Source organism: Callionymus lyra, chromosome 14, assembly GCF_982586985.1.
Source record: "Callionymus lyra chromosome 14, fCalLyr1.hap1.1, whole genome shotgun sequence".
Taxonomy (NCBI): Eukaryota; Metazoa; Chordata; class Actinopteri; order Syngnathiformes; family Callionymidae; genus Callionymus; species Callionymus lyra.
The window spans coordinates 6,330,404-6,474,582 of NC_141831.1; the positions used below are offsets into that span (position 1 = coordinate 6,330,404).

The 144,179-nt window shown below is 34.8% G+C and overlaps 9 protein-coding genes across 10 annotated transcripts in view; 2 read left to right on the plus strand and 7 right to left on the minus strand.

Moving 5' to 3' along the window:
* Positions 1-4,751: 4,751 nt before the first annotated feature.
* On the minus strand, positions 4,752-12,738 carry LOC148065848 (transcriptional coactivator YAP1-like). The gene is made up of 6 exons (XM_087808090.1): positions 12,564-12,738; positions 8,724-8,825; positions 8,449-8,546; positions 7,510-7,628; positions 7,350-7,450; positions 4,752-6,169 (listed from the first exon to the last, which is right to left on the minus strand). Exons 1-6 carry the CDS (start codon positions 12,736-12,738, stop codon positions 5,991-5,993), a joined length of 774 nt encoding a protein of 257 aa, XP_087664216.1. The 3' UTR covers positions 4,752-5,990.
* A 2,106-nt stretch (positions 12,739-14,844) lies between these two features.
* LOC148065849 (transcriptional coactivator YAP1-like) lies at positions 14,845-22,863 on the minus strand. The gene is made up of 8 exons (XM_087808091.1): positions 22,845-22,863; positions 21,514-21,568; positions 21,219-21,364; positions 18,897-18,998; positions 18,622-18,719; positions 17,633-17,751; positions 17,473-17,573; positions 14,845-16,262 (listed from the first exon to the last, which is right to left on the minus strand). Exons 1-8 carry the CDS (start codon positions 22,861-22,863, stop codon positions 16,084-16,086), a joined length of 819 nt encoding a protein of 272 aa, XP_087664217.1. The 3' UTR covers positions 14,845-16,083.
* Positions 22,864-32,033: 9,170 nt separating this feature from the next.
* LOC148065850 (transcriptional coactivator YAP1-like) lies at positions 32,034-42,268 on the minus strand. The gene is made up of 6 exons (XM_087808092.1): positions 42,217-42,268; positions 35,024-35,125; positions 34,749-34,846; positions 33,823-33,941; positions 33,663-33,763; positions 32,034-32,416 (listed from the first exon to the last, which is right to left on the minus strand). Exons 1-6 carry the CDS (start codon positions 42,266-42,268, stop codon positions 32,238-32,240), a joined length of 651 nt encoding a protein of 216 aa, XP_087664218.1. The 3' UTR covers positions 32,034-32,237.
* Positions 42,269-45,158: 2,890 nt separating this feature from the next.
* Positions 45,159-52,559, minus strand: LOC148065851 (transcriptional coactivator YAP1-like). The gene is made up of 8 exons (XM_087808093.1): positions 52,541-52,559; positions 51,191-51,245; positions 50,896-51,041; positions 48,381-48,482; positions 48,103-48,200; positions 47,107-47,225; positions 46,947-47,047; positions 45,159-45,742 (listed from the first exon to the last, which is right to left on the minus strand). The coding sequence occupies exons 1-8, from the start codon at positions 52,557-52,559 to the stop codon at positions 45,564-45,566; spliced, it is 819 nt and encodes a 272-aa protein (XP_087664219.1). The 3' UTR covers positions 45,159-45,563.
* Positions 52,560-64,265: 11,706 nt separating this feature from the next.
* LOC148065852 (transcriptional coactivator YAP1-like) lies at positions 64,266-68,138 on the minus strand. The gene is made up of 4 exons (XM_087808095.1): positions 68,134-68,138; positions 66,604-66,749; positions 64,594-64,695; positions 64,266-64,416 (listed from the first exon to the last, which is right to left on the minus strand). Exons 1-4 carry the CDS (start codon positions 68,136-68,138, stop codon positions 64,280-64,282), a joined length of 390 nt encoding a protein of 129 aa, XP_087664221.1. The 3' UTR covers positions 64,266-64,279.
* An 8,941-nt stretch (positions 68,139-77,079) lies between these two features.
* On the minus strand, positions 77,080-79,918 carry LOC148065853 (transcriptional coactivator YAP1-like). The gene is made up of 3 exons (XM_087808096.1): positions 79,833-79,918; positions 79,673-79,797; positions 77,080-78,497 (listed from the first exon to the last, which is right to left on the minus strand). Exons 1-3 carry the CDS (start codon positions 79,916-79,918, stop codon positions 78,319-78,321), a joined length of 390 nt encoding a protein of 129 aa, XP_087664222.1. The 3' UTR covers positions 77,080-78,318.
* Positions 79,919-87,270: 7,352 nt separating this feature from the next.
* LOC148065854 (transcriptional coactivator YAP1-like) lies at positions 87,271-103,887 on the minus strand. Of its 2 annotated transcripts, XM_087807249.1 has the most exons (9): positions 103,748-103,887; positions 103,204-103,444; positions 100,438-100,637; positions 93,306-93,451; positions 91,696-91,797; positions 91,417-91,514; positions 90,055-90,173; positions 89,895-89,995; positions 87,271-88,687 (listed from the first exon to the last, which is right to left on the minus strand). In XM_087807249.1, the coding sequence occupies exons 2-9, from the start codon at positions 103,405-103,407 to the stop codon at positions 88,509-88,511; spliced, it is 1,149 nt and encodes a 382-aa protein (XP_087663375.1). In that variant the 5' UTR covers positions 103,408-103,444; positions 103,748-103,887; the 3' UTR covers positions 87,271-88,508. The 2 variants fall into 2 exon arrangements, with proteins under 2 accessions (XP_087663375.1, XP_087663377.1); XM_087807251.1 differs by lacking the exon at positions 91,696-91,797.
* A 6,151-nt stretch (positions 103,888-110,038) lies between these two features.
* On the plus strand, positions 110,039-115,498 carry angptl5 (angiopoietin like 5). The gene is made up of 8 exons (XM_087807254.1): positions 110,039-110,497; positions 111,566-111,704; positions 111,793-111,896; positions 111,959-112,052; positions 113,232-113,335; positions 113,424-113,544; positions 113,598-113,783; positions 115,166-115,498. The coding sequence occupies exons 1-8, from the start codon at positions 110,441-110,443 to the stop codon at positions 115,483-115,485; spliced, it is 1,125 nt and encodes a 374-aa protein (XP_087663380.1). The 5' UTR covers positions 110,039-110,440; the 3' UTR covers positions 115,486-115,498.
* Positions 115,499-131,665: 16,167 nt separating this feature from the next.
* Positions 131,666-144,179, plus strand: part of ubl3a (ubiquitin-like 3a) — a 46,258-nt gene continuing 33,744 nt past the window's right edge. The window contains exon 1 of the mRNA XM_087807252.1: positions 131,666-132,210. Within this exon, the coding sequence (XP_087663378.1) occupies positions 132,175-132,210 (36 nt within the window). The 5' untranslated portion in view covers positions 131,666-132,174. The remainder of the gene's footprint in view (positions 132,211-144,179) is intronic.

Here is a 144,179-nt window from a genome sequence, read left to right on the forward strand (position 1 = left end):
TTATTAGTTTTTTCAAAGTTTATGATGTAAAATTAAAATTGATAAAGATATAATTGTCATTAATATTGCTACACTTAACTAACCCTAATGCCATTAGTTGCAAAAAAATGATCATAATACTTTTTATTTAAAAAAAAGAGAATTTAGAGACAATCATTTTTTTATTTATTTTTTTACACAAAATAAGACACATTAAATGCAGTAATAATCAATACAGCACAAATAAAAAAGTTTATTTTTACTTTCTTTGCTGCAAATCATCAATATATTAATTTATTCTCATTGTTTTTTTGCATTTGTTTTAAGTTTTGAGAGCAATTTTACACAATTTAATGTAAACACATTGGGTTTAATACGTGAAAAATGACTGTTTACAAAAATACATTAGTCGTTATAATAATAATATATTTTAATCTGTGTTTTAGATCTTTTAAAATCCTTTTGAAGAACCTGATTATGACGACAAATGGCACGATCTGGTCGCAAACATGAACTTGACTCTTGTCTGCGGTGACATTTTTGTGGTCCTGATGGTGAGGCTGCTGAACTAACAACTGAACAAGGTTCTCTATGCTCTCTGACACTTCTGTCCCTCGTGTTGCTCTTGCTGTGGTTGCTGGTGGAGAAGCTAGGTTCTATATATTATATATATATATATTATATAGATATTATAACAGGGCCCTGAGACACATGACTATGAAATGCAAAGTTGTTTGCGATTTGACGAAAAAAGCAGACAAATCTAGCCTGTTAGAGACATGATATCTTCCTGAGTCTAAGATGTTACAGTAAACAGTTAATCCCAGAATAACATACTCTGATTGCTCCACTCAGAGCTATGATGAAAGCAGCCATAAGTAAGTAAGTAAGTAATATTTATTAAACAATAACTTGTGTGGTCGACTGATGCAGAATTTTATTTGAACTAATTAAAAGTTAATTATCAAGCGTCGACACTGGATTCTCTGGAACATCTTTGTCTCTCATGTTACCAAGAGTTTCTGCTCGTAAATGTCAACTTTTCTGCCTTTTAACACTCGCGCTGAAAGGTCAACTTCCGGTTAAAGGTTTTCAAAATAATAGAACATGTAACAAAGTAAAAGCTTTCAAAATCCTTGTATTTTCAAGTGTAGAAATGTCAGAAAGATGAGAGACATTTAGAAACACTGTGTTCTCGTGTCAAACACATCATTATTGAAGCAGTCGGTTATGAGATCAGAAGGAGATTAAAAAGATTATTGACCTTGTTTTCTGGAGAAAATATTTGAAAAGAGAAGAGACATCAGTGAGAAACAGAACCAGACTGAGGAGCAGAAAGAAGGAAAACAGGAAGAAAGAAGTCAGAATAATATGTGACGTAAACTCATCGACTTCATCTCTACACAAAGAAAACTGGAGTCTTTTATTGGAGGTCAATGGTTGAACTTTATTGACACTGAAGAGGAAACAAGAGTCACAATGATTACAAACAAACAGTCAAAGAAAGATTCATCCAAACACTCGTGGATCATGTTGACGCCTCAGAGAGTCTCTGGCTGAACATCTGCTGACGCTGGAGACACTTCCAACATCTCCACTTCCTCCACAGGTGCTGGGAGCTGCTCTCTCCTCCTGCTCCTCTGGACCACAACAACAACAACAACAACAACAACACACATCATGAAGATCACGACACTGAGCAGCACAGACCGCACTAGATGGTGATCAACCTCTGGCTCTCGGAACATTACAAGGGTCTTAGATGTGAACATTACAAGGGTCTTAGATGTGAACACACAATACAAGTCTTTCTCAACCACACACCAGAACTCTCCGCTGTGTTCCAGAGAGATGTTAGTGATCACCAGGCTCGTGTCGGAACGAGAGATTCTGTCTTCTTGTTCTTCATATACACGTGATGTTCTTCCTTCAGTTCTCTTTGTCTTCATGAACCAGAAGATCTTATCAGGCTGTTTCCAGTCACATCGTAGAGTCACGTTCTCTCCTCCAGTGAAGAACACATCAGCAGGCGGGTCAGACTCAGGACACACAAACAGAAGGTAATAATCATACTGACCACTGCGATCACAGGTGTATTCACCTGTGTGGTTCAAGGTCAGTGATGGAAACATCAGAGTGTAGTTGTCAATCTTTTCATATTTCATCAATGAATTAATAATCCACCACACGTGTGGTTTGTTTCCACTGAAGTCAGAGCAGTTCAGCTCCAGACTCTCTCCCACCCACCTGTGAATGTAATTATATTGTATAAAAACATCAAACTCCTTCAGTAGTTCACAGCTCTGATGGTTCTTCTCCAGACAGTAATAATAGACTGAATAAGAACTTATGTCAAACGTTACCAGAAGAGATGGTTTGTTCTTCACTTGCTGTAGTTTGTACATTGAAGATGTTTCATCATCGATTAAAGCTAATTCATAATTTCCTGTTATGTGGTTTAAATGACCTGAAGCCCACTGGACACTCTGGTTTGGTCCCACACCGTCACAGTTCAGCTCCAGTGTCTGTCCAACATAAGGGTAAAAGTCCTGACGTCTCATCTTTCGTGTGCCACAAACCAGGAGAGTGAAGTTCTTCTCGTGCGTCACGTTGTTCTGGGTCCAGCACTGTTCTTGGTACTGACCCGAGTCTGAAACCTTCAGAGGGTCTGTTGTATAATAAGCTTCTCTCTGAAGACTGGAGTCATGATGCTGTGAAGAGTTCCACAGAAGTTCCTTCTCCTCACCGATCCATCTTGAGATCAAGCAGACGTCATCAGCTGGTTTGTTCAGGATGAAGTGATGAGAGTCTCCTTCCATCTTGAGGATCTCAGCGAGGATGTTGTTGGAGAAGAACGTCACCAGCAGCAGGATCAGTGCAGCCATGTCTTCGTCTGTGAGTGAGAGTCGACTCTGCTGCGACTTCATGATGTCAATCTCTTCACCACCAGCAGCTTCTCGTGTACGATTCCTGGAACTAGACCAGAACATCGAGAGGATGTTCTGCGGTCAACTTCCTGTCGGTTTCATCAGGTGTGAAGCTTCAACAGAAACTGTTGTGAAATCACATGATTCAAACTATTTTAATTCAATAAAACCATAATTATTGCTTCATTCCATTTACTTTTTCACTTTTATCAGTTAATTTTCTCAAAACCTGACATTTTTAAAAATATTAACATCATATTGTCATAGTTTAAAGCAGGGGTGGGCAATTAAATTTCCTCTGGGGAAAATGAAACTGATGGGAAAATAACTTATTTCTCTTAATATGTTTTTTAATACATTAATTCAATAATTTATACATTGAAAGGTTTTAATTTGTTTTTTTTAATACTTTAATTGAATAATTTATTAATTGAAAGGTTTTAATTCGTTTTTTTTAATACTTTAATTGAATAATTTCTACATTGAAAGGTTTTAATTAGTTTTTTTAAATAATTGAAATGAATAATTTCTACATTGAAAGGTTTTAATTAGGTTTTTTTAATACTTTAATTCAATAATTTCTACATTGAAAGGTTTTAATTAGTTTTTTTAAATAATTGAATTGAATAATTTCTACATTGAAAGGTTTTAATTCGTTTTTTTAAATAATTGAATTGAATAATTTCTACATTGAAAGGTTTTAATTAGTTTTTTTTTAATACTTTAATTGAATAATTTCTACATTGAAAGGTTTTAATTAGTTTTTTTAAATAATTGAATTGAATAATTTCTACATTGAAAGGTTTTAATTAGTTTTTTAAATAATTGAATTGAATAATTTCAACATTGAAAGGTTTTAATTAGTTTTTTTTAATACTTTAATTGAATAATTTCTACATTGAAAGGTTTTAATTCGTTTTTTTTAATAATTGAATTGAATAATTTCTACATTGAAAGGTTTTAATTAGTTTTTTAAATAATTGAATTGCATAATTTCTACATTGAAAGGTTTTAATTCGTTTTTTTAAATAATTGAATTGAATAATTTCTACATTGAAAGGTTTTAATTAGTTTTTTAAATAATTGAATTGAATAATTTCTACATTGAAAGGTTTTAATTAGTTTTTTTTAATACTTTAATTGAATAATTTCTACATTGAAAGGTTTTAATTAGTTTTTTTTTAAATACTTCAATTCAATAATTTCTACATTGAAAGGTTTTAATTAGTTTTTTTAATACTTAAATTGAATAATTTCTACATTGAAAGGTTTTAATTAGTTTTTTTTTTAAATACTTCAATTCAATAATTTCTACATTGAAAGGTTTTAGTTCGTTTTTTTAATACTTTAATTGAATAATTTCTACATTGAAAGGTTTTAATTAGTTTTTTTAAATACTCTAATTCAATAATTTCTACATTGAAAGGTTTTAGTTAGTTTTTTTAATACTTTAATTGAATAATTTCTACATTGAAAGGTTTTAATTAATTTTGTTTAATACTTTAATTGAATAATTTCTACATTGAAAGGTTGAATTGTTTTTTATAGAATAAATTAATATGAATTCGTTTTTTTTTTTTTTATATAAAATGACTGAATTCTGCAATTTGAATGTTGTGGGAAAAAAACCAAATACTTTCCAATTTAATGTTTGTTTGTTTTTTACACATAGAGTTTGATATTCTGATTCCAATAATTGAAAAATAACGTTTCTAAAATTCAACATTTTTTAATTCCTAGCCTTTTTAAAATTCAATATAAAAACGTTGGTATAATAGAGTCACCAGACAAAACCAACAGAGCACCGAGCAACAAAATATCCACATCTTAAGAAAAAGTCAGAGGTTTGCGTATTTAAAAGTTTATTGACACAGAAACGTTTTTATAAAATGATAAAAGTGGGAGTAAAATGTAAAAATCTTATATAAAGCTCATGCTGATTGCCTTCAAACTCTGGTAATAACATAGTAACATATGGAGTGTCATGCATGCGGCGATAAATAACAACCCGACTAGGTAGTGTGTTGCGTTCGTGCAGGAGCGAGAAAAAAACAAAACAACCCTTCGTCGCACGCGTCACTCGGATATCATTAAAAAACTGGATCTAATTTCAATAGATGTGATAATTGACCTTGTTTTTTCTTTTTTAATGATTCACAAACCGTTTGTTAAAAAAAAGATTCAAACTCAGGTAGAAAAATAAAATCACAGCACAAACAATCCAGGAGTAAAAACAGAGTTAATACAGAAAAAAAAGTACTGATGTTGGCGGGAAGAAGTAAATGTTAGGCGGGAAAATGAACATCACGGCATCTGCTATTAGTACAAACAAGTGTTTGGTTTTTCTCGGGAAGATCCACTAGTTTGACTTTCTGTCGACACCCGTCGGTGTTGAGTCAGTATCGTAGCGTTGTCAGTGTGAGCGAGTCCTTCTCTTCCCAGCATTCACCCTCCATCTCCAACGACGTCGTCAGATATCGTCGGCTTCGGATCCATCGAGTCCATCTGCTGTCGCACTCCTGGGAAATATTGACTCACGAACGCTCGTAGAGAAGAAGCTAAAAACTTGATCTTTGCCCTAAAAAAAAACAACTAAAACCTTCTTTTAAAAAAAAACAAAAAACGTCTATTTATCTGTTTGAACTCCTGAAGAAAAAGCTCCTTAAATTGACGATAAAACGCTGATGTTTAGTGTTTTTAATTCATCATTATAAGTCAAAAGTAACAACAGTGAGGCTTAAAGCTTTTCTTCTAATACTGCTGCAGCTTTTTTTGTTGTTTTCGTTTTTTGGTCCGAGCGACGACACTAGTATCGTTGTTTCCTCTTCGTCTTCTATTTCTACAAGGCACTGCTGGTTTTTTTCTTCCACACAGAAGTTTTAATACTGCATAATATAATGGTCTGTAAAAGTCTGGGACTAAATAAGCATCTTTAGAAGAGGATTAGAAGTGGTGAGTGTCGTCGTAGAGTTTGATTGTAACCCTTGATTTTAAGAGTAGATTTGAAAAATAGATATAAATGCTCCGTCGTTAGTGTTTTGGATTACTTGGCTCGTTCAGTGTCAGGAGTCCATCACCGTCCGTCTATAGCCAAGTGAGCAGGCTGTCTCTGTCCATGTGAGACCCGGACAGCACCGTCTCCATGTCCATCAGGAGGTCCGAGCTCAGGCCTTCGGGGATGCAGGGCATCAGTTCGTCGCCCTCGGACATGGGCAGCACCGGCATGGAGTCCTGCAGGGCCATGGACGACTCGTTGGTGTCGCCTGGAGAGAAAACAAATGATCAAAAAGAAGCAGAAAATATTCTTTTTTTTTAGATGAAAGTCCACCATGATGTTCGTTGTTATTGATTTCTTAATGGATCGCTTGTGTTTCGGTTGCTCTACTGCGACATCTGGTGGTCAGTGAGAAGAACTCTTCAGACAAATATTTTATGGTAGTAACAACTATTTATTGAATTATTGATATGAATAATTGAGTTAAATCGTTTCTATATCGAAAGGTTTTATTTATTTATAATATTTGAAAAAATGTATCGAAATTAATTCTTAATTCGACATTATTATACCATTTATAAATATATCTATAAACATTTAAACTTAACATTTTTCCATTCTTGGCCTTACTTAAGTTGAACCTCGGAACAGGCCTCAAAACTACATCTCCCAGAATTCTCTAGCAAAAACTAAAATGGCCGCCTGTCATGTTTCTGCTAAAGCAAAAGTTAATATTTGAGTTTGTGAAATGTAAAAGTAAAAGCACTCAAGTGTTAGTTTAATGTCTTAAATGAGTCTTTAATGAATCTTTACTGACGGAACATACGAGAGGAAAATACATAAACGCATTTAATACTTTAAAAAACATTTTTTAATCATTTAAATCTTGAAATCTTAATTTGTTTTTATTTATTTTTTTTTGTTTAAGTTTCATTTCACGATTGAATCAACATTTCATTCATTTCCAATCGTAAAATAAATGACTATTATTAAAAAATATCAGAATTATTGTAATTAGATTAATAATATAATAATAATAATTCAACATTTTGTTTGTAGTGCACTTTATATTTGAAGATCATCAAACTGTCTGTACAATTTAATTTTAAAATAAACGAATATTCTAATAACATTATTGAAAGAAAATACATATTTAAGCTTTCAATATATCAATTATTCAAAATAAATATAAAAAGCTTAAAAAGCACCTTTAAATAAAAAAGTATATCAAAGTTTCAACATTTAAAATGTTAAATTCAATCATTAAATATTCCGATGATATTCTTTTATATGAATGAATCAACGGTTCAGTCTAGTTGCGCTGCAGCTACAGCGACATCTAGTGGCCACACAGCAGATCTCTACCAAATCGTCGCTTCTACTGCAAAACCCTTTGTTTTGATGTCACGAGCCTCCATTGAGGATCTGCAGGAGTCAGTGGTCATTACCGGTGTCCATGTGCTCCACGGAGCTCAGCATGTGGTCGGACGTGCGCGGCAAACTGCTGACGCTCAGACCGCTGTCGGTGCTCTCGTTACGAGAGTGAGCTCTGGACACACAACAACCGTCAACTCTGTTACGTCTCGTGACCCGGGTCCCGGGGCTCACCCGTTCAGCGTGGGTTCGTGGTTCTGGCTCCGGATTCTGACGTCCAGAGAGGGAACGTGAGCCTGCGTGTTCCTGTCGTGATCCATCCCACCGGGAATCTGGTTCCTCACCCCTGAGTCCTGCAGACCCGTGGAATCAAATCCTTTAAGAGTCTTAGACCATCTTGTCCAGGAGAGGACGTGATAGTTTGTGTCTTAAAATCACTCAAAAATAGATTGAAATTCTTAGTTGATAATGAAACTAGAAACAGGTCAATGTCCATCTGGGTCCACAAATAACTTGAAGAATGTTCTGTGTTTTGTTAAGGAGTTTTAGCTTCTCCTACCTGAACACATGTTTTTTATGTTTAAACACAAATCAAATGTGTAAATTATTCACTTGAAGATTGATTAAATTGCTTAGAATAAATAATCAAATACATTCAAATCATTTAAATTGAATGACATGGAAGTAAATAAATGAAGTAAAGATTGAATACATTAAGAAATAATAATTATAATGAATAAAATGTGGTTTAAGGGGACGTTTTTAAATTAAATGAAATTCAATGAAATTCAATTTTAAACACAAGGTTGAAGAGTCAATTTGTCACGTTGACCTCTGACCTGTGGAGGAATAAAATAAAATAAATTAAAATTTTAAACAAGAGTTGGAAGAGTCTAAAGGTCAAGTTGACCTCTGACTTATGTAGGAATAAAATAAAATAAATAAAATAAAAAAACACAAGTTGGAATATTCTAAAGGTCACACTGACCTCTGACCTGTGGTGGAGTAAAATAAAATAAAATAACATTTTAAACACAAGTTTCAAGAGTCTATTTGTCACGTTAACCTCTGACCTGTGAAAGATTAAAATAAAATAAAAAAAATGAATACAATTTAATTTAATTTAATTTAATTTAATTTAATAAGAGTCTGAAGGTCACATTGACCTCTGACCTGTGGTGGAAGCTGCATCTGTTGTTTGCACCTCAGCCGCTCCTTGTCTTGTCGCTGCTGCATGGCCATGTTGAGCAGCCCCGGGTTCAACTTCTGGGCTACAACACAAACACACAAACAAAATGCCAACATTATAAAACACACAAAGAAAACAACAACACAAAAACCTCCACAAAATAACAACAACAGAAGAACAACATTTGAGATCTGCGTTGTTCTAGCGATGGCTGAGCAACGTGTGATTGTCAAGTCTGTAGACACAAATTTGATGCTACCTAGACGCGGGTCGACCCATGAGGTGTTCTTATTTATGTGATCGATGTAGAACACCTCTCCGTCCGCGGACACCGCCTGCTCCCAGCCTTCAGGCAGAGGACCTGAGTGTCAGTGAAAGTACACAGTGAGGAAGCCATGAAAGAACTGGACGTTTGAGTTCAAGATCAAGAAGCTAGCGCGCCTTTCTTTAGCGTTTCTGCGCGATGCTAGCTGAGAGGACGTGTTAACGTGCTCGATGTTGACGTATTTAGAGATGGACAATTCACCGCTTTGTCATTTCAATTGATATTTTACACTTTAGCTACAAAGCTAATATTTGCTAATGTTGGCTAATGTCGCTAAAGTTTGCTAATGTTCAATAATGTTTGCTAATGTTTACTAATGTTTGCTAATGTTCACTTATGTTTGCTAATGTTTTCTTATGTTTAATAATGTTTGCTAATGTTTTCTTATGTTTAATAAAGATTGCTATTGTTTGCTAATGTTTGCTTATGTTTGCTAATGTTTGCTAATGTTTACTAATGTTTGCTAATGTTCACTTATGTTTGCTAATGTTTGCTTATGTTTAATAATGTTTGTTAATGTTTGCTTATGTTTAACAAAGATTGCTATCGTTTGCTAATATTTGCTAATATTTGCTTATGTTTGCTAATGTTTGCTAATGTTTGCTAATATTCACTAATGTTTGCTAATGTTTGCTAATGTTTGCTAATTTTTGCTAATGTTTACTAATGTTAGCTAATGTTTGCTTATGTTTACTAATGTTGACTAATGTTTGCTAATGTTTGCTAATGTTTACTTGTGTTTGCTAATGTTTGTTAATGTTTAATAATGTTTGCTAACGTTTACTAATGTTTGCTAATGTTTACTAATGTTTACTAATGTTTGCTAATGTTTACTAATGTTTGATAATGTTTGCTAATGTTTGCCTATGTTTGCTAATGTTTGCTAATGTTAACTAACAAAAAACAAACAAGTCGCTCTTTTGGTCACAGTCATGAGAAATGAGCAGGAAGTTAGTTGTGGTTTCAAGCTAAGATGCTAAAGATTAGCATAGCAGGGGAAACTTATGAGTCATTATTTATCTCTTTATTCAAAACTAAAGATGGTAAACAGAATTAAATCTAGTTTTCTGGAGTTTTACTCTGTTCTGTAGAGAAAAAGACTGATTTCAATTCTATTTTCTTTGCATTTCTGAAAGTTTTTCTGAAAATTTTTCACTACTTTACTCTAATTTCTTTAATAGTAGAAATAGCTCCTGATTTTTCAAAATACACTGAAAGAAAGTAAATATTTAAAGTTGGTTTGTTATAACGTTTATGATTTAAAATGGATTAAGATATAATTGTAATTAATATTGCTACACTTAACTAACCTAATGCCATTAGTTGCAAAAAAATCGATTATCAATACAGCACAAATAAAATAGTTTATTTTTACTTTCTTTGCTGCAAATCATCAATATATTAATTTATTCTCATTGTTTTTTGCATTTGTTTTAAGTTTTGAGAGCAATTTTACACCATTTAATGTAAACACATTGGGTTTAATACGTGAAAAATGACTGTTTACAAAAATACATTAGTCGTTATAATAATAACATATTTTAATCTGTGTTTTAGATCTTTTAAAATCCTTTTTAAGAACCTGATTATGACGACAAATGGCACGATCTGGTCGCAAACATGAACTTGACTCTTGTCTGCGGTGACATTTTTGTGGTCCTGATGGTGAGGCTGCTGAACTAACAACTGAACAAGGTTCTCTATGCTCTCTGACACTTCTGTCCCTTGTGTTGCTCTTGCTGTGGTTGCTGGTGGAGAAGCTAGGTTCTATATATTATATATATATATATTATATAGATATTATAACAGGGCCCTGAGACACATGACTATGAAATGCAAAGTTGTTTGCGATTTGACGAAAAAAGCAGACAAATCTAGCCTGTTAGAGACATGATATCTTCCTGAGTCTAAGATGTTACAGTAAACAGTTAATCCCAGAATAACATACTCTGATTGCTCCACTCAGAGCTATGATGAAAGCAGCCATAAGTAAGTAAGTAAGTAATATTTATTAAACAATAACTTGTGTGGTCGACTGATGCAGAATTTTATTTGAACTAATTAAAAGTTAATTATCAAGCGTCGACACTGGATTCTCTGGAACATCTTTGTCTCTCATGTTACCAAGAGTTTCTGCTCGTAAATGTCAACTTTTCTGCCTTTTAACACTCGCGCTGAAAGGTCAACTTCCGGTTAAAGGTTTTCAAAATAATAGAACATGTAACAAAGTAAAAGCTTTCAAAATCCTTGTATTTTCAAGTGTAGAAATGTCAGAAAGATGAGAGACATTTAGAAACACTGTGTTCTCGTGTCAAACACATCATTATTGAAGCAGTCGGTTATGAGATCAGAAGGAGATTAAAAAGATTATTGACCTTGTTTTCTGGAGAAAATATTTGAAAAGAGAAGAGACATCAGTGAGAAACAGAACCAGACTGAGGAGCAGAAAGAAGGAAAACAGGAAGAAAGAAGTCAGAATAATGTGACGTAAACTCATCGACTTCATCTCTACACAAAGAAAACTGGAGTCTTTTATTGGAGGTCAATGGTTGAACTTTATTGACACTGAAGAGGAAACAAGAGTCACAATGATTACAAACAAACAGTCAAAGAAAGATTCATCCAAACACTCGTGGATCATGTTGACGCCTCAGAGAGTCTCTGGCTGAACATCTGCTGACGCTGGAGACACTTCCAACATCTCCACTTCCTCCACAGGTGCTGGGAGCTGCTCTCTCCTCCTGCTCCTCTGGACCACAACAACAACAACAACAACAACAACACACATCATGAAGATCACGACACTGAGCAGCACAGACCGCACTAGATGGTGATCAACCTCTGGCTCTCGGAACATTACAAGGGTCTTAGATGTGAACATTACAAGGGTCTTAGATGTGAACATTACAAGGGTCTTAGATCTGAACACACAACGTTTGTCTTTCCTAACCACACACCAGAACTCTCCGCTGTGTTCCAGAGAGATGTTAGTGATCACCAGGCTCGTGACGGAACGAGAGATTCTGTCTTCTTGTTCTTCATATACACGTGATGTTCTTCCTTCAGTTCTCTTTGTCTTCATGAACCAGTCGATCACATCAGGCTGTTTCCAGTCACACTGTAGAGTCACGTTCTCTCCTCCAGTGAAGAACACATCAGCAGGCGGGTCAGACTCAGGACACACAATCAGAAGGTAATAATCATACTGACCACTGCGATCACAGGTGTAATCACCTGTGTGGTTCAAGGTCAGTGATGGAAACATCAGAGTGTAGTTGTCAATCTTTTCATGTTTCATCAATGAATAAATCCTCCACACGTGTGGTTTGTTTCCACTGAAGTCAGAGCAGTTCAGCTCCAGACTCTCTCCCACCCACCTGTGAATGTAATTATGTTGTATAAAAACATCAAACTCCTTCAGTAGTTCACAGCTCTGATGGTTCTTCTCCAGACAGTAATAATAGACTGAATAAGAACTTATGTCAAACGTTACCAGAAGAGATGGTTTGTTCTTCACTTGCTGTAGTTTGTACATTGAAGATGTTTCATCATCGATTAAAGATAAATCATAATTTCCTGTTATGTGGTTTAAATGACCTGAAGCCCACTGGACACTCTGGTTTGGTCCCACACCGTCACAGTTCAGCTCCAGTGTCTGTCCAACATAAGGGTAAAAGTCCTGACGTCTCATCTTTCTTCTGCCACAAACCAGGAGAGTGAAGTTCTTCTTGTGCATCACGTTGTTCTGGGTCCAGCACTGTTCTTGGTACTGACCCGAGTCTGAAACCTTCAGAGGGTCGGTTTCATAAGAAGCTTCTCTCTGAAGACTGGAGTCATGATGCTGTGAAGAGCTCCACAGAATTTCCTTCTCCTCACCGATCCATCTTGAGATAAAGCAGACATCATCAGCTGGTTTGTTCAGGAAGAAGTCATGAGGGTCTCCTTCCATCTTGAGGATCTCAGCGAGGATGTTGTTGGAGAAGAACGCCACCAGCAGCAGGATCAGTGCAGCCATGTCTTCGTCTGTGAGTGAGAGTCGACTCTGCTGCGACTTTATGATGTCAATCTCTTCACCACCAGCAGCTTCTCGTCTACGATTCCTGGAACTAGACCAGAACATCGAGAGGATGTTCTGCGGTCAACTTCCTGTCGGTTTCATCAGGTCTGAAGCTTCAACAGAAACTGTTGTGAAATCACATGATTCAAACTATTTTAATTCAATAAAACCATAATTATTGCTTCATTCCATTTACTTTTTCACTTTTATCAGTTAATTTTCTCAAAACCTGACATTTTTAAAAATATTAACATCATATTGTCCTAGTTTAAAGCAGGGGTGGGCAATTAAATTTCCTCTGGGGAAAATGAAACTGATGGGAAAATAACTTATTTCTCTTAATATGTTTTTTAATACATTAATTCAATAATTTATACATTGAAAGGTTTTAATTTGTTTTTTTTAATACTTTAATTGAATAATTTATTAATTGAAAGGTTTTAATTCGTTTTTTTTAATACTTTAATTGAATAATTTCTACATTGAAAGGTTTTAATTAGTTTTTTTAAATAATTGAAATGAATAATTTCTACATTGAAAGGTTTTAATTTGTTTTTTTTAATACTTTAATTGAATAATTTATTAATTGAAAGGTTTTAATTCGTTTTTTTTAATACTTTAATTGAATAATTTCTACATTGAAAGGTTTTAATTAGTTTTTTTAAATAATTGAAATGAATAATTTCTACATTGAAAGGTTTTAATTAGGTTTTTTTAATACTTTAATTCAATAATTTCTACATTGAAAGGTTTTAATTAGTTTTTTTAAATAATTGAATTGAATAATTTCTACATTGAAAGGTTTTAATTAGTTTTTTTAAATAATTGAATTGAATAATTTCTACATTGAAAGGTTTTAATTAGTTTTTTTTAATACTTTAATTGAATAATTTCTACATTGAAAGGTTTTAATTAGTTTTTTTTAATAATTGAATTGAATAATTTCTACATTGAAAGGTTTTAATTAGTTTTTTAAATAATTGAATTGAATAATTTCTACATTGAAAGGTTTTAATTAGTTTTTTTAAATAATTGAATTGAATAATTTCTACATTGAAAGGTTTTAATTAGTTTTTTAAATAATTGAATTGAATAATTTCTACATTGAAAGGTTTTAATTAGTTTTTTTTAATACTTTAATTGAATAATTTCTACACTGAAAGGTTTTAATTAGTTTTTTTAAATAATTGAATTGAATAATTTCTACATTGAAAGGTTTTAATTAGTTTTTTAAATAATTGAATTGAATAATTTCTACATTGAAAGGTTTTAATTAGTTTTTTTTAATACTTTAATTGAATAATTTCTACATTGAAAGGTTTTAGTTCGTTTTTTTAATACTTTAATTGAATAATTTCTACATTGAAAGGTTTTAATTCGTTTTTTTAATACTTAAATTGAATAATTTCTACATTGAAAGGTTTTAATTAGTTTTTTTTTTAAATACTTCAATTCAATAATTTCTACATTGAAAGGTTTTAGTTCGTTTTTTTAATACTTTAATTGAATAATTTCTACATTGAAAGGTTTTAATTAGTTTTTTTAAATACTCTAATTCAATCATTTCTACATTGAAAGGTTTTAGTTAGTTTTTTTAATACTTTAATTGAATAATTTCTACATTGAAAGGTTTTAATTAATTTTGTTTAATACTTTAATTGAATAATTTCTACATTGAAAGGTTGAATTGTTTTTTATAGAATAAATTAATATGAATTCGTTTTTTTTTTTTTTAATATAAAATGACTGAATTCTGCAATTTGAATGTTGTGGGAAAAAAAACAAATACTTTCCAATTTAATGTTTGTTTGTTTTTTACACATAGAGTTTGATATTCTGATTCCAATAATTGAAAAATAACGTTTCTAAAATTCAACATTTTTTAATTCCTAGCCTTTTTAAAATTCAATATAAAAACGTTGGTATAATAGAGTCACCAGACAAAACCAACAGAGCACCGAGCAACAAAATATCCACATCTTAAGAAAAAGTCAGAGGTTTGCGTATTTAAAAGTTTATTGACACAGAAACGTTTTTATAAAATGATAAAAGTGGGAGTAAAATGTAAAAATCTTATATAAAGCTCATGCTGATTGCCTTCAAACTCTGGTAATAACATAGTAACATATGGAGTGTCATGCATGCGGCGATAAATAACAACCCGACTAGGTAGTGTGTTGCGTTCGTGCAGGAGCGAGAAAAAAACAAAACAACCCTTCGTCGCACGCGTCACTCGGATATCATTAAAAAACTGGATCTAATTTCAATAGATGAGATAATTGACCTTGTTTTTTCTTTTTTAATGATTCACAAACCGTTTGTTAAAAAAAAGATTCAAACTCAGGTAGAAAAATAAAATCACAGCACAAACAATCCAGGAGTAAAAACAGAGTTAATACAGAAAAAAAAGTACTGATGTTGGCGGGAAGAAGTAAATGTTAGGCGGGAAAATGAACATCACGGCATCTGCTATTAGTACAAACAAGTGTTTGGTTTTTCTCGGGAAGATCCACTAGTTTGACTTTCTGTCGACACCCGTCGGTGTTGAGTCAGTATCGTAGCGTTGTCAGTGTGAGCGAGTCCTTCTCTTCCCAGCATTCACCCTCCATCTCCAACGACGTCGTCAGATATCGTCGGCTTCGGATCCATCGAGTCCATCTGCTGTCGCACTCCTGGGAAATATTGACTCACGAACGCTCGTAGAGAAGAAGCTAAAAACTTGATCTTTGCCCTAAAAAAAAACAACTAAAACCTTCTTTTAAAAAAAACCAAAAAACGTCTATTTATCTGTTTGAACTCCTGAAGAAAAAGCTCCTTAAATTGACGATAAAACGCTGATGTTTAGTGTTTTTAATTCATCATTATAAGTCAAAAGTAACAATAGTGAGGCTTAAAGCTTTTCTTCTAATACTGCTGCAGCTTTTTTTGTTGTTTTCGTTTTTTGGTCCGAGCGACGACACTAGTATCGTTGTTTCCTCTTCGTCTTCTATTTCTACAAGGCACTGCTGGTTTTTTTCTTCCACACAGAAGTTTTAATACTGCATAATATAATGGTCTGTAAAAGTCTGGGACTAAATAAGCATCTTTAGAAGAGGATTAGAAGTGGTGAGTGTCGTCGTAGAGTTTGATTGTAACCCTTGATTTTAAGAGTAGATTTGAAAAATAGATATAAATGCTCCGTCGTTAGTGTTTTGGATTACTTGGCTCGTTCAGTGTCAGGAGTCCATCACCGTCCGTCTATAGCCAAGTGAGCAGGCTGTCTCTGTCCATGTGAGACCCGGACAGCACCGTCTCCATGTCCATCAGGAGGTCCGAGCTCAGGCCTTCGGGGATGCAGGGCATCAGTTCGTCGCCCTCGGACATGGGCAGCACCGGCATGGAGTCCTGCAGGGCCATGGACGACTCGTTGGTGTCGCCTGGAGAGAAAACAAATGATCAAAAAGAAGCAGAAAATATTCTTTTTTTTTAGATGAAAGTCCACCATGATGTTCGTTGTTATTGATTTCTTAATGGATCGCTTGTGTTTCGGTTGCTCTACTGCGACATCTGGTGGTCAGTCAGAAGAACTCTTCAGACAAATATTTTTTATGGTAGTAACAACTATTTATTGAATTATTGATATGAATAATTGAGTTAAATCGTTTCTATATCGAAAGGTTTTATTTATTTATAATATTTGAACAAAATATATAAAAACAATCTAAATTAATTCTTAATTCGACATTATTATACCATTTATAAATATATCTATAAACATTTAAACTTAACATTTTTCCATTCTTGGCCTTACTTAAGTTGAACCTCGGAACAGGCCTCAAAACTACATCTCCCAGAGATCTCTAGCAAAAACTAAAATGGCCGCCTGTCATGTTTCTGCTAAAGCAAAAGTTAATATTTGAGTTTGTGAAATGTAAAAGTAAAAGCACTCAAGTGTTAGTTTAATGTCTTAAATGAGTCTTTAATGAGTCTTTACTGACGGAACATACGAGAGGAAAATACATAAAAGCATTTAATACTTTAAAAAACATTTTTTAATCATTTAAATCTTGAAATCTTAATTTGTTTTTATTTAATTTAATTTTTTTTGTTTAAGTTTCATTTCACGATTGAATCAACATTTCATTCATTTCCAATCGTAAAATAAATTACTATTATTAAAAAATATCAGAATTATTGTAATTAGATTAATAATATAATAATAATAATTCAACATTTTGTTTGTAGTGCACTTTATATTTGAAGATCATCAAACTGTCTGTACAATTTCATTTTAAAATAAACGAATATTCTAATAACATTATTGAAAGAAAATACATATTTAAGCTTTCAATATGTCAATTATTCAATTCAATTATTCAAAATAAATATTAAAAGCTTAAAAAACACCTTTAAATAAAAAAGTATATCAAAGTTTCAACATTTAAAATGTTAAATTCAATCATTAATTATTCCGATGATATTCTTTTATATGAATGAATCAACGGTTCAGTCTAGTTGCGCTGCAGCTACAGCGACATCTAGTGGCCACACAGCAGATCTCTACCAAATCGTCGCTTCTACTGCAAAACCCTTTGTTTTGATGTCACGAGCCTCCATTGAGGATCTGCAGGAGTCAGTGGTCATTACCGGTGTCCATGTGCTCCACGGAGCTCAGCATGTGGTCGGACGTGCGCGGCAAACTGCTGACGCTCAGACCGCTGTCGGTGCTCTCGTTACGAGAGTGAGCTCTGGACACACAACAACCGTCAACTCTGTTACGTCTCGTGACCCGGGTCCCGGGGCTCACCCGTTCAGCGTGGGTTCGTGGTTCTGGCTCCGGATTCTGACGTCCAGAGAGGGAACGTGAGCCTGCGTGTTCCTGTCGTGATCCATCCCACCGGGAATCTGGTTCCTCACCCCTGAGTCCTGCAGACCCGTGGAATCAAATCCTTTAAGAGTCTTAGACCATCTTGTCCAGGAGAGGACGTGATAGTTTGTGTCTTAAAATCACTCAAGAATAGATTGAAATTCTTCTTTTAGTTGATCATGAAACTAGAAACAGGTCAATGTCCATCTGGGTCCACAAATAATTTGAAGAATGTTCTGTGTTTTGTTAAGGAGTTTTAGCTTCTCCTACCTGAACACATGTTTTTTATGTTTAAACACAAATCAAATGTGTAAATTATTCACTTGAAGATTGATTAAATTGCTAAGAATAAATAATCAAATACATTCAAATAATTTAAATTGAATGACATGGAAGTAGATAAATGAAGTAAAGATTGAATACATTAAGAAATAATAATTATAATGAATAAAATGTGGTTTAAGGGGACGTTTTTAAATTAAATGAAATTCAATTTTAAACACAAGTTTGAAGAGTCTATAGGTCACGTTGACCTCTGACCTGTGGTGGAGTAAAATAAAATAAAATAAAATACATTTTTAACCACAAGTTTGAAGAGTCTAAAGGTCAAGTTGACCTCTGACCTATGTAGGAATAAAATAAAATAAAAATAAAATAAAAAATAAATAAAAATAAAAATAAAATAAAATACAATTTTAAACACAAATTTGAAGAGTCTATAGGTCACGTTGACCTATGACCTGTGGAAGAATAAAAAAAATTAAATAAATAATAAAATAAAGTAAAGTAAAATTTAATTTAATTTAATTTAATTTAATTTAATTTAATTTAATTTAATTTAATTTAATTTAATTTAATTTAATTTAATTTTTTAATTTTTGTTTTTGTTTTTTAGTTTGAAGAGTCTGAAGGTCACATTGACCTCTGACCTGTGGTGGAAGCTGCATCTGTTGTTTGCACCTCAGCCGCTCCTTGTCTTGTCGCTGCTGCATGGCCATGTTGAGCAGCCCCGGGTTCAACTTCTGGGCTACAACACAAACACACAAACAAAATGCCAACATTATAAAACACACAAAGAAAACAACAACACAAAAACCTCCACAAAAACACAACAACAGAAGAACAACATTTGAGATCTGCGTTGTTCTAGCGATGGCTGAGCAACGTGTGATTGTCAAGTCTGTAGACACAAATTTGATGCTACCTAGACGCGGGTCGACCCATGAGGTGTTCTTATTTATGTGATCGATGTAGAACACCTCTCCGTCCGCGGACACCGCCTGCTCCCAGCCTTCAGGCAGAGGACCTGAGTGTCAGTGAAAGTACACAGTGAGGAAGCCATGAAAGAACTGGACGTTTGAGTTCAAGATCAAGAAGCTAGCGCGCCTTTCTTTAGCGTTTCTGCGCGATGCTAGCTGAGAGGACGTGTTAACGTGCTCGATGTTGACGTATTTAGAGATGGACAATTCACCGCTTTGTCATTTAAATTGATATTTTACACTTTAGCTACAAGGCTAATATTTGCTAATGTTGGCTAATTTCGCTAAAGTTTGCTAATGTTCAATAATGTTTGCTAATGTTTGCTAATGTTTACTAATGTTTGCTAATGTTCACTTATGTTTGCTAATGTTTGCTAATCTTCACTTATGTTTGCTAATTATTGCTTATGTTTAATAATGTTTGCTTATGTTTAATAAAGATTGCTATTGTTTGCTAATGTTTGCTTATGTTTGCTAATGTTTGCTAATTTTCACTAATGTTTGCTAATGTTTGCTAATGTTCACTTATGTTTGCTAATGTTTGCTTATGTTTAATAAAGATTGCTATTGTTTGCTAATGTTTGCTTATGTTTGCTAATGTTTGCTAATTTTCACTAATGTTTGCTAATGTTCACTTATGTTTGCTAATGTTTGCTAATTTTCACTAATGTTTGCTAATGTTTGCTTATGTTTAATAATGTTTGCTAATGTTTTCTTATGTTTAATAAAGATTGCTATTGTTTGCTAATGTTTGCTTATGTTTGCTAATGTTTGCTAATTTTTTACTAATGTTTGCTAATGTTCACTTATGTTTGCTAATGTTTGCTTATGTTTAATAATGTTTGCTAATGTTTTTTATGTTTAATAAAGATTGCTATTGTTTGCTAATATTTGCCTATGTTTGCTAATGTTTGCTAATGTTTGCTAATGTTTGCTAATTTTTGCTAATGTTTGCTAATTTTTGCTAATGTTCACTAATGTTAGCTAATGTTTGCTTATGTTTACTAATGTTGACTAATGTTTGCTAATGTTTACTTGTGTTTGCTAATGTTTGTTAATGTTTAATAATGTTTGCTAACGTTTACTAATGTTTGCTAATGTTTACTAATGTTTACTAATGTTTACTAATGTTTGCTAATGTTTACTAATGTTTGCTAATGTTTGCTAATGTTTGCCTATGTTTGCTAATGTTTGCTAATGTTAACTAACAAAAAACAAACCTGTCGCTTTTTTGGTCACAGTCATGAGAAATGAGCAGGAAGTTAGTTGTGGTTTCAAGCTAAGATGCTAAAGATTAGCATAGCAGGGGAAACTTATGAGTCATTATTTATCTCTTTATTCAAAACTAAAGATGGTAAACAGAATTAAATCTAGTTTTCTGGAGTTTTACTCTGGTTCTGTATAGAAAAAGACTGATTTCAATTCTATTTTCTTTGCATTTCTGAAAGTTTTTCTGAAAGTTTTTCACTACTTTACTCTGATTTCTTTAATAGTAGAAATAGCTCCTGATTTTTCAAAATACACTGAAAGAAAGTAAATATTTAAAGTTAGTTTGTTTCAACGTTTATGATTTAAAATGGATAAAGATATAATTGTCATTAATATTGCTACACTTAACTAACCTAATGCCATCAGTTGCAAAAAAAATGATCATAATACTTTTTATTAAAAAAAAAAAAGAATTTAGAGACAATCTCTTTTTGTTTTTTTTTACACAAAATAAAACACATTACATGCAGTAATAATCAATATAGCACAAATAAAATAAAATAGTTTATTTTTACTTTCTTTGCTGCAAATCATCAATATATTAATTTATTCTCATTGTTTTTTGCATTTGTTTTAAGTTTTGAGAGCAATTTTACACCATTTAATGTAAACACATTGGGTTTAATACGTGAAAAATGACTCTGTTTACAAAAATACATTAGTCGTTATAATAATAATATATTTTAATCTGTGTTTTAGATCTTTTAAAATCATCGATTTCATGTTTGTATCTTAATATTGAACATTAATCGTCGTGAACTTGTCCATCAATGAAAACCATCAACATCTGAATCATAGTTTGTCTTTAAAGGTTAAAATAATTCTCTTTACAACAACATGTTATCGACAAAAGTGCATCTAAAGATCCGACATCTTGGTTTGAACTTGTAATGACTAGAAACCACCACAAGTCTAACAGGTTCGAAGTTCGAGAGCCGGTCGAGCTGCTGACTCGGAAGTGAAGCATCATGGGAGGACGGAGTGGGTTTGACGGGTACCTGTCTCCGGGTTGATGCTCTGTGGGGAGGTGGGGGCGGCCGGGTTGCTGAGGGAGTGTGAGTGGACGGGGGTCCCGGGATGCTGGGCCGCAGACTGGAGCTGAGCCAGACGAGGGTCGTGCCAGGTTGTTGTTTTCTCCACGTGACTGCAAATAAAACATGTCTGAACAAACATAAACTCAAGTGACCTCAGGTGTCTCGGCTGGATCTACCTGTACAACCCACACACACACACACACACACGCACACACACACTCTAACACCCACACACGCACACACACGAACACAAATTCACCACAACTTGGTGCCGGGACCCTTGGCGTGGTCTGCTGGTCTGGTGGTTTGAAGGCCTGTTCGATTCCGAGACGAACTCTGAGCTGATAGTTAAAGCTTACATATAATTTTTAGTTTAGGTTGCCTGGAAGAATAAACGTAAGTCTCTGGTTCTGTCACAAATTTAGATTATATTCCTCAATAGTGCTTTCTCAAGCTGATGCTCGGTTTTTGGGGTATTGTATGGTCAGTTGTTGTTTGTTTTCAAGTGTAGACGACATTATCGTGTCCCGGGTTGAAGTTTTGAAGAAAACGTTTGATTAGAATTTAAGTTGAATTGATTGGCTGAGGAGATGGTAACCCCTGGGGATTCAGAGTAGGGGTGGAAATATAACCGGCTCCCTCTACGGGGCATCTGACGTTTTTACACATTCCTATACTAGTTAGGATACTTGATTGATTATGGTAGACGTACTTTTTCGGTAAGCCAAGTAGCCATCATAAATTTGGGGATATTTGGGATTTTAAGGGTCTCTCCCAATATCCTGCTCTGCCAGCCGGTGTGTAGGCCAGTGAGATCTCATTGTGCTTCTGTGTCGAGGGGCTCCACAGGTATTTGGCAGTATAGTCAGGGCTAGTTAATTTTTCCGAACAATCACGGTGATGGATAAAGTCTCATTGGTGATCAGTTTAGAGTTGGACGGGGGTTGAAATAGATGTAATAGTTGAGGGGTCTCCTATCCAGGGTGTTTGGAAGCTAACTGAGCGATCGAGAGGCTCTCGCCATAATGACTTCAACACTTTAGACACGACAGGCTGGTTAGAGTCTCGTTCCATGTAGCATAGTGTGTCTCTCTCCTGTTTTAGTAAAATACTGTTGTCGTCGTATTGTCAGTCTTTTTGTTTAAATTGTCTGTGTCTGTATTTTATCTTTGGAGAATTTTCTCCCTGCGGTACTTTTAAAAATTGTCATTCATTTGTGATATTCTTTGTGTGAGATCTCTTGACTTTGTGTGACTCAGCTGAGAGTCCATGTTCGTGTGTCTTTGGACACTATCTCTTGCTGATAAGAACTGCTTCTTGGCAGACGTTTTCTCTTCAGCTGCTGCAAGGCCGACTGAGCTCCGAAAGAGAGTTTCCTTGTTGGTGGGAGTGGTTTCACTTGGAGGTTGGACTTTTAAGACTTCGCTCTTTTCCTCACCGACCCTCCCATTGTATTCATGTCTTCTCTAAACGCACACATTCTTACGTCATCTTGAATTATATTCTCTAGACTGTCTGTTTATGAAAGAATATAACAATATTTAAATTTAATGTGTAATTTAATTGTTAACTTATTACGTTTTCTCGTACCTTTATCAATTGTTGTCATTTCTATTTTTATTGATTTCTATTATTTCTTGTTATCAGTATTATTGTTTTCAATTTTCCTTAAATTTTTTTCCCTTTATTTTTTTTCTTTTAAGTATTTGGATTGGGTTTGCTATAGTTATCTTTTCTCTTTATTAGGTAACATTCTTTGTTGACAATAGTTATTTAACTAGTATTCCTGTTTCTTAATTAAGGTATATATGTATACATACAGTTAATTAGTGGTATAATTGGTTTAAGAAAAAAAAAACTAAAAAACTCAACTTTCAATTTTCTCCTTCTTCTGCTGTGTTCAATAACAATAACACAATTAACATTGATTGTTGGCTCACTGCTGTATGTAGTAATGATCTTGACCATCCTCTCTTCCTATTTCACATTTTTAATTGATCAACTCACAATTGGTCACATTGCATTTAACTTTTGGTGTTTTCTCTAATTCTGCTTATCTGAAACAAGTGTGTCATTGACTGCTTGCACGTGTGTACGTTTGTTGATATCTAGTTCCTGTTTTTGTCTCTTCTTCTACTCTCAATTTCTGATCTTTGGTGTTGTGTTTGCTGTGCTGCCCCCTGCTGGTCTTTCTCTTTCTTTACTTCTTAATTAACTTTTGTTCTGACTCAATTGGTGTAATTATTTAATTATTAATTAATTGAATCAATTAAATGTAATCAATTAAATGTATCTAGTTAGATCAGTATTCATGTTTATTTTGTTATCTTAAATGTTCAATTATTACATTGAAATTACATAAAATAGAATTACATTTTATTATTTTAACAATAAGTCATAAATGTACTATTGTTTTATTATTTTTTAGTAAATTAGGGATTGGATTCTTATTTTTTTTAATTATTGTAAATTAGAATATTAAGTTATATGTTTTATTTGGTCTTTAGACAGTCACTCTTATTCCTCTGTCAATTGTCAATTGTGCTATATATATATATATGCAACTAATTAGGAAGTTAAATAAATAATAATAAATAAATAATAAGTTGTTAATTGACTATTGTTTTGACTTGAAAATGTTTAATTAATTAGTTTATATTAGTATTATTATTTTATTAGATCTAATTGCATTTATTATTTTCCAATTATTCCATTTGATTTTAATTTTATTGTTTTTATTATTAATATCTAAACTTACTATTTGTTTTATTGATCTCGGATTTTATAATATTTTAATAAGTTAATAAAAGTTCTGGTTCTTAATTTAGATTTTTAGATTCTTCCTCTTTCATATTTTCATTTAATTATTTATTTTGCTAATTGCTTCTTTACCTTTTATTTTTAGCATTATTATTAATATTATCAATATTATTATTCATTTATTGACCTCCTCTTTTTAAGAGAAAAGTAACTATTACTACTGGTGACAAGTTAAAGCTCCTGACAGGGAAGAAAAATAAGAAACGTTACTCTGTTTTTAACTTAATGGTAAATCTTATTATGAGTGGTTTACTCACATCAATGATTTCTGAGAATTCATAACAAATAAAATAGTTTAACAAAGTTCTCTTATTGAGCTCCAGATACAGCTAATTAAGATCAACTTAAAGACTTGAAAGAGCTTCTCTAAAAATAGAGAGATGATGATAGTTCTAGGGTCCTATCATAGCTCCCTATTGGCCACTGGCTGGAGTGCATGGGTGTGAGAATTTGTTTGTGATTTGACGAAAAAAGCAGACAAATCTAGCCTGTTAGAGACATGATATCTTTCTGAGTCTAAGATGTAACAGTAAACAGTTAATCCCAGAATAACATACTCTGATTGCTCCACTCAGAGCTATGATTATAGAGACTATACTATAGAGACTAGACTATATAGACTATACTATAGAGACTAGACTATATAGACTATACTCAACCATTCCATCTTGATGTGAGTGAAATTGCGCTATATAAATAGAGATTATTATTATTATTATTATTATATATTGTTCTTTGGCCAATTAGACTTAAATAGTGAAAATAGTAAAACTAGAGACTAAAATAATGTAAGAGGGAAGGTCAAAGAAAAAATAATAGATTAAGAGATAAATTAAAAGAAACTTAAGAGAACAATAAATATTCTTCTCTCTAGTTGAATAAACCAAACAACTATAGACCAAGAGGAAATCTCTTTGAGGTGAATATTAATTAAAACTGCTACAACCTGCTCCCTGTGTGTGTGAGAGAATGAAAGAATTCCTTCGAACCCCAACCTCTGTTTCTCTCTCTTCTCCATGAAGTCAAAACATGCTAATAATTTGAACTCTCTGCTAACTTCAAGGTTTATTCATATAAAACAAATGACAAACATTAACAGACATCCACAGATCTACCAAGTTTGGAATACACATGTTGGTTTAGAAAACAGCTTGAGAATAAATTACGACTGTGTTTGACTATCTCTGTGACTTAGGTAGTAAATAGGAAGGGGTTAATTTTGTCTACATGAAGTAGTATGAGTAAATTATGAACATCAAGTATGATTTAAAGATGTATTGTTTCTGTTTTGTCCAAAGAACGCGATGCTGTTCATCTCTGTTGACGGGGGAGTACGTCAACAACACCTCACATGAAGAGCCGACATCGATGGTCGCCGAAAACGGGGCTGCTACTTCCTTTGTACCTCACTAAAGAGGTTTTTTAAAGAAGTGGATACTGGCTCTATATCAATATCTATTTTAACAAAATTTGGAATATTTTTTTTTTTTTTTTGATTTAAGAGAAATGCTCATAATGTATAACTGTATTCATTAAATGAATCTGTTGCTCTGTTGCTTTCTCACAAATATAAGGAAATGACAACTTTACTGTAATCAATCATCTAGATTTAACACACATTTCAAATAGTCACTTGATTAACTGATAATCTTGCATATTTAATTCATATTAAATAATCATTGCATTGCATCCATTCACTGCAACAACTCAGGTTCACAGGCACAGTTCAAATTAAGCCTTCAGACACTGAGAAAGATTTAACAATCCCAGATTCCCAGCAAGTCTGTGGACACCTGTTTGAGAACTCACACTGAAAGACACAACAGGCCAGCGAGTCGCTAACAGATTCTCTCTAGAAGACCTTTGGTAAATTTCAACGATGACCACGTGCGGCGGCAATCTTAGAAAGAAAGTGTTTACAGTTACTGACCAATCCTACATGTACAATTGACTAGAGGCGTTAACCTGAATATTCTACTATAAAAGATCCACCATTTTGTGGGATCTTTGCGTTCTGACATTCGAAGACGTCTGCGATAGATCTCTCTGTTGATAGATCTCTCTGTTGCTAGCGCCGTGTTCAAGTAAGTTTGTCTCTGTCTTCTGCATAATTCACTAAACGAGAATTTTTCTTAAACTCATCCATGTGTCTGTCCTTCATTTTCCACCTCCACATACGAGACTGGGTAGGGTTCGGTTCATCGGAACACAAAATCCCCACAGTACACTTAAACATTAATATCAAATAAATATTCAATTATTCAATTGAAATCACTCAAAAAAGATCATTAGTTGTTAATGAGACGTGAAACTTTCAAATTTCCATCTGGATCCACACAGTAATTTGAAGAATAAACGGTGTTTTGTGTTGACATTTTATTGAAATTAAATATTACAAATATTAAATAATTTAAATTAAAATATAACAAATAATAATGGAAATGGAAAGGTAAAGATGTTACAAATACATTAAAGAACCACTTTGTTCTCCTTATCAAGCGTCGACACTGGATTCTCTGGAACATCTTTGTCTCTCATGTTACCAAGAGTTTCTGCTCGTAAATGTCAACTTTTCTGCCTTTTGACACTCGAGGAAAGTTCAACTTCCGGGTAGTTAAGTTTTTCAAAATAACAGAACACGTAACAAAATTAAAGCATTCAAAATCCTTGAATTTTCAAGTGTAGAATTTTCAGAAAGATGAGAGACATTTAGAAACACTGTGTTCTCGTGTCAAACACATCATTATTGAAGCAGTCGGTGATGAGATCAGGAAGGAGATTAAAAAGATTATTGACCTTGTTTTTATGGAGAAAATATTTGAAAAGAGAAGAGACATCAGTGAGAAAAAGACTGAGGAGCAGAAAGAAGGAAAAAAGGAAGAAAAAAGTCAGAATAATATGTGACGTAAACTCATCGACTTCATCTCTACACAAAGAAAACTGGAGTCTTTTATTGGAGGTCAATAGTTGAACTTTATTGACACTGAAGAGGAAACAAGAGTCACAATGATTACAAACAAACAGTCAAAGAAAGATTCATCCAAACACTCGTGGATCATGTTGACGCCTCAGAGAGTCTCTGGCTGAACATCTGCTGACGCTGGAGACACTTCCAACATCTCCACTTCCTCCACAGGTGCTGGGAGCTGCTCTCTACTCCTGCTCCTCTGGACCACAACAACAACAACAACAACAACAACAACAACACACATCATGAAGATCACGACACTGAGCATCACAGACCGCACTAGATGGTGATCAACCTCTGGCTCTCCGAACATTACAAGGGTCTTAGATCTGAACACACACCGTTTGTCTTTCTTAACCACACACCAGAACTCTCCGCTGTGTTCCAGAGAGATGTTAGTGATCACCAGGCTCGTGTCGGAGAGAAAGATTCCGTCTTCTTGTCCTTGATATAAACGTAATTGTCTTCCTTCAGTTCTGTTTGTCTTCATGAACCAGAAGATCTTATCAGGCTGTTTCCAGTCACACTGTAGAGTCACGTTCTCTCCTCCAGTGAAGAACACATCAGCAGGCGGGTCAGACTCAGGACACACATACAGGTAGTAATTATCATACTGACCACTGCGACCACAGAGGTATTGACCTGTGTGGTTCAAGGTCAGTGATGGAAACATCAGAGTGTAGTTGTGACTCTTTTTATCTTCCGTCACTGAACTAATCCTCCACACGTGTGGTTCGTTTCCACTGAAGTCAGAGCAGTTCAGCTCCAGACTCTCTCCCACCAAGCTTTGAATGTAATTATGTTGTAAATAAAGATAAAACTCCTTCAGTAGTTTACAGCTCTGATGGTTCTTCTCCAGACAGTAATAATAGACCGGACCAGATCTTCTGTTAAACGTTACCAGAAGAGATGGTTTGTTCTTCACTTGCTGTAGTTTGTACATTGAAGATGATGATAAAGCTGATTTAAAATTTCTTGTTCTGTGGTTCAAATGACGTGAAAACCACTGGACGCTCTGGTTTGGTCCCACACCGTCACAGTTCAGCTCCAGTGTCTGTCCAACATAAGGTCTCAAGGACTGACGTCTCATCTTTCTTTTGCCACAAACCAGGAGAGTGAAGTTCTTCTCGTGCGTCACGTTGTTCTGGGTCCAGCACTGTTCTTGGTACTGACCCGAGTCTGAAACCTTCAGAGGGTCGGTTTTATAAGAAGCTCTTCTCTGAAGACTGGAGTTATGATGCTGTGAAGAGTTCCACAGAAGTTCCTTCTCCTCACCGATCCAGCTGGTTTGTTCAGGAAGAAGTGATGAGACTTTCCTTCTCTCTTGAGGATCTCAGCGAGGATGTTGTTGGAGAAGAACGCCACCAGCAGCAGGATCAGTGCAGCCATGTCTTCGTCTGTGAGTGAGAGTCGACTCTGCTGCGACTTCATGATGTCAATCTCTTCACCATCAGCAGCTTCTCGCGTACGATTCCTGGAACTAGACGATAACATCGAGAGGATGTTCTGCGTCAACTTCCTGTCGGCTTCATCAGGTGTGGAGCTTCTACGGAAACTGTTTAAAAACATTAACATCATATTGTCCTAGTTTAAAGCAGGGGTGGGCAATTAAATTTCCTCTGGGGCCACATGATATACTGTGACTGTTGTGAGGGGCCGTCAATCCAGAGGAGAGGAACGAAGAGCTAAAATATGACAGAAAAACTTTGAAAAAACAAAGCAAGTAAGAATAGTAAAGAAAGAAATGTCAGCATAAAATAAACCTGGCTATGTAAAACACTTTTATAAACCTTTCATGTAAATGACACTGATGGGAAAATAACTTATTTCTCTAAATATGATGTCAATCATTTCGATGGGCAAGAAATTTTCATAAAAGTAAAACCAAAAAAATCAGAAATGAAAAACAAATATACATATATTTAGAGTTAATACAATAAAAAACACAATATTAAATTGTAAGCTGACGGAAATAATGTCTATGTTCTACTCTGACCTCTTGAGGGCCGCATGAATACAGTCAAAGGGCCACATGGGGCCCCCAGGCCAGGTGTGGTTTTAAGTCATATAATAGCATAAAAGTCCAATTCTTAATTTGAATTCAAAATGACAAGTCGTCTTCGAAACTAACCAAAGTGAATGAAGACGAGTACATGAGTCTGATACGTGACTTTGTGGACTGGAGTGAGAGGAACCACTTGCAGCTGAACACCTCCCAGACCAAGGAGCTGGTAGATGGATCTATCTACAGTGGTATGAAACAGTTTGGGCTCCTCTGTACATTTTCATGATTTTCCTTTATAAATCATTGTTTGTTTGGATTACAAATTCCAGTTAAATATATCTAATAGGAGACAAACACAGTGATATTTGAGAAGTGAAATAAAGTTTATATGATTTACAGAAAATGTGCAAGAATTATTTAAACAAAATGAGGCATGTGCATAAATTTAGGCACCACAAAAGAAAAATAAGTAAACGTCCAAGTAGGTTTGAAGGTGATTTGCCGTTTTGTTTTTGTTCAACTTCCTCTCAAGAGTTTTCAAACAAGATCGTCTCTGTTAATAAAGTATTTGTGTTAATGTAAGTCATATATAAACTTTTACACTCGTCTGAACTCCTTCACAACAGTGTGATGTCAAAACATATTTTTAAAAAGAACGATTATAAACTGTTAATACAGTCTCAGTTGATGTTTTCATTGTTTTCTGATCACGAAAAAGAGAAATCATTGGGATTTATTCAGAAGAAATTGCATTTTTTTCACAGAACAAACGTTATAAAGAGAGTCAGTATCACCCGATGTGAGATAATTGTAAAACATGACAAAAGTTCTAGAGCAGGTTTCGAACCCGCGACTCCAAAAGACGAGACATTAACTCACTGAGCTAAACAGAGGTTGTGGGCGGAGCTTCAACACAATACCTTCTAGTGAAGGACGAGACCATCAGAGCGAACTATCATTTCTGTTGAAATCTTTTGACGTCAGAATCTACTGATGGATCGTGAGATGTAGTTGAACATGTTTAAACTCCACACGTTAAAACAAAGTTGATACTTTGTCATGAAACTATATCTAAACTGATGCAGCAGTGATGACGTCACCTGATCGTTTATGCAAGTATGATCCAGTGACTCGGTACTCGTTTGCTTTTGTCTGGTGGCACAATTATGATGGATTTAAAAGGCTTCAAATTTTTTTATTCCGAATTTAAAATGCTACGAATTAAAAAAATATTGAATAATTGAAATTAAAATAAAACAAATGTTGAATTATTGAAATTAAAATATAACAAATATTGAATAATTGAAATTAAAATATAACGAATATTGAATAAATGAAATTAAAATATAACAAATATTGAATAATTGAAATGAATTCAACCTTTTAATATTCTGATGGCATTGACGTACTTCCATAATAGTTGTAATTTGTTTGTTTTTAATACTTTCATTCAATAATTTCTTCATTTAAAGGTTTTAGTAAGTTTTTTAATAATTTAATTGAATCATTTATGCATTGAAAGGTTTTAATTTGTTTTTTTAATCATTGAATTGAATAATTTCTACATTGAAAGGTTTTAATTAGTTTTTTAAATAATTTAATTCAACACTTTCTACATTGAAAGGTTGACTTTGTTTTTATAGAATATATGAATTCAATAATTTCTTGATTAAAAAGGTTGTTTTTTTTTAATATAAAATGACTGAATTCTTCAATTTGAATGTTGTGGGAAAAAAAACAAATCTTTTCCAAATGAATGTTTGTTTTTTTACACATAGAGTTTGATATTCTGATTCCAAAAATTGAAAAATAACGTTTCTAAAATTCAACATTTTTTAATTCCTAGCCTTTTTCAAATTCAATATAAAAACGTTGGTATAATAGAGTCACCAGACAAAACCAACAGAGCACCGAGCAACAAAATATCCACATCTTAAGAAAAAGTCAGAGGTTTGCGTATTTAAAAGTTTATTGACACAGAAACGTTTTTATAAAATGATAAAAGTGGGAGTAAAATGTAAAAATCTTATATAAAGCTCATGCTGATTGCCTTCAAACTCTGGTAATAACATAGTAACATATGGAGTGTCATGCATGCGGCGATAAATAACAACCCGACTAGGTAGTGTGTTGCGTTCGTGCAGGAGCGAGAAAAAAACAAAACAACCCTTCGTCGCACGCGTCACTCGGATATCATTAAAAAACTGGATCTAATTTCAATAGATGAGATAATTGACCTTGTTTTTTCTTTTTTAATGATTCACAAACCGTTTGTTAAAAAAAAGATTCAAACTCAGGTAGAAAAATAAAATCACAGCACAAACAATCCAGGAGTAAAAACAGAGTTAATACAGAAAAAAAAGTACTGATGTTGGCGGGAAGAAGTAAATGTTAGGCGGGAAAATGAACATCACGGCATCTGCTATTAGTACAAACAAGTGTTTGGTTTTTCTCGGGAAGATCCACTAGTTTGACTTTCTGTCGACACCCGTCGGTGTTGAGTCAGTATCGTAGCGTTGTCAGTGTGAGCGAGTCCTTCTCTTCCCAGCATTCACCCTCCATCTCCAACGACGTCGTCAGATATCGTCGGCTTCGGATCCATCGAGTCCATCTGCTGTCGCACTCCTGGGAAATATTGACTCACGAACGCTCGTAGAGAAGAAGCTAAAAACTTGATCTTTGCCCTAAAAAAAAACAACTAAAACCTTCTTTTAAAAAAAAACAAAAAACGTCTATTTATCTGTTTGAACTCCTGAAGAAAAAGCTCCTTAAATTGACGATAAAACGCTGATGTTTAGTGTTTTTAATTCATCATTATAAGTCAAAAGTAACAATAGTGAGGCTTAAAGCTTTTCTTCTAATACTGCTGCAGCTTTTTTTGTTGTTTTCGTTTTTTGGTCCGAGCGACGACACTAGTATCGTTGTTTCCTCTTCGTCTTCTATTTCTACAAGGCACTGCTGGTTTTTTTCTTCCACAGAGAAGTTTTAATACTGCATAATATAATGGTCTGTAAAAGTCTGGGACTAAATAAGCATCTTTAGAAGAGGATTAGAAGTGGTGAGTGTCGTCGTAGAGTTTGATTGTAACCCTTGATTTTAAGAGTAGATTTGAAAAATAGATATAAATGCTCCGTCGTTAGTGTTTTGGATTACTTGGCTCGTTCAGTGTCAGGAGTCCATCACCGTCCGTCTATAGCCAAGTGAGCAGGCTGTCTCTGTCCATGTGAGACCCGGACAGCACCGTCTCCATGTCCATCAGGAGGTCCGAGCTCAGGCCTTCGGGGATGCAGGGCATCAGTTCGTCGCCCTCGGACATGGGCAGCACCGGCATGGAGTCCTGCAGGGCCATGGACGACTCGTTGGTGTCGCCTGGAGAGAAAACAAATGATCAAAAAGAAGCAGAAAACATGGTTAAGTTAAGTTAATGGATCATCTGAGTTTAGTCACACGATCGCTTGTGTTTCGGTTGCTCTACTGCGACATCTGGTGGTCAGTCAGAAGAACTCTTCAGACAAATATTTGTTATGGTAGTAACAACTATTTATTTAATTATTTACATGAATAATTTAGTTAAATCGTTTCTATATCGAAAGGTTGTATTTATTTATAATATTTGAAAAAATGTATCGAAATTAATTCTTAATTCGACATTATTATACCATTTATAAATATATCTGTAAACATTTAAACTTAACATTTTTCCATTCTTGGCCTTACTTAAGTTGAACCTCGGAACAGGCCTCAAAACTACATCTCCCAGAGATCTCTAGTAAAAACTAAAATGGCCGCCTGTCATGTTTCTGCTAAAGCAAAAGTTAATATTTGAGTTTGTGAAATGTAAAAGTAAAAGCACTCAAGTGTTAGTTTAATGTCGTCAATGAGTCTTTAATTAGTGTTTAATTCCAATGTGTAACCTTTGTTTATATCTTTAAAGGTTTTACGACCTGATTTACTGACGGAAAATACGAGAGGAAAATACATAAAAGCATTTAATACTTTAAAAAACATTTTTTAATCATTTAAATCTTGAAATCTTAATTTGTTTTTATTTAATTTAATTTTTTTTTTGTTTAAGTTTCATTTCACGATTGAATCAACATTTCATTCATTTCCAATCGTATCATAAATTACTATTATTAAAAAATATCAGAATTATTGTAATTAGATTAATAATATAATAATAATAATTCACCATTTTGTTTGTAGTGCACTTTATATTTGAATATAATCAAACTGTCTGTACAAATCGAATTTCATTTTAAAATAAACGAATATTCTAATAACATTATTGAAAAAAAAATACATATTTAATCTTTCAATATATCAATTATTCAATTAAATTATTCAAAATAAATATTAAAAGCTTAAAAAGCACCTTTAAATAAAAAAGTATATCAAAGTTTCAACATTTAAAATGTTAAATTCAATCATTAAATATTCCGATGATATTCTTTTATTTTAATGAATCAGCGGTTCAGTCTAGTTGCGCTGCAGCTACAGCGACATCTAGTGGCCACACAGCAGATCTCTACCAAATCGTCGCTTCTACTGCAAAACCCTTTGTTTTGATGTCACGAGCCTCCATTGAGGATCTGCAGGAGTCAGTGGTCATTACCGGTGTCCATGTGCTCCACGGAGCTCAGCATGTGGTCGGACGTGCGCGGCAAACTGCTGACGCTCAGACCGCTGTCGGTGCTCTCGTTACGAGAGTGAGCTCTGGACACACAACAACCGTCAACTCTGTTACGTCTCGTGACCCGGGTCCCGGGGCTCACCCGTTCAGCGTGGGTTCGTGGTTCTGGCTCCGGATTCTGACGTCCAGAGAGGGAACGTGAGCCTGCGTGTTCCTGTCGTGATCCATCCCACCGGGAATCTGGTTCCTCACCCCTGAGTCCTGCAGACCCGTGGAATCAAATCCTTTAAGAGTCTTAGACCATCTTGTCCAGGAGAGGACGTGATAGTTTGTGTCTTAAAATCACTCAAGAATAGATTGAAATTCTTCTTTTAGTTGATAATGAAACTAGAAACAGGTCAATGTCCGTCTGGGTCCACAAATAATTTGAAGAATACTCTTTATTAAGGAGTTTTAGCTTCTCCTACATGAACACATGTTTTTTACGCTTAAACATTATTATAAAATGTGTAAATTATTCAATTGAACATTCATTTAATTGCTTAGAATAAATAATCAAATACATTCAAATCATTTAAATTGAATGAAATGGAATTAATTAAATGAAGTAAAGATTGAATACATTAAGAAATAATAATTATAATGAATAAAATGTGGTTTAAGGGGACGTTTTTAAATTAAATGAAATTCAATGAAATTCAATTTTAAACACAAGGTTGAAGAGTCAATTTGTCACGTTGACCTCTGACCTGTGGAGGAATAAAATAAAATAAATTAAAATTTTAAACAAGAGTTGGAAGAGTCTAAAGGTCAAGTTGACCTCTGACCTATGTAGGAATAAAATAAAATAAAAAACACAAGTTGGAATATTCTAAAGGTCACACTGACCTCTGACTTGTGGTGGAGTAAAATAAAATAACATTTTAAACACAAGTTTTAAGAGTCTATTTGTCACGATAACCTCTGACCTGTGAAAGATTAAAATAAAATAAAAAAAATGAATACAATTTAATTTAATTTAATTTAATTTAATTTAATAAGAGTCTGAAGGTCACATTGACCTCTGACCTGTGGTGGAAGCTGCATCTGTTGTTTGCACCTCAGCCGCTCCTTGTCTTGTCGCTGCTGCATGGCCATGTTGAGCAGCCCCGGGTTCAACTTCTGGGCTACAACACAAACACACAAACAAAATGCCAACATTATAAAACACACAAAGAAAACAACAACACAAAAACCTCCACAATAAAACAACAACAGAAGAACAACATTTGAGATCTGCGTTGTTCTAGCGATGGCTGAGCAACGTGTGATTGTCAAGTCTGTAGACACAAATTTGATGCTACCTAGACGCGGGTCGACCCATGAGGTGTTCTTATTTATGTGATCGATGTAGAACACCTCTCCGTCCGCGGACACCGCCTGCTCCCAGCCTTCAGGCAGAGGACCTGAGTGTCAGTGAAAGTACACAGTGAGGAAGCCATGAAAGAACTGGACGTTTGAGTTCAAGATCAAGAAGCTAGCGCGCCTTTCTTTAGCGTTTCTGCGCGATGCTAGCTGAGAGGACGTGTTAACGTGCTCGATGTTGACGTATTTAGAGATGGACAATTCACCGCTTTGTCATTTCAATTGATATTTTACACTTTAGCTACAAGGCTAATATTTGCTAATGTTTGCTAATGTTTGCTAATGTTTAATAATGTTTGCTAATGTTTGCTAATGTTTGCTAATGTTTGCTAATGTTTACTAATATTTGCTAATGTTTGCTAATGTTTGCTTATGTTTAATAATGTTTGCTAATGTTTACTAATGTTTGGTAATGTTTACTAATGTTTACTAATGTTTGCTTATGTTTAATAATGCTTGCTAATGTTTGCTAATGTTTGCTAATGTTTGCTAATGTTTACTAATATTTGCTAATGTTTGCTAATGTTTGCTTATGTTTAATAATGTTTGCTAATGTTTGCTAATGTTTGCTAATGTTTACTAATATTTGCTAATGTTTGCTAATGTTTGCTTATGTTTAATAATGTTTGCTAATGTTTACTAATGTTTGGTAATGTTTACTAATGTTTACTAATGTTTGCTTATGTTTAATAATGCTTGCTAATGTTTGCTAATGTTTGCTAATGTTTACTAATGTTTGCTAATGTTTACTAATGTTTGCTAATGTTTACTAATGTTTGCCAATGTTCGCTTATGTTTAATAATATTTGCTAATGTTTACTAATTTTTGCTAATGTTCACTTATGTTTATTAATGTTTGCTAATGTTTGCTAATTTTTGCTAATGTTTGCTAATGTTTGCTAATGTTTGCTTATGTTTAATACATTTAGCTTATGTTTGCTAATGTTTGCTAAGATTTGCTAATGTTTGCTAATTTTTGCTAATGTTTAATAATGTTTGCTAATGTTTACTAATGTTTGTTAATGTTTACTAATGTTTACTAATGTTTACTAATGTTTACTAATGTTTGCTTATGTTTAATAATGCTTGCTAATGTTTGCTAATGTTTGCTAATGTTTACTAATGTTTACTAATGTTTGCTAATGTTTACTAATGTTTGCCAATGTAAGTAAGTAAGTAAGTAAGTAATATTTATTTATATATGTTCGCTTATGTTTAATAATTTTTGCTAATGTTCACTTATGTTTAATAATATTTGCTAATGTTTACTAAATTTTGCTAATTTTCACTTATGTTTATTAATGTTTGCTAATGTTTGCTAATGTTTGCTAATGTTCACTAATGTCGCTTAAGTTTACTAATGTTTACTTATGTTGCCAAAGTTTGCTAATGTCAGTAATGTTTACTTATGTTTGCTAATTTTCACTAATGTTTGCTAATGTTCGCTTATGTTTAATAATATTTGCTAATGTTTACTAATTTTTGCTAATGTTCACTTATGTTTATTAATGTTTGCTAATGTTTGCTAATGTTAGCTAATGTTTGCTAATTTTTGCTAATGTTTGCTAATGTTTGCTAATGTTTGCTTATGTTTAATACATTTAGCTTATGTTTGCTAATGTTTGCTAAGATTTGCTAATGTTTGCTAATTTTTGCTAATGTTTAATAATGTTTGCTAATGTTTACTAATGTTTGTTAATGTTTACTAATGTTTACTAATGTTTACTAATGTTTGCTTATGTTTAATAATGCTTGCTAATGTTTGCTAATGTTTGCTAATGTTTACTAATGTTTACTAATGTTTGCTAATGTTTACTAATGTTTGCCAATGTAAGTAAGTAAGTAATATTTATTTATATATGTTCGCTTATGTTTAATAATTTTTGCTAATGTTCACTTATGTTTAATAATATTTGCTAATGTTTACTAAATTTTGCTAATGTTCACTTATGTTTATTAATGTTTGCTAATGTTTGCTAATGTTTGCTAATGTTCACTAATGTCGCTTAAGTTTACTAATGTTTACTTATGTTGCCAAAGTTTGCTAATGTCAGTAATGTTTACTTATGTTTGCTAATTTTCACTAATGTTTGCTAATGTTTGCTAATGTTTGCTAATGTTTGCTAATGTTTGCTAATGTTTGCTAATGTTTTCTTATGTTTAATACATTTTGCTTATGTTTGCTAATGTTTGCTAAGATTTGCTAATGTTTGCTAATTTTTGCTAATGTTTGCTAATGTTTGCTAATGTTTGCTAATGTTTGCTAATGTTTACTAATATTTGCTAATGTTTGCTAATGTTTGCTTATGTTTAATAATGTTTGCTAATGTTTACTAATGTTTGGTAATGTTTACTAATGTTTACTAATGTTTGCTTATGTTTAATAATGCTTGCTAATGTTTGCTAATGTTTGCTAATGTTTACTAATGTTTGCTAATGTTTACTAATGTTTGCTAATGTTTACTAATGTTTGCCAATGTTCGCTTATGTTTAATAATATTTGCTAATGTTTACTAATTTTTGCTAATGTTCACTTATGTTTATTAATGTTTGCTAATGTTTGCTAATTTTTGCTAATGTTTGCTAATGTTTGCTTATGTTTAATACATTTAGCTTATGTTTGCTAATGTTTGCTAAGATTTGCTAATGTTTGCTAATTTTTGCTAATGTTTAATAATGTTTGCTAATGTTTACTAATGTTTGTTAATGTTTACTAATGTTTACTAATGTTTACTAATGTTTACTAATGTTTGCTTATGTTTAATAATGCTTGCTAATGTTTGCTAATGTTTGCTAATGTTTACTAATGTTTGCTAATGTTTACTAATGTTTGCCAATGTAAGTAAGTAAGTAAGTAAGTAATATTTATTTATATATGTTCGCTTATGTTTAATAATTTTTGCTAATGTTCACTTATGTTTAATAATATTTGCTAATGTTTACTAAATTTTGCTAATGTTCACTTATGTTTATTAATGTTTGCTAATGTTTGCTAATGTTTGCTAATGTTTGCTAATGTTCACTAATGTCGCTTAAGTTTACTAATGTTTACTTATGTTGCCAAACTTTGCTAATGTCAGTAATGTTTACTTATGTTTGCTAATTTTCACTAATGTTTGCTAATGTTCGCTTATGTTTAATAATATTTGCTAATGTTTACTAATTTTTGCTAATGTTCACTTATGTTTATTAATGTTTGCTAATGTTTGCTAATGTTAGCTAATGTTTGCTAATTTTTGCTAATGTTTGCTAATGTTTGCTAATGTTTGCTTATGTTTAATACATTTAGCTTATGTTTGCTAATGTTTGCTAAGATTTGCTAATGTTTGCTAATTTTTGCTAATGTTTAATAATGTTTGCTAATGTTTACTAATGTTTGTTAATGTTTACTAATGTTTACTAATGTTTACTAATGTTTGCTTATGTTTAATAATGCTTGCTAATGTTTGCTAATGTTTGCTAATGTTTACTAATGTTTGCTAATGTTTACTAATGTTTGCCAATGTAAGTAAGTAAGTAATATTTATTTATATATGTTCGCTTATGTTTAATAATTTTTGCTAATGTTCACTTATGTTTAATAATATTTGCTAATGTTTACTAAATTTTTCTAATGTTCACTTATGTTTATTAATGTTTGCTAATGTTTGCTAATGTTCACTAATGTCGCTTAAGTTTACTAATGTTTACTTATGTTGCCAAAGTTTGCTAATGTCAGTAATGTTTACTTATGTTTACTTATGTTTGCTAATTTTCACTAATGTTTGCTAATGTTTGCTAATGTTTGCTAATGTTTGCTAATGTTTGCTAATGTTTGCTAATGTTTGCTAATGTTTTCTTATGTTTAATACATTTTGCTTATGTTTGCTAATGTTTGCTAAGATTTGCTAATGTTTGCTAATTTTTGCTAATGTTTACTAATGTTCGCTAATGTTTGCTTATGTTTAATAATGTTTGCTTATGTTTACTAATGTTTACTAATGTTTGCTAATGTTTACTTATGTTTGCTAATGTGTGTTAATTTTTAATAATGTTTGCTAATGTTTGCTAATGTTTGCTAATGTTTGCTAATGTTTACTAATGTTTGCTTATGTTTAATAATGTTTGCTAATGTTTGCTAATGTTTACTAATGTTTGCTAATGTTTGCTAATGTTTGCAAATGTTTGCTAATGTTTACTAATGTTTGCTAATGTTTGCCAATGTTTGCTAATGTTTGCTAATGTTTGCTAATGTTACTAATGTTACTAATGTTACTAAGTTTCCTTTTTCTACCTCTGATGAACCAAAAAAAAATCTTGCAAAGAAACAAGTCGCTCTTTTGATCACAGTCATGAGAAATGAGCAGGAAGTTAGTTGTGGTTTCAAGCTAAGATTCTAAAGATTAGCATAGCAGGGGAAACTTATGAGTCATTATTTATCTCTTTATTCAAAACAAAAGATGGTAAACAGAATTAAATCTAGTTTTCTGGAGTTTTACTCTGGTTCTGTATAGAAAAAGACTGATTTCAATTCTATTTTCTTTGCATTTCTGAAAGTTTTTCACTACTTTACTCTAATTTCTTTAATAGTAGAAATAGCTCCTGATTTTTCAAAATACACTTAAAGAAATAAAACAGTGATTTTAAGCAAATATTTATTAGTTTTTTCAAAGTTTATGATGTAAAATTAAAATTGATAAAGATATAATTGTCATTAATATTGCTACACTTAACTAACCTAATGCCATTAGTTGAAAAAAAATGATCATAATACTTTTTATTTAAAAAAAAGAGAACTCATAGACAATCTTTTTTTTTTTTTACACAAAATAAAACACATTAAATGCAGTAATAATCAATACAGCAAAAATAAAAAAGTTTATTTTTACTTTCTTTGCTGCAAATCATCAATATATTAATTTATTCTCATTGTTTTTTTGCATTTGTTTTAAGTTTTGAGAGCAATTTTACACCATTTAATTTAAACACATTGGGTTTAATACGTGAAAAATGACTCTGTTTACAAAAATACATTAGTTGTTGTAATAATAATATATTTTAATCTGTGTTTTAGATCTTTTAAAATCCTTTTTAAGAACCTGATTATGACGACAAATGGCACGATCTGGTCGCAAACATGAACTTGACTCTTGTCTGCGGTGACATTTTTGTGGTCCTGATGGTGAGGCTGCTGAACTAACAACTGAACAAGGTTCTCTATGCTCTCTGACACTTCTGTCCCTCGTGTTGCTCTTGCTGTGGTTGCTGGTGGAGAAGCTAGGTTCTATATATTATATATATATATATTATATAGATATTATAACAGGGCCCTGAGACACATGACTATGAAATGCAAAGTTGTTTGCGATTTGACGAAAAAAGCAGACAAATCTAGCCTGTTAGAGACATGATATCTTCCTGAGTCTAAGATGTTACAGTAAACAGTTAATCCCAGAATAACATACTCTGATTGCTCCACTCAGAGCTATGATGAAAGCAGCCATAAGTAAGTAAGTAAGTAATATTTATTAAACAATAACTTGTGTGGTCGACTGATGCAGAATTTTATTTTAACTAATTAAAAGTTAATTATCAAGCGTCGACACTGGATTCTCTGGAACATCTTTGTCTCTCATGTTACCAAGAGTTTCTGCTCGTAAATGTCAACTTTTCTGCCTTTTAACACTCGCGCTGAAAGGTCAACTTCCGGTTAAAGGTTTTCAAAATAATAGAACATGTAACAAAGTAAAAGCTTTCAAAATCCTTGTATTTTCAAGTGTAGAAATGTCAGAAAGATGAGAGACATTTAGAAACACTGTGTTCTCGTGTCAAATACATCATTATTGAAGCAGTCGGTGATGAGATCAGGAAGGAGATTAAAAAGATTATTGACCTTGTTTTCTGGAGAAAATATTTGAAAAGAGAAGAGACATCAGTGAGAAAAAGACTGAGGAGCAGAAAGAAGGAAAACAGGAAGAAAGAAGTCAGAATAATATGTGACGTAAACTCATCGACTTCATCTCTACACAAAGAAAACTGGAGTCTTTTATTGGAGGTCAATGGTTGAACTTTATTGACACTGAAGAGGAAACAAGAGTCACAATGATTACAAACAAACAGTCAAAGAAAGATTCATCCAAACACTCGTGGATCATGTTGACGCCTCAGAGAGTCTCTGGCTGAACATCTGCTGACGCTGGAGACACTTCCAACATCTCCACTTCCTCCACAGGTGCTGGGAGCTGCTCTCTACTCCTGCTCCTCTGGACCACAACAACAACAACAACAACAACAACACACATCATGAAGATCACGACACTGAGCATCACAGACCGCACTAGATGGTGATCAACCTCTGGCTCTCTGAACATTACAAGGGTCTTAGATCTGAACACACAATGTCCGCCTTTCAGAACCACACACCAGAACTCTCCGCTGTGTTCCAGAGAGATGTTAGTGATCACCAGGCTCGTGTTGGAGAGAAAGATTCTGTCTTCTTGTTCTTCATATACACGTGATGTTCTTCCTTCAGTTCTGTTTGTCTTCATGAACCAGTAGATCTTATCAGGCTGTTTCCAGTCACACTGTAGAGTCACGTTCTCTCCTCCAGTGAAGAACACATCAGCAGGCGGGTCAGACTCAGGACACACAATCAGGTAGTAATTATCATACTGACCACTGCGATCACAGGTGTAATAACCTGTGTGGTTCAAGGTCAGTGATGGAAATATCAGAGTGTAGTTGTGACTCTTTTCATATTTCATCAATGAATAAATAATCCTCCACACATGTGGTTTGTTTCCACTGATGTCAGAGCAGTTCAGCTCCAGACTCTCTCCCACCCACCTGTGAATGTGATTTGATTGTAAATTAACATCAAACTCCTTCAGTAGTTCACAGCTCTGATGGTTCTTCTTCAGACAGTAATAATAGACCGGACCAGATCTTCTGTTAAACGTTACCAGAAGAGATGGTTTGTTCTTCACTTGCTGTAGTTTGTACATTGAAGATGTTTCATCATCGATTAAAGCTAATTCATAATTTCCTGTTATATGATTTAAATGAGGTAAAGCCCACTGGACACTCTGGTTTGGTCCCACACCGTCACAGTTCAGCTCCAGTGTCTGTCCAACATAAGGGTACAAGTCCTGACGTCTCATCTTTCTTCTGCCACAAACCAGGAGAGTGAAGTTCTTCTCGTGCATCACGTTTTTCTGGGTCCAGCACTGTTCTTGGTACTGACCCGAGTCTGAAACTTTCAGAGGGTCTGTTTCATAATAAGCTTCTCTCTGAAGACTGGAGTCATGATGCTGTGAAGAGTTCCACAGAAGTTCCTTCTCCTCACCGATCCATCTTGAGATCAAGCAGACGTCATCAGCTGGTTTGTTCAGGATGAAGCGATGAGATGTTCCTTCCATCTTGAGGATCTCAGCGAGGATGTTGTTGGAGAAGAACGCCACCAGCAGCAGGATCAGTGCAGCCATGTCTTCGTCTGTGAGTGAGAGTCGACTCTGCTGCGACTTCATGAGGTCAATCTCTTCACCACCAGCAGCTTCTCGTCTACGATTCCTGGAACTAGACCAGAACATCGAGAGGATGTTCTGCGGTCAACTTCCTGTCGGTTTCATCAGGTGTGAAGCTTCTACGGAAACTGTTGTGAATTCACATGATTCAAACTATTTTAATGCAATAAAACCATAATTATTGCTTCATTCCATTTACTTTTTCACTTTTATCAGTTAATTTTCTCAAAACCTGACATTTTTAAAAATATTAACATCATATTGTCATAGTTTAAAGCAGGGGTGGGCAATTAAATTTCCTCTGGGGCCACATGATATACTGTGACTGTTGTGAGGGGCCGTCAATCCAGAGGAGAGGAACGAAGAGCTAAAATATGACAGTTTGAATATATGAATATGAATATGAAACACTTTTATAAACCTTTCATGTAAATGAAACTGATGGGAAAATAACTTATTTCTCTAAATATGTTTTTTAATACTTTAATTGAATAATTTATACATTGAAAGGTTTTAATTAGTTTTCTTTAAATACTTTAATTGAATAATTTCTAAATTTAAATGTTTTAATTAGTTTTTTTAAATACTTTAATTTAATAATTTCTACATTGAAAGGTTTTAATTAGTTTTTTTAATACTTTAATTCAATAATTTCTACATTGAAAGGTTTTAATTAGTTTTTTTTAATACATTAATTCAATAATTTCTACATTGAAAGGTTTTAATTAGTTTTTTTTTAATACTTTAATTGAATAATTTCTACATTGAAACGTTTTTTTTTTTTTTTTTAATACTTTAATTGAATAATTTCTACATTTAAAGGTTTTAATTAGTTTTTTTTAATAATTGAATTGAATAATTTCTACATTGAAAGGTTTTAATTAGTTTTTTTAAATAATTGAATTGAATAATTTCTACATTGAAAGGTTTTAATTAGTTTTTTTTAATACTTTAATTGAATAATTTCTACATTGAAAGGTTTTAATTCGCTTTTTTTTAAATACTTTAATTCAATAATTTCTACATTGAAAGGTTTTAGTTCGTTTTTTTAATACTTTAATTGAATAATTTCTACATTGAAAGGTTTTAATTCGTTTTTTAATACTTTTATTGAATAATTTCTACATTGAAAGGTTTTAATTCGTTTTTTTTAAATACTTTAATTGAATAATTTCTACATTGAAAGGTTTTAATTAGTTTTTTTAATACTTTAATTGAATAATTTATACATTGAAAGGTTTTAATTTGTTTTTTTAATACTTTAATTCTATAATTTATACATTGAAAGGTTTTAATTAGTTTTTTTAAAATAATTTAATTCAATACTTTCTACATTGAAAGGTTTTAATTAGTTTTTTTTAAATAATTTAATTCAACACTTTCTACATTGAAAGGTTGACTTTGTTTTTATAGAATATATGAATTCAATAATTTCTTGATTAAAAAGGTTTTTTTTTTATATAAAATGACTGAATTCTTCAATTTGAATGTTGTGGGAAAAAAAACAAATCTTTTCCAAATTAATAAATAAACAAATAAATGTTTGTTTTTTACACATAGAGTTTGATATTCTGATTCCAAAAATTGAAAAATAACGTTTCTAAAATTCAACATTTTTGAATTAAATTCCTAGCCTTTTTAAAATTCAATATAAAAACGTTGGTATAATAGAGTCACCAGACAAAACCAACAGAGCACCGAGCAACAAAATATCCACATCTTAAGAAAAAGTCAGAGGTTTGCGTATTTAAAAGTTTATTGACACAGAAACGTTTTTATAAAATGATAAAAGTGGGAGTAAAATGTAAAAGTCTTATATAAAGCTCATGCTGATTGCCTTCAAACTCTGGTAATAACATAGTAACATATGGAGTGTCATGCATGCGGCGATAAATAACAACCCGACTAGGTAGTGTGTTGCGTTCGTGCAGGAGCGAGAAAAAAACAAAACAACCCTTCGTCGCACGCGTCACTCGGATATCATTAAAAAACTGGATCTAATTTCAATAGATGAGATAATTGACCTTGTTTTTTCTTTTTTAATGATTCACAAACCGTTTGTTAAAAAAAAGATTCAAACTCAGGTAGAAAAATAAAATCACAGCACAAACAATCCAGGAGTAAAAACAGAGTTAATACAGAAAAAAAAGTACTGATGTTGGCGGGAAGAAGTAAATGTTAGGCGGGAAAATGAACATCACGGCATCTGCTATTAGTACAAACAAGTGTTTGGTTTTTCTCGGGAAGATCCACTAGTTTGACTTTCTGTCGACACCCGTCGGTGTTGAGTCAGTATCGTAGCGTTGTCAGTGTGAGCGAGTCCTTCTCTTCCCAGCATTCACCCTCCATCTCCAACGACGTCGTCAGATATCGTCGGCTTCGGATCCATCGAGTCCATCTGCTGTCGCACTCCTGGGAAATATTGACTCACGAACGCTCGTAGAGAAGAAGCTAAAAACTTGATCTTTGCCCTAAAAAAAAACAACTAAAACCTTCTTTTAAAAAAAAACAAAAAACGTCTATTTATCTGTTTGAACTCCTGAAGAAAAAGCTCCTTAAATTGATGATAAAACGCTGATGTTTAGTGTTTTTAATTCATCATTATAAGTCAAAAGTAACAATAGTGAGGCTTAAAGCTTTTCTTCTAATACTGCTGCAGCTTTTTTTGTTGTTTTCGTTTTTTGGTCCGAGCGACGACACTAGTATCGTTGTTTCCTCTTCGTCTTCTATTTCTACAAGGCACTGCTGGTTTTTTTCTTCCACACAGAAGTTTTAATACTGCATAATATAATGGTCTGTAAAAGTCTGGGACTAAATAAGCATCTTTAGAAGAGGATTAGAAGTGGTGAGTGTCGTCGTAGAGTTTGATTGTAACCCTTGATTTTAAGAGTAGATTTGAAAAATAGATATAAATGCTCCGTCGTTAGTGTTTTGGATTACTTGGCTCGTTCAGTGTCAGGAGTCCATCACCGTCCGTCTATAGCCAAGTGAGCAGGCTGTCTCTGTCCATGTGAGACCCGGACAGCACCGTCTCCATGTCCATCAGGAGGTCCGAGCTCAGGCCTTCGGGGATGCAGGGCATCAGTTCGTCGCCCTCGGACATGGGCAGCACCGGCATGGAGTCCTGCAGGGCCATGGACGACTCGTTGGTGTCGCCTGGAGAGAAAACAAATGATCAAAAAGAAGCAGAAAATATTCTTTTTTTTTAGATGAAAGTCCACCATGATGTTCGTTGTTATTGATTTCTTAATGGATCGCTTGTGTTTCGGTTGCTCTACTGCGACATCGGGTGGTCAGTCAGAAGAACTCTTCAGACAAATATTTTATGGTAGTAACAACTATTTATTGAATTATTGATATGAATAATTGAGTTAAATCGTTTCTATATCGAAAGGTTTTATTTATTTATAATATTTGAACAAAATATATAAAAACAATCTAAATTAATTCTTAATTCGACATTATTATACCATTTATAAATATATCTATAAACATTTAAACTTAACATTTTTCCATTCTTGGCCTTACTTAAGTTGAACCTCGGAACAGGCCTCAAAACTACATCTCCCAGAAATCTCTAGCAAAAACTAAAATGGCCGCCTGTCATGTTTCTGCTAAAGCAAAAGTTAATATTTGAGTTTGTGAAATGTAAAAGTAAAAGCACTCAAGTGTTAGTTTAATGTCTTAAATGAGTCTTTAATGAGTCTTTACTGACGGAACATACGAGAGGAAAATACATAAAAGCATTTAATACTTTAAAAAACATTTTTTAATCATTTAAATCTTGAAATCTTAATTTGTTTTTATTTAATTTAATTATTTGTTTTGTTTAAGTTTCATTTCACGATTGAATCAACATTTCATTCATTTCCAATCGTAAAATAAATGACTATTATTAAAAAATATCAGAATTATTGTAATTAGATTAATAATATAATAATAATAATTCAACATTTTGTTTGTAGTGCACTTTATATTTGAAGATCATCAAACTGTCTGTACAAATCGAATTTAATTTTAAAATAAACGAATATTCTAATAACATTATTGAAAGAAAATACATATTTAAGCTTTCAATATGTCAATTATTCAAAATAAATATAAAAAGCTTAAAAAGCACCTTTAAATAAAAAAGTATATCAAAGTTTCAACATTTAAAATGTTAAATTCAATCATTAAATATTCCGATGATATTCTTTTATTTTAATGAATCAGCGGTTCAGTCTAGTTGCGCTGCAGCTACAGCGACATCTAGTGGCCACACAGCAGATCTCTACCAAATCGTCGCTTCTACTGCAAAACCCTTTGTTTTGATGTCACGAGCCTCCATTGAGGATCTGCAGGAGTCAGTGGTCATTACCGGTGTCCATGTGCTCCACGGAGCTCAGCATGTGGTCGGACGTGCGCGGCAAACTGCTGACGCTCAGACCGCTGTCGGTGCTCTCGTTACGAGAGTGAGCTCTGGACACACAACAACCGTCAACTCTGTTACGTCTCGTGACCCGGGTCCCGGGGCTCACCCGTTCAGCGTGGGTTCGTGGTTCTGGCTCCGGATTCTGACGTCCAGAGAGGGAACGTGAGCCTGCGTGTTCCTGTCGTGATCCATCCCACCGGGAATCTGGTTCCTCACCCCTGAGTCCTGCAGACCCGTGGAATCAAATCCTTTAAGAGTCTTAGACCATCTTGTCCAGGAGAGGACGTGATAGTTTGTGTCTTAAAATCACTCAAGAATAGATTGAAATTCTTCTTTTAGTTGATCATGAAACTAGAAACAGGTCAATGTCCATCTGGGTCCACAAATAACTTGAAGAATGCTCTGTGTTTTGTTAAGGAGTTTTAGCTTCTCCTACCTGAACACATGTTTTTTATGTTTAAACACAAATCAAATGTGTAAATTATTCACTTGAAGATTGATTAAATTGCTTAGAATAAATAATCAAATACATTCAAATCATTTAAATTGAATGACATGGAAGTAAATAAATGAAGTAAAGATTGAATACATTAAGAAATAATAATTATAATGAATAAAATGTGGTTTAAGGGGACGTTTTTAAATTAAATGAAATTAAATGAAATTCAATTTTAAACACAAGTTTGAAGAGTCAATTTGTCACGTTGACCTCTGACCTGTGGAGGAATAAAATAAAATAAATTAAAATTTTAAACAAGAGTTGGAAGAGTCTAAAGGTCAAGTTGACCTCTGACCTATGTAGGAATAAAATAAAATAAAAAACATAAGTTGGAATATTCTAAAGGTCACACTGACCTCTGACCTGTGGTGGAGTAAAATAAAATAAAATAACATTTTAAACACAAGTTTTAAGAGTCTATTTGTCACGTTAACCTCTGACCTGTGAAAGATTAAAATAAAATAAAAAAAATGAATACAATTTAATTTAATTTAATTTAATTTAATTTAATTTAATTTAATTTAATTTAATTTAATTTAATTTAATTTAATTTAATTTAAAAACTCAAGTTTGAAGAGTCTGAAGGTCACATTGACCTCTGACCTGTGGTGGAAGCTGCATCTGTTGTTTGCACCTCAGCCGCTCCTTGTCTTGTCGCTGCTGCATGGCCATGTTGAGCAGCCCCGGGTTCAACTTCTGGGCTACAACACAAACACACAAACAAAATGCCAACATTATAAAACACACAAAGAAAACAACAACACAAAAACCTCCACAAAAAAATAACAACAACAGAAGAACAACATTTGAGATCTGCGTTGTTCTAGCGATGGCTGAGCAACGTGTGATTGTCAAGTCTGTAGACACAAATTTGATGCTACCTAGACGCGGGTCGACCCATGAGGTGTTCTTATTTATGTGATCGATGTAGAACACCTCTCCGTCCGCGGACACCGCCTGCTCCCAGCCTTCAGGCAGAGGACCTGAGTGTCAGTGAAAGTACACAGTGAGGAAGCCATGAAAGAACTGGACGTTTGAGTTCAAGATCAAGAAGCTAGCGCGCCTTTCTTTAGCGTTTCTGCGCGATGCTAGCTGAGAGGACGTGTTAACGTGCTCGATGTTGACGTATTTAGAGATGGACAATTCACCGCTTTGTCATTTCAATTGATATTTTACACTTTAGCTACAAGGCTAATATTTGCTAATGTTGGCTAATTTCGCTAAAGTTTGCTAATGTTCAATAATGTTTGCTAATGTTTGCTAATGTTTACTAATGTTTGCTAATGTTCACTTATGTTTGCTAATGTTTGCTAATCTTCACTTATGTTTGCTAATTATTGCTTATGTTTAATAATGTTTGCTTATGTTTAATAAAGATTGCTATTGTTTGCTAATGTTTGCTTATGTTTGCTAATGTTTGCTAATTTTCACTAATGTTTGCTAATGTTCACTTATGTTTGCTAATGTTTGCTTATGTTTAATAATGTTTGCTAATGTTTTCTTATGTTTAATAAAGATTGCTATTGTTTGCTAATGTTTGCTTATGTTTGCTAATGTTTGCTAATTTTCACTAATGTTTGCTAATGTTCACTTGTGTTTGCTAATGTTTGCTTATGTTTAATAATGTTTGCTAATGTTTGCTTATGTTTAATAATGTTTGCTAATGTTTTTTATGTTTAATAAAGATTGCTATTGTTTGCTAATATTTGCTTATGTTTGCTAATGTTTGCTAATTTTCACTAATGTTTGCTAATGTTTGCTAATTCTTGCTAATGTTCACTAATGTTGACTAATGTTTGCTTATGTTTAATAATGTTTGCTAATGTTTTTTATGTTTAATAAAGATTGCTATTGTTTGCTAATATTTGCTTATGTTTGCTAATGTTTGCTAATTTTCACTAATGTTTGCTAATGTTTGCTAATTTTTGCTAATGTTCACTAATGTTAGCTAATGTTTGCTTATGTTTAATAATGTTTGCTAATGTTTGCTTATGTTTAATAATGTTTGCTAATGTTTGCTTATGTTTAATAATGTTTGCTAATGTTTTTTATGTTTAATAAAGATTGCTATTGTTTGCTAATATTTGCTTATGTTTGCTAATGTTTGCTAATTTTCACTAATGTTTGCTAATGTTTGCTAATTTTTGCTAATGTTCACTAATGTTTGCTAATGTTTACTTGTGTTTGCTAATGTTTGTTAATGTTTAATAATGTTTGCTAACGTTTACTAATGTTTGCTAATGTTTACTAATGTTTACTAATGTTTGCTAATGTTTACTAATGTTTGCTAATGTTTGCCTATGTTTGCTAATGTTTGCTAATGTTTGCTAATGTTAACTAACAAAAAACAAACATGTCGCTCTTTTGGTCACAGTCATGAGAAATGAGCAGGAAGTTAGTTGTGGTTTCAAGCTAAGATGCTAAAGATTAGCATAGCAGGGGAAACTTATGAGTCATTATTTATCTCTTTATTCAAAACTAAAGATGGTAAACAGAATTAAATCTAGTTTTCTGGACTTTTACTCTGGTTCTGTATAGAAAAAGACTGATTTCAATTCTATTTTCTTTGCATTTCTGAAAGTTTTTCTGAAAGTTTTTCACTACTTTACTCTGATTTCTTTAATAGTAGAAATAGCTCCTGATTTTTCAAAATACACTGAAAGAAAAGTAATATTTAAACTTAGTTTGTTTCAACGTTTATGATTTAAAATGGATTAAGATATAATTGTAATTAATATTGCTACACTTAACTAACCTAATGCCATCAGTTGCAAAAAAAATCATCATAATACTTTTTATTTAAAAAAAAAAAAGAATTTAGAGTCAATCTCTTTTTGTTTTTTTTTACACAAAATAAAACACATTACATGCAGTAATAATCAATACAGCACAAATAAAATAGTTTATTTTTACTTTCTTTGCTGCAAATCATCAATATATTAATTTATTCTCATTGTTTTTTGCATTTGTTTTAAGTTTTGAGAGCAATTTTACACCATTTAATGTAAACACATTGGGTTTAATACGTGAAAAATGACTCTGTTTACAAAAATACATTAGTCGTTATAATAATAATATATTTTAATCTGTGTTTTAGATCTTTTAAAATCATCGATTTCATGTTTGTATCTTAATATTGAACATTAATCGTCGTGAACTTGTCCATCAATGAAAACCATCAACATCTGAATCATAGTTTGTCTTTAAAGGTTAAAATAATTCTCTTTACAACAACATGTTATCGACAAAAGTGCATCTAAAGATCCGACATCTTGGTTTGAACTTGTAATGACTAGAAACCACCACAAGTCTAACAGGTTCAAGGTTCGAGAGCCGGTCGAGCTGCTGACTCGGAAGTGAAGCATCATGGGAGGACGGAGTGGGTTTGACGGGTACCTGTCTCCGGGTTGATGCTCTGTGGGGAGGTGGGGGCGGCCGGGTTGCTGAGGGAGTGTGAGTGGACGGGGGTCCCGGGATGCTGGGCCGCAGACTGGAGCTGAGCCAGACGAGGGTCGTGCCAGGTTGTTGTTTTCTCCACGTGACTGCAAATAAAACATGTCTGAACAAACATAAACTCAAGTGACCTCAGGTTTCTCGGCTGGATCTACCTGTACAACCCACACACACACACACACACACGCACACACACACTCTAACACCCACACACGCACACACACGAACACAAATTCACCACAACTTGGTGCCGTGACCCTTGGCGTGGTCTGCTGGTCTGGTGGTTTGAAGGCCTGTTCGATTCCGAGACGAACTCTGAGCTGATAGTTAAAGCTTACATATAATTTTTAGTTTAGGTTGCCTGGAAGAATAAACGTAAGTCTCTGGTTCTGTCACAAATTTAGATTATATTCCTCAATAGTGCTTTCTCAAGCTGATCCTCGGTTTTTGGGGTATTGTATGGTCAGTTGTTGTTTGTTGTTGTTTCAAGTGTAGACAACATTATCGTGTCCCGGGTTGAAGTTTTGAAGAAAAAGTTTGATTAGAATTTAAGTTGAATTGATTGCCAGAGGAGATGGGGTTACATGACCTGGTAACCCCTGGGATTCAGAGTAGGGGTGGAAGTATAACCGGCTCCCTCTACGGGGCATCTGACGTTTTTACAGATTTCTAAACTAGTTAGGATACTTGATTGATTATGGTAGATGTACTTTTTCGGTAAGCCAAGTAGCCATCATAAATTTGGGGATATTTGGGATTTTAAGGGTCTCTCCCAATATCCTGCTCTGCCAGCCGGTGTGTAGGCCAGTTAGATCTCATTGTGTTTCTGTGTTGAGGGGCTCCACAGGTATTTGGCAGTATAGTCAGGGCTAGTTAATTTTTCCGAACAATCACGGTGATGGATAAAGTCTCATTGGTGATCAGTTTAGAGTTGGACGGGGGTTGAAATAGATGTAATAGTTGAGGGGTCTCCTATCCAGGGTGTTTGGAAGCTAACTGAGCAATCGAGAGGCTCTCGCGATAAAGACTTCGAAACTTTAGACACGACAGGCTGGTTAGAGTCTCGTTCCATGTAGCATAGTGTGTCTCTCTCCTGTTTTAGTAAAATACTGTTGTCGTCGTATTGTCAGTCTTTTTGTTAAAATTGTCTGTGTCTGTATTTTATCTTTGGAGAATTTTCTCCCTGCGGTACTTTTAAAAATTGTCATTCATTTGTGATATTCTTTGTGTGAGATCTCTTGACTTTGTGTGACTCAGCTGAGAGTCCATGTTCGTGTGTCTTTGGACACTATCTCTTGCTGATAAGAACTGCTTCTTGGCAGACGTTTTCTTTTCAGCTGCTGCAAGGCCGACTGAGCTCCGAAAGAGAGTTTCCTTGTTGGTGGGAGTGGTTTCACTTGGAGGTTGGACTTTTAAGACTTCGCTCTTTTCCTCACCGACCCTCCCATTGTATTCATGTCTTCTCTAAACGCACACATTCTTACGTCATCTTGAATTATATTCTCTAGACTGTCTGTTTATGAAAGAATATAACAATATTTAAATTTAATGTGTAATTTAATTGTTAACTTATTACGTTTTCTCGTACCTTTATCAATTGTTGTCATTTCTATTTTTATTGATTTCTATTATTTCTTGTTATCAGTATTATTGTTTTCAATTTTCCTTAAATTTTTTTCCCTTTATTTTTTTTCTTTTAAGTATTTGGATTGGGTTTGGTATAGTTATCTTTTCTCTTTATTAGGTAACATTCTTTGTTGACAATAGTTATTTAACTAGTATTCCTGTTTCTTAATTAAGGTATATATGTATACATACAGTTAATTAGTGGTATAATTGGTTTAACAAAAAAAAAACTAAAAAACTCAACTTTCAATTTTCTCCTTCTTCTGCAGTGTTCAATAACAATAACACAATTAACATTGATTGTTGGCTCACTGCTGTATGTAGTAATGATCTTGACCATCCTCTCTTCCTATTTCACATTTTCAATTGATCAACTCACAATTGGTCACATTGCATTTAACTTTTGGTGTTTTCTCTAATTCTGCTTATCTGAAACAAGTGTGTCATTGACTGCTTGCACGTGTGTACGTTTGTTGATATCTAGTTCCTGTTTTTGTCTCTTCTTCTACTCTCAATTTCTGATCTTTGGTGTTGTGTTTGCTGTGCTGCCCCCTGCTGGTCTTTCTCTTTCTTTACTTCTTAATTAACTTTTGTTCTGACTCAATTGGTGTAATTATTTAATTATTAATTAATTGAATCAATTAAATGTAATCAATTAAATGTATCTAGTTAGATCAGTATTCATGTTTATTTTGTTATCTTAAATGTTCAATTATTACATTGAAATTACATAAAATAGAATTACATTTTATTATTTTAACAATAAGTCATAAATGTACTATTGTTTTATTATTTTTAGTAAATTAGGGATTGGATTCTTATTTTTTTTAATTATTGTAAATTAGAATATTAAGTTATATGTTGTATTTGGTCTTTAGACAGTCACTCTTATTCCTCTGTCAATTGTCAATTGTGCTATATATATATATATATGCAACTAATTAGGAAGTTAATTAAATAATAATAAATAAATAATAAGTTGTTAATTGACTATTGTTTTGACTTGAAAATGTTTAATTAATTAGTTTATATTAGTATTATTATTTTATTAGATCTAATTGCATTTATTATTTTCCAATTATTCCATTTGATTTTAATTTTATTGTTTTTATTATTAATATCTAAACTTACTATTTGTTTTATTGATCTCGGATTTTATAATATTTTAATAAGTTAATAAAAGTTCTGGTTCTTAATTTAGATTTTTAGATTCTTCCTCTTTCATATTTTCATTTAATTATTTATTTTGCTAATTGCTTCTTTACCTTTTATTTTTAGCATTATTATTAATATTATCAATATTATTATTCATTTATTGACCTCCTCTTTTTAAGAGAAAAGTAACTATTACTACTGGTGACAAGTTAAAGCTCCTGACAGGGAAGAAAAATAAGAAACGTTACTCTGTTTTTAACTTAATGGTAAATCTTATTATGAGTGGTTTACTCACATCAATGATTTCTAAGAATTCATAACAAATAAAATAGTTTAACAAAGTTCTCTTATTGAGCTCCAGATACAGCTAATTAAGATCAACTTAAAGACTTGAAAGAGCTTCTCTAAAAATAGAGAGATGATGATAGTTCTAGGGTCCTATCATAGCTCCCTATTGGCCACTGGCTGGAGTGCATGGGTGTGAGAATTTGTTTGTGATTTGACGAAAAAAGCAGACAAATCTAGCCTGTTAGAGACATGATATCTTTCTGAGTCTAAGATGTAACAGTAAACAGTTAATCCCAGAATAACATACTCTGATTGCTCCACTCAGAGCTATGATTATAGAGACTATACTATAGAGACTAGACTATATAGACTATACTATAGAGACTAGACTATATAGACTATACTCAACCATTCCATCTTGATGTGAGTGAAATTGCGCTATATAAATAGAGATTATTATTATTATTATTATTATATATTGTTCTTTGGCCAATTAGACTTAAATAGTGAAAATAGTAAAACTAGAGACTAAAATAATGTAAGAGGGAAGGTCAAAGAAAAAATAATAGATTAAGAGATAAATTAAAAGAAATTTAAGAGAACAATAAATATTCTTCTCTCTAGTTGAATAAACCAAACAACTATAGACCAAGAGGAAATCTCTTTGAGGTGAATATTAATTAAAACTGCTACAACCTGCTCCCTGTGTGTGTGAGAGAATGAAAGAATTCCCTCGAACCCCAACCTCTGTTTCTCTCTCTTCTCCATGAAGTCAAAACATGCTAATAATTTGAACTCTCTGCTAACTTCAAGGTTTATTCATATAAAACACATGACAAACTTTAACAGACATCCACAGATCTACCAAGTTTGGAATACACATGTTGGTTTAGAAAACAGCTTGAGAATAAATTACGACTGTGTTTGACTATCTCTGTGACTTAGGTAGTAAATAGGAAGGGGTTAATTTTGTCTACATGAAGTAGTATGAGTAAATTATGAACATCAAGTATGATTTAAAGATGTATTGTTTCTGTTTTGTCCAAAGAACGCGATGCTGTTCATCTCTGTTGACGGGGGAGTACGTCAACAACACCTCACATGAAGAGCCGACATCGATGGTCGCCGAAAACGGGGCTGCTACTTCCTTTGTACCTCACTAAAGAGGTTTTTTAAAGAAGTGGATACTGGATCTATATCAATATCTATTTTAACAAAATTTGGAATATTTTTTTTTTTTTTTGATTAAAGAGAAATGCTCATAATGTATAACTGTATTCATTAAATGAATCTGTTGCTCTGTTGCTTTCTCACAAATATAAGGAAATGACAACTTTACTGTAATCAATCATCTAGATTTAACACACATTTCAAATAGTCACTTGATTAACTGATAATCTTGCATATTTAATTCATATTAAATAATCATTGCATTGCATCCATTCACTGCAACAACTCAGGTTCACAGGCACAGTTCAAATTAAGCCTTCAGACACTGAGAAAGATTTAACAATCCCAGATTCCCAGCAAGTCTGTGGACACCTGTTTGAGAACTCACACTGAAAGACACAACAGGCCAGCGAGTCGCTAACAGATTCTCTCTAGAAGACCTTTGGTAAATTTCAACGACGACCACGTGCGGCGGCAATCTTAGAAAGAAAGTGTTTACAGTTACTGACCAATCCTACATGTACAATTGACTAGAGGCGTTAACCTGAATATTCTACTATAAAAGATCCACCATTTTGTGGGATCTTTGCGTTCTGACATTCGAAGACGTCTGCGATAGATCTCTCTGTTGATAGATCTCTCTGTTGATAGATCTCTCTGTTGATAGATCTCTCTGTTGATAGATCTCTCTGTTGATAGATCTCTCTGTTGCTAGCGCCGTGTTCAAGTAAGTTTGTCTCTGTCTTCTGCATAATTCACTAAACGAGAATTTTTCTTAAACTCATCCATGTGTCTGTCCTTCATTTTCCACCTCCACATACGAGACTGGGTAGGGTTCGGTTCATCGGAACACAAAATCCCCACAGTACACTTAAACATTAATATCAAATAAATATTCAATTATTCAATTGAAATCACTCAAAAAAGATCATTAGTTGTTAATGAGACGTGAAACTTTCAAATTTCCATCTGGATCCACACAGTAATTTGAAGAATAAACGGTGTTTTGTGTTGACATTTTATTGAAATTAAATATTACAAATATTAAATAATTTAAATTAAAATATAACAAATAATAATGGAAATGGAAAGGTAAAGATGTTACAAATACATTAAAGAACCACTTTGTTCTCCTTATCAAGCGTCGACACTGGATTCTCTGGAACATCTTTATCTCTCATGTTACCAAGAGTTTCTGCTCGTAAATGTCAACTTTTCTGCCTTTTGACACTCGAGGAAAGTTCAACTTCCGGTTAAAGTTTTTCAAAATAACAGAACACGTAACAAAATTAAAGCATACAAAATCCTTGAATTTTCAAGTGTAGAATTTCCAGAAAGATGAGAGACATTTAGAAACACTGTGTTCTCGTGTCAAACACATCATTATTGAAGCAGTCGGTGATGAGATCAGGAAGGAGATTAAAAAGATTATTGACCTTGTTTTCTGGAGAAAATATTTGAAAAGAGAAGAGACATCAGTGAGAAAAAGACTGAGGAGCAGAAAGAAGGAAAAAAGGAAGAAAAAAGTCAGAATAATATGTGACGTAAACTCATCGACTTCATCTCTACACAAAGAAAACTGGAGTCTTTTATTGGAGGTCAATAGTTGAACTTTATTGACACTGAAGAGGAAACAAGAGTCACAATGATTACAAACAAACAGTCAAAGAAAGATTCATCCAAACACTCGTGGATCATGTTGACGCCTCAGAGAGTCTCTGGCTGAACATCTGCTGATGCTGGAGACACTTCCAACATCTCCACTTCCTCCACAGGTGCTGGGAGCTGCTCTCTACTCCTGCTCCTCTGGACCACAACAACAACAACAACAACAACAACAACAACAACAACAAACATCATGAAGATCACGACACTGAGCATCACAGACCGCACTAGATGGTGATCAACCTCTGGCTCTCCGAACATTACAAGGGTCTTAGATCTGAACACACAACGTTTGTCTTTCCTAACCACACACCAGAACTCTCCGCTGTGTTCCAGAGAGATGTTAGTGATCACCAGGCTCGTGTTGGAGAGAAAGATTCCGTCTTCTTGTCCTTGTTTTAATACACGTAATTGTCTTCCTTCAGTTCTGTTTGTCTTCATGAACCAGAAGATCTTATCAGGCTGTTTCCAGTCACACTGTAGAGTCACGTTCTCTCCTCCAGTGAAGAACACATCAGCAGGCGGGTCAGACTCAGGACACACAAACAGGTAGTAACTATCATACTGACCACTGCGATCACAGAGGTATGCACCTGTGTGGTTCAAGGTCAGTGATGGAAACATCAGAGTGTAGTTGTTAATCACTTCATCTTTCATCACTGAACTAATCCTCCACACGTGTGGTTTGTTTCCACTGATGTCAGAGCAGTTCAGCTCCAGACTCTCTCCCACCCACCTGTGAATTTGATTTGATTGTAAATTAACATTAAACTCCTTCAGTAGTTCACAGCTCTGATGGTTCTTCTCCAGACAGTAATAATAGACCGGACCAGATCTTCTGTTAAACGTTACCAGAAGAGATGGTTTGTTCTTCACTTGCTGTAGTTTGTACATTGAAGATGATGATAAAGCTGATTTAAAATTTCTTGTTCTGTGGTTGAAATGACGTGAAAACCACTGGACACTCTGGTTTGGTCCCACACCGTCACAGTTCAGCTCCAGTGTCTGTCCAACATAAGGTCTCAAGGACTGACGTCTCATCTTTCTTCTGCCACAAACCAGGAGAGTGAAGTTCTTCTCGTGCGTCACGTTGTTCTGGGTCCAGCACTGTTCTTGGTACTGACCCGAGTCTGAAACCTTCAGAGGCTTTATTTTATAAGAAGCTCTTCTCTGAAGACTGGAGTTATGATGCTGTGAAGAGTTCCACAGAAGTTCCTTCTCCTCACCGATCCATCTTGAGATCAAGCAGACGTCATCAGCTGGTTTGTTCAGGAAGAAGTGATGAGACTTTCCTTCTCTCTTGAGGATCTCAGCGAGGATGTTGTTGGAGAAGAACGCCACCAGCAGCAGGATCAGTGCAGCCATGTCTTCGTCTGTGAGTGAGAGTCGACTCTGCTGCGACTTCATGATGTCAATCTCTTCACCATCAGCAGCTTCTCGCCTACGATTCCTGGAACTAGACGATAACATCGAGAGGATGTTCTGCGTCAACTTCCTGTCGGCTTCATCAGGTGTGAAGCTTCTACGGAAACTGTTTAAAAACATTAACATCATATTGTCATAGTTTAAAGCAGGGGTGGGCAATTAAATTTCCTCTGGGGCCACATGATATACTGTGACTGTTGTGAGGGGCCGTCAATCCAGAGGAGAGGAGCGAAGAGCTAAAATATGACAGAAAAACTTTGAAAAAACAAAGCAAGTAAGAATAGTAAAGAAAGAAATGTCAGCATAAAATAAACCTGGCTATGTAAAACACTTTTATAAACCTTTCATGTAAATGAAACTGATGGGAAAATAACTTATTTCTCTAAATATGATGTCAATCATTTCGATGGGCAAGAAATTTTCATAAAAGTAAAACCAAAAAAATCAGAAATGAAAAACAAATATACATATATTTAGAGTTAATACAATAAAAAACACAATATTAAATTGTAAGCTGACGGAAATAATGTCTATGTTTTACTCTGACCTCTTGAGGGCCGCATGAATACAGTCAAAGGGTCACATGGGGCCCCCGGGCCGCACTTTACCCAGGTGTGGTTTTAAGTCATATAATAGCATAAAAGTCCTGTTTTTAATTTGAATTCAAAATGACAAGTCGTCTTCGAAACTAACCAAAGTGAATGAAGACGAGTACATGAGTCTGATACGTGACTTTGTGGACTGGAGTGAGAGGAACCACTTGCATTTTTGTTCAACTTCCTCTCAAGAGGTTTCAAACAAGATCGTCTCTGTTAATAAAGTATTTGTGTTAATGTAAGTCAAATATAAACTTTTACACTCGTCTGAACTACTTCACAACAGTGTGATGTCAAAACATATTTTTAAAAAGAACGATTATAAACTGTTAATACAGTCTCAGTTGATGTTTTCGTTGTTTTCTGATCACGAAAAAGAGAAATCATTGGGATTTATTCAGAAGAAATTGCATTTTTTTCACAGAACAAACGTTATAAAGAGAGTCAGTATCACCCGATGTGAGATAATTGTAAAACATGACAAGAGTTCTAGAGCAGGTTTCGAACCCGCGACTCCAAAAGACGAGACATTAACTCACTGAGCTAAACAGAGGTTGTGGGCGGAGCTTCAACACAATACCTTCTAGTGAAGGACGAGACCATCAGAGCGAACTATCATTTCTGTTGAAATCTTTTGACGTCAGAATCTACTGATGGATCGTGAGATGTAGTTGAACATGTTTAAACTCCACACGTTAAAACAAAGTTGATACTTTGTCATGAAACTATATCTAAACTGATGCAGCAGTGATGACGTCACCTGATCGTTTATGCAAGTATGATCCAGTGACTCGGTACTCGTTTGCTTTTGTCTGGTGGCACAATTATGATGGATTTAAAAGGCTTCGAATTGTTTTATATTGAATTTTAAATGCTACGAATTAAAAAAATATTGAATAATTGAAATTAAAATAAAACAAATGTTGAATTATTGAAATTAAAATATAACAAATATTGAATAATTGAAATTAAAATATAACGAATATTGAATAAATGAAATTAAAATATAACAAATATTGAATAATTGAAATGAATTCAACCTTTCAATATTCTGATGGCATTGACGTACTTCCATAATAGTTGTAATTTGTTTGTTTTTAATACTTTCATTCAATAATTTCTTCATTTAAAGTTTTTTGTAAGTTTTTTAATAATTTAATTGAATAATTTCTACAATGAAAGGTTTTAATTTGTTTTTAAAAATACTTTAATTCAATACTTTCTGCATTGAAAGGTTTTAATTAGTTTTTTAAATAATTTAATTCAACACTTTCTACATTGAAAGGTTGACTTTGTTTTTATAGAATATATGAATTCAATAATTTCTTGATTAAAAAGGTTGTTTTTTTTATATAAAATGACTGAATTCTTCAATTTGAATGTTGTGGGAAAAAAAACAAATCTTTTCCAAATGAATGTTTGTTTTTTTACACATAGAGTTTGATATTCTGATTCCAATAATTGAAAAATAACGTTTCTAAAATTCAACATTTTTGAATTAAATTCCTAGCCTTTTTAAAATTCAATATAAAAACGTTGGTATAATAGAGTCACCAGACAAAACCAACAGAGCACCGAGCAACAAAATATCCACATCTTAAGAAAAAGTCAGAGGTTTGCGTATTTAAAAGTTTATTGACACAGAAACGTTTTTATAAAATGATAAAAGTGGGAGTAAAATGTAAAAATCTTATATAAAGCTCATGCTGATTGCCTTCAAACTCTGGTAATAACATAGTAACATATGGAGTGTCATGCATGCGGCGATAAATAACAACCCGACTAGGTAGTGTGTTGCGTTCGTGCAGGAGCGAGAAAAAAACAAAACAACCCTTCGTCGCACGCGTCACTCGGATATCATTAAAAAACTGGATCTAATTTCAATAGATGAGATAATTGACCTTGTTTTTTCTTTTTTAATGATTCACAAACCGTTTGTTAAAAAAAAGATTCAAACTCAGGTAGAAAAATAAAATCACAGCACAAACAATCCAGGAGTAAAAACAGAGTTAATACAGAAAAAAAAGTACTGATGTTGGCGGGAAGAAGTAAATGTTAGGCGGGAAAATGAACATCACGGCATCTGCTATTAGTACAAACAAGTGTTTGGTTTTTCTCGGGAAGATCCACTAGTTTGACTTTCTGTCGACACCCGTCGGTGTTGAGTCAGTATCGTAGCGTTGTCAGTGTGAGCGAGTCCTTCTCTTCCCAGCATTCACCCTCCATCTCCAACGACGTCGTCAGATATCGTCGGCTTCGGATCCATCGAGTCCATCTGCTGTCGCACTCCTGGGAAATATTGACTCACGAACGCTCGTAGAGAAGAAGCTAAAAACTTGATCTTTGCCCTAAAAAAAAACAACTAAAACCTTCTTTTAAAAAAAAACAAAAAACGTCTATTTATCTGTTTGAACTCCTGAAGAAAAAGCTCCTTAAATTGACGATAAAACGCTGATGTTTAGTGTTTTTAATTCATCATTATAAGTCAAAAGTAACAATAGTGAGGCTTAAAGCTTTTCTTCTAATACTGCTGCAGCTTTTTTTGTTGTTTTCGTTTTTTGGTCCGAGCGACGACACTAGTATCGTTGTTTCCTCTTCGTCTTCTATTTCTACAAGGCACTGCTGGTTTTTTTCTTCCACACAGAAGTTTTAATACTGCATAATATAATGGTCTGTAAAAGTCTGGGACTAAATAAGCATCTTTAGAAGAGGATTAGAAGTGGTGAGTGTCGTCGTAGAGTTTGATTGTAACCCTTGATTTTAAGAGTAGATTTGAAAAATAGATATAAATGCTCCGTCGTTAGTGTTTTGGATTACTTGGCTCGTTCAGTGTCAGGAGTCCATCACCGTCCGTCTATAGCCAAGTGAGCAGGCTGTCTCTGTCCATGTGAGACCCGGACAGCACCGTCTCCATGTCCATCAGGAGGTCCGAGCTCAGGCCTTCGGGGATGCAGGGCATCAGTTCGTCGCCCTCGGACATGGGCAGCACCGGCATGGAGTCCTGCAGGGCCATGGACGACTCGTTGGTGTCGCCTGGAGAGAAAACAAATGATCAAAAAGAAGCAGAAAATATTCTTTTTTTTTAGATGAAAGTCCACCATGATGTTCGTTGTTATTGATTTCTTAATGGATCACTTGTGTTTCGGTTGCTCTACTGCGACATCTGGTGGTCAGTCAGAAGAACTCTTCAGACAAATATTTTTATGTTAGTAACAACTATTTATTGAATTATTTATATGAATAATTGAGTTAAATCGTTTCTATATCGAAAGATTTTATTTATTTATAATATTTGAAAAAATATTTAAAAAAATCTAAATTAATTCTTAATTCGACATTATTATACCATTTATAAATATATCTATAAACATTTAAACTTAACATTTTTCCATTCTTGGCCTTACTTAAGTTGAACCTCGGAACAGGCCTCAAAACTACATCTCCCAGAGATCTCTAGCAAAAACTAAAATGGCCGCCTGTCATGTTTCTGCTAAAGCAAAAGTTAATATTTGAGTTTGTGAAATGTAAAAGTAAAAGCTCTCAAGTGTTAGTTTAATGTCTTAAATGAGTCTTTAATGAGTCTTTACTGACGGAACATACGAGAGGAAAATACATAAAAGCATTTAATACTTTAAAAAACATTTTTTAATCATTTAAATCTTGAAATCTTAATTTGTTTTTATTTAATTTAATTTTTTTTTTGTTTAAGTTTCATTTCACGATTGAATCAACATTTCATTCATTTCCAATCGTATCATAAATTACTATTATTAAAAAATATCAGAATTATTGTAATTAGATTAATAATATAATAATAATAATTCACCATTTTGTTTGTAGTGCACTTTATATTTGAATATAATCAAACTGTCTGTACAAATCGAATTTCATTTTAAAATAAACGAATATTCTAATAACATTATTGAAAAAAAAAAACATATTTAATCTTTCAATATATCAATTATTCAATTAAATTATTCAAAATAAATATTAAAAGCTTAAAAAGCACCTTTAAATAAAAAAGTATATCAAAGTTTCAACATTTAAAATGTTAAATTCAATCATTAAATATTCCGATGATATTCTTTTATTTTAATGAATCAACGGTTCAGTCTAGTTGCGCTGCAGCTACAGCGACATCTAGTGGCCACCCGTTCAGCGTGGGTTCGTGGTTCTGGCTCCGGATTCTGACGTCCAGAGAGGGAACGTGAGCCTGCGTGTTCCTGTCGTGATCCATCCCACCGGGAATCTGGTTCCTCACCCCTGAGTCCTGCAGACCCGTGGAATCAAATCCTTTAAGAGTCTTAGACCATCTTGTCCAGGAGAGGACGTGATAGTTTGTGTCTTAAAATCACTCAAGAATAGATTGAAATTCTTCTTTTAGTTGATAATGAAACTAGAAACAGGTCAATGTCCATCTGGGTCCACAAATAACTTGAAGAATGTTCTGTGTTTTGTTAAGGAGTTTTAGCTTCTCCTACCTGAACACATGTTTTTTTACGCTTAAACATTATTATAAAATGTGTAAATTATTCAATTGAACATTCATTTAATTGCTAAGAATAAATAATCAAATACATTCAAATCATTTAAATTGAATGACATGGAAGTAAATAAATGAAGTTAAGATTGAATACATTAAGAAATAATAATTATAATGAATAAAATGTGGTTTAAGGGGACGTTTTTAAATTAAATGAAATTAAATGAAATTCAATTTTAAACACAAGTTTGAAGAGTCTATAGGTCACGTTGACCTCTGACCTGTGGTGGAGTTAAATAAAATAAAATAAAATAAAATTTGAAACATGAGTTTGAAGAATCTATAGGTCAAGTTGACCTCTGACCTATGTAGGAATAAAATAAAATAAAATAAAATAAAATAAAATAACATTTTAAACACAAGTTTGAAGAGGCAATTTGTCATGTTGACCTCTGACCTGTGGAGGAATAAAATAAAATAAATTAAAATTTTAAACAAGAGTTGGAAGAGTCTTAAGGACAAGTTGACCTCTGACTTATGTAGGAATAAAATAAAATAAATAAAATAAATAAAATAAATAAAATAAATAAAATAAATAAAATAAATAAAATAAAAAACACAAGTTGGAATATTCTAAAGGTCACACTGACCTCTGACCTGTGGTGGAGTAAAATAAAATAAAATAACATTTTAAACACAAGTTTCAAGAGTCTATTTGTCACGTTAACCTCTGACCTGTGAAAGATTAAAATAAAATAAAAAAAATGAATACAATTTAATTTAATTTAATTTAATTTAATTTAATTTAATTTAATTTAATTTAATTTTAATTTTAATTTAATTTAATTTAATTTAATTTAATTTAATTTAATTTAATTTAATTTAATTTAATTTAATTAATTTAATTTAATTTAAAAACTCAAGTTTGAAGAGTCTGAAGGTCACATTGACCTCTGACCTGTGGTGGAAGCTGCATCTGTTGTTTGCACCTCAGCCGCTCCTTGTCTTGTCGCTGCTGCATGGCCATGTTGAGCAGCCCCGGGTTCAACTTCTGGGCTACAACACAAACACACAAACAAAATGCCAACATTATAAAACACACAAAGAAAACAACAACACAAAAACCTCCACAAAAAAACAACAACAGAAGAACAACATTTGAGATCTGCGTTGTTCTAGCGATGGCTGAGCAACGTGTGATTGTCAAGTCTGTAGACACAAATTTGATGCTACCTAGACGCGGGTCGACCCATGAGGTGTTCTTATTTATGTGATCGATGTAGAACACCTCTCCGTCCGCGGACACCGCCTGCTCCCAGCCTTCAGGCAGAGGACCTGAGTGTCAGTGAAAGTACACAGTGAGGAAGCCATGAAAGAACTGGACGTTTGAGTTCAAGATCAAGAAGCTAGCGCGCCTTTCTTTAGCGTTTCTGCGCGATGCTAGCTGAGAGGACGTGTTAACGTGCTCGATGTTGACGTATTTAGAGATGGACAATTCACCGCTTTGTCATTTCAATTGATATTTTACACTTTAGCTACAAAGCTAATGTTTGCTGCTAATGTTTGCCAACGTTTACTAATGTTTGCTAATGTTTACTAATGTTTGCTAATGTTTGCTAATGTTTACTAATGTTTGCTAATGTTTGCTAATGTTTGCTAATGTTTACTAATGTTTGCTAATGTTTGCTAATGTTTACTAATGTTTACTAATGTTTGCTAATGTTTGCTAATGTTTGCTAATGTTTACTAATGTTTGCTAATGTTTACTAATGTTTACTAATGTTTGCTAATGTTTGCTAATGTTTGCTAATGTTTGCTAATGTTTACTAATGTTTGCTAATGTTTGCTAATGTTTACTAATGTTTACTAATGTTTGCTAATGTTTACTAATGTTTGCTAATGTTTGCTAATGTTTACTAATGTTTACTAATGTTTACTAATGTTTGCTAATGTTTGCTAATGTTTGCTAATGTTTACTAATGTTTGCTAATGTTTGCTAATGTTTACTAATGTTTGCTAATGTTTGCCAACGTTTACTAATGTTTGCTAATGTTTAATAATGTTTACTAATGTTTGCTAATGTTTACTAATGTTTGCTAATGTTTGCTAATGTTTACTAATGTTTACTAATGTTTGCTAATGTTTGCTAATGTTTGCCTATGTTTGCTAATGTTTGCTAATGTTTGCTAATGTTAACTAACAAAAAACAAACATGTAGCTCTTTTGGTCACAGTCATGAGAAATGAGCAGGAAGTTAGTTGTGGTTTCAAGCTAAGATGCTAAAGATTAGCATAGCAGGGGAAACTTATGAGTCATTATTTATCTCTTTATTCAAAACTAAAGATGGTAAACAGAATTAAATCGAGTTTTCTGGAGTTTTACTCTGGTTCTGTATAGAAAAAGACTGATTTCAATTCTATTTTCTTTGCATTTTTCTGAAAGTTTTTCAGTACTTTACTCGAATTTCTTTAATAGTAGAAATAGCTCCTGATTTTTCAAAATACACTTAAAGAAAGTAAATATTTAAAGTTAGTTTGTTTCAACGTTTATGATTTAAAATGGATTAAGATATAATTGTCATTAATATTGCTACACTTAACTAACCTAATGCCATTAGTTGCAAAAAAAATGATCATAATACTTTTTATTTAAAAAAAAAAGAATCTAGGGACAATCTCTTTTTTTTTTTTTTTACACAAAATAAAACACATTTCATGCAGTAATAATCAATACAGCACAAATAAAATAGTTTATTTTTACTTTCTTTGCTGCAAATCATCAATATATTAATTTATTCTCATTGTTTTTTGCATTTGTTTTAAGTTTTGAGAGCAATTTTACACAATTTAATGTCAACACATTGGGTTTAATACGTGAAAAATGACTCTGTTTACAAAAATACATTAGTCGTTATAATAATAATATATTTTAATCTGTGTTTTAGATCTTTTAAAATCCTCGATTTCATCTTTGTATCTTAATAATGAACATTAATCGTCGTGAACTTGTCCATCAATGAAAACCATCAACATCTGAATCATAGTTTGTCTTTAAAGGTTAAAATAATTCTCTTAACAACAACATGTTATCGACAAAAGTGCATCTAAAGATCCGACATCTTGGTTTGAACTTGTAATGACTAGAAACCACCACAAGTCTAACAGGTTCAAGGTTCGAGAGCCGGTCGAGCTGCTGATTTGGAAGTGAAGCATCATGGGAGGACGGAGTGGGTTTGACGGGTACCTGTCTCCGGGTTGATGCTCTGTGGGGAGGTGGGGGCGGCCGGGTTGCTGAGGGAGTGTGAGTGGACGGGGGTCCAGGGATGCTGGGCCGCAGACTGGAGCTGAGACAGACGAGGGTCGTGCCAAGTTGTTGTTTTCTCCACGTGACTGCAAATAAAACATGTCTGAACAAACATAAACTCAAGTGACCTCAGGTTTCTCGGCTGGATCTACCTGTACAACCCACACACACACACACACACACGCACGCACACACACACTCTAACACCCACACACGCACACACACGAACACAAATTCACCACAACTTGGTGCCGTGACCCTTGGCGTGGTCTGCTGGTCTGGTGGTTTGAAGGCCTGTTCGATTCCGAGACGAACTCTGAGCTGATAGTTAAAGCTTACATATAATTTTTAGTTTAGGTTGCCTGGAAGAATAAACGTAAGTCTCTGGTTCTGTCACAAATTTAGATTATATTCCTCAATAGTGCTTTCTCAAGCTGATGCTCGGTTTTTGGGGTATTGTATGGTCAGTTGTTGTTTGTTGTTGTTTTAAGTATAGACAACATTATCGTGTCCCGGGTTGAAGTTTTGAAGAAAACGTTTGATTAGAATTTAAGTTGAATTGATTGGCTGAGGAGATGGTAACCCCTGGGATTCAGAGTAGGGGTGGAAGTATAACCGGCTCCCTCTACGGGGCATCTGACGTTTTTACAGATTTCTAAACTAGTTAGGATACTTGATTGATTATGGTAGATGTACTTTTTCGGTAAGCCAAGTAGCCATCATAAATTTGGGGATATTTGGGATTTTAAGGGTCTCTCCCAATATCCTGCTCTGCCAGCCGGTGTGTAGGCCAGTTAGATCTCATTGTGTTTCTGTGTCGAGGGGCTCCACAGGTATTTGGCAGTATAGTCAGGGCTAGTTAATTTTTCCGAACAATCACGGTGATGGATAAAGTCTCATTGGTGATCAGTTTAGAGTTGGACGGGGGTTGAAATAGATGTAATAGTTGAGGGGTCTCCTATCCAGGGTGTTTGGAAGCTAACTGAGCGATCGAGAGGCTCTCGCGATAAAGACTTCGAAACTTTAGACACGACAGGCTGGTTAGAGTCTCGTTCCATGTAGCATAGTGTGTCTCTCTCCTGTTTTAGTAAAATACTGTTGTCGTCGTATTGTCAGTCTTTTTGTTTAAATTGTCTGTGTCTGTATTTTATCTTTGGAGAATTTTCTCGCTGCGGTCCTTTTAAAAATTGTCATTCATTTGTGATATTCTTTGTGTGAGATCTCTTGACTTTGTGTGACTCAGCTGAGAGTCCATGTTCGTGTGTCTTTGGACACTATCTCTTGCTGATAAGAACTGCTTCTTGGCAGACATTTTCTCTTCAGCTGCTGCAAGGCCGACTGAGCTCCGAAAGAGAGTTTCCTTGTTGGTGGGAGTGGTTTCACTTGGAGGTTGGACTTTTAAGACTTCGCTCTTTTCCTCACCGACCCTCCCATTGTATTCATGTCTTCTCTAAACACACACATTCTTACGTCATCTTGAATTATATTCTCTAGACTGTTTGTTTATGAAAGAAAATAACAATATTTAAAGTTAATGTGTAATTTAATTGTTAACTTATTACGTTTCCTCTTACCTTTATTAATTGTTGTCATTTCTATTTTTATTGATTTCTATTATTTGTTGTTATCAGTATTATTGTTTTCAATTTTCCTTAAATTTTTTTCCCTTTATTGTTTTTCTTTTAAGTATTTGGATTGGGTTTGGTATAATTATCTTTTCTCTTTATTAGGTAACATTCTTTGTTGACAATAGTTATTTGACTAGTATTCCTGTTTCTTAATTAAGGTATATATGTGTACATACAGTTAATTAGTGGTATAATTGGTTTAAGAAAAAAAAACTAAAAAACTAAAATTTCAATTTTCTCCTTCTTCTGCTGTGTTCAATAACAATAACACAATTAACATTGATTGTTGGCTCACTGCTGTATGTAGTAATGATCTTGACCATCCTCTCTTCCTATTTCACATTTTCAATTGATCAACTCACAATTGGTCACATTGCATTTAACTTTTGGTGTTTTCTCTAATTCTGCTTATCTGAAACAAGTGTGTCATTGACTGCTTGCACGTGTGTACGTTTGTTGATATCTAGTTCCTGTTTTTGTCTTCTTCTACTCTCAATTTCTGATCTTTGGTGTTGTGTTTGCTGTGCTGCCCCCTGCTGGTCTTTCTCTTTCTTTACTTCTTAATTAACTTTTGTTCTGACTCAATTGGTGTAATTATTTAATTATTAATTAATTGAATCAATTAAATGTAATCAATTAAATGTATCTAGTTAGATCAGTATTCATGTTTATTTTGTTTTCTTAAATGTTCAATTATTACATTGAAATTACATAAAATAGAATTACATTTTATTATTTTAACAATAAGTCTTAAATGTACTATTGTTTTATTATTTTTAGTAAATTAGGGATTGGATTCTTATTTTTTTTAATTATTGTAAATTAGAATATTAAGTTATATGTTGTATTTGGTCTTTAGACAGTCACTCTTATTCCTCTGTCAATTGTCAATTGTGCTATATATATATATATGCAACTAATTAGGAAGTTAAATAAATAATAATAAATAAATAATAAGTTGTTAATTGACTATTGTTTTGACTTGAAAATGTTTAATTAATTAGTTTATATTAGTATTATTATTTTATTAGATCTAATTGCATTTATTATTTTCCAATTATTCCATTTGATTTTAATTTTATTGTTTTTATTATTAATATCTAAACTTACTATTTGTTTTATTGATCTCGGATTTTATAATATTTTAATAAGTTAATAAAAGTTCTGGTTCTTAATTTAGATTTTTAGATTCTTCCTCTTTCATATTTTCATTTAATTATTTATTTTGCTAATTGCTTCTTTACCTTTTATTTTTAGCATTATTATTAATATTATCAATATTATTATTCATTTATTGACCTCTTTTTAAGAGAAAAGTAACTATTACTACTGGTGACAAGTTAAAGCTCCTGACAGGGAAGAAAAATAAGAAACGTTACTCTGTTTTTAACTTAATGGTAAATCTTATTATGAGTGGTTTACTCACATCAATGATTTCTGAGAATTCATAACAAATAAAATAGTTTAACAAAGTTCTCTTATTGAGCTCCAGATACAGCTAATTAAGATCAACTTAAAGACTTGAAAGAGCTTCTCTAAAAATAGAGAGATGATGATAGTTCTAGGGTCCTATCATAGCTCCCTATTGGCCACTGGCTGGAGTGCATGGGTGTGAGAATTTGTTTGTGATTTGACGAAAAAAGCAGACAAATCTAGCCTGTTAGAGACATGATATCTTTCTGAGTCTAAGATGTTACAGTAAACAGTTAATCCCAGAATAACATACTCTGATTGCTCCACTCAGAGCTATGATTATAGAGACTATACTATAGAGACTAGACTATATAGACTATACTATAGAGACCAGACTATATAGACTATACTCAACCATTCCATCTTGATGTGAGTGAAATTGCGCTATATAAATAGAGATTATTATTATTATTATTATTATATATTGTTCTTTGGCCAATTAGACTTAAATAGTGAAAATAGTAAAACTAGAGACTAAAATACTGTAAGAGGGAAGGTCAAAGAAAAAATAATAGATTAAGAGATAAATTAAACCTCTGTTTCTCTCTCTTCTCCATGAAGTCAAAACATGCTAATAATTTGAACTCTCTGCTAACTTCAAGGTTTATTCATATAAAACACATGACAAACTTTAACAGACATCCACAGATCTACCAAGTTTGGAATACACATGTTGGTTTAGAAAACAGCTTGAGAATAAATTACGACTGTGTTTGACTATCTCTGTGACTTAGGTAGTAAATAGGAAGGGGTTAATTTTGTCTACATGAAGTAGTATGAGTAAATTATGAACATCAAGTATGATTTAAAGATGTATTGTTTCTGTTTTGTCCAAAGAATGCGATGCTGTTCATCTCTGTTGACGGGGGAGTACGTCAACAACACCTCACATGAAGAGCCGACATCGATGGTCGCCGAAAACGGGGCTGCTACTTCCTTTGTACCTCACTAAAGAGGTTTTTTAAAGAAGTGGATACTGGATGTATATCAATATCTATTTTAACAAAATTTGGAATATGTTTTTTAATTTTTTTTTTATTTAAGAGAAATGCTCATAATGTATAACTGTATTCATTAAATGAATCTGTTGCTCTGTTGCTTTCTCACAAATGTAATCTTTGTGTGGCACTATACGGATGATAGTTTAACATGTTTAGTTTGTGATCAGATTCACGATTATTATTTTGTAATCAGACTTGTCTTTGTTTTATTGCATCATTATTTCATGATGCAATCGGGGGGAATGTAAGGAAATGACAACTTTACTGTAATCAATCATCTGGATTTAACACACATTTCAAATAGTCACTTGATTAACTGATAATCTTTCATATTTAATTCATATTAAATAATCATTGCATTGCATCCATTCACTGCAACAACTCAGGTTCACAGGCACAGTTCAAATTAAGCCTTTCAGACACTGAGAAAGATTTAACAATCCCAGATTCCCAGCAAGTCTGTGGACACCTGTTTGAGAACTCACACTGAAAGACACAACAGGCCAGCGATAGATCTCTCTGTTGATAGATCTCTCTGTTGCTAGCGCCGTGTTCAAGTAAGTTTGTCTCTGTCTTCTGCATAATTCACTAAACGAGAATTTTTCTTAAACTCATCCATGTGTCTGTCCTTCATTTTCCACCTCCACATACGAGACTGGGTAGGGTTCGGTTCATCGGAACACAAAATCCCCACAGTACACTTAAACATTAATATCAAATGTGTCAATTATTCAATTGAAATCACTCAAAAAAGATCATTAGTTGTTAATGAGACGTGAAACTTTCAAATTTCCATCTGGATCCACACATTAATTTGAAGAATAAACAGTGTTTTGTGTTGACATTTTATTGAAATTAAATATTACAAATATTAAATAATTTAAATTAAAATATAACAAATAATAATGGAAATGGAAAGGTAAAGATGTTACAAATACATTAAAGAACCAATTTGTTCTCCTTATCAAGCGTCGACACTGGATTCTCTGGAACATCTTTGTCTCTCATGTTACCAAGAGTTTCTGCTCGTAAATGTCAACTTTTCTGCCTTTTGACACTCAAGGAAAGTTCAACTTCCGGTTAAAGTTTTTCAAAATAACAGAACATGTAACAAAATTAAAGCATACAAAATCCTTGAATTTTTTAAGTGCAGAAATGTCAGAAAGTAGAGAGACATTTAGAAACACTGTGTTCTCGTGTCAAACACATCATTATTGAAGCAGTCGGTGATGAGATCAGGAAGGAGATTAAAAAGAGATTATTGACCTTGTTTTCTGGAGAAAATATTTGAAAAGAGAAGAGACATCAGTGAGAAAAAGACTGAGGAGCAGAAAGAAGGAAAACAGGAAGAAAGAAGTCAGAATAATATGTGACGTAAACTCATCGACTTCATCTCTACACAAAGAAAACTGGAGTCTTTTATTGGAGGTCAATGGTTGAACTTTATTGACACTGAAGAGGAAACAAGAGTCACAATGATTACAAACAAACAGTCAAAGAAAGATTCCTCCAAACACTCGTGGATCATGTTGACGCCTCAGAGAGTCTCTGGCTGAACATCTGCTGACGCTGGAGACACTTCCAACATCTCCACTTCCTCCACAGGTGCTGGGAGCTGCTCTCTACTCCTGCTCCTCTGGACCACAACAACAACAACAACAACAACAACAACAACAACAACAACAACAACACACATCATGAAGATCACGACACTGAGCATCGCAGACCGCACTAGATGGTGATCAACCTCTGGCTCTCCGAACATTACAAGGGTCTTAGATGTGAACACACAACGATAGTCTTTCCTAACCACACACCAGAACTCTCCGCTGTGTTCCAGAGAGATGTTAGTGATCACCAGGCTCGTGTCGGAACGAGAGATTCTGTCTTCTTGTTCTTCATATACACTTAATTGTCTTCCTTCAGTTCTCTTTGTCTTCATGAACCAGAGAATCTCATCAGGCTGTTTCCAGTCACACTGTAGAGTCACGTTCTCTCCTCCAGTGAAGAACACATCAGCAGGCGGGTCAGACTCAGGACACACAATCAGAAGGTAATCATCATACTGACCACTGCGACCACAGGTGTATATACCTGTGTGGTTCAAGGTCAGTGATGGAAATATCAGAGTGTAGTTGTGACTCTCTTCATATTTCATCAATGAATAAATCCACCACACGTGTGGTTCGTTTCCACTGAAGTCAGAGCAGTTCAGCTCCAGACTCTCTCCCACCGAGCTGTGAACGTAATTAAATTTTATAGAAACATTAAACTCCTTCAGTAGTTCACAGCTCTGATGGTTCTTCTCCAGACAGTAATAATAGACCGGACCAGATCTTCTGTTAAATGTTACCAGAAGAGATGGTTTGTTCTTCACTTTCTGTAGTTTGTACATTGAAGATGTTTCATCATCAATTAAAGCTAATTCATAATTTCCTGTTATGAGGTGACCATGACGTAAAGCCCACTGGACACTCTGGTTTGGTCCCACACCGTCACAGTTCAGCTCCAGTGTCTGTCCAACATAAGGTCTCAAGTCCTGACGTCTCATCTTTCTTCTGCCACAAACCAGGAGAGTGAAGTTCTTCTCGTGCGTCACGTTGTTCTGGGTCCAGCACTGTTCTTGGTACTGACCCGAGTCTGAAACCTTCAGAGGGTCTGTTTTATAAGAAGCTTCTCTCTGAAGACTGGAGTCATGATGCTGTGAAGAGTTCCACAGAAGTTCCTTCTCCTCACCGATCCATCTTGAGATCAAGCAGACGTCATCAGCTGGTTTGTTCAGGATGAAGTCATGAGAGTCTCCTTCTCTCTTGAGGATCTCAGCGAGGATGTTGTTGGAGAAGAACGTCACCAGCAGCAGGATCAGTGCAGCCATGTCTTCGTCTGTGAGTGAGAGTCGACTCTGCTGCGACTTCATGATGTCAATCTCTTCACCATCAGCAGCTTCTCGCGTACGATTCCTGGAACTAGACGATAACATCGAGAGGATGTTCTGCGTCAACTTCCTGTCGGCTTCATCAGGTGTGGAGCTTCTACGGAAACTGTTTAAAAACATTAACATCATATTGTCCTAGTTTAAAGCAGGGGTGGGCAATTAAATTTCCTCTGGGGCCACATGATATACTGTGACTGTTGTGAGGGGCCGTCAATCCAGAGGAGAGGAACGAAGAGCTAAAATATGACAGAAAAAACAAAGCAAGTAAGTAGTAAAGAAAGAAATGTCAGCATAAAATAAACCTGGCTATGTAAAACACTTTTATAAACCTTTCATGTAAATGAAACTTATGGGAAAATAACTTATTTCTCTAAATATGTTTTTTAATACTTTAATTGAATAATTTATACATTGAAAGGTTTTAATTCTTTTTTTTAAATACTTTAATTGGATAATTTCTACATTGAAAGGTTTTAATTAGTTTTTTTTAAATAATTGAATTGAATAATTTCTACATTGAAAGGTTTTAATTCGTTTTTTTTAATACTTTAATTGAATAATTTCTACATTGAAAGGTTTTAATTAGTTTTTTTTAATAATTGAATTGAATAATTTCTACATTGAAAGGTTTTAATTAGTTTTTTTTAATACTTTAATTGAATAATTTCTACATTGAAAGGTTTTAATTCGTTTTTTTAATACTTTAATTCAATAACTTCTACATTGAAACGTTTTATTTAGTTTTTTTTAAATACTTTAATTGAATAATTTCTACATTGAAAGGTTTTAATTCGTTTTTTTTAATAATTGAATTGAATAATTTCTACATTAAAGGTTTTAATTCGTTTTTTTTAATAATTTAATTGAATAATTTCTACATTGAAAGGTTTTAATTCGTTTTTTTAATAATTTAATTCAATAATTTCTACATTGAAAGGTTTTAATTAGTTTTTTTTAATACTTTAATTGAATAATTTCTACATTGAAAGGTTTTAATTAGTTTTTTTTAAATACTTTAATTCAATAATTTCTACATTGAAAGGTTTTAGTTTGTTTTTTTAATACATTAATTGAATAATTTCTACATTGAAAGGTTTTAATTCTTTTTTTTAATACTTTTATTGAATAATTTCTACATTGAAAGGTTTTAATTAGTTTTTTTTAAATACTTTAATTGAATAATTTCTACATTGAAAGGTTTTAATTAGTTTTTTAATACTTTAATTGAATAATTTCTACATTGAAAGGTTTTAATTATTTTTTTTAATACTTTTATTGAATAATTTCTACATTGAAAGGTTTTAATAAGTTTTTTTTAAATACTTTAATTGAATAATTTCTACATTGAAAGGTTTTAATTAGTTTTTTTAATACTTTTATTGAATCATTTCTACATTGAAAGGTTTTAATTAGTTTTTTTTAAATACTTTAATTGAATAATTTCTACATTGAAAGGTTTTAATTAGTTTTTTAATACTTTAATTGAATAATTTCTACATTGAAAGGTTTTAATTATTTTTTTTTAAATACTTTAATTCAATAATTTCTACATTGAAAGGTTTTAGTTAGTTTTTTTTAAATACTTTAATTGAATAATTTCTACATTGAAACGTTTTAATTCGTTTTTTTAAATACTTTAATTGAATAATTTCTACATTGAAAGGTTTTAATTCGTTTTTTTTAAATACTTTAATTCAATAATTTCTACATTGAAAGGTTTTAGTTAGTTTTTTTTAAATACTTTAATTCAATAATTTCTACATTGAAAGGTTTTAATTAGTTTTTTTTAAATACTTTAATTGAATAATTTCTACATTGAAAGGTTTTAATTAGTTTTTTTAAATAATTGAATTGAATAATTTCTACATTGAAAGGTTTTAATTAGTTTTTTTAATACTTTAATTGAATAATTTCTACATTGAAAGGTTTTAATTCGTTTTTTTAATACTTTAATTCAATAACTTCTACATTGAAACGTTTTATTTAGTTTTTTTTAAATACTTTAATTGAATAATTTCTACATTGAAAGGTTTTAATTCGTTTTTTTTAATAATTGAATTGAATAATTTCTACATTAAAGGTTTTAATTCGTTTTTTTTAATAATTTAATTGAATAATTTCTACATTGAAAGGTTTTAATTCGTTTTTTTAATAATTTAATTCAATAATTTCTACATTGAAAGGTTTTAATTCGTTTTTTTTAATACTTTAATTCAATAATTTCTACATTGAAAGGTTTTAATTAGTTTTTTTTAAATACTTTAATTCAATAATTTCTACATTGAAAGGTTTTAGTTTGTTTTTTTAATACATTAATTGAATAATTTCTACATTGAAAGGTTTTAATTCTTTTTTTTAATACTTTTATTGAATAATTTCTACATTGAAAGGTTTTAATTAGTTTTTTTTAAATACTTTAATTGAATAATTTCTACATTGAAAGGTTTTAATTCGTTTTTTTTAATAATTTAATTGAATAATTTCTACATTGAAAGGTTTTAATTCGTTTTTTTAATAATTTAATTCAATAATTTCTACATTGAAAGGTTTTAATTAGTTTTTTTTAATACTTTAATTCAATAATTTCTACATTGAAAGGTTTTAATTAGTTTTTTTTAAATACTTTAATTCAATAATTTCTACATTGAAAGGTTTTAGTTTGTTTTTTTAATACATTAATTGAATAATTTCTACATTGAAAGGTTTTAATTCTTTTTTTTAATACTTTTATTGAATAATTTCTACATTGAAAGGTTTTAATTAGTTTTTTTTAAATACTTTAATTGAATAATTTCTACATTGAAAGGTTTTAATTAGTTTTTTTTAAATACTTTAATTCAATAATTTCTACATTGAAAGGTTTTAGTTTGTTTTTTTTAATACATTAATTGAATCATTTCTACATTGAAAGGTTTTAGTTAGTTTTTTTAAATACTCTAATTCAATCATTTCTACATTGAAAGGTTTTAATTAGATTTTTTAATACTTTAATTGAATAATTTCTACATTGAAAGGTTTTAATTTTTTTTTTTTAAATACTCTAATTCAATCGTTTCTACATTGAAAGGTTGAATTGTTTTTTATAGAATAAATTAATATGAATTCGTTTTTTTTTAATATAAAATGACTGAATTCTGCAATTTGAATGTTGTGGGAAAAAAAACAAATACTTTCCAAATTAATGTTTGTTTGTTTTTTACACATAGAGTTTGATATTCTGATTCCAAAAATTGAAAAATAACGTTTCTAAAATTCAACATTTTTTAATTCCTAGCCTTTTTAAAATTCAATATAAAAACGTTGGTATAATAGAGTCACCAGACAAAACCAACAGAGCACCGAGCAACAAAATATCCACATCTTAAGAAAAAGTCAGAGGTTTGCGTATTTAAAAGTTTATTGACACAGAAACGTTTTTATAAAATGATAAAAGTGGGAGTAAAATGTAAAAATCTTATATAAAGCTCATGCTGATTGCCTTCAAACTCTGGTAATAACATAGTAACATATGGAGTGTCATGCATGCGGCGATAAATAACAACCCGACTAGGTAGTGTGTTGCGTTCGTGCAGGAGCGAGAAAAAAACAAAACAACCCTTCGTCGCACGCGTCACTCGGATATCATTAAAAAACTGGATCTAATTTCAATAGATGAGATAATTGACCTTGTTTTTTCTTTTTTAATGATTCACAAACCGTTTGTTAAAAAAAAGATTCAAACTCAGGTAGAAAAATAAAATCACAGCACAAACAATCCAGGAGTAAAAACAGAGTTAATACAGAAAAAAAAGTACTGATGTTGGCGGGAAGAAGTAAATGTTAGGCGGGAAAATGAACATCACGGCATCTGCTATTAGTACAAACAAGTGTTTGGTTTTTCTCGGGAAGATCCACTAGTTTGACTTTCTGTCGACACCCGTCGGTGTTGAGTCAGTATCGTAGCGTTGTCAGTGTGAGCGAGTCCTTCTCTTCCCAGCATTCACCCTCCATCTCCAACGACGTCGTCAGATATCGTCGGCTTCGGATCCATCGAGTCCATCTGCTGTCGCACTCCTGGGAAATATTGACTCACGAACGCTCGTAGAGAAGAAGCTAAAAACTTGATCTTTGCCCTAAAAAAAAACAACTAAAACCTTCTTTTAAAAAAAAACAAAAAACGTCTATTTTTCTGTTTGAACTCCTGAAGAAAAAGCTCCTTAAATTGACGATAAAACGCTGATGTTTAGTGTTTTTAATTCATCATTATAAGTCAAAAGTAACAATAGTGAGGCTTAAAGCTTTTCTTCTAATACTGCTGCAGCTTTTTTTGTTGTTTTCGTTTTTTGGTCCGAGCGACGACACTAGTATCGTTGTTTCCTCTTCGTCTTCTATTTCTACAAGGCACTGCTGGTTTTTTTCTTCCACACAGAAGTTTTAATACTGCATAATATAATGGTCTGTAAAAGTCTGGGACTAAATAAGCATCTTTAGAAGAGGATTAGAAGTGGTGAGTGTCGTCGTAGAGTTTGATTGTAACCCTTGATTTTAAGAGTAGATTTGAAAAATAGATATAAATGCTCCGTCGTTAGTGTTTTGGATTACTTGGCTCGTTCAGTGTCAGGAGTCCATCACCGTCCGTCTATAGCCAAGTGAGCAGGCTGTCTCTGTCCATGTGAGACCCGGACAGCACCGTCTCCATGTCCATCAGGAGGTCCGAGCTCAGGCCTTCGGGGATGCAGGGCATCAGTTCGTCGCCCTCGGACATGGGCAGCACCGGCATGGAGTCCTGCAGGGCCATGGACGACTCGTTGGTGTCGCCTGGAGAGAAAACAAATGATCAAAAAGAAGCAGAAAATATTCTTTTTTTTTTAGATGAAAGTCCACCATGATGTTCGTTGTTATTGATTTCTTAATGGATCGCTTGTGTTTCGGTTGCTCTACTGCGACATCTGGTGGTCAGTCAGAAGAACTCTTCAGACAAATATTTGTTATGGTAGTAACAACTATTTATTGAATTATTGATATGAATAATTGAGTTAAATCGTTTCTATATCGAAAGGTTTTATTTATTTATAATATTTGAACAAAATATATAAAAACAATCTAAATTAATTCTTAATTCGACATTATTATACCATTTATAAATATATCTATAAACATTTAAACTTAACATTTTTCCATTCTTGGCCTTACTTAAGTTGAACCTCGGAACAGGCCTCAAAACTACATCTCCCAGAATTCTCTAGCAAAAACTAAAATGGCCGCCTGTCATGTTTCTGCTAAAGCAAAAGTTAATATTTGAGTTTGTGAAATGTAAAAGTAAAAGCACTCAAGTGTTAGTTTAATGTCTTAAATGAGTCTTTAATGAGTCTTTACTGACGGAACATACGAGAGGAAAATACATAAAAGCATTTAATACTTTAAAAAACATTTTTTAATCATTTAAATCTTGAAATCTTAATTTGTTTTTATTTAATTTAATTATTTGTTTTGTTTAAGTTTCATTTCACGATTGAATCAACATTTCATTCATTTCCAATCGTAAAATAAATTACTATTATTAAAAAATATCAGAATTATTGTAATTAGATTAATAATATAATAATAATAATTCAACATTTTGTTTGTAGTGCACTTTATATTTGAAGATCATCAAACTGTCTGTACAATTTCATTTTAAAATAAACGAATATTCTAATAACATTATCAATATGTCAATTATTCAAAATAAATATAAAAAGCTTAAAAAGCACCTTTAAATAAAAAAGTATATCAAAGTTTCAACATTTAAAATGTTAAATTCAATCATTAAATATTCCGATGATATTCTTTTATTTTAATGAATCAGCGGTTCAGTCTAGTTGCGCTGCAGCTACAGCGACATCTAGTGGCCACACAGCAGATCTCTACCAAATCGTCGCTTCTACTGCAAAACCCTTTGTTTTGATGTCACGAGCCTCCATTGAGGATCTGCAGGAGTCAGTGGTCATTACCGGTGTCCATGTGCTCCACGGAGCTCAGCATGTGGTCGGACGTGCGCGGCAAACTGCTGACGCTCAGACCGCTGTCGGTGCTCTCGTTACGAGAGTGAGCTCTGGACACACAACAACCGTCAACTCTGTTACGTCTCGTGACCCGGGTCCCGGGGCTCACCCGTTCAGCTTGGGTTCGTGGTTCTGGCTCCGGATTCTGACGTCCAGAGAGGGAACGTGAGCCTGCGTGTTCCTGTCGTGATCCATCCCACCGGGAATCTGGTTCCTCACCCCTGAGTCCTGCAGACCCGTGGAATCAAATCCTTTAAGAGTCTTAGACCATCTTGTCCAGGAGAGGACGTGATAGTTTGTGTCTTAAAATCACTCAAGAATAGATTGAAATTCTTCTTTTAGTTGATAATGAAACTAGAAACAGGTCAATGTCCATCTGGGTCCACAAATAACTTGAAGAATGTTCTGTGTTTTGTTAAGGAGTTTTAGCTTCTCCTACCTGAACACATGTTTTTTATGTTTAAACACAAATCAAATGTGTAAATTATTCACTTGAAGATTGATTCAATTGCTTAGAATAAATAATCAAATACATTCAAATCATTTAAATTGAATGACATGGAAGTAAATAAATGAAGTAAAGATTGAATACATTAAGAAATAATAATTATAATGAATAAAATGTGGTTTAAGGGGACGTTTTTAAATTAAATGAAATTCAATTTTAAACACAAGTTTGAAGAGTCTATAGGTCACGTTGACCTCTGACCTGTGGTGGAGTTAAATAAAATAAAATAAAATAAAATTTGAAACATGAGTTTGAAGAATCTATAGGTCAAGTTGACCTCTGACCTATGTAGGAATAAAATAAAATAAAATAAAATTTTAAACACAAGTTTGAAGAGTCAATTTGTCATGTTGACCTCTGACCTGTGGAGGAATAAAATAATATAAATTAAATTTTTAAACAAGAGTTGGAAGAGTCTTAAGGACAAGTTGACCTCTGACTTATGTAGGAATAAAATAAAATAAAAAATAAAATAAATAAATAAAATAAAATAAAATAAAATAAAAAACACAAGTTGGAATATTCTAAAGGTCACACTGACCTCTGACCTGTGGTGGAGTAAAATAAAATAAAATAACATTTTAAACACAAGTTTCAAGAGTCTATTTGTCACGTTAATCTCTGACCTGTGAAAGATTAAAATAAAATAAAAAAAAATGAATACAATTTAATTTAATTTAATTTAATTTAATTTAATTTAATTTAATTTAATTTAATTTAATTTAATTTAATTAATTTAATTTAATTTAAAAACTCAAGTTTGAAGAGTCTGAAGGTCACATTGACCTCTGACCTGTGGTGGAAGCTGCATCTGTTGTTTGCACCTCAGCCGCTCCTTGTCTTGTCGCTGCTGCATGGCCATGTTGAGCAGCCCCGGGTTCAACTTCTGGGCTACAACACAAACACACAAACAAAATGCCAACATTACAAAACACACAAAAAAACAACAACACAAAAACCTCCACAAAAAAACAACAACAGAAGAACAACATTTGAGATCTGCGTTGTTCTAGCGATGGCTGAGCAACGTGTTATTGTCAAGTCTGTAGACACAAATTTGATGCTACCTAGACGCGGGTCGACCCATGAGGTGTTCTTATTTATGTGATCGATGTAGAACACCTCTCCGTCCGCGGACACCGCCTGCTCCCAGCCTTCAGGCAGAGGACCTGAGTGTCAGTGAAAGTACACAGTGAGGAAGCCATGAAAGAACTGGACGTTTGAGTTCAAGATCAAGAAGCTAGCGCGCCTTTCTTTAGCGTTTCTGCGCGATGCTAGCTGAGAGGACGTGTTAACGTGCTCGATGTTGACGTATTTAGAGATGGACAATTCACCGCTTTGTCATTTCAATTGATATTTTACACTTTAGCTACAAAGCTAATGTTTGCTAATGTTTGCTAATGTTTGCTTATGTTTAATAATGTTTGCTAATGTTTACTAATGTTTGGTAATGTTTACTAATGTTTACTAATGTTTACTAATGTTTGCTAATGTTTACTAATGTTTGGTAATGTTTACTAATGTTTACTAATGTTTACTAATGTTTGCTAATGTTTACTAATGTTTACTAATCTTTGCTTATGTTTAATAATGTTTGCTAATGTTTGCTAATGTTTGCTAATGTTTACTAATGTTTACTAATGTTTGCTAATGTTTACTAATGTTTACTAATGTTTGTCAATGTTTGCTAATGTTTGCTAATGTTTGCTAATGTTTACTAATGTTTGTCAATGTTTGCTAATGTTTGCTAATGTTTGCTAATGTTTGCTAATGTTTGCTAATGTTCGCTTATGTTTAATAATTTTTGCTAATGTTCACTTATGTTTAATAATATTTGCTAATGTTTACAATTTTTTTCTAATGTTCACTTATGTTTATTAATGTTTGCTAATGTTTGCTAATGTTTGCTAATGTTTGCTAATGTTTGCTAATGTTCACTAATGTTTACTAATGTTTGCTAATGTTTACTAATGTTTGTCAATGTTTGCTAATGTTTGCTAATGTTTGCTAATGTTTACTAATGTTTGTCAATATTTTCTAATGTTTGCTAATGTTTGCTAATGTTTGCTAATGTTCGCTTATGTTTAATAATTTTTGCTAATGTTCACTTATGTTTAATAATATTTGCTAATGTTTACAATTTTTTTCTAATGTTCACTTATGTTTATTAATGTTTGCTAATGTTTGCTAATGTTCACTAATGTCGCTTAAGTTTACTAATGTTTACTTATGTTGCCAAAGTTTGCTAATGTCAGTAATGTTTACTTATGTTTGCTAATTTTCACTAATGTTTGCTAAGATTTGCTAATGTTTGCTAATTTTTGCTAATGTTTACTAATGTTTACTAATGTTTGCTAAGATTTGCTAATGTTTGCTAATGTTTGCTAATTTTTGCTAATGTTTACTAATGTTTACTAATGTTTGCTAAGATTTGCTAATGTTTGCTAATTTTTGCTAATTTTTGCTAATGTTTACTAATGTTTACTAATGTTTGCTAAGATTTGCTAAGATTTGCTAATGTTTGCTAATTTTCACTAATGTTTGCTAAGATTTGCTAATGTTTGCTAATTTTTGCTAATGTTTGCTAATGTTTACTTATGTTTGCTAATGTTTGTTAATTTTTAATAATGTTTGCTAATGTTTGCTAATGTTTGCTAATGTTTGCTAATGTTTGCTAATGTTTACTAATGTTTGCTAATGTTTACTTATGTTTGCTAATGTTTGTTAATTTTTAATAATGTTTGCTAATGTTTGCTAATGTTTAATAATGTTTGCTAATGTTTGCTTATGTTTACTAATGTTTGATAATGTTTGCTAATGTTTGCTAATGTTTACTAATGTTTGATAATGTTTGCTAATGTTTGCTAATGTTTAATAATGTTTGCTAATGTTTGCTAATGTTTGCTAATGTTTAATAATGTTTGCTATTGTTTGCTTATGTTTACTAATGTTTGATAATGTTTGCTAATGTTTGCTAATGTTTACTAATGTTTGATAATGTTTGCTAATGTTTGCTAATGTTTGCTAATGTTTGCTAATGTTACTAATGTTACCAATGTTACTAAGTTTCCTTTTTCTACCTCTGATGAACCAAAAAAAAATCTTGCAAAGAAACAAGTCGCTCTTTTGGTCACAGTCATGAGAAATGAGCAGGAAGTTAGTTGTGGTTTCAAGCTAAGATGCTAAAGATTAGCATAGCAGGGGAAACTTATGAGTCATTATTTATCTCTTTATTCAAAACTAAAGATGGTAAACAGAATTAAATCTAGTTTTCTGGAGTTTTACTCTGGTTCTGTATAGAAAAAGACTGATTTCAATTCTATTTTCTTTGCATTTCTGAAAGTTTTTCACTACTTTACTCTAATTTCTTTAATAGTAGAAATAGCTCCTGATTTCTCAAAATACACTTAAAGAAATAAAACAGTGATTTTAAGTAAATATTTATTAGGTTTTTCAAAGTTTATGATGTAAAATTAAAATTGATAAAGATATAATTGTCATTAATATTGCTACACTTAACTAACCCTAATGCCATTAGTTGCAAAAAAATGATCATAATACTTTTTATTTAAAAAAAAGAGAATTTAGAGACAATCATTTTTTTATTTTTTTTTACACAAAATAAAACACATTAAATGCAGTAATAATCAATACAGCACAAATAAAAAAGTTTATTTTTACTTTCTTTGCTGCAAATCATCAATATATTAATTTATTCTCATTGTTTTTTTGCATTTGTTTTAAGTTTTGAGAGCAATTTTACACAATTTAATGTAAACACATTGGGTTTAATACATGAAAAATGACTGTTTACAAAAATACATTAGTCGTTATAATAATAATATATTTTAATCTGTGTTTTAGATCTTTTAAAATCCTTTTTAAGAACCTGATTATGACGACAAATGGCACGATCTGGTCGCAAACATGAACTTGATTCTTGTCTGCGGTGACATTTTTGTGGTCCTAATGGTGAGGCTGCTGAACTAACAACTGAACAAGGTTCTCTATGCTCTCTGACACTTCTGTCCCTCGTGTTGCTCTTGCTGTGGTTGCTGGTGGAGAAGCTAGGTTCTATATATTATATATATATATATTATATAGATATTATAACAGGGCCCTGAGACACATGACTATGAAATGCAAAGTTGTTTGCGATTTGACGAAAAAAGCAGACAAATCTAGCCTGTTAGAGACATGATATCTTCCTGAGTCTAAGATGTTACAGTAAACAGTTAATCCCAGAATAACATACTCTGATTGCTCCACTCAGAGCTATGATGAAAGCAGCCATAAGTAAGTAAGTGAGTAATATTTATTAAACAATAACTTGTGTGGTCGACTGATGCAGAATTTTATTTTAACTAATTAAAAGTTAATTATCAAGCGTCGACACTGGATTCTCTGGAACATCTTTGTCTCTCATGTTACCAAGAGTTTCTGCTCGTAAATGTCAACTTTTCTGCCTTTTAACACTCGCGCTGAAAGGTCAACTTCCGGTTAAAGGTTTTCAAAATAATAGAACATGTAACAAAGTAAAAGCTTTCAAAATCCTTGTATTTTCAAGTGTAGAAATGTCAGAAAGATGAGAGACATTTAGAAACACTGTGTTCTCGTGTCAAACACATCATTATTGAAGCAGTCGGTGATGAGATCAGGAAGGAGATTAAAAAGATTATTGACCTTGTTTTCTGGAGAAAATATTTGAAAAGAGAAGAGACATCAGTGAGAAACAGAACCAGACTGAGGAGCAGAAAGAAGGAAAACAGGAAGAAAGAAGTCAGAATAATATGTGACGTAAACTCATCGACTTCATCTCTATACAAAGAAAACTGGAGTCTTTTATTGGAGGTCAATGGTTGAACTTTATTGACACTGAAGAGGAAACAAGAGTCACAATGATTACAAACAAACAGTCAAAGAAAGATTCATCCAAACACTCGTGGATCATGTTGACGCCTCAGAGAGTCTCTGGCTGAACATCTGCTGATGCTGGAGACACTTCCAACATCTCCACTTCCTCCACAGGTGCTGGGAGCTGCTCTCTCCTCCTGCTCCTCTGGACCACAACAACAACAACAACAACAACAACAACAACAACAACACACATCATGAAGATCACGACACTGAGCAGCACAGACCGCACTAGATGGTGATCAACCTCTGGCTCTCCGAACATTACAAGGGTCTTAGATCTGAACACACAACGTCTGTCTTTCTCAACCACACACCAGAACTCTCCGCTGTGTTCCAGAGAGATGTTAGTGATCACCAGGCTCGTGTCGGAACGAGAGATTCTGTCTTTTTGTCCTTGATATACAAGTGATGTTCTTCCTTCAGTTCTCTTTGTCTTCATGAACCAGAAGATCTTATCAGGCTGTTTCCAGTCACACTGTAGAGTCACGTTCTCTCCTCCAGTGAAGAACACATCAGCAGGCGGGTCAGACTCAGGACACACAAACAGGTAGTAATCATCATACTGACCACTGCGATCACAGGTGTAATAACCTGTGTGGTTCAAGGTCAGTGATGGAAATATCAGAGTGTAGTTGTTAATCTTTTCATATTTCATCAATGAATTAATAATCCACCACACGTGTGGTTTGTTTCCACTGAAGTCAGAGCAGTTCAGCTCCAGACTCTCTCCCACCCACCTGTGAATGTAATTATATTGTAAATTAACATCAAACTCCTTCAGTAGTTCACAGCTCTGATGGTTCTTCTCCAGACAGTAATAATAGACTGAATAAGAACTTATGTCAAACGTTACCAGAAGAGATGGTTTGTTCTTCACTTGCTGTAGTTTGTACATTGAAGATGTTTCATCATCGATTAAAGATAAATCATAATTTCCTGTTATGAGGTTTAAATGACGTAAAGCCCACTGGACACTCTGGTTTGGTCCCACACCGTCACAGTTCAGCTCCAGTGTCTGTCCAACATAAGGTCTCAAGTCCTGACGCCTCATCTTTCTTTTGCCACAAACCAGGAGAGTGAAGTTCTTCTCGTGCATCACGTTGTTCTGGGTCCAGCACTGTTCTTGGTACTGACCCGAGTCTGAAACCTTCAGAGGGTCTATTTCATAATAAGCTTCTCTCTGAAGAATGGAGTCATGATGATGTGAAGAGTTCCACAGAAGTTCCTTCTCCTCACCGATCCATCTTGAGATCAAGCAGACGTCATCAGCTGTTTTGTTCAGGATGAAGTCATGAGAGTCTCCTTCCATCTTGAGGATCTCAGCGAGGATGTTGTTGGAGAAGAACGTCACCAGCAGCAGGATCAGTGCAGCCATGTCTTCGTCTGTGAGTGAGAGTCGACTCTGCTGCGACTTCATGAGGTCAATCTCTTCACCATCAGCAGCTTCTCGTCTACGATTCCTGGAACTAGACGATAACATCAAGAGGATGTTCTGCGTCAACTTCCTGTCGGTTTCATCAGGTGTGAAGCTTCTACGGAAACTGTTGTGAAATCACATGATTCAAACTATTTTAATGCAATAAAACCATAATTATTGCTTCATTCAATTTACTTTTTAACTTTTATCAGTTAATTTTCTCAAAACCTGACATTTTTAAAAATATTAACATCATATTGTCCTAGTTTAAAGCAGGGGTGGGCAATTAAATTTCCTCTGGGGCCACATGATATACTGTGACTGTTGTGAGGGGCCGTCAATCCAGAGGAGAGGAACGAAGAGCTAAAATATGACAGTTTGTGTGAAAGGTTTTAATTAGTTTTTTATAGAATAAATGAATATGAATTCGTTTTTTTTTTAAATATAAAATGACTGAATTCTGCAATTTGAATGTTGTGGGAAAAAGAACAAATATTTTCCAAATGAATGTTTGTTTGTTTTTTACACATAGAGTTTGATATTCTGATTCCAAAAATTGAAAAATAACGTTTCTAAAATTCAACATTTTTTAATTCCTAGCCTTTTTAAAATTCAATATAAAAACGTTGGTATAATAGAGTCACCAGACAAAACCAACAGAGCACCGAGCAACAAAATATCCACATCTTAAGAAAAAGTCAGAGGTTTGCGTATTTAAAAGTTTATTGACACAGAAACGTTTTTATAAAATGATAAAAGTGGGAGTAAAATGTAAAAATCTTATATAAAGCTCATGCTGATTGCCTTCAAACTCTGGTAATAACATAGTAACATATGGAGTGTCATGCATGCGGCGATAAATAACAACCCGACTAGGTAGTGTGTTGCGTTCGTGCAGGAGCGAGAAAAAAACAAAACAACCCTTCGTCGCACGCGTCACTCGGATATCATTAAAAAACTGGATCTAATTTCAATAGATGAGATAATTGACCTTGTTTTTTCTTTTTTAATGATTCACAAACCGTTTGTTAAAAAAAAGATTCAAACTCAGGTAGAAAAATAAAATCACAGCACAAACAATCCAGGAGTAAAAACAGAGTTAATACAGAAAAAAAAGTACTGATGTTGGCGGGAAGAAGTAAATGTTAGGCGGGAAAATGAACATCACGGCATCTGCTATTAGTACAAACAAGTGTTTGGTTTTTCTCGGGAAGATCCACTAGTTTGACTTTCTGTCGACACCCGTCGGTGTTGAGTCAGTATCGTAGCGTTGTCAGTGTGAGCGAGTCCTTCTCTTCCCAGCATTCACCCTCCATCTCCAACGACGTCGTCAGATATCGTCGGCTTCGGATCCATCGAGTCCATCTGCTGTCGCACTCCTGGGAAATATTGACTCACGAACACTCGTAGAGAAGAAGCTAAAAACTTGATCTTTGCCCTAAAAAAAAACAACTAAAACCTTCTTTTAAAAAAAACAAAAAACGTCTATTTATCTGTTTGAACTCCTGAAGAAAAAGCTCCTTAAATTGACGATAAAACGCTGATGTTTAGTGTTTTTAATTCATCATTATAAGTCAAAAGTAACAATAGTGAGGCTTAAAGCTTTTCTTCTAATACTGCTGCAGCTTTTTTTGTTGTTTTCGTTTTTTGGTCCGAGCGACGACACTAGTATCGTTGTTTCCTCTTCGTCTTCTATTTCTACAAGGCACTGCTGGTTTTTTTCTTCCACACAGAAGTTTTAATACTGCATAATATAATGGTCTGTAAAAGTCTGGGACTAAATAAGCATCTTTAGAAGAGGATTAGAAGTGGTGAGTGTCGTCGTAGAGTTTGATTGTAACCCTTGATTTTAAGAGTAGATTTGAAAAATAGATATAAATGCTCCGTCGTTAGTGTTTTGGATTACTTGGCTCGTTCAGTGTCAGGAGTCCATCACCGTCCGTCTATAGCCAAGTGAGCAGGCTGTCTCTGTCCATGTGAGACCCGGACAGCACCGTCTCCATGTCCATCAGGAGGTCCGAGCTCAGGCCTTCGGGGATGCAGGGCATCAGTTCGTCGCCCTCGGACATGGGCAGCACCGGCATGGAGTCCTGCAGGGCCATGGACGACTCGTTGGTGTCGCCTGGAGAGAAAACAAATGATCAAAAAGAAGCAGAAAATATTCTTTTTTTTTAGATGAAAGTCCACCATGATGTTCGTTGTTATTGATTTCTTAATGGATCGCTTGTGTTTCGGTTGCTCTACTGCGACATCTGGTGGTCAGTCAGAAGAACTCTTCAGACAAATATTTTTTATGGTAGTAACAACTATTTATTGAATTATTGATATGAATAATTGAGTTAAATCGTTTCTATATCGAAAGGTTTTATTTATTTATAATATTTGAACAAAATATATAAAAACAATCTAAATTAATTCTTAATTCGACATTATTATACCATTTATAAATATATCTATAAACATTTAAACTTAACATTTTTCCATTCTTGGCCTTACTTAAGTTGAACCTCGGAACAGGCCTCAAAACTACATCTCCCAGAGATCTCTAGCAAAAACTAAAATGGCCGCCTGTCATGTTTCTGCTAAAGCAAAAGTTAATATTTGAGTTTGTGAAATGTAAAAGTAAAAGCACTCAAGTGTTAGTTTAATGTCTTAAATGAGTCTTTAATGAGTCTTTACTGACGGAACATACGAGAGGAAAATACATAAAAGCATTTAATACTTTAAAAAACATGTTTTAATCATTTAAATCTTGAAATCTTAATTTGTTTTTATTTTATTTTATTTTATTTTTTTGTTTGAGTTTCATTTCACGATTGAATCAACATTTCATTCATTTCCAATCGTAAAATAAATTACTATTATTAAAAAATATCAGAATTATTGTAATTAGATTAATAATATAATAATAATAATTATACATTTTGTTTGTAGTGCACTTTATATTTGAATATCATCAAACTGTCTGTACAAATCGAATTTCATTTTAAAATAAACGAATATTCTAATAACATTATTGAAAGAAAATACATATTTAAGCTTTCAATATGTCAATTATTCAAAATAAATATAAAAAGCTTAAAAAGCACCTTTAAATAAAAAAGTATATCAAAGTTTCAACATTTAAAATGTTAAATTCAATCATTAAATATTCCGATGATATTCTTTTATTTGAATGAATCAACGGTTCAGTCTAGTTGCGCTGCAGCTACAGCGACATCTAGTGGCCACACAGCAGATCTCTACCAAATCGTCGCTTCTACTGCAAAACCCTTTGTTTTGATGTCACGAGCCTCCATTGAGGATCTGCAGGAGTCAGTGGTCATTACCGGTGTCCATGTGCTCCACGGAGCTCAGCATGTGGTCGGACGTGCGCGGCAAACTGCTGACGCTCAGACCGCTGTCGGTGCTCTCGTTACGAGAGTGAGCTCTGGACACACAACAACCGTCAACTCTGTTACGTCTCGTGACCCGGGTCCCGGGGCTCACCCGTTCAGCGTGGGTTCGTGGTTCTGGCTCCGGATTCTGACGTCCAGAGAGGGAACGTGAGCCTGCGTGTTCCTGTCGTGATCCATCCCACCGGGAATCTGGTTCCTCACCCCTGAGTCCTGCAGACCCGTGGAATCAAATCCTTTAAGAGTCTTAGACCATCTTGTCCAGGAGAGGACGTGATAGTTTGTGTCTTAAAATCACTCAAGAATAGATTGAAATTCTTCTTTTAGTTGATAATGAAACTAGAAACAGGTCAATGTCCATCTGGGTCCACAAATAATTTGAAGAATACTCTTTATTAAGGAGTTTTAGCTTTTCCTACCTGAACACATGTTTTTTACGCTTAAACATTATTATAAAATGTGTAAATTATTCAATTGAACATTCATTTAATTGCTTAGAATAAATAATCAAATACATTCAAATCATTTAAATTGAATGACATGGAAGTAAATAAATGAAGTAAAGATTGAATACATTAAGAAATAATAATTATAATGAATAAAATGTGGTTTAAGGGGACGTTTTTAAATTAAATGAAATTCAATTTTAAACACAAGTTTGAAGAGTCTATAGGTCACGTTGACCTCTGACCTGTGGTGGAGTAAAATAAAATAAAATAAAATACATTTTTAACCACAAGTTTGAAGAGTCTAAAGGTCAAGTTGACCTCTTACCTATGTAGGAATAAAATAAAATAAAATAAAATAAAATAAAATTTTAAACACAAGTTTGAAGAGTCAATTTGTCATGTTGACCTCTGACCTGTGGAGGAATAAAATAAAATAAATTAAAATTTTAAACAAGAGTTTGAAGAGTCTATAGGTCACGTTCACCTCTGACCTGTGGTGGAGTAAAATAAAATAAAATAAAATACATTTTTAACCACAAGTTGGAAGAGTCTAAAGGTCAAGTTGACCTCTGACTTATGTAGGAATAAAATAAAATGAATAAAATAAATAAAATAAATAAAATAAATAAAATAAATAAAATAAATAAAATAAATAAAATAAATAAAATAAAATAAAATAAAAAACACAAGTTGGAATAGTCTAAAGGTCACACTGACCTCTGACCTGTGGTGGAGTAAAATAAAATAAAATAACATTTTAAACACAAGTTTCAAGAGTCTATTTGTCACGTTAACCTCTGACCTGTGAAAGATTAAAATAAAATAAAAAAAATGAATACAATTTAATTTAATCTAATTTAATTTAATTTAATTTAATTTAATTTAATTTAATTTAATTTAATTTAATTTATTTATTTTATTTTATTTTATTTTATTTTATTTTATTTTATTTTATTTTATTTAAAAACTCAAGTTTGAAGAGTCTGAAGGTCACATTGACCTCTGACCTGTGGTGGAAGCTGCATCTGTTGTTTGCACCTCAGCCGCTCCTTGTCTTGTCGCTGCTGCATGGCCATGTTGAGCAGCCCCGGGTTCAACTTCTGGGCTACAACACAAACACACAAACAAAATGCCAACATTATAAAACACACAAAGAAAACAACAACACAAAAACCTCCACAAAAAAAAAAACAACAACAGAAGAACAACATTTGAGATCTGCGTTGTTCTAGCGATGGCTGAGCAACTTGTGATTTTCAAGTCTGTAGACACAAATTTGATGCTACCTAGACGCGGGTCGACCCATGAGGTGTTCTTATTTATGTGATCGATGTAGAACACCTCTCCGTCCGCGGACACCGCCTGCTCCCAGCCTTCAGGCAGAGGACCTGAGTGTCAGTGAAAGTACACAGTGAGGAAGCCATGAAAGAACTGGACGTTTGAGTTCAAGATCAAGAAGCTAGCGCGCCTTTCTTTAGCGTTTCTGCGCGATGCTAGCTGAGAGGACGTGTTAACGTGCTCGATGTTGACGTATTTAGAGATGGACAATTCACCGCTTTGTCATTTCAATTGATATTTTACACTTTAGCTACAAAGCTAATGTTTGCTGCTAATGTTTGCCAACGTTTACTAATGTTTGCTAATGTTTACTAATGTTTACTAATGTTTGCTAATGTTTACTAATGTTTGCTAATGTTTACTAATGTTTACTAATGTTTGCTAATGTTTACTAATGTTTGCTAATGTTTACTAATGTTTGCTAATGTTTACTAATGTTTGCTAATGTTTGCTAATGTTTGCCTATGTTTGCTAATGTTTGCTAATGTTTGCTAATGTTAACTAACAAAAAACAAACATGTCGCTCTTTTGATCACAGTCATGAGAAATGAGCAGGAAGTTAGTTGTGGTTTCAAGCTAAGATGCTAAAGATTAGCATAGCAGGGGAAACTTATGAGTCATTATTTATCTCTTTTTTCAAAACTAAAGATGGTAAACAGAATTAAATCTAGTTTTCTGGAGTTTTACTCTGGTTCTGTAGAGAAAAAGACTGATTTCAATTCTATTTTCTTTGCATTTCTGAAAGTTTTTCTGAAAGTTTTTCACTACTTTACTCTAATTTCTTTAATAGTATAAATAGCTCCTGATTTTTCAAAATACACTGGAAGAAAGTAAATATTTAAAGTTAGTTTGTTTCAACGTTTATGATTTAAAATGGATTAAGATATAATTGTCATTAATATTGCTACACTTAACTAACCTAATGCCATTAGTTGCAAAAAAAATGATCATAATCCTTTTTATTTAAAAAAAAAAGAATTTAGAGAAAATCTCTTTTTTTTTTTTTTTACACAAAATAAAACACATTACATGCAGTAATAATCAATACAGCAGAAATAAAATAGTTTATTTTTACTTTCTTTGCTGCAAATCATCAATATATTAATTTATTCTCATTGTTTTTTGCATTTGTTTTAAGTTTTGAGAGCAATTTTACACCATTTAATGTAAACACATTGGGTTTAATACGTGAAAAATGACTCTGTTTACAAAAATACATTAGTCGTTATAATAATAATATATTTTAATCTGTGTTTTAGATCTTTTAAAATCCTCGATTTCATGTTTGTATCTTAATAATGAACATTAATCGTCGTGAACTTGTCCATCAATGAAAACCATCAACATCTGAATCATAATTTGTCTTAAAAGGTTAAAATAATTCTCTTAACAACAACATGTTATCGACAAAAGTGCATCTAAAGATCCGACATCTTGGTTTGAACTTGTAATGACTAGAAACCACCACAAGTCTAACAGGTTCGAGGTTCGAGATCCGGTCGAGCTGCTGACTCGGAAGTGAAGCATCATGGGAGGACGGAGTGGGTTTGACGGGTACCTGTCTCCGGGTTGATGCTCTGTGGGGAGGTGGGGGCGGCCGGGTTGCTGAGGGAGTGTGAGTGGACGGGGGTCCCGGGATGCTGGGCCGCAGACTGGAGCTGAGCCAGACGAGGGTCGTGCCAGGTTGTTGTTTTCTCCACGTGACTGCAAATAAAACATGTCTGAACAAACGTAAACTCAAGTGACCTCAGGTTTCTCGGCTGGATCTACCTGTACGACCTGATACACCCACACACACACACACACGCACACACGCACACACTCACACACACACACACACGCATACACTCACGCACACACACACACACTCACGCACAAACACACACACACACACGCACACACTCACGCACACACACACACACTCACGCACAAACACACACACACACACGCACACTCAATATAGAAACACACACACTCACTAACACACTTTTACACACACACACACACATGCATAAAGATACACACACGCTCACATATAGAAACACACACACTCTTACACTCACGCACACACACACACATACTCACAAACACACATTAAGAAACACACACTCTCACACACACACACACTCTTAAACTCACTAACACAAACACACACTCACATAGAAACACACACACACAGTCACATATAATAACACACACACTCTCAAACTCACTAACACACACTCACATATAGAAAACACACACACACACACTCTCACATATAGAAAACACACACACACTCACATAGAAACACACACACTTTGAAACACACACTCACTAACACACACACACACAGAAATACAAACTTACACACATAGACTCAGACTCACACACACAAACACACATTCACGGTCACTAACAACACACACACTCTCTCTCTCACCAACACACACTCACACACAAATAGAAAGAAACACACGCACACTAATACTCTTTCACAAACACAAATACACACTGTCAAACATGGTCAAACGAAAAATACACACACACACACAAACATACATAAATACGAACACAAACATACACATGGAAACACACATACACACACGCTGAAGCACACACACATCCACTTAAACACAGGGACATACACATACATGCACAGAAATACATAAACAAAAGCACACATGGACACACTCATATAGACTCACAAGCACACATGGACACACTCATATAGACTCACAAGCACACATGGACACACTCATATAGACTCACACACCAGGAACACACACATGTAAATACAGACACAAAAGCACACATGGACACACTCATATAGACTCACACACCAGGAACACACACATGTAAATACAGACACAAAAGCACACATGGACACACACATATAGACACACAAGCACACATGGACACACACACATAGACTCACACACGCTGAAGCAAAAACCAGGAACACACACATGTAAATACAGACACACAAGCACACATGGACACACACATATAGACACACAAGCACACATGGACACACAAGCACACATGGACACACACACATAGACTCACACACGCTGAAGCAAAAACCAGGAACACACACATGTAAATACAGACACACAAGCACACATGGACACACACATGGACACACAAGCACACATGGACACACACACATAGACTCACACACGCTGAAGCAGACACCAGGAACACACACATGTAAATACAGACACACAAGCACACATGGACACACTCATATAGACTCACACACCAGGAACACACACATGTAAATACAGACACAAAAGCACACATGGACACACACATATAGACACACAAGCACACATGGACACACAAGCACACATGGACACACACACATAGACTCACACACGCTGAAGCAAAAACCAGGAACACACACATGTAAATACAGACACACAAGCACACATGGACACACACATGGACACACAAGCACACATGGACACACACACATAGACTCACACACGCTGAAGCACACACCAGGAACACACACATGTAAATACAGACACACAAGCACACATGGACACACACATGGACACACAAGCACACATGGACACACACACGCTGAAGCAAATACCAGGAACACACACATGTAAATACAGACACACAAGCACACATGGACACACACATGGACACACAAGCACACATGGACACACACACATAGACTCACACACGCTGAAGCACACACCAGGAACACACACATGTAAATACAGACACACAAGCACACATGGACACACACATATAGACACACAAGCACACATGGACACACAAGCACACATGGACACACACACATAGACTCACACACGCTGAAGCAAAAACCAGGAACACACACATGTAAATACAGACACACAAGCACACATGGACACACACATGGACACACAAGCACACATGGACACACACACATAGACTCACACACGCTGAAGCAGACACCAGGAACACACACATGTAAATACAGACACACAAGCACACATGGACACACTCATATAGACTCACACACCAGGAACACACACATGTAAATACAGACACAAAAGCACACATGGACACACACATATAGACACACAAGCACACATGGACACACAAGCACACATGGACACACACACATAGACTCACACACGCTGAAGCAAAAACCAGGAACACACACATGTAAATACAGACACACAAGCACACATGGACACACACATGGACACACAAGCACACATGGACACACACACATAGACTCACACACGCTGAAGCACACACCAGGAACACACACATGTAAATACAGACACACAAGCACACATGGACACACACATGGACACACAAGCACACATGGACACACACACATAGACTCACACACGCTGAAGCAAAAACCAGGAACACACACATGTAAATACAGACACACAAGCACACATGGACACACACATGGACACACAAGCACACATGGACACACACACATAGACTCACACACGCTGAAGCACACACCAGGAACACACACATGTAAATACAGACACACAAGCACACATGGACACACACATATAGACACACAAGCACACATGGACACACAAGCACACATGGACACACACACATAGACTCACACACGCTGAAGCAAAAACCAGGAACACACACATGTAAATACAGACACACAAGCACACATGGACACACACATGGACACACAAGCACACATGGACACACACACATAGACTCACACACGCTGAAGCAGACACCAGGAACACACACATGTAAATACAGACACACAAGCACACATGGACACACTCATATAGACTCACACACCAGGAACACACACATGTAAATACAGACACAAAAGCACACATGGACACACACATATAGACACACAAGCACACATGGACACACAAGCACACATGGACACACACACATAGACTCACACACGCTGAAGCAAAAACCAGGAACACACACATGTAAATACAGACACACAAGCACACATGGACACACACATGGACACACAAGCACACATGGACACACACACATAGACTCACACACGCTGAAGCACACACCAGGAACACACACATGTAAATACAGACACACAAGCACACATGGACACACACATATAGACACACAAGCACACATGGACACACAAGCACACATGGACACACACACATAGACTCACACACGCTGAAGCAAAAACCAGGAACACACACATGTAAATACAGACACACAAGCACACATGGACACACACATGGACACACAAGCACACATGGACACACACACATAGACTCACACACGCTGAAGCAGACACCAGGAACACACACATGTAAATACAGACACACAAGCACACATGGACACACACATGGACACACAAGCACACATGGACACACACATATAGACTCACACACGCTGAAGCACACACCAGGAACACACACATGTAAATACATACACACAAGCACACATGGACACACACATATAGACACACAAACACACATGGACACACACATATAGACTCACACACGCTGAAGCACACACCAGGAACACACACATGTAAATACAGACACACAAGCACACATGGACACACACATATAGACTCACACACCAGGAACACACACATGTAAATACAGACACACAAGCACACATGGACACACACATATAGACTCACACACCAGGAACACACACATGTAAATACAGACACACAAGCACACATGGACACACACATATAGACACACAAGCACACATGGACACACACACACACACATACATAGACTCACACACGCTGAAGCACACACCACGAACACACACATGTAAATACAGACACACAAGCACACATGGACACACAAGCACACATGGACACACACACATAGACTCACACAGGCTGAAGCACACACCAGGAACACACACATGTAAATACATACACACAAGCACACATGGACACACACATATAGACACACAAGCACACATGGACACACACATATAGACTCACACACCAGGAACACACATATGTAAATACAGACACACAAGCACACATGGACACAAACATATATGTTGTGTCTCAAATCGCATACTAGCCTACTCAAAGTTAGTATTCTTAGTGCGTTAGTGCGTCACAATTTAGTGCTCCATGCACACTAAATTGGCGTACTAACACGCCCACAAAACTAAGTATGGTTCGATGGACACTAAGCACCCTAAACAGCTCCATCTTAGTGATGCTTTAAACGGAAGTTACGTTATATATATATATATATATATATATATATATATATATATATATATGCATATACTTACAGGTGTATTTTCAGCAGCAGTAGGTGGATAAACACGTCTTCGCTGCTGATACCAGCTTAAATATCTCCCGAATATTTCGATTCTCATATTTGTTCTTTATTTCTTTTTCCAAGGTTGCAAAACGCGTTGCCAGCAGGTGGCGATAGCGTTCCTACAGCTGGTTGAAACCATCGTTAAATAGTAGTAGAAGAAGAAGCTGTCATGTGATTTCCTGTTAGTGTGTAGCAGCAGAGTTTGATTTGAGACATACTATCTGTGGAGAATTTGCGTACTAGTTAGTACGTACACTAAACTGATGCATACTAACTTCTAGTATACTAAGAGTAGTATGCGATTTGAGATACAGCAATAGACACACAAGCACACATGGACACACACATATAGACACACAAGCACACATGGACACACATGGACACACATAGACTCACACACGCTGAAGCACACACCAGGAACACACACATGTAAATACAGACACACAAGCACACATGGACACACATATAGACTCACACACGCTGAAGCACACACCAGGAACACACACATGTAAATACATACACACAAGCACACATGAACACACACATATAGACACACAAGCACACATGGACACACAAACATAGACTCACATACGCTGAAGCACACACCAGGAACACACACATGTAAATACAGACACACAAGCACACATGGACACACACATATAGACACACAAGTACACATACATATATACTCACACACGCTGAAGCACACACCAGGAACACACACACACGTAAATACATACACACTAGCACACATGGACACACACGTATAGACTCGCACGCGCTGAAGCACACACCAGGAACACACACATGTAAATACATACTCACAAGCATATAGACACATACATGGACTCACACACGCTGAAGCACAAACCAGGAACACACACATGTAAATACAGACACACAAGCACACATGGACACACACATATAGACACACAAGCACACATGGACACACACACATAGACTCAAACACCAGGAACACACACATGTAAATACATACACACAAGCACACACCAGGAACACACACGTAAATACATACACACCAGCACACATTGACACACAATTATAGACTCACACACCAGGAACACACACATGTAAATACAGACACACAAGCACACATGGACACACACATATAGACACACAAGCACACATGGACTCACACACGCTGAAGCACACACCAGGAACACACACATGTAAATACATACACACCAGCACACATGGACACACAATTATAGACTCACACACCCGGAACACACACCAGGAACACACACATGTAAATACATACACACATGGACACACACATGTAAATACACACACACATGGACACACACATGTAAATACACACACACATGGACACACACATGTAAATACACACACACATGTAAATACATACACACATGGACACACACATGTAAATACAATACACACATGGACACACACATGTAAATACACACACACATGGACACACACATGTAAATACAAACACACATGGACACACACATGTAAATACATACACACATGGACACACACATGTAAATGCACACACACATGGACACACACATGTAAATACACACACACATGGACACACACATGTAAATACACACACACATGGACACACACATGTAAATACACACACACATGTAAATACAAACACACATGGACACACACATGTAAATACATACACACATGGACACACACATGTAAATACATACACACATGGACACACACATGTAAATACACACACACACGGACACACACACGCTGAAGCACACACCAGGAACACACACATGTAAATACATACACACATGGACACACACATGTAAATACACACACACATGGACACACACATGTAAATACACACACACATGGACACACACATGTAAATACACACACACATGTAAATACACACACACATGGACACACACGTAAATACACACACACATGGACACACACATGTAAATACACAGACACATGTAAATACACACACACATGGACACAAACATGGACACACACATGTAAATACACACACACATGTAAATACACACACACATGGACACACACGTAAATACACACACACATGGACACACACATGTAAATACACACACACATGGACACACACATGTAAATACACACACACATGTAAATACACACACACATGGACACACACATGTAAATACACACACACATGTAAATACACACACACATGGACACACACATGTAAATACACACACACATGTAAATACACACACACATGTAAATACACACACACATGGACACACACATGTAAATACACACACACATGTAAATACACACACACATGGACACACACATGTAAATACATACACACATGTAAATACACACACACATTGAAAAGGTGTAACCACGGTGATCAGGATCAAGTGCTTGACGCCGGAGTCTTACTTGAGGAAGTATCGTTGTCCGGTCAGGGTCTTGGCCATCTCCCAGCCGGGGGGCAGCGGGATGTCGTCGGGGATGACGGGCGCGGCGCTGACCTCCGGCGCCTGAGCGGACAGAGAGTTGACCGGCAGCGACGCCGGCGAGGAGTGAGCGCGCACGTGGTGAGGCGTGAGCGAACCGCACACGCCGCCGTCCGAACTGGACTGTGGACGGAAAAAAAACATCGTTAACAATTTAAAAAAAACTAGTTGTTTTTTTTAAAGAAACTTTTCGTACATTTTCATTTTCAAACACTTTATATTGTGAGTCTATTTTTAATCATTGACTTTATTATTAAAACAACGTTTGTTTTTTTATTTTCAATATATTTAAAGCAGAAAACTTGAGTTTACACTGGTTTGATCTGTTTCTTTGCTCTTGATAACAACTATTTTCGTTTGAATCTCTTAATAATAATAATAATAATAATTTTATATAAAAATGAAAGTTTGAAAAAAAGAAAGAAGGTATTTTTAATGAATATTTTTGGTGCTTATTCTTCGAGGGACTGTGTTGGGATCAGAAAATTGTACATTTCGTCAGTAAAAAGAGACAAAAAGGTTGATTTTTCAGAAAATTTGGACACTTTTTTTTTTAAGTTCCTGAAACGGACTCATCGAGGAACAGATAGAAACGTTAGTTATATTTCCTTGTGAACGTGAAACGTGATTTGATAAATATATTTTACATTTCAAATATTTTACTATTTTGGCTCTTCTGACTTCACGGCCCCTCACACTATAAATATGTGGCCCCTGGTAAAGAACCACATTTATTAATAATAATAATAATAATAATAATAATAATAATAATAATAATAATAATAATAATAATCTCTATTTATATAGCGCCTTTCTAATGAACTTTTTAATGGAAGTAATTTGGAGATTTTATTTGAAGGACAGACAAAACTGTCAATTCTTGTTGAGACTCTTTTCTGAAAGACAAATTTAATTTATATATTTTTGTTTAATGTCATTTTTTTGTCTCATTATTTATTATTTTAATTTAAAAACCTGTTCAACGTTAAAGTGATAATTCACAAAACTTCACTCATTTTCTACTCGAGCTCATGTCGACTAATGTCCATGTCTTTTTAGATTTATATACAAAAACGTGTTCATTTTAATGTAGCATCCGAAGCTAACTTGTCTTCGTCCAAAAAGACTCTTAAAAACATCCAAAAACCTCCAGACTGCTCGTCCTTCACGTCCCTCTGGTGTTGAGTAAGTCAATATTTTTGCAGCAGAAGCTAAAAGGCTAACATGCTACACAGACAGGAAGTACTGGGGGTAAACATCGCGAGCACTTCCTGTCTACTGTCTACACTGGACGAGCAGCATTGGAGGTATTTGGATGTTTTTGAGAGCCTCAGTTTTCGGCTCAAGCGCTCAGAAAGCGCAGCCATCCGCCAAGTTTCCAATTTAAAAAACAACTAAGTCATATTTTTTAACACAATGATAATTTATCTACACATTTGAACAAGCGGAAAAAAAAATAGAAACTCATTTTGCAGAAGCCAAAACTCTTTTAAAGAAAATGCAGTGTATTCTTCAAGTTATTTGTGGATCCAGATGGAAATTTCATTTTGTGTGATTATGTGAACTAAAATGTTTAGTTAAATCTATTTTTGAGTGATTTTTGATTGAATGTTTTTTCAAAACATGAATTTTGGTGGAGGAAGCCAACACGCTGATTATTCTTCAAATGATCTTTGGATCCAGATTGAAATTTGACTTTGATTATGTGAACTACATTTTTGGTTAAATCTGTTTTTGATTGAATGATTCTGTTTAAAAAATATAAATTTCACTAGAGGAAGCCAAAACCTCCAGGAAAAACACGCTGATTATTCTTCAAATGATTTGTGGATCCAGATGGAAATTTGACTTTGTGTTATTATGTGAACTAAAATGTTTAGTTAAATCTGTTTTTGAGTCATTTTTGATTGAAGGATTCTGTTTAAAAATATATAAATTTCACTAGAGGAGGCCAAAACCTCCAAGAAAAAAAACGCTGATTATTCTTCAAACGTTATGTGGATCCAGATGGAAATTTGACTTTGTTTGATTATGTGAACTAAAATGTTTAGTTAAATCTGTTTTTGAGTCATTTTTGATTGAATGATTCTGTTTAAAAATATATAAATTTCACTAGAGGAAGCCAAAACCTCCAAGAAAAAAAACGCTGATTATTCTTCAAACGTTATGTGGATCCAGATGGAAATTTGACTTTGTTTGATTATGTGAACTAAAATGTTTAGTTAAATCTGTTTTTGAGTCATTTTTGATTGAATGATTCTGTTTAAAAATGTATAAATTTCACTAGAGGAAGCCAAAACCTCCAAGAAAAAAAAATGCTGCTGATTATTCTTCAAACGTTATGTGGATCCAGACGGATATTGAACCTGTTCCTCATCTCATTGCCACCATTGTGATTTTAAAAATGGTTATTTTTGATTTAAATGTCATTTAACTACACCTTTGATTCATGTTAATGCATTAAAAACATATAGTATTTGCAGAGGATCATGTCATGGGGCCACAACAAGTTACAGATGAAGTACAAATACTAACGTAAGTTGTGGAGTAAAAGTTTGAAGTACTCAACTTCCCAAACTACGTGAAGTATTAGTACTTTTATTGATTTTTTTCAATATGTCATGAAAGTATAATAAACCAAAGTGTGTTGTTATCGCTCCGGCGCGCGCTCTGACGACAGTGTCATTACTTGTCTGGAGTGGCCCCGGGGGTCCGGCTGGCGGAAGAAGGAGTCCGGAAGCTTCCTCATCCTCATGGGCAGGGGGGCGGGCTGCTTGGCGGCCTTGCTGGGGTTCATCACGGCGCTGAAGAGGGCCTCGAGCTCCGTCTGCGAGTCCCCGCGCACGTGCACGATCTGCTGCCCGGCCGGGGGCGCGCCGCGGTGCGCGTCCATGTCGCCCAACTTTTTTTTTCCCTTTCTCTAAAACAATCTGAACGAACGAAAAGAAGAAAAAAATCGCGTCAAAAAAAACAAAAAAGGGTGAGATTTAAAAAAAAGTTTCAACCCGAGACCAGAATAGAAGATCCGTGATTGTTTACAACCAGAACCCCCTCCCCCCACCTCACTTTTTTTTGTGTCGTCTCTGTGCCACAAACTTCACGCAACAACACAACAACACACAAACATGTCGAGGGGACACACTTTTTTTTTTTTTAAAGTGGGGTTTTTTTCTGAAGAAAAACAAGCGGGGGTCGAGGCGTGAACAACAGCTTCCATATGCCCTGCCGCATACCTTCGAGCAGAACCCGTCTCCCCTCCGCGGCTCCCACTCGTCCTGCAGGGGGAAAAAAAAAAACAAAAACCACCCACGACCGTGGAAGGAAAGAAACACGTCCGAGGAGGTCACAGCCCGACGGCGGGAGAGAAGCGAAAGTTGGTCCAAGTGATCCGCTCGGACCCCCGAACTTTCTTTTTCCACATCCAGAGCGAGTCCAGATTCATGTGATAGTGGGGAGGGGCGGGGTTGAAGGTTTAAAGCCGCCGCAGTTGCTGCGGGACACGAATCTCACACATGAATCCGTTTAACACGTAAAGAAGCTATTTTTAATTCACGTCACACTTTAACCGTGACGTAAGACACCCTCATTCCTCCGCGCGAGGGCCACGGGAACAAAAAAAAAAAAGTGGGGACCTGGAGGAACCGGGCGTGAAGCTCTCCACGATCGGCGTGTGTGGGGTTTCTTCCTTCTTCTTCTTCTTTTTCTTCTTCTTTTTTAAATCTTTTAGGGGGGACCTGGGGGTGTCGTTGCAGTTCGTATCATTTGAGAAAACATCCGCCCCAGATGAGGCCGATCCCAGCCAGAGCTGGAACTCACGCCCCCTGGCGGAAAACACGCGCACTGCGCGCCAGAGTCAGCTGTTAAACACATTGGAGTGAAAAACTTGGGGAAAACAGGCCTGTTTTCACTTTGTATCCAAAAATATAATCGAGGATAAAACTCTTGAAACAAATAAGCATTATACAAGACTCATTCAAATGTAATTTAATTCATGCTATTTTGTTATTTTTTAACATTTGCTTAATACAGTATTTGTGTTATTGTACATTCATATGTGTATTTGCTATTTCTGCTATTTATTCATGTATCTCTTGATAAAAATATCGGCTATAATTAAATCCCTATTTATTATCGATAATTATTATTTTTAATTTGCTCCAATTGTCGTTTTCCATAAAGAAGATTAATTTATCTTTACCACCCTATTTACTCCAAGATACACACTGTTTGACACGCAATATATCAACATAAAATATATAATTATCTAAATTATATATAGAAATTCTAGGTTTGTTATTCGATTGGATTTCAATCTTATTAAATATATACGATAATAAGAGTAACAGGTGATAAAGATGAACTCATGTGTGTTAATGGGAGGGAAAAGCTAATGGTAACGGAAAGAAATAACAATTATTTTAGTGTAAATAGTGATTTTAATTCATAATTAGATTTTTAATTGAAAATAATATGTGTTTATTTTATGTGGAACTGGTTTATTACCAGGAAATTATACATTCTTATGTTAAAAATGACTGAAAAAAGTTTATTTTGACCGACCAGGACTTAAAAAAATCTTTTTTTTTAACCTAAACTTTTTCTTTTAATCCTATATAACAAGTGACTCACGAGCACAGATGAAACTAAAATATTAGCTCAACGCGGTCACTCTTCTGTGAACACGGTTTAGCTGGAGTGTGACTGATAAAAGCTCCGGAAAACACTTCCTTATCAATCTCTCGGAAAGACTTGCATAGAAGACGAGGAAAAGAAAAGTAGGACGAGGAAATAGTTGGTAAAGTCAACGGAGGGCGGAGTCTGGAGCCAGGGTGATGATGTTTGCTGATGAGATAGTGATCTGTATGAAGGAAAATGAAAGCTGGGTGGACGTGTCTGGGTTCGGAGTGATGGACGGAGAAGAAAGAAGGCGAAGAAGAGAGTGCAGACGGGATAGAATGGGTTGAGACGGACATTTTGAATGTTTTGAACGTTAAAAATTCAGTTTAAGACGATTAAATAATATAACTTTTATCGACACATGTATGTACTGTTCATTTATGAGTGTTCTATCGATCACGACGGTGTCCATGGGAAGCTGTATTCTATCCCAGCTACTTGGGGTGAGAGGCAGGGGACACCCCGAACAGGAGGCCAGTCGGTCACAGAACACACAAACAACCATTAAAGTTAAAACAATTATACATTGAAAATAAAAATGTTATTCTACTCTGAACTCATTAGGGCCACAGAAATACAGTCAGAGGGCCACATGTGGGAGGAAACCGAGTACCCAGAGTAAACCCACACAGACACAGAGATGCCACAGGTTGATTCAGGGATCCCTCCAACTGTATCCAAAAAAATACATTTTCTAAATAAAACTTTTAATCCGTAGTGATTTTAATTCAATATATAAATGTTGGTATAATTGTGCCGCCAGACAGCACTAAACGAGCACCGATATACTTGATCGATCCTTCATCCAATCATGCATGTGATAATGTAACGACGCACTTATTAAAGGAGTTAGAAAATATCAATGTATCGCAATATTTCTTCCACGATACTGTATCAATATTCGACAGCACCGTACAACCTCAAATTTTACTCAATTTTTTCACAATTCTCAAATTTTACAGTTAAATCAAGTGTTTTTTGTAGAAAATAATTTGTTGTTCATATTTGTGTTTCAATTGAAATTCCTGCCTCTAGATGGCAGCAGTCATTAAGTCCTCCACAGCTAAAGAATCAATGAACTCCCTGCGAGATCCTGGCCATGACTGAGAACGAGAGGATACAGTGATGTTTGGACATATTTTAGTTTCAAAACAAATGAAAGCAGTTACGACTTTGTCAAGAGTCATGTGGTCTGTAAATACTACAACACCAGAGTCAAGTACTGGACAATACTACACATATATACTTGTTACTACACTATGACAACACCAGAGTAAAGTACTGGACAATACTACACATATATACTTGTTACTTCACTATCACAACACCAGAGTCAAGTACTGGACAATACTACACATATATCCTTGTCACTACACTATCACAACACAAGAGTCAAGTACCCGACAATACTACATACATATCCTTGGTACTACATTATCACAACACCAGAGTCAAGTACTGGACAATACTACACATATATACTTGTAACTACACTATCACAACACCAGAGTCAAGTACTGGACAATACTACACATATATACTTGTTACTACCGTATTACAACACCAGAGTCAAGTACTGGACAATACTACACATATATACTTGTTACTACCGTATTACAACACCAGAGTCAAGTACTGGACAATACTACACATATATACTTGTTACTACACTATCACAACACCAGAGTCAAGTACTGGACAATACTACACATATATACTTGTTACTACACTATCACAACACCAGAGTCAAGTACTCGACAATACTACACATATATACTTGTTACTACACTATCACAACACCAGAGTCAAGTACTGGACAATACTACACATATATACTTGTTACTACACTATCACAACACCAGAGTCAAGTACTGGACAATACTACACATATATACATGTTACTACACTATTACAACACCAGAGTCAAGTACTGGACAATACTACACATATATACTTCTTACTAAACTATCACAACACCAGAGTGAAGTACTGAACAATACTACACATATATACTTGTTACTACACTATCACAATACCAGAGTCAAGTACCCGACAATACTACACATATATACTTGTTACTACACTATCACAACACCAGAGTCAAGTACTGGACAATACTACACATATATACATGTTACTACACTATCACAACACCAGAGTCAAGTACTGGACAATACTACACATATATACTTGTTACTACACTATCACAACACCAGAGTGAAGTACTGAACAATACTACACATATATACTTGTTACTACACTATCACAATACCAGAGTCAAGTACCCGACAATACTACACATATATACTTGTTACTACACTATCACAACACCCGAGTCAAGTACTGGACAATACTACACATATATACTTGATACTACACTATCACAACACCAGAGTCAAGTACTGGACAATACTACACATATATACTTGTTACTACACTATCACAACACCAGAGTGAAGTACTGAACAATACTACACATATATACTTGTTACTACACTATCACAATACCAGAGTCAAGTACCCGACAATACTACACATATATACTTGTTACTACACTATCACAACACCCGAGTCAAGTACTGGACAATACTACACATATATACTTGTTACTACCGTATTACAACACCAGAGTCAAGTACTGGACAATACTACACATATATACTTGTTACTACCGTATTACAACACCAGAGTCAAGTACTGGACAATACTACACATATATACTTGTTACTACACTATCACAACACCAGAGTCAAGTACTGGACAATACTACACATATATACTTGTTACTACACTATCACAACACCAGAGTCAAGTACTGGACAATACTACACATATATACTTGTTACTACACTATCACAACACCAGAGTCAAGTACTGGACAATACTACACATATATACTTGTTACTACACTATCACAACACCAGAGTCAAGTACTGGACAATACTACACATATATACATGTTACTACACTATTACAACACCAGAGTCAAGTACTGGACAATACTACACATATATACTTGTTACTAAACTATCACAACACCAGAGTGAAGTATTGAACAATACTACACATATATACTTGTTACTACACTATCACAATACCAGAGTCAAGTACCCGACAATACTACACATATATACTTGTTACTACACTATCACAACACCAGAGTCAAGTACTGGACAATACTACACATATATACATGTTACTACACTATCACAACACCAGAGTCAAGTACTGGACAATACTACACATATATACTTGTTACTACACTATCACAACACCAGAGTGAAGTACTGAACAATACTACACATATATACTTGTTACTACACTATCACAATACCAGAGTCAAGTACCCGACAATACTACACATATATACTTGTTACTACACTATCACAACACCCGAGTCAAGTACTGGACAATACTACACATATATACTTGATACTACACTATCACAACACCAGAGTCAAGTACTGGACAATACTACACATATACCCTTGTTACTACACTATCACAACACAAGAGTCAAGTACTGGACAATACTACACATATATCCTTGTTACTACACTATCACAACACAAGAGTCAAGTACTGGACAATACTACACATATATACTTGTTACTACACTATCACAACACAAGAGTCAAGTACCCGACAATACTACACATATATACTTGTTACTACAGTATCACAACACCAGAGTCAAGTACTGTAAATTACTACACATATATACTTGTTACTACAGTATCACAACACCAAAGTGAAGTACTGGACAATACTACACACATATCCTTGGTACTACATTATCACAACACCAGAGTCAAGTACTCCACAATACTACACATATATACTTGTAACTACACTATCACAACACCAGAGTCAAGTACTCAACAATACTACACATATATACTTGTTACTACAGTATTACAACACCAGAGTCAAGTACTGGACAATACTACACACATATCCTTGTTACTACATTATCACAACACTAGAGTCAAGTACCCGACAATACTACACATATATACTTGTTACTACACTATCACAACACCAGAGTCAAGTACTGGACAATACTACACATATATACTTGTTACTACACTATCACAACACCAGAGTCAAGTACTCGACAATACTACACATATATACTTGTTACTACACTATCACAACACCAGAGTCAAGTACCAGACAATACTACAAACATATATCCTTGTTTAATATATATCGTATCGTCGACACTGTATCGTGATACGTATCGCCAGTAAACTAATAATATATAATAGTTAAGTCAATGTAAATTGAGAAACAAGTTAACAATATATATAGAAACACATTTAACTGATAGTTGATCCTGAAAGAAACTGGCAGCCAGTGAAGAGATTTTAAGGGTCAGATGTGAGTTCTTCTACTAGAGCGGCTCAGAACTCTGGCTGCAGAGTTTTGTATGAACTGCAGGCGAGACACTTCCTTCTTGTTACGACATGAAAATATAAACAACTTACCTATTTACATACTGTATATCCAATGTATTTAACATAACCCAACACTTAAAAACAACAACATTTCAATTTCAAAACATTTTGAAGTTGATTCCGAATAAATATTCAGATTTGACTTTTACAAGGGGTTCCCTGAACATCTACTCCGGGAATCCCCCGTCATACGAAGCTTCGATGACTTCACGATCATGCTACAGAGTCTTGATGTCATCGAGCAGCTGCAGGAAGAACGAGTGGCTCTCTCGCAGTAACGTGGGACAGATGTGCCCCCCAAACACCCCCCAAACACCCCCCCAAACACCCCCCCGCCCCACAACATTCCACCCACTGACCACGGCTGTAAAGCCTCACAGGTTCCTTCACACTCTCCCGACGTCAGGCCGGAGCTGGAATGTCGTCTTCTTCCTCTCCGGCCAGTTAACGGCAGTAATTGGTCTCACCCCCCCCCACAGACGTGAGGGTCTCTGGGAGGAAACGTGATCCGGAGAAAGTGTTTCCGACGTTAGAGTTTTTTCCACATCTGTTTCTAATGGACGTCTCCTGTGCAGCCGCCGTCGTTGCTTATAAACAACGTCACTCTTCTTCGCTTCTGCTCGTTCAGCGACTTGTCCAAACACTTTTATGTGAAAGTGGTGTCGGTGGGATGTTGTCATGGGAGGAAACGGGGGGGAGAGACAGGAAGTTTGACGGCGCGAGATGACGAAGGAGACTCAGTGAGAGAGAAGACTTCAGTCCGGAGAGGATCGAGAACCACGAAGCGTGATGAGGACGACGAGCGTCTTCCTGTTGGTGGCGCTGTCTCGCCTGATCTCCTGCAAAGTACGTACTTCGGGGGTCGTCGTGTGAAACCGGTTCTTAGGTTTTCCTGGAATGAGACTGTTGACTGTTTTTTATGACGTTTATTTGAGAAATTATTGTCAATATCTTTGAATGCATTTGTTATTTTAGTTCAGCAACGACTTTTCCTACAGGTGACATGTGGTATTGCAGCTCCTAAAGCTGTCGACCAGTTCATCAGTTTATTCAAGTTATGTTTCGTGTTTTTTTTATTTTTATGAAGGTACTTTTGTTTCTTTATTATTCAATGATAAATAATTAAGTTGCTTCAATCAAAAAAAAAGAAGATGATTCAATAAAGAACATATTTTATATTCCAAAAATGTTGCTCCATTAAAAAACAGTTATTATTAGCTATTTTTCAATAAAAATAGTTGCTTTATTAAGAACATATTTTCAACAGAAAATTTGCTCAAATAACTAAATAAGTTTCAAAGAAAAAATATTTGTTTTACGATCCAAAAAAAGTTGCTTCAATCAAAATAATATTATGTTTAAAGTCGATTAAATAAAAAAAAAAATTGATTTAATAAAGAATAGTTGGTTTAATTAAAAACATGTTTCTAGGAAAAAAAAGACGCTTTTATTTTTTAATTAAAGAAAAAACATGTTTTTGGGTGAAATTGATATTGTTTTTATTCAGAGAATCAACATTTTACATTTTCTTTTCAAATAAATATTTTAAATAAAGGTTTATAACTTTACCTAAACTAAGTGTTTTTTCCATAAATAGATTTTATGTGACTTTGCCTCTTTTGTCTTTACTTAACTGTATGTTTGTAATAAATAAATAAATAAATAAAGTAAAATGAAATTTTCGATATTTTTATAAACATGAAAAAGTACATTTTAAGAAAATAAAAGTAGTCAGAATTAATATGTTTTGATGTCAAATAGTATTTTTAATCAAAGTTATCTGCAATATTTTCACACACAAAAAAAGAATAAAACACTTTAAAATATATGTTTTTTTTTTTTTTTTATTCTAAAATTATTTATAAAAAATAAATAGTTCTAAATAAGACTAATTTGGACGTCATTTGTCAACAGGTCGCTTCAGATAATGAGGGGTTCACGGACGCTGGAAAAACCCCAAAGCCTCTGGCAGGGGTCAAAGGTCGAGAGACCTGCTCCATACCCTGTGACATCACAGTCAAGCTGCTGCGCGACGAGAAACACTCTATCTGTGGTACATTATTATTATTATTATTATTATTATTATTATTATTATTATTATTATTATTATGACGGGTGTGTGTGTGTGTGTGTGTGTCCAGGCCAGCTCCAGCAGTCTCTGCTGACCTTCGGACGCAACACCCGCAAACTCATCCAGGATGTGATGGAGGAGCAACAGAGGGCTCTCGACATCCTCAGCGCGCAGGTGACGAGGTTGACGTCACTGGTGTTTCCCAGCTCGTCCTGAAGGTGGCGCCATATTTCCAGGTGACGGAGCTGATGACGAAAGTGCAGACGCTCAGCTCTGAGGTCCAGAGAAGCAACAGCGAGATGTTCTCCATCAAACCGGTGCCTTCACACGGTCAGTCCAGAACAACAACACATTTGGTTTTATAGTGAAAAATATCAATTAAAAACGTGTTTTTAAAAGAGTTTTCTTATAGTACAGTACAAGAAAAATACAACATTAAATAAAACAATAGACGTGGATTTTTAAGATAATATTCACCCTGATCATAAATGGACTTAATATGTTAATAATTTACTTTCAAATCGTAATAGCAGTGATAAATAATTCATGTTTTATGACATTTGTGGAAAATTGTATTGCTAAAAATGTCGTCGGTGTAAATATTTGATTTGAAAATAGGATTAAAAAGTGATAAATAACTCTTTTAAGTTTGTTTAAAGCAACATTTTTGACATACTTTTAAAGTATTTTAAATCAAATATTAAATAAACAGCAACAAATATTTACTAAATCAACATAAACGTATAAACATAGTAAACAAATGAAAATATGCTTTAACATAAATATGGTTTAGGTTAAAAGAAGAAAAGAGGAGGAATAGAAAAACGAGAGGAAAACTTAAAAGAGGATGGAGAATAAAGGGAAAATAATGAAGGAAAAAGAAAAATACAAAATAAGGAAATAAGAGACAGAAAAATTAAGAAAAAAGTAAAAAGAAAGAAAATACTTTTACCAAAGTAGAAAAACTAATTTGAAATGGAAAACTGAGAGAAACAAAAAAAGAGAGGAAGAGGAGGAAGAAGAGGAAGAGGGAAAAAAGAACAAAAAAAAATCAAGTATATTTAATGAGATCAATTAAAATAAAAGTTATTAAAACATAAAGAACAAAATGATCTTTTAGTTTTCTTATTATTTTCCTCCAAGTGTCTTCATTCCTTGAATGCTCCTCCCATGATGCAACACTAATAGACTCAGGGACTCATTCATTCCTCATGACATTAGATCGTTTAATTTATGGTGCAGGAGTGAAAACTGTGTTATTCTATGTTTATCTTTGATCTATGTTTTTTATATTTGCACTCTGTCATCCCTTGCACTTTGTTCTTTGATCGCCCTTTGTTCTTGTTCTTATGAAACTATGGTCTGCTGTGAACTGGGAACTCAATTTCCCGAAGTAGATCTCCAGAGGGATTAATGAAGTCTATCTTCTGACATGTTCATCCCAACATTCTTGCTCTCCTCGAGCGTCTGAAACATCAAAGTCACTCGCTGGTCCGCCGTGTGGTTCAGGGCGGGACTGCAGCGACATCAAAGACAACCTCATGTCGGTGGTGCCGAAGATCCCGAGCGGAATCTACATCGTCCACCCCGAGAACACGGACTCGTCCTTCGAGGTGACGCTCCCCCTCGCTCGTCGACCGTTGCCGTACGTTACGGGCCGTTGACCCAGACTTCACCTTACCTTACTTCACCTGGACGCAGGTGTTCTGCGAGATGGACTACATGGGCGGCGGCTGGACGGTGATGCAGCGGAGGACGGACGGACTGACCGACTTCAGGAGGCCGTGGCTGGACTACGTGGACGGGTTCGGACACCTGCCAGGTGCGCTCCTCACACGCAGTGTTAGAACCGTCTTTGAGCGTCGTGTTGTGCAGGCGAGCACTGGCTCGGGCTCCACAAGGTCTTCCACGTCGTCAACCAGAGAGACGCTCGCTTCCAGCTGCACGTGGCTCTGGTGTCCGAGGATGATGTCACTTCCTACGCCGCCTACGACGACTTCCGCCTGGACGACGAGACCCAGTTCTTCAGCATACACCTGGGCAGGTATTCAGGAAGTGCAGGTAATTAATAAATAATGTTGAAGAGAAACATGAAGCAAACAATACGTATTAAAACCTTTATCTAGTGGGAAATTATTAAAAATACTGACAAAAGAATCATTAAATTATTTTGAATATTAAGTTAATAAATAAGTAAGTAAAGTTAAGTTAAAATTTGGGTTTCTTCACAATTAGTACGGAATATTGAATTTCACGTTTTAAATAATTAACTAATTTCTATAATCAAAAGTTTTTTTGTTTTTTTTAATGTATTAAAAATATATATATATTTTCAAAATAAATATAAAAATATTTCCACATAGAGTTTGATATTCGTATTCCAATCATTATAAAAATAAATAAACCAAAAATCAATATAAACTTTTTATAAACTTTTTACTTTCGCTGCTTCATAAGCTTCACTAGCTACTCGTGTAAGAAGCTGAATTAGCTTTATTAGCTTCCTTAGCGGTTTTACCTTTATGAGAAGCATTAACTGCTTTAACATTATTATTTTTATTAGCTTCTCTAGCTACTTTAGCTCAATTAGCTGCATTAGCTTCATTAGCTTTCTTAGCTGCTTTACCTTTATTCGTTATATTAGCTTCTCTAGCTACTTTAGCTTAATAAGATGAATTAGCTGAATGAGCTGCTTTATCTTTGTGGGAGGTGTTAGCTGATTTAGCCTTATTCGTTTTTATTAGCTTCTCTAGCTACTTTAGCGTAATAAGCTTCATTAGCCACTTTAGCTAAATTAGCTGCATTAGCTCCATTGGCTTCCTTAGCTTCTTAACCTTTATGAGAGGTATTAGCTGCTTTAACATAAATAATTTTATTATCTTCTCTAGCTACTTTAGCTGCTTTACCTTTATGAGAGGCATTAGCTGCTTTAACATTATTTGTTTTATTAGCTTCTCTAGCTACTTTAGCTGCTTTACCTTTATGAGAGGCATTAGCTGATTTAACATTATTTGTTTTATTAGCTTCTCTAGCTACTTTAACACAATCAGCTGCATTACTTAATTAGCTTTCTTAGCTGCTTTAACTTTATGAGAGGCATTAGCTGATTTAGATTTATTAGTGACAATAAAAGAAAGTCTAAAGTCTAAAGTCTATCTCTAGCTACTTTAGCTCAATTAGCTGCATTAGCTTCATCAGCTTCTTTAGCTACTTGGTCTTAATTAGTTACATGAGCTACATAAGCTTTATTAGCTTCATCAGCTACTTTAGCCTAATTAGCAAGTTAAAAAATGTATTTTATTTAATATTTTTATTTTAATACTTATCGATAAAGTAACGGATAAAAAAATAGACTTATTACCGATGTATATACGTATATATATAAATATTTATACATGGAATTGAGTGTGCGGTTGTGTGTGTGTGTGTGTGTGTGTGTGGAGGTGATGCATTCCGAGGCTACGACCAGGACCAGAACCAGGACACGGCTCCGTTCAGCTCCTCAGACGTGGACAACGACGGCTGCAACCCGTCCTGCTCCATGGGGAACCTGACGGTGGAGAGCTGCAGCGCTCAGCAGAACCGGACCGCCTGGTGGTTCAACCAGTGCGGCCTCGCCAACCTCAACGGCTCCCCGGACGACACCGACCGGAACCAGGCCCGGAAGACTCACATCCTGTGGGACACCTGGAGACACAACGGAGTTCCTCACAGTATCAAGTCGGTCACCATGAAGATCCGAAGGATCGCGACCAACAACTGACGACCAACGGAAGAATCTCTCAATAAATACTTTGAGCAAAACACATGGTCGCAGTTTTATCTCAAATATGTTCATTTTTTTGATGAAATACAGTGAAATATGAAATATATATAATACAATAAAATAAGTTACTAGTACAGAACCTTTTATTTATTTAAATAAGACAAAAATAAATACAAATTTTTTTATTAATTAATGTTAATACACAAGCTAAACCTAATACAATTGTTACAAAATAGAATAAATTGTGTTTTTATTCTTGAAAAAATATGTTCTTTCATTACAATATGTACAATAAACTTGAATATTTACAGTAAATAATGATTCCGGAATGCAATAAAGTAAGGATTTAAATTATTTTAGTATCCAATCAAATTAGAAGTTACTACAATTAAAAAAGGTTAATTCGGTTTAAAAAAAAGGAAAAAAAAGAAAATGCTTCAAATAAATGTAATATTTTCAATAAAAAATAGGAAATACTTTGATTAAAAATGACAGCTTCAAAACAAAATTCTCCTCTATAAAAAAAATGTGTACTTCTTTCAAGTAAATAAAAAAAAATAAACAACAAGTGCAATTGAATGAAAAAACGTTCTTGGGGATAAAATAAGACGACATTTTTCATCCCACAATATGACCTAAAAAGAAAAGAGATTAAATTAAATAAATACAAAAATTAATATATTTTTATTTCATTTGATTGAAGCAACTTTTTTTTAAAGTAAAAATAAATAAATAAATCTGATTCCTCAAAAGTAATCATTAAATAATATTGCATAATATTTATAATATATTAAAGTACATTTTAAATAAATATATTAAAAATGGTTTTCCCTTCTATCATCAATTGTTTCAGTTCTATTACTGTTTTTTTTATTTTTTTTTAATGTTATTGTTACTTTCACTTTCTGTTTTATTTAGGTTACAGTTTTTCTTCTCCTTCTTATTTGTCAAAAATAAGTAAATCGTTCAGTCAAGTTTGTAGTCATTTAATTATTATTATTTTCTTTCTTTTTTTTCTTTACAAATAATTAATAATAAATATTATTTCAAACCAAAAAAGCATACCTCTTAATGTTATATTTTAATTTGTAAAATAATTAAATAAATCTCGAACTGTTTTATAATACCTTACGGACTTGTACTTTTCTTTTAAGCTCATTTTAAATACTAAATTATTGTTTCTTCGTAGCTTTAGCTTGCAAGCTAGCATTATGTAATACACCATGTGTTCCACACAGTGGCGCTATGACCATTTACTAAATCAGAAATTTTGATTATCGTGAAAAGTTTAGAGAAGTTTTCTATATAACGTCGTGTTTACCTTTTTCAGTATTAAAAACACGTCTATCCTTCGTTTTATTGATCTTCAAGCGTAAAGACTAACATTTAAAATAAAATATAAAACGAAGAATAATCCCACACCCCAAAATAATATCAAATATAAATATCAAATAATATAAATACTAATTCATAATTTCATATGTTTATAAATACATACTTTCATAATTGTTTTTTTTAAAATATATAATTAAAAACGAACCAAGAAGTGCATGTGTTCAGTTCTTGTGATTTACCATTCGTTCCATGATTCTGACTGTAAATGATCTTCTGTGTGACATCCATCCACGTCAGAGCGACTTATCTCTGCACAACATCACAGGCGTGACACGAGATGAAACCTTCATTCACACCAGATATGTTTGTGTTGTTATCAACTGACCTGCTTATATTCATTTATATTCGTTTAACGAGTAACTATGTTTCATCTCTTGCACTTTTTATTTGCTGTAACTTAAAATAACTTGTAAAACGAATAGATATTGAGTAAGAAAGTGTTAATAGTTTACTTTAATTAGCTGTATTTTCTGCAGTAGCTACTTTAGCTTAATTAGCTACTTTAGCTTCATTAGCTTCATCAGCTACTTTAGATTAATTAGCTGCATTAGCTCCATTAGCTTCATTAGCTACTTTAGCTTCATTAGCTACTTTAGCCTCATTAGCTACTTTCATTTCATTAGCTACTTTAGCTTCATTAACTACTTTAATTTCATTAGCTACTTTAGGCTCATTACGTACTTTAATTGTATTAGCTACTTTAGCTTCATTAGCTACTTTAATTTCATTGGCTGCTTTAGCTTCATTAGGTACTTAAATTTCATTAGCTACTTTAGCTTCATTAGCTACCTTAACTTCATTAGCTACTTTAACGTCATTAGCTACTTTAATTTCATTAGCTACTTTAATATCATTATCTACTTTAACACCATTAGCTACTTTAGATTCACTAGCTACTTTAACGTCATTAGCTACTTTAGCTTCATTAGCTACTCTAATTTTATAAGCTTCTTCAACTTCATTAGTTACTATAATTGTATTAGCTACTTTAGCTTCATTAGCCACTTTAATTTAATTAGCTACTTTAGTTTCATTAGGTACTTTAATTTCATTAGCTACTTTAGCTTCATTAGCTACTTTAATTTCATTAGCTACTTTAGCTTCATTTACTACTTTAATTTCATTAGCTACTTTAGCTTCATCAACAACTTTAATTTCATCAGCTACTTTAGCTTCATTAGGTACTTTAATTCCATTAGCTACTTTAGCTTCATTAGGTACTTTAATTTCTTTAGCTACTTTAGCTACTTTAGCTTCATTAGCTACTTTAACTTCATTAGCTACTTTAATGTCATTAGCTACTTTAGCTTCATTAGGTTATTTCATTTCATTAGCTTCATTAGCTACTTTAACTTCATTAGCTACTTTAATGTCATTAGCTACTTTAGCTTCATTAGCTACTGTAAACTCATTAGCTTCTTTAACTTCATCAGCTACTTTAACATCATTAGCTTCTTTAGCCTTATTAGCTACTTTAATTTCACTAGCTTCTTTAAATGTATTAGCTACTTTTTCTTCATTATCTGATATTTTACTGTCCTTACACATATATCCACACATGTATTTAATCTATAAATATAATATCAACTGTTTTCTGTGACATCCTGTGACGCCGGAGAGAAGACGTCTGTGCGGAAGCAGCAGGTTCAGACAAACAAATCTGGTTTGCGGTGAAATATGAAAATGTCAAAGCTGCTGCAGAATGTTTAATCCAATAGAGCCGATGATGGATGGAGTAAACAGACGGCGGGAGGAGGAGAGAACACTTTCCCCCGATAAATGCATGAAACTTGACAAAGCTTGGATGAAAGATACCGGATCATTTGTCTTGGGAAAATCTTTTTAGCGTGACATCTAGTCGAGGGTTGTAGCTGGTGCATCATTAAGATACAATTTAGCCCAGAATAACAGCGACAACATGTAACTCAGTAGGTTTTTGAAGAAAAGAATTTAGCCCTAAAATAATACTTCGTCCAGAACCAGTAACTCCAGTTTAAAAAATCAATCCCTGATATTTTAATTTAAGACATTTCTTATCGATCATTTCATTGGTCTATTGTTCATCTTAGCTCTTTTTTTTACTTTGTTCTCGTGTCGGATGCTGTGTGCTGACTGGAACGCTTATATTAGAAATAACTTTACAAGGGATCAATAAAGTTCTATCTATTTATTTTACATGGTTCTAGAGTAAAAAATAAAAACAACGTTAATGTTATTAGAGGCCTTTGTAGCTTCTTTAGCTTCATTAGCTACATTAGCTTAATTAGCTGCATTAGCTTCTTTAGCTTTATCAGTTAGTTTATTTTAATTAGCTGCATTTGCTTCATTATCTACTTAAGCTTCATAAGATACATCAGCTACTTCAGCTTAATTAGCTACTTTAGCTTCATTAGCTACTTTAGCTTAATTTGCTAATTTAGCTTAATTAGCTGCATTAGCTTCTTTAGCTTCATTAGTTAGTTTATTTTAATTAGCTGCATTTGCTTCATTATCTACTTTAGCTTCATAAGCTTCAACAGCTACTTCAGCTTAATTAGCTACTTTAGCTTCATTAGCTACATTAGCTTAATTTGCTACTTTAGCTTAATTAGCTGCATTATCTCCATTAGCTACTTTAGCTTAAGTAGCTGCATTAGCTACTTAAGTGTCATTAGCTAGTTTAGCATAACTAACTGCCTTTGCTTAATTAGCTTCTTTAACTTCATTAACTACTTTAATTTTATTAGCTACTTTAGCTCAATTAGCTGCATTAGTTTCATTAGCTTCTTAAGCTACTTTTTCTTAACTAGCTGCATAAGCTTCATCAGCGACTTCTGCTTCATTAGCTGCATTAGCTTAATTAGCTACTTTAGCTTCATTAGCTTCATTAGCTTCATTAGCTACATTAGCTTAATTTGCTACTTTAGCTTAATTAGCTGCATTATCTCCATTAGCTACTTTAGCTTAAGTAGCTGCATTAGCTACTTAAGTGTCATTAGCTAGTTTAGCGTAACTAACTGCCTTTGCTTAATTAGCTTCTTTAACTTCATTAACTACTTTAATTTTATTAGCTACTTTAGCTCAATTAGCTGCATTAGTTTCATTAGCTTCTTAAGCTACTTTTTCTTAACCAGCTGCATAAGCTTCATCAGCAACTTCTGCTTCATTAGCTGCATTAGCTTAATTAGCTACTTTAGCTTCATTAGCTTCATTAGCTTTATTTGCTACTTTAGCTTAATTAGCTGCATTATCTCCATTAGCTACTTTAGCTTAAGTAGCTGCATTAGCTACTTAAGTGTCATTAGCTAGTTTAGCGTAACTAACTGCCTTTGCTTAATTAGCTTCTTTAACTTCATTAACTACTTTAATTTTATTAGCTACTTTAGCTCAATTAGCTGCATTAGCTTCATTAGCTACTTTAGTTTCATTAGCTGCATTTGCTTCAATCCGCTACTTTAGCTCCATAAGCTATATTAGCTTCATTCGCTACTTTAGCGTGTGTGTTGTAGTTTAAATGGCTCTATGACGTTAACTATTGAATCTTATCTCCGATGGTGAGAATGAAATGATTGTCGAGTGGATGTGTGCGTTCTTTGCTAGCTTGTGTGGCGACACAAAGACATCAGTGCCAAGTACAGAGTTATTTCGGTGTAGTATTCTCTCGCAGAAAGTCCAGGAACACAGAGGAATGGTTTGTGAGTGTGGAGGAGAAAAACTCAAACCCACTTTGGTATGCAAAACAACATTTTCTAAACGTAGCCCGGAGGCCGCGGAGCACAGGAAAGGTACTGTACTCCGAGCAGAGGCCGATTATGCAACACAATCACCAACTCTTCATTCATTAGTATCTCTCGACAAAACACTGAAGTACGACTTAAAAGCCTTCGCCGCCTCTACCGACCCCGGGAGGACATTCCTCCTCCTTCATCACATTGATTTTACAGACCACACTCCTTCGCTTCTGTTCATAAAAATGACGAACGCGCCGCTATAACGCCACAGCGAACACAAGGAAACTGCTGCTACACGACTCACACGCCTCATAAACCTGTGGAAACCAATCTATCTCGGTAGTAAAACAACAACGTGATCTCGGGCCAAGATAATAACAATAATATTAGTCTCGTATTAGACGTTTGAACACTAAATACTTTGATTATAAATGTAATGATCTGATAAATTAAGATTAAACATCACTAGGTAACACAAGGTAGAGGTTGAAAATGAAGTATCTAGTTTAAACATCGGGAAAGTGCAGCCCACTTTTACAGCTGCTTTAGCTTCCTTAGATATATTAGCTTCCTTAGCTGCATTAGCTTTGTTAGCCACTTCAGATTTTGTATTTAGGTGAAATGACTCTGAGACATTTATCTGAAAAGTGGAGTAATTATTTGTAACATTTCAATAGCTTCAATAGCTTCTTTAGCTTCCTTGGCTGCATTAGCTTCCTTAGCTGCATTAGCTTTGTTAGCCACTTTAGATTTTGTATTGTGGTTTAATGGCTCGGAAACATTTTTTTTGATAAGTGGAGTAATTATTCGTCACATTTCAGTAGCTTCTTTAGTTTCCTTAGCTGCATTAGCTTCCTTAGCTGCATTAGCTTTGTTAGCCACTTTAGATTTTGTATTGTGGTTTAATGGCTCTGAGACATTTATCTGAAAATTGGAGTAATTATTCGTAATGTTTCAATAGCTTCTTTAGCCTCTTTAGCTTCTTTAGCTTAATTAGCTGCATTAGCTTCATTAGCTGATTTGGCTTCATTAGCTTCAAATTGTGCCTTATATGTGGAACAATATTGTAGCATAGCAACTTTAGCGCAATACTTTTAAGATGAATGACTAGTTCAAGTCTAAGTATGACTATAGGGTTTATGTTTTGCAACTTTTGCTTTGTTGTTTTTTGTCATTTTTTGGTCAAGTATTTATTTCCAGCTAAAAGATGTAAAGTAAGTACGTAATAGTACGTAAGTAATATTTATAAAGAATTCACACATTTTCTAGTGTTGGGAATATATTAGTTATATACAAAAATGTGTGTTTTTGTGTTCATGCTAATGTAGCGACCAGCGCTCATTTTTCTTCGTCTTCAAATTCCTCCAAAAAAACACTTAAAATCATCCAAATACCTTCATACTGCTCGTCTGTAACAGCTAACCTTACAGCTAGCCTAGCAGCTTCTGCTAAAAAACAATCTTAAAATAAAGACTTATTTATGTTTTTAGGGACAATTTCTAATGCGGAGGCTTCAGTACAAGACGGACGCTACAGACGACCAGTATTGAGGTATTTGGATGTTGTTTAGTGTCTTTTTTGGAAGAAGACAAAGACGAAGTAAATGCTGGTCGCTACGTTAGCATGAACATACACTTTTGTCTATAACTGTATAATTACTTTGAAAATAATTCCAACATTAGTCGACATCAGGGCGAGTTGAAAATGAATGAAATCTGTATTTTGGCTGAATAATCTCTACATGCGAACTAAAGAAAAATAGATTAAATGTATATAAAAACACAATGAAATTATAGTGTTGGACTATTTATATTTATTTTATTGGATATTTGGGCTTCTTGCTCCTTATGTTTTATCGTTATCAAGATTAAACCTTAGAATATTTTTTACAAATCCATTTTGCGTTGATTGTGAATCCATTAATCAGACAAATAATGTACTTTTTCTGATACATTTTTGTAATCTTCCTCAAATATTGAGTGTGTACACATCAAGCCAAACAGGAAGTGAGCCACACAGAAACAAGCTTGTCCTGCTAAACAAGTGTAAAAGTTTCTGCGAAATTCAGTTTGTTTTACTAGAAGTGACTCACTGTGGTTGCTGTGTATTTACTTGATTACACAAGAAGAGACGACGCACTGGATTCACCTTGACTTTCTATTACAAACGTGTCACACTTAAGGATTGTGTAGACAGTGTGTGTTTGTCTCCGCGGCTCTTTAAACACTTTTCGTTGACAAATGCAACATCAACCAGCATTCCAGTAAAAAAAAATAATAAATAAAGCATGCAAATTGTAAATATAAATAAAGTATAAAACAGGTTTGGGGTTAGTTGTGTGTATGTGTGAATATATTTGGTTATTCGTTTGTTTTTAAATGTAAACATGTACAATTTATTTGTTTTGTATATTTGGGTAATTTGGAAATAAAGTTCATTATTTGAAATAGAAGCTAGTGTTTGTTGATGCTACCACAGTAATGACAACAGCTAGCAGGACCAGTGGAAACAGTAAATGGTGTCAGTTTAACAAGTACTGTAAATGTTAGTAAAAGTACTAGACTAGTTGCTATCAACACCTGATGTAACTGCTTTATCTTTAATAGCATATTTGATAGCGAATTTAGCTTCATTAGCAGTTTTAGATTCATTAGCCGCTTTAGATTCATTAGGTGCTTTAGATTCATTAGCCGCTTTAGCTCTATTTGCTGCTTTAGCTTCATTAGCTACATTAGCTTCACTTGCTGCTTTAGCTTCATAGGCTAGTTTAGCATTTTTGATGTTGTTTATTAATGGCTCTTAGAAATGTATCTGAAAACTGTATTTATTAATCTTATCTTCAATGGTGAGATTTTACTTGCTGCTTTAGCTTCATTAGTACTTTAGCTTTATTCACAGATTTAGCTTCAATAGCTGCATTAGCTCCATTAGCTAGTTTAGATTCATTAGCTTCATTAGCTGCTTTAGGTTCACTAACTTAACGAGCTTCATCAGTGACTTTAGCTTCAATCGCTGCATTAGCTGCTTCATTAGCTGCTTCATTGGCTACTTTAAGTTAAAAGTCTGCATTAGATAATTGAGCTTAAATAGCTTCATTAGCTTGACTTGGTGATTTAGCTTCATAAACTAGTTTAGCTTTTTTTTGATGTTGTTTAACAGGTCTTAAAAATGTATCTGAAAACTGAAAGCTACTTAATCTTGTCTTTAATGGTAAAACTTTACTAGCTGCTTTAGCCCTATTATTACTTAAGCTTCATTAGTACTTTTGCTTTATTAGATAATTTAGCTTCAATAGCTGCATTAGCTCCATTAGCTATTTTAGCTTCATAGCTTCAATAGCCACTTAAGGTTCACTAACTTAAATAGCTTTATTAGCTACTTTAGCTTCAATGGCGGCATTTGCTATTCAAGCATCATTAGCTACTTTTGTTTCATTAGCCGCATTAGCTACTGTAGATTCAGAAGCTACTTTGGTTTCAATAGCAGCATTTGCTATTTTAGCTTCATTAGCTTCATTAGCTACTTTTGCCTCACTAGCTGGATTAGCTAGCTTCATTAGCTTAAATCACTACCTTAGCTCCATTAGCTTCCTTAGCTACTTTGGCTTCAGTAGCTTCATTAGCTACTTTAGCTTAACTAACATTAATCACTACTTTAGCTTCATGAGCTTCATTAGCTACTTTTGCCGCATTATCTGGATTAGCTAGATTCATTAGCTTAATTCACTACTTTAGCTCCATTAGCTTCATTAGCTACTTTGGCTTCATAAGCTTCATTAGCTACTTTAGCTTAATTAGCTACTTTTTCCTCGTCAGATGGATTAGCTAGCTTCATTAGCCTAATTCACTACTTTAGCTTCATTTGCTACTTTAGCTTCATTAGCTTCATTAGCTACTTTTCCTCGTCAGATAGATTAGCTTGCTTCATTAGCTTAATTCACTACTTTAGCGCCATTTGCTACTTTAGCTTCATTAGCTTCTTTAGCTGTTCTTGTCATACCAGTAGTAGCTTCATACGAGTCAACGTGGCAGTAGCTAAAAAACATTTTTTGTTGTTGTCACAGATGTTTTATTTGAACAATTTATGAAGTAACATCAGTCGTCGACGGACACATGCCGTCACACCAGAGAGAGGAGGATGGAAGGAGAGCTGGAAAAAAAGCAGTAGACGGAGATGTCAGGTATGCAGAGGCTGATGCTATGTGGTTGTTCCGACAACACAGCTGTGTGTGTCCACACCCTGTTGAAGTGTGTGTGTGTGTGTGTGTGTGTGTGTGTGTGTGTGTAGTCTGACCACTGGGCAGGTGTGTCCACTGGAACATTATGTCTGGTGATCCAGATCACATGACCACGAATTCCATCCTTCGGATTGCTAGCTTAGATGCTACGACGCTGGTTTCATAAGGTGTTGACCACAGTGTTTCCATGCGACAGCTGAAGGATGGAAACCAAACACCTTCTCAGGAGCAACACGGACGTTATGTCGCGTCACAAAAGAGAACAAAAGAAAGAATAAAAACGTGCCCGAGCACTTTCCTGGATTCTTCCTCCCATACTTTCCATTCTTTGAATACACACAGATCCGGTAATAGGAACCAGAACCGGAGCAGGTCCGGACACGCCGCCGTAGACGCAGACAATAACAACCGAGGCAGATGCTGCACAAGAGCTTGTCGGGGAGTCGAACCGGCAACTGTCGTCCAGAGATAAGAGATTGGAAAAATGCAAATACATTTTTAAGGCGAGAGGATGAGAAGAGACGTCCTGTGGCTTGAGATGATGACCAAGAGTTTTAGCAAAAGACTTCTTAAAAGTTGCTTCAAGAAAAAAGTTGCATTAGTTGAAATAAAATGATTTTCAATTAAAAAAGTTGTTCAATTTAAAGGAAAGTTGCTTCAAAAAAAGAATTTGCTTAAATTTAAATAAAACAGTTTCAATTATAATACAATATTTGCAATAGAAAAGTAGCTTCAATTTTTATAAAGTTGCTTTAATCAAAATAAAATATTTTCAATAAAATGGTTGTTTTAATTAATAAAAAAAAAGCAGTTTTGATCAACAAAAAAGTTGCATTTAATTGAAATAAAATGTTTTTCAATTAGAAAAGTTGCTTAAAAAAAAGTTGCTTTAATTATAATCAAATATTTGCATTAAAAAAGTAGCTTCAATTTTTTAAAAGTTTGCTTTAATGAAAATAAAATATTTTCTTTAAAAGAGTAGTTTTAATGAAAAACAGTAGCTTTAATCAACAAAAAAGTTGTTTTAATAAAAATAAACGATTTGCATTTAAAAAAATCGTTTTAATAAAAACAAAATGCTTCTATCAAAATAAAAAATATGTTTTTCAATACAAAACGTTTTTTTTAACCAAAATGAAAATATTATCAATAAGAAGTACCTTTAATAAAAACGTAGCTAGAAAAAAATTTGCTTAAAAAAAAAGAAGCTCCAATAAAAAAATTACTTTTTCTATCAAAGGATATATAATATATATCAATTGATAAAAAAATAAAAAAATAAGTGTTTCCTTTTTTCGATGGAAGCATTTAATTAATTAATTTAATTTAAGCAATAATTTTTATTGAAAATACATTTTTTGATTCAAGAATATTTTTCTTTTTTGATTGAGTCAACTTTTGTTCAATAGAAGTAACTTTTTATTCGTAAACTTCTCCATAGTTTCTTTGATTTAAATCTTATTGTTTAATTCAAGAAATTCTTCTTTAATAAAATCACTTTTATACGTTAAAAATGTTGTTTTTTAATTTGTATTTTCATTGAAGCAACTTTTCTTCTATAGAATAAGGAAGTGTAGTGAAGGTCACTGTATCCTCTCGTCCTCAGAACATGTAGAGAAGCAGCGACAAGAGCATGAAAACAGCCTCAGGAATCCGCCCGACAACCGCCGACTGTCGTTTCTGACGTCTTGACCCGAACAAATCTTAGCTGGTCCGACGGTGAGTCCGACAGGTGAGCAGATCCTCACAGGAGTCGCCGGCAGATTATCTTCCGGGCTTAGCTGGTCTCCGAGCCGGTCTGAGCCAAATCCACCTTCACTCGTGGTCGGCGAGAGTGTGGCCTGATCCGGAGGAACGACGGCAGCGCTTGATAGATCCGCGTCTCTGGACAAAAGCTGGAAAATCACTCGGAGAAAGTTCCTTATTTGTCCCCAAAATTAACTCTAATGAATAATAATAATAATAATATTACTTCACCGGATACCTCTTCAAATAATCTGTTTTTAAAAGTATATAATTGATACATACGTCTGCAGACAACCATCTTGAAATCATTTCCCAAAAATGCGTTTATAATCTGTGGCAAACATGAGAGAAATTTACCCAGAAATACATATATTTTAAAGTTTTTAACTATTTATTCTGGCATGTTAAGTATTTATTTTCATTATTTTTTAAGTTCATCTTATTAACAACCTTTTTTTTTACACCACAAACTGGTTTAATTTCTGAATTTTGATAATGGATAAAAATCAGTAAAAAAAAAAAAAAAAGATCATGAAAATAAACAAAAACTAGCAGAGTCTGCACGATATTTACACTTTTATTTGACTATTTTACAGGCTTATGAATGAATTCTAAGGATAAAATCTAGTTTTAAAATAAAGAAAGTAATAATCAATCCAAAATGGAATCGTTTGAAGTATTTTTTCTTTCTGCGCGGTCTCATATGAAAGACCTCAGGGACAATACTACACATATATACTTGTTACTACACTATCACAACACCAGAGTCAAGTACTAAACAATACTACACATATATACTTGTTACCACACTATCAAAACACCAGAGTCAAGTACTGGACAATACTACACATGTATACTTGTTACTACACTATCACAACACCAGAGTCAAGTACTGGACAATAGTACACATATATCCTTGTTACAACACTATCACAACACCAGAGTCAAGTACTGGACAATACTACACATATATCCTTGTTACTACACTATCACAACACCAGAGTCAAGTACTGGACAGTACTAAACATATATACTTGTTAATACAATATCACAACACCAGAGTTAAGTACTGGACAATACTACACATATATACTTGTTACTACACTATCACAACACCAGAGTCAAGTACTGGACAATACTACACATATATCCTTGTTACTACACTATCACAACACCATAGTCAAGTACTGGACAATGCTACACATATATCCTTGTTACTACACTATCACAACACCATAGTCAAGTACTGGACAATACTACACTTATATACTTGTTACTACACTATCACAACACCATAGTCAAGTACTGGACAATGCTACACATATATCCTTGTTACTACACTATCACAACACCATAGTCAAGTACTGGACAATGCTACACATATATCCTTGTTACTACACTATCACAACACCAGAGTCAAGTACTGGACAATACTACACATATATCCTTGTTACTACACTATCACAACACCAGAGTCAAGTACTGGACAATACTACACATATATACTTGTTAATACAATATCACAACACCAGAGTTAAGTACTGGACAATACTACACATATATACTTGTTACTACACTATCACAACACCATAGTCAAGTACTGGACAATACTACACATATATACTTGTTACTACACTATCACAACACCATAGTCAAGTACTGGACAATACTACACATATATACTTGTTACTACACTATCACAACACCATAGTCAAGTACTGGACAATGCTACACATATATCCTTGTTATTACTAAAAACTAGCTAAAGTTTATCATCTTTTGCTAAATAAATGGTTTAAATTGTAACTTCATTCATGTAATATATACATAGAGGTGGTGGTGTCAGGCCTGCAGACTGTTTCATGCACACTTCCTTTCATACGGTCTTAGATCTGAGCAGTCACATGACAGGTCTTATAACATGTCTATATACCTACATGGCTCAGTAGCAACATGCTAACGCAGCTAGCAAAACGCTCAAATCATTGGGTTCAAAAGCTCAAAAACAATCCTCTTGAATCAATCATTTTTAGACGCATTTTGATCAAAAACATCCTCTTCTGTGTTCCTGGGACGGCGAGTCTCTCCCTCCTCTCGCCCTCCACTCTCTCTGGGCGGAGAGAGATTAACGGATAATCCCGTCGATCTCCGAGAAAAAGCCACTTCTGGTGCCACAATGGATTTTCACTCAGTCCTTCAGGGTAAGGACGAACCTGAGCGTCGACTTAAAGTACGAGACGTCAAAGAAGTTCTGCAGTACCACTTGTTTTGTTTATTTCAGTTGAGAAACCCATACATCTTCTACTTTAAAATAAATAAAAAACTAATGAAAATATTTATTGAACAATACTATATTTTTATATCGTGATACTGTATTATCAAGGATATATGTGTAGTATTGTCGAGTACTTGACTCTGGTGTTGTGATAGTGTAGTCACAAGTATATATGTGTAGTATTGTCGAGTACTTGACTCTGGTGATGTGATAGTGTAGTAACAAGTATATATTTGTAGTATTGTCGAGTACCTGACTCTGGTGTTGTGATAGTGTAGTCACAAGTATATATGTGTAGTATTGTCAGTACTTGACTCTGGTGTTATGATAGTGTACTAACAAGTATATATTTGTAGTATTGTCCAGTACTTGACTCTGGTGTTGTGATAGTGTAGTAACAAGTATATATTTGTAGTATTGTCCAGTACTTGACTCTGGTGTTGTGATAGTGTAGTAACAAGTATATATTTGTAGTATTGTTGAGTACTTGACTCTGTTGTTGTGATAGTGCAGTAACAGGATATATGTGTAGTATTGTCCAGTACTTGACTCTGCTGTTGTGATAGTGTAGTAACAAGTATATATTTGTAGTATTGTCCAGTACTTGACTCTGGTGTTGTGATAGTGTAGTAACAAGTATATATTTGTAGTATTGTTGAGTACTTGACTCTGTTGTTGTGATAGTGTAGTAACAAGTATATACAGTATATGTAGTATTGTCCAGTACTTGACTCTGGTGTTGTGATAGTGTAGTAACAAGTATATATTTGTAGTATTGTCAAGTACTTGACTCTGGTGTTGTGATAGTGTAGTAACAAGTATATACGTGTAGTATTGTCCAGTACTTGACTCTGGTGTTGTGATAGTGTAGTAGCAAGTATATATGTGTAGTATTTTCCAGTACTTGACTCTGGAACCTGCTGGACTCACTGTATCCTCTCGTCCTCAGTCATCATTCTTCCTTTATCTGTGGAGGACGTAATGACTGCGGCCATCTAGGGACTAAAAGTTTAGTGAAGAAATTCTGTGAATATTTACATAATTGTAAATTTCAACTTTATTTAACTGTAAACCATAAAAGATAAATAATAATAAAAAGATTTAAAAGCCAAATAATTGTATTTATTTAATTATTCTATTTTTTTAATCTTTATTAATTCACATAGAAATTATTTATGCGTTGAAAAACAATGAACGGGGGGAAAAAAAATGGATGGTTTTTAAAAATGCAAAGTCTGATTTTGACATTAAAAATTATTATTAATAATATTCATATTTACCTCAATAAATACTTAACATCTTTCTTTAGCCACAAAAACAACAACAAAAAAAACACATTAACGTCGTTCTAACAAATCCCTGAATTCAATCGTGTTAAGTACGTCTTTACATGTTTTGTAATAAAATAATCTATAAGCTGCTTTAAAATGTGTTTTTGTCGCCTGTTGACCATAAAAAAAACACATTTATTTTCGTCTTGGTTCTAACTCACTGGTGAACTTTTGGTTTTCGACTTCGTCATCGTCGAATAAAGTTGACTCGTGAAAAGCTGAGACCGAGCAGATGATTAATTGATCGGCGATAAAAGACACTTGAATCATCTGGTCTGTGTGATATCTTTGTGGCACTCCTTCACCTTTGACACTCTCGTTGTGTAGCGACGCTCACGTGACCTGCCGCTCTTCATCACGGCCATTGACAGAACGTTAGGTCACGTGCAGGAAAACAAGGGCCTGGTGACGACGACCTTGGTCATGACAGGAAGTGAAACTTGTCCATCTGATGTCTGTTGATTCTGAGGAAAATGTTTTTCTCTTCACTTGTCAGTAAAGTCCACTTTAGTTCGGTGACTGACGCCATGTTCTGCGAGGGACAAGAGTCAAGCAGCACACGGGGAGAAATATTCAACCCGGATATGGATACATTTCTCCTTCAAAATAAAGCTCCAAGAAATGTCTGACATTCAAAACTGTATTTCCGTGTGTTTCTAGTATCATTGAAATACATTTAAGTATTGTTTTATTTGCTTAGTAACAAACTTTGCTTAAATTCCAATTGTTATTGGGTCGTTAAACGTCGATTGTAACACATTCACACAAGATAAATAAAGTATTTTTGATGTATTATTATGTTGAAGTTGTTGTAAACAAGACATTTTGCTATCATGTTAATTTTAAATAAATGGCTTTAGATTTTACGATTCATAGAAAATTAAAAAACACGACAGACGTTAAGATTAAACTCGTTTTCTGCCACTTTTCTTTGTATGCCTTTTCACGCTTCTTTGGACACCCTGGAAAGAACGCCAACATTCACACACACACACACACACACACACACACACACACACACACACACACACACACACACACACACACACACACACACACACACACACACACACCCCCCCCCCCCCACACACACACACACACAAACAGGAAACCGGAGTGCCCGGAAAGAATAGATAAATGTAGATAAAACTTAAAAATATTAAATATTGCTGTTAGGAAGTCAGAAAAATGTCGTTTTTTCGGGCGTTACTTAAGAAGTTATAGATTAAGAAATAAAAAATAAAAAAGTCAAGCCATCTATTAGTATAATCTCTGATTTAGTGTAGCTGATCCTCATCCTCGTATATTCATCCACAGCCCTGGTCCGCTCTGTTGAGGTAGACAATGAAAGATTTCGATTAATAAACACCAGTTAAGCCTGTTTTGGATCAAATATCGCGTTCGATGCCACGAAAAACGAGCGAAGCGCTTTTATTTTGAAATCTCCAACCGGACGCAGTGGAGTGGTCGGTGCGGGCTCGACGGCGCTGGTGAAGCCAGATGACAGCTGAAGGTGTAGAAAACACCGTCCGAGGATTTTAACAACAACCTCCGATAAACTTCCATTTTCCAAGCGATCCCGACACTCGCCGGGTCACTGTCAAGAACCGGGGCCAGGAGGCGGCGGTTCGGACTCCGGCGGAAGTCGTTCTCGTTTCACCTTGTGGATATTTTTCCTTCTTTTTTTTTTTTTTTTTTCTTCTCCTCCTCCCAGCGAGAAGAGCGACGGATGTAGCAGATCGTTCCTTCATATGGCGCAAACACCTTGAGCAGAAGCGGGATCTCGTCGGTGCTCGGAGGGTCTCCGGGGGCCCCTCGCCTCCACACGCCACTCTCACACCCAGGAGCCTCCAGGAGGAAATGGTTGAGCAATAAAAGGAGGAAGGAGCCGCACGTCCTGTGACGACCTCGCAGAGAGAAGAACATCCAGCAACACTTTATCTCCACCAGGGAAGGAAGGAGGAACTGCTGGGACCCCGAGAAGCGAGCACGATGACGGGCAGCAGCAGCAGCACCCCGGCAGACATGGTGAGACACCTGCGCTAACTTTACCTGGTTGTGTTTTTTTTTTGTTGCTCACCTGTGTCATGTCGTTTGACACGCGCGGCTGGTGGTCGATGTTCTCGACCTGGAAACACTTCACTGTGATAACATCTAAAAAAAACACATTTAATTTCCATTATAATCGCACGTTTGAAATAAAAAAAACTCATCAAATCTTGACTTATTGTTAACGTGAATGTGAGCTAAGCCAGAGGACAGAATAAAAAAAAGGATTCTTGAAATGACATCTACGAAATAATAACACGTTAAAAACCCAAATTTAAACGGAATTAATGACCCAAATACACCTAAATTCAAGAGAAACAATAGGAGGAAAAATATTTCTTTATTCGTCCAACATTGGAGAACATGAAGTTGTCATAGCACCAAAAAAAAGATACTATACACATTATATTAAGACATACAATACACATCTAAACCCTAAAATAATGATGAATACCTCGACAGTACAAACAAAAATAACAATAAAAAAATAAAAATAATGATGAGTATATCAACATTAGTACAAGAAATATTTTTTAGAAATGTAAACACTACATAAGTACAAAAGTGTGTGTGTTTAGAGGGTTTATAAACAATTAAAATGCATTAAAATTATTTGTGATTTTAAAATGTAATTATACTTAAGGTTGACTTAAATAAACACATAATACGTATGAAATGAAGTGAAAACACAACAATAATGCAGATAAAATGTTAGTTTCAATACCGGGACAATAAAAACGAAAATAATAATAAAAAAACTATAATAATGATGAATATATCAACATTAGTACAAGAAATGTTTTTTAGAAATGTAAACATTACAGAAGTACAAAAGTGTGTGTGTTTAGGGGGTTTATAAAATGCATTATAACTATTTGTAATTAATAAAATATAAATATACTAAGAAAAAAACAGGTATGAAATGAAGTGAAAACACAACAAAAATGCAGATTTTAGTTTCAACACCTGGACAATACATGTACATGTCTCATGTTACAGTCACAGGGCGGCTCGTGGTTCATCTGGTCTTGGTAGTTCCAGGAGCTCGGACGTGGGTTCCTGCCTCAGATGAAGAGGTGGACCTGCTGGAGCAGAAGGTGCGACGTCGCCTCACGTCAGCATGAGTCAATAGAGTCAATAGAGTCACGTTAAAGTCCCCGAGGATGAACTTGAGTCCCATTGCTCAACGACACTTACGGGACCTTCGTGACTCATGTAAATTAATGTGAAGTCAAAAACAGGAAGTGACTTATTAAACCAGACCTGGTGCAAAGTTCAGTCCCATGACTGTATTATGATGGCTAACTAGTTTAAATGATTGATTTCAACTAATCATAAAACCATAAGATGTTTACTTGTTTCTACTGTACGTACGCACATTAGAACATACAGTCTCAGCACATATTGAAAAAACAATAATAATATAAATAAATGAAATAATAAAAAAACAAACACAGCAATAATAGTAGTAATAAATAAAATTTCATGAATAATTCTAAATATATCGACGACAATAACATTAAAAATAATAAAATAACTGGCTTGACGGCCCCTAACTACAGTGTGTAATGTGGCCCCTTTAAAACTATGAAAGTCAGGTTTTAAAATTAAGATTAACTCAAGAAATAGAAACATTGAATCAAATATGTGTATTTATAACAAAACACCCGAATCAAAACTTACAATGTATTTTTGTTTATTTACAACGTTATTTTGCTACTTTTATTCTTCTTTGTCATATATTCTAAAATAAATTTGATGTTAATTCAAGAAAACATGGATTTTTTCACTTTTCTTATTATATTTTATGTATAATACAACAACTTTATGTAGTTTTTTTTTAAACTTAGTTAGTTTTTTACAATTTTCCTTCTTTTATTGGCTTGACGGCCCCTAACAACAGGTACAGTAACTAAAGTGGCCCTTGTTTTAGGGAGATTTGTCTTTTAAACTAAAGTTGAAGGCATCTAAGATGAATTCAAACGTTAATTATTAACTGTGACTGTAACAGTAATTACTCAGTCATGACGATGTAACAAGTTCATGTCTGTCGGGTCACGTCGCACCCGAACCACCATCCATCAGGACTTTTAATGAACCCCCATCGGAAAGTGAACCGACAACTCTTGCAGCACTTGTCGTTCACGACGTCACGTTTCAGGTGCGGATTATTTGAGTGGATGTTAAAACTGAACCACCTCATGTTTATTTAATGCCTGACATTTTCCAGCAGTGCCGCCCGCAGCAGAAAAGTAACTTTTTAAAAATCCGCAGTTTAAAAAAAAAGAAGGCGACGTGAACGTGATCCTTGCATTGACCGGTCTCGGACCACGATCGTATTCTTGACTGATCTCCGCCTCCTTATCCGAGCTCGTCGTCGGGTGATCGTCACTTTCACGACCCCTTGTGACCCTTCTTTTGTTCCCGGGCCCTGCTTTATTTACTGCAGTGGGAGAGCGTGAAGCGAGTCGTAAAGATGGCATCGACCTCCCCGAGCGAGATACCGTGCAATTAAAATGTATTCTTGCTGCGTTTGGATGCAAATATTCTCTCTCGCGTTCTCGGTTCTGGTTCAGAGAAGCAGCTCGAGGTACTTGTTAATGTTCTACAGGAGCATCTTTTATATACTGTGCGTCTTTGTCATGGTGTGTGGACTTACAGCCCTTTGTGAGTCTGGCCTTCATTCTTTGTGTCGATCGAGATTCTTTACCTTAAAGGGAACGCCTGCTTTTTTTTTTGCAACATCGAGCCAAACAAGTGACTCATGTTCTTGCTTAACCACCTCAAGATCACACCATCTAGTGTTCATCCTACCCTTGATACCATTGGTGGGTCCTACTGGTCAACTGAGGATTCAATCAAGAAACTGAAATCGAAGCGGTCTCTTAAGAAGAAGGTCAACACGAAATATTACGTTAGGACATGATACAGTAGGTTTACTTCTACCAAAAAAAAACACCACCGTGAAGTAAGAACCTTTGCCTGGAGCTGAGACCGAAGAATGTAGAAAACCAAGTTGTTACGGCCTGTCTTTTGGTGACGATGCTTCTGGAAACCCTTCTTCAGTGTTAGCAGGAGTCACAGTATAGTCTAGGGTTCCAAGTTGGGGATCTCTTAATGCGCATTTACACTACACAGTTCCAGCCCTGCTCGACCCAACTCGACCCTGTTGTGTTTCCACCGACCTCTGAACCCTACTCGCAGATGGCTGGGCCATCAAAGCGCCACGAAAACCTAAAGGCAATGGTGTTCTTGGAAGACCAAAAAGGTCTTGATCGGGTCCACTGACTTTTCGGACTTGTTTTAGGGAGTCACGTTGCTGACCCATCAGTGGCGTCAGTGTCTGACCCGTCAGTGGCCAGCAGTCGGTCGACATCTGACTTTTAGTATCGACTCGACTTGCTTGGCATCAGAACTAAAATGGTATTCGACTTATGCTGGTGGACACTCAACAAGTCCAGTAGGGTTGGTTCAAAAGAGCCATGAAGTGTTTGGTGACTGCGCTTTTGGAAACCCTTCTTCAATGTCAGCAGGAAAACCAGAGCTAACGCCTCACCTGTTCGACACAGAACACTCTACAGCCGAGTGGTTCAACTCTGGTATCTCTTAGTCATCCTGAGTAGGCACCGTCTGCCCCGGTGATGCCCCTTGTGGCTATTTTTAGCTGACTGGGCTCCAGCCAAGAAACCCTCAAAAGACAACGTCAGTGGGGAAGATGGTGGAGCTATTTTTACACAACTTTGTCCATCAGATCTGTCAGTGAAATGTAGCAGCTTTTCTACTCGGGGAACCATTGGCTCTGCAGTCTTGATGTTTCTCAGAAGACCAGCTTCTCCTTTAGATCCATGATGCTATGATAATGTTCTAGTTTGCTATGCTTGTTTTAAAAGGCCGTTTTTAGCTGCATTTATAAAGTTTTTAGGGCAGTTGGATCTTCTTGATGATGTTTTTACGCTGTAAGGATGTCGAATATAGTACATTGTGGTATTTTGTTAGTCTTATGGAGTAATAATAGCACTGCATCTCGCAGAGTAATATTATGGATTCTTGCAGCGTTATACGGCGCTACCGGAGTAACGCTATGGCATCTCGCGGAGTTATGCTTCGGGGTCTAGCAGAGTAATGCTAGGGTGTCTCTTGGATTAATAGTACTGCGTCTTGCAGAGTTATACTATGGCTTCCCCGCGGAGTGATACCATGGCATTGGCTCCTTTCACAGTAATAGTACGGCGTCACCGGAGTAACGCTATGGCATCTTGCAGAGTAATGCTATGGCGTCTCTCGGATTAATAGTACTGCGTCTCGCAGATTAATACTATGGCTTCCCGTGGAGTGATACCATGGCATTGGCTCCTTTCACAGTAATAGTACGGCGTCACCGGAGTAACGCTATGGCATCTTGCAGAGTAATGCTATGGCGTCTCGTGGATTAATATTACTGCGTCTTGCAGAATAATACTATGGCTTCCCGCGGAGTGATACCATGGCATTGGCTCCTTTCGCAGTAATAGTACGGCGTCACCGGAGTAACGCTATGGCATCTTGCAGAGTAATGCTATGGCGTCTCTCGGATTAATAGTACTGCGTCTCGCAGATTAATACTCTGGCTTCCCGTGGAGTGATACCATGGCATTGGCTCCTTTCACAGTAATAGTACGGCGTCACCGGAGTAACGATATGGCATCTTGCAGAGTAATGCTATGGCGTCTCTCGGATTAATAGTACTGCGTCTCGCAGAGTTATACTATGGCTTCCCCGCGGAGTGATACCATGGCATTGGCTCCTTTCACAGTAATAGTACGGCGTCACCGGAGTAACGCTATGGCATCTTGCAGAGTAATGCTATGACGTCTCTCGGATTAATAGTACTGCGTCTCGCAGATTAATACTATGGCTTCCCGTGGAGTGATACCATGGCATTGGCTCCTTTCACAGTAATAGTACGGCGTCACCGGAGTAAAGCTATGGCATCTTGCAGAGTAATGCTATGGCGTCTCGTGGATTAATATTACTGCGTCTCGCAGAATAATACTATGGCTTCCCGCGGAGTGATACCATGGCATTGGCTCCTTTCGCAGTAATAGTACGGCGCTGGCAGAGTAACACTATGGCATCACGCGGAGTAATGCTTCGGGTTCTAGCAGAGTAATGCTAGGGCGTCTTGTGGATTAATAGTACTGTGTCTCGCGGAGTAATACAATGGCTTCTCATGGAGTGATACCATGGCATTGGCTCCTTTCGCATTAATATTACGGCGCTGGCAATGCTAGGGCGTCTCGTGGATTAATAATACTGCATTTCACGGAGTAATACTATGGCGCCCTGCAGTGCAGCTTTCTAGCTAACCAACATTTTGGCTTCTTTTTAAGCTCCTGTACCACATAAAATTGGTTATTAAGTACAACCAGAAATAGTACATAAGGCGCACCATATTATGAGGCGTACTGATGATTTTAAATATGCTTTAAGGTACATGGATATCTTTTAACTTCACAAGGGTTTGATGGAGTGAAAGATGTGGGGATCGGCTTTTTACATTTTGGCCGAAGGAACAAAATCAATATAAATCTGAGAACAAGCGACTTGTGTTAAAACAAGAGTTATTGAGTTTTCAGCCGTTGACCACTCGAGGGTGAAACACATTAAAGAATAAAAGTAAATAGAAAGAGTGAGAGTCATGAATATGGATTTAATCTCGCTGCCTTCGGATTAATCTGCAAGTAAATGAACCGTGAAGAATAAATATTTTTAAAGCAGAGAGAAAATAAACAAATCTGTTTTCTGTTGACGCGTCATGTATTTGTTCAACAGTCAACAGAAATGCGATTGAATGGATAAAAGATGTATTTTCACGTTGGTCCAAGAACACGCTGCGTTAACAGGATCCAGTGGCAGCTGCAGGACTTCATCCCTGCTCGGGATGATCCCGTGAACAGCACTTAGGCATCCAGGATGTTGTGAAGTGAAGACGTGTTCCGTCTGTGGCCAAAACATCTTATCCTGCTCTAAGACCTTCGCCTGGATTACGGTCGTAATCATCTGCTGAATATTACATTTTCTCAAACGTTGTGTCGCAGATTAAATCCTTTCGCACACCATGAATCTTGGGAAACGTCTCTCTCACAGAAGGTCGTCCAGTTTTTTTTTAAGCTCAGAAATGATTAGTTCAATGTCTGAATCGGTTTCTCAAGTGCCCTTTAGCAACGCACGGGTTCCTGCCAGCTGGTTTATAGCTCAGCGCGATGGTGTGCGCGGAGGGTTTCCCTCCGAAGGAAGTATCACATTATTATTGCATCAATTATCGACGGTGTCGCGGATAAAGTTCATCTCTTCGTTTGAAGAATCTTATTTTTTTTTTCTCCCAAAGTCCTGCCGAACGAGGTGGTGTTTGTGCTCCTGTTTTTAACATCACAGAGACGTTAAGGTCGAACGTAAAACCAAGTTGTTACGGACTGTCTTTTGGTGATGACGCTTCTGGAAACTCTTCTTCTTTAGTATTTTAGTAGAATTCTTCTGCTGCGAGAATTCTGACCCGCTCCACTAGAAGAACTCACATTTCTCCTGATCCTTCAAACTCTTCACTGGCTTCCAGTTTCTTTCAGGATCATTTTAAAATTCTGGTTCTTACTTTCAGATCTATTCATGGTCAGACCTTCCATCAGTGATCTGATCCAGACTTACACCCCAGCTCGGGCTCTGAGGTCTGTGGATCAGAATCCACTGATGGTTCCTGAACTTCCAGACCAGAGGAGAGAAATCCTTCCAGACTGTTGCTCCTAAGCTTTGGAACCATCTCTGTGTTTGATGATCTACTGACTCCTTCAAGAAACATCTTAAGACGTTTTTATTTGTTCAGGCTTTTCCTTGATTTTCTGGAACTCCTGTTGTGTTATCAGTTTTATCTTGACCTTTAAAGTATATACTTTATTGAATATTGTTTTGATTGTTTAAGCGCTTTGTGACCCTGGTCTGGAAAAGCGCTCTACAAATAAAAATGACTTACTTACTTACTTACTTACTTCTTCAGTGTTCGCAGGAGTCACAGGAAAACAACAGTATCTCCATGAAACGTCGTCACCTGACCTGAATACTGAATAGTCCAGGGTTCCAAGTTGGGGATCTCTTAAGGCGCTTTCCCAACTGCACAATTCCAGCCCTGTTCGACCCAACTCGACCTTGTTGTGTTTCCACCGACCTCTGAACCCTACTCACAGTAGGCGGGGCCATCAAAGCGCCGCGAAACTTAAAGGCGACGGGGTTCTTAGAAGCCGAAAAAAGGTCTTGACTTTTCAGACTTGTGTTGGGAGTCACGGCGCTGACCATTCAATGGCGTCAGTCCGTTTTAGTTTGACTCGACTTTCTTGGAATCAGTACTAAAATGGTATTCGACGTATGCTGGTGGACACTCAACAAGTCCAGTAGGGTTGGTTCAAAAGAGGTGTTTTCGGACTGTCTTTGGTGACGGCGCTTTCAGTTGTTGAATTCCCTGGTGGCCTCGCGCAATCTATACATTGAGCTCGAGTCCCCCGAGGAAATAACTTCTTCCCGTGTGGTTGAAATCAGCAGCAGATGCACATTCTCCCCTTCTTTTTTCACCGTGACCCCCCCCCCCCCCCACACACACACACACTCTCTCCAGGTCTACAAGCGAGTGTGTATGAACACACACTTCTAAAGGCTGTATGAAGTGGGAGTGGGAGTGGGAGGAGATTGTTTGTGCCAAACGTCATGGGTGAATGAATCGGAGCGAGTGACGGAGAAAAGTCGTGTCTCTTGAGATCGAAGAATGTTTTTTCAGGGGTCATTGAAGTGGGGGGTCGGAGGGGGGGGGGGTTTGAAAACATCATGGCAACAGCCGGCGCACTCGGGTCTGGGGGTCCGGGGCTAAGAATGTGGGGTGTGTTTTTTCCACGAGCGTTAAAAAACGAAGAATAAAAGCACCTGAGCTCAAGTAAATACTCCCCAGAGAAGAACCTTTGAAGAGGAGAATCGACATCAAACACCACAGATTTGACTTCGTCCCGGCAGACCGGGGCGGGAGCGTCGAGGCGAACACACACACAAATATAGAGACTGTTACGCTCGGGTCTTCTTTCTCGACGCCGGGACACCTGCTGCGAGGATGAAGGTTCGCTTCCACCACACGTGTCAGACTTTTGACTCGAGAGCTTCAAACATCGCAATCTCACGCACAATGGAAGTTGATATCGAGACAAACAACAGACTGTTTTCCTGAAAAGTTTTTTGGTGTAAATCTAGTGTCTTAGTTGTAGTTTATATATGTCACAGTACAGAGCAGGAATCCAGTAGGATCTGGAATCCTTGTATTTGGTTTTGAATATTGTACAGATGGGTACAGTACCACTACAGTTGTCATTTTTCAATTGTCATATTTCATTTAATATTAACTAGTTATTTACTCTCTCTAAATATATTTAAAAAAAAGCTTTTTTAGGGATTTTTCTCTTTTCTGCATTTGCATATGTATAGTTAATTAACTGTTAACATACAAATATTCATCGCGTTTGTTCATTTTTGTGTTGCAATTTAACTTCCTGACACTGATCTGCAGCAGTATTTACGAAGAATGAAATCCTCTACGAGACCACGGTGATAACTGAGGACGAGAGGATACAGATGCTAATACACTTTCTATACATATAGATGTATAGATATATATATATATGTCACAGTAAAGATTGGAATCCAGTAGGATCTGGAATCCTATTGTATTGGGTTTTGAATATTGGAATTCCAATCTGTACTACTACAGACTACTACTGATCCTACTACTGAGGTAATCTGAATCAGAATTGTACCAGTAGGATTCCAGATTTTACCAGTGAATTCCAATCTCTACGAGTACAGATTAGAATCCTACTACTGTATTAGGATCTGAATATTGTAATTCCAATCTGTACTAGTACAAATGTGAATTCTACCAGGACAATCTCCAATTCTGATCGGAGAATCTGAAATTCGGATTACATCAGTAGTAGGATCAGTAGTAGTCTGTACTAGAACAGATTGGAATCCCAATATTCAAAACCCAATACAATAGGATTCCAGATCCTACTGGATTCCAATCTGTACTGTGACATATATATATATATCTATATATCTATATCTATATGTATAGAAAGTGTATTAGCATCTGTATCCTCTCGTCCTCAGTTATCACCGTGGTCTCGTAGAGGATTTCATTCTTCGTAAGTACTGCTGCAATTCAGTGTCAGGAAGTTAAATTGCAACACAAAAATGAACAAAAGCGATGAATATTTGTATGTTAACAGTTAATTAAATATACATTTGCAAATGCAGAAAAGAGAAAAAGCCCTAAAACCCATTTTTTTATATATATATTTAGAGTGAGTAAATAACTAGTTAATATTAAATAAAATATGAAAATTGAAAAATTACAACTTCCTGAAACAAAATTAAAATTTTTCTAGATTTTTTTTCAAAAAAATAACATTTTCTTAATTTACATTTAAAATACAAACATTTTGACAACATTTTTACATTTTTTTTAGCATTTATTTTGCCATCTAATGTAAAAAATACTGTCACAAAGTGCACTTGACTATATAAGTTACACTTTGGATTTCGTCCTTGAAAGCTGTATTTTATTTAAACCCCGTGGCAACATTTCAAACAGTCGCCCCGGACTCAGGGAGTCGCCGGGTCAAAGGTGGAGGTCAAGAGGTCGTGAAAACAAAAACTGAAGCGGCTCCGACTCTCCCGCCAGTGCTTCCCTCAGCAGAACCACGGAGTCGCATCCGAGCCCGTCCTCGCTCCGGCGAGGGGTCACGTGTCGGCGCCTCACGCCGGTAAACTTAAAGTGTGCCGGATCCATCCCGACCAATGGATTTCCCCGTCGATGGCGGGCGACAGGAAGTTGGGTTTCTGAGCTGGCGTCCGTCATCAGCTGGTTATAACCTCCGGCCATGAGAGCGGGAGCTGCTGCTCTCTGTGTTGGTATCGACAGCTGCTGCTGTCCTCGGTGTCGCCGTCGCTCAATGCTATCGACGCTCGTCTGCGCCAGAAGCTTCACCTATTGACGGCTTATATAACTCTGTGTTGGAGCGTCCGCCATTGATGACGCCCCCCCGCGGTTATCTGGCCTGCTTCCTTCACCCGGTTATTGTTGACTAGTTAACCAACCGCTCACTCACCACCTCTGTGAGCCAGGCTGTCTTTTGGCTCAGCCCTGAAGCGTTGGCTCTGTATGATGATGATGATGAAGATGATGATGAAGATGATGATGATGATGATGATGAAGATGATAATGATGATGATGATGATGATAGGATGATGAAGATGATGATGAAGATGAAGAAGATTATGATGAAGATGATGAAGATAATGATGATGAAGATGAAGATGATGATGAAGATGATGATGAAGATGATGATGATGATGATGATAGGATGTTGAAGATGATGACGAAGATGATGATGATGATGATGAAGATGATGATGAAGATGAAGAAGATGATGATGATGAAGATGATGATAAAGATGAATAAGATGATGATGATGATGATGAAGATGAAGATGAAGAAGATGATGATGATGAAGATGATGATGAAGATGAAGAAGATGATGATGATGAAGAAGATGATGATGATGAAGATGAAGATGAAGAAGATGATGATGATGATAATGAAGATGAAGAAGATGATGATGATGAAGATGAAGATGAAGATGATGATGAAGATGAAGAAGATGATGATGATGAAGATGAAGATGAAGAAGATGATGATGATGATGATGAAGATGAAGAAGATGATGAAGATGAAGAAGATGATGATGATGATGATGAAGTTGATGATGATGATGATGTAACAAAATGACAATTTCGTGACATTTAAAAACGCTGAATAAAAATGATCTGAATGTTTCCTTAAACAAATTTACAAACTGTGACACATTAAAAAAAAACAACTTAAAATTTACATTTAAAATACATTTTGAATAAAAAAACTATAATTTTTAGCATTAATTTTCCATCCAAAAGTGATATTTCTAAGAGATTCCGTGCAGATGATATGATCCTAGTGTGGATGACATGAAATCCAGATCAGAACCATATCATTTTTAAAGAATCCTCTACTTTATATGGTAATGATTGAGAATCACTGGTGAAGAAGGTCTCAGTGTGTCATGGACGTCGTGACGGCAGCACATGATTCATTCTGTCTCCGATGTCTCCGTGAAAGCAGACGTGTGACGGTGAACGTCATCGTGTCGGAGTGTTTTCACCGTCGACTGTTGTTCGTCCGAACGACTCTCACGGCAGGAGCAGGATTTCATTCACGTCCCTGAAGAGTTGATTTTGGGTGAAGGCCACAAGTGAACCATCCGTCACAAATGAAAGACTCCTTTCAAGAGACTTTCCAGTGTTTCCATGGCTGCTGGTGCGAGAGCTCAGCTGTGGACTCGGTTACCGTGGCGACGACTCCTGTTGTCGTGTCAGCGTGACCTCGGTCCGGAGTCCTGGTCGTACGGTGGAGAGAACACGTTTAACAAACACAATGATGTTTACGATACAAGTTTAGAAACTGCGACACCAGATTACAATTTCTTGAGAAAAATACAATCTGCTTGAAAAATTTACAATTTGAAACAAAATTACAATTTCTGTTATAAAAGTTAAGAAACTGTGAAAAAAAAATTTCCTCAAACAAAAACGCAATTCTTGTAACAAAATAACAATTACCAGAAACAAATTGAAAAACTCTGAAACTACATTACAATTTCCAGAAACAAAATTTAAATTTTCCTGAAACAAAACTACAATTTCTAGTAACAAAATTACAATTTCCAGGAACAAAATATCAATTTCCAGGAACAAAATTACAATTTCCAGGAACAAAATTACAATTTCCAGGAACAAAATGACAATTTCCAGTAACAAATTACAATTTCCAGGAACAAAATATTAAT

What these genes read in the sequence shown, in the direction of transcription:
- LOC148065853 (XM_087808096.1), bottom strand. Translation starts at nt 79,918, where the DNA reads ATGGATCACGACAGGAACACGCAGGCTCACGTTCCCTCTCTGGACGTC. An exon ending in CACGAACCCAAGCTGAACGG is followed by an intron (nt 79,798 to 79,832) that starts GTGAGCCCCGGG and finishes GAGACGTAACAG; the next exon opens with AGTTGACGGTTGTTGTGTGT. An exon ending in CGTGGAGCACATGGACACCG is followed by an intron (nt 78,498 to 79,672) that starts GTAATGACCACT and finishes TTTTCTCTCCAG; the next exon opens with GCGACACCAACGAGTCGTCC.
- LOC148065848 (XM_087808090.1), bottom strand. Translation starts at nt 12,738, where the DNA reads ATGGAAGGAGACCCTCATGACTTCTTCCTGAACAAACCAGCTGATGAT. An exon ending in TCTGAAGGTTTCAGACTCGG is followed by an intron (nt 8,826 to 12,563) that starts GTCAGTACCAAG and finishes ACTGACACTCAG; the next exon opens with GTCCTCTGCCTGAAGGCTGG. An exon ending in AGATGCAGCTTCCACCACAG is followed by an intron (nt 7,629 to 8,448) that starts GTCAGAGGTCAA and finishes ACGGGTCTGCAG; the next exon opens with GACTCAGGGGTGAGGAACCA.
- LOC148065854 (XM_087807249.1), bottom strand. Translation starts at nt 103,407, where the DNA reads ATGGACGCGCACCGCGGCGCGCCCCCGGCCGGGCAGCAGATCGTGCAC. An exon ending in CCCGGGGCCACTCCAGACAA is followed by an intron (nt 100,638 to 103,203) that starts GTAATGACACTG and finishes TTCCGTCCACAG; the next exon opens with TCCAGTTCGGACGGCGGCGT. An exon ending in GAGCATCAACCCGGAGACAG is followed by an intron (nt 91,798 to 93,305) that starts GTACCCGTCAAA and finishes ACTGACACTCAG; the next exon opens with GTCCTCTGCCTGAAGGCTGG.
- LOC148065849 (XM_087808091.1), bottom strand. An exon ending in AGATGCAGCTTCCACCACAG is followed by an intron (nt 17,752 to 18,621) that starts GTCAGAGGTCAA and finishes ACGGGTCTGCAG; the next exon opens with GACTCAGGGGTGAGGAACCA. An exon ending in CACGAACCCACGCTGAACGG is followed by an intron (nt 17,574 to 17,632) that starts GTGAGCCCCGGG and finishes TTGTGTGTCCAG; the next exon opens with AGCTCACTCTCGTAACGAGA.
- LOC148065852 (XM_087808095.1), bottom strand. An exon ending in GAGCATCAACCCGGAGACAG is followed by an intron (nt 64,696 to 66,603) that starts GTACCCGTCAAA and finishes ACTGACACTCAG; the next exon opens with GTCCTCTGCCTGAAGGCTGG. An exon ending in ATGGGTCGACCCGCGTCTAG is followed by an intron (nt 64,417 to 64,593) that starts GTAGCATCAAAT and finishes TTTGTGTTGTAG; the next exon opens with CCCAGAAGTTGAACCCGGGG.
- LOC148065851 (XM_087808093.1), bottom strand. An exon ending in ATGGGTCGACCCGCGTCTAG is followed by an intron (nt 48,201 to 48,380) that starts GTAGCATCAAAT and finishes TTTGTGTTGTAG; the next exon opens with CCCAGAAGTTGAACCCGGGG. An exon ending in CGTGGAGCACATGGACACCG is followed by an intron (nt 45,743 to 46,946) that starts GTAATGACCACT and finishes TTTTCTCTCCAG; the next exon opens with GCGACACCAACGAGTCGTCC.
- LOC148065850 (XM_087808092.1), bottom strand. Translation starts at nt 42,268, where the DNA reads ATGCACGAGAAGAACTTCACTCTCCTGGTTTGTGGCAGAAGAAAGATG. An exon ending in AGATGCAGCTTCCACCACAG is followed by an intron (nt 33,942 to 34,748) that starts GTCAGAGGTCAA and finishes ACGGGTCTGCAG; the next exon opens with GACTCAGGGGTGAGGAACCA. An exon ending in CACGAACCCACGCTGAACGG is followed by an intron (nt 33,764 to 33,822) that starts GTGAGCCCCGGG and finishes TTGTGTGTCCAG; the next exon opens with AGCTCACTCTCGTAACGAGA.
- angptl5 (XM_087807254.1), top strand. Translation starts at nt 110,441, where the DNA reads ATGAGGACGACGAGCGTCTTCCTGTTGGTGGCGCTGTCTCGCCTGATC. An exon ending in TCGACATCCTCAGCGCGCAG is followed by an intron (nt 111,897 to 111,958) that starts GTGACGAGGTTG and finishes CCATATTTCCAG; the next exon opens with GTGACGGAGCTGATGACGAA. An exon ending in CAGGTATTCAGGAAGTGCAG is followed by an intron (nt 113,784 to 115,165) that starts GTAATTAATAAA and finishes GTGTGTGTGGAG; the next exon opens with GTGATGCATTCCGAGGCTAC.